Source organism: Podarcis filfolensis (assembly GCF_964270895.1).
Source record: "Podarcis filfolensis genome assembly, chromosome: 5".
In the NCBI taxonomy this organism is placed as follows: Eukaryota; Metazoa; Chordata; class Lepidosauria; order Squamata; family Lacertidae; genus Podarcis; species Podarcis filfolensis.
In genome coordinates, this window is record NC_139608.1 from 52,586,746 (window position 1) to 52,730,924 (window position 144,179).

The 144,179-nt window shown below is 41.1% G+C and overlaps 3 protein-coding genes across 4 annotated transcripts; 2 read left to right on the top strand and 1 right to left on the bottom strand.

The window, feature by feature from the left end:
* The first annotated feature begins 3,177 nt into the window (after nt 1–3,177).
* Nucleotides 3,178–41,403, top strand: INPP5F (inositol polyphosphate-5-phosphatase F). 2 transcript variants are annotated; one of them, XM_083614994.1, is made up of 20 exons: nt 3,178–3,692; nt 15,275–15,355; nt 22,550–22,686; nt 23,093–23,221; nt 25,509–25,676; nt 25,877–25,933; nt 26,638–26,836; nt 28,175–28,354; nt 29,442–29,509; nt 30,362–30,486; nt 31,088–31,165; nt 33,006–33,126; nt 33,494–33,622; nt 34,794–34,911; nt 35,472–35,670; nt 36,558–36,629; nt 36,769–36,842; nt 37,288–37,416; nt 38,130–38,217; nt 38,692–41,403. In XM_083614994.1, exons 1-20 carry the CDS (start codon nt 3,596–3,598, stop codon nt 39,851–39,853), a joined length of 3,411 nt encoding a protein of 1,136 aa, XP_083471120.1. In that variant the 5' UTR covers nt 3,178–3,595; the 3' UTR covers nt 39,854–41,403. The 2 variants fall into 2 exon arrangements, with proteins under 2 accessions (XP_083471120.1, XP_083471121.1); XM_083614995.1 differs by having other exon boundaries at nt 3,442–3,692; nt 31,088–32,601; nt 32,955–33,126.
* A 2,412-nt stretch (nt 41,404–43,815) lies between these two features.
* Nucleotides 43,816–69,566, bottom strand: MCMBP (minichromosome maintenance complex binding protein). The gene is made up of 16 exons (XM_083616406.1): nt 69,426–69,566; nt 66,103–66,188; nt 63,732–63,872; nt 62,649–62,690; nt 60,900–61,001; nt 59,934–60,063; nt 59,224–59,375; nt 57,207–57,307; nt 55,677–55,852; nt 52,771–52,894; nt 51,287–51,404; nt 50,456–50,621; nt 46,800–46,933; nt 45,879–46,043; nt 45,104–45,192; nt 43,816–44,202 (listed from the first exon to the last, which is right to left on the bottom strand). Exons 1-16 carry the CDS (start codon nt 69,481–69,483, stop codon nt 44,076–44,078), a joined length of 1,911 nt encoding a protein of 636 aa, XP_083472532.1. The 5' UTR covers nt 69,484–69,566; the 3' UTR covers nt 43,816–44,075.
* Nucleotides 69,567–69,683: 117 nt separating this feature from the next.
* On the top strand, nt 69,684–95,902 carry SEC23IP (SEC23 interacting protein). The gene is made up of 19 exons (XM_083616405.1): nt 69,684–69,999; nt 73,309–73,823; nt 74,703–74,904; nt 75,970–76,163; nt 77,081–77,170; nt 77,456–77,576; nt 78,377–78,466; nt 80,565–80,706; nt 81,601–81,809; nt 82,081–82,199; nt 82,583–82,744; nt 83,585–83,680; nt 85,075–85,290; nt 85,652–85,807; nt 86,300–86,402; nt 87,775–87,960; nt 89,255–89,414; nt 91,602–91,710; nt 93,608–95,902. The coding sequence occupies exons 1-18, from the start codon at nt 69,804–69,806 to the stop codon at nt 91,681–91,683; spliced, it is 3,039 nt and encodes a 1,012-aa protein (XP_083472531.1). The 5' UTR covers nt 69,684–69,803; the 3' UTR covers nt 91,684–91,710; nt 93,608–95,902.
* The last annotated feature ends 48,277 nt before the right edge of the window (nt 95,903–144,179 follow it).

Below are 144,179 nucleotides of genomic sequence, written 5' to 3' on the forward strand. Positions count from 1 at the left end.
AGTCTCTGTGTGCAGGAATCAGCACAATGAATTAGATGAGAGAAGATCAAAATAAGCTTTGTTCTTGGCTGTGTGCACATTACATGTATAAGCATGCAGAGGACTGTGCTAAACATTTGGTTGACAGAATTTAGATTCAGATGACAGCTTCGCCCATGAGATGTAACTCTACGAGAATCCTCTGAGAATCATCACCACTTTTTTTTCAGGTATCAGAAATAAATGTTTAATCCTCAGATCTATCTTCTACCCCAGCTGCAGTAGGAAAATATCCTTCACCTGTCCTTGCTCAGCAAGAGAGAGAGAAAACAGATTGAAGATTGTTTCCTGTCAAAAGATAAGAAGGGTTACATGAGTTAGAACGAAAATAAAACAAAGATGGGAAAGGAGTAAAAGAGACCTTTGCAAAACGATAAAAATGAAGGGGGGGAGTAATTAGAAGTAAACAACAAAAATAATTACATTTCCTACACAAATTAATTTGTGAGGATGTATCCACCCTACCAGCCAATGTACCAAAACAATCACCATGTTTTCCAGCACTGCAAGGGCATGATGTGACATTGAAGGCAGACATGTTGGCTCAAACATTTAATATGAGGGTTTAAAGGAAGATGTTAGGTAATGGAATGAGAGAGAACCATCAGAGGAAGAATGAGCAACAAGCCCATAATAATCTCTAACCAAGCATGTTCATTCAACTCTCATATTACAAATGGGGATTTTAAAATATGTGCCATTTGTATGGAAAATAAATAGACATGAGAAAAAGAAGCCATTTGGCAAAAGAAAGCTTCTTTTCGAAGTAGCAATAATAAATGTTGACTTTCTTGACATTATTGTAAATATTGCTTTCTTAGACACTTCTGGCTATAATCTTGTTGAGGCACTGATTTTTAATGAAAGTGAAATGGTTCTGCCTTGGTATAATTTTTTATCTTATGAAATATTAAGATGACAGATCGGGCTAAATGGCTCTCGGCATTTTCCTTCCAAACAAAACAATTCTCTTAAAAATGAAACAAAACACACCTCTCTCTTTTTAGTGTGCTTCAGAATTATAAATCTTGCAACTAGTAGAAACTTGGACATTTTATGCAAATTCTTCAGGGTATGTTTTGAAGTTCAAGTATGAACATTTTTAACACTGAAATCTAAATAATCAAACCTAGATTATTAAAATAAAGCAACAATAATGGGTTGCCTCCAATGGTGACTTTGCCTAAGTAGAAAGTGCTTTTTCCATGAAAGTCTTCCGCCCTCCAAAAACTGTTTCTTGCGCTCTGGAACATATCAGGGTCTTATCAATGGTGGCAGTAGTTAGGTTCTTCAATGAAATTTGGGTACCCTCACTTGTTTGACAAGAAGTGCTTACCACTGAGACAAAACCACAATTGGAGATAGGGAACTGTGTTATACATGGGTTCAGCCTCACTGCCATTTAAAGTATGTCTTCTAACAACTTATAGAATCATATAATAGTCGAGTTCGAAGGGAATACACATTTAACAAATGCATGATCAATTTGCCGCTCTATTAATGTGATTAATTGATGGTAAGAAGAGCTTCAGATTATTTTTTATCTGTATATGTAGGGTTTGGAATGGTTCTTTCAATGAGAGCCTTTCATTACCAACCACAAGGCAATCTCAATTATTTCAATTCATTGAATGCCCATCTGATATGCCACAGAAAATATAATTTGGTAAATAGATTATATTCTTGAAAGATAAATAAGTGCATGATCTGAATAGATGACCTACATTTTAAATTACTGGGATTTACAAGCATGCCACCCAGTTCATGGATATGGCTCAAAGACCCTGTTCTGCTAATAAATATAGGTTCAATCCCTGGTATCTCTAGGTAGATCTGGGAAAGACCCACTGTCTGAAAAGAGTTGGAAAGCTGCTGTCAGTCAGTGTGGAGACAGACCGTACTGAGATAGATTGAACAATGGTCTGACTTCGGGTAAGGCAGAATTCTGTCATATTTTCCTAGGTACAACACAAGTATGTATCTTTTATTTCTGATAGTAGCAAACCAAAGCAGAAGCCAAATTTATATTGACCCAAATGTGCAATGCAATCCTATGTATTTTAATTTGGAAGTAAGTCCCACTGAGTATTCAAATATGTATAGAACGTTGCCCTTGTGATTAGATGGATCACTGCCTGCCATGTACGATCTAGTTGTGATTCCTGCACTGAAGGAATCTCTTTCAACTCTACAATTCTATAATTCTATGAAATGAACTTTAATAAAGACAAAGGTAAGGTTCTGCACTTAGGCGGAAATAACCAGCTGTACAAATATAAGATGGGAGACACCTGGCTTGCCAGTAGTATGTGTGAAAAGGGGTCTTCGTAGACCACAAGCCGAATATGAGTCAACAGTGTGATTAAGCAGCAAAAAGGCTAATCTAGCGAAGTATAGTGTCCATATCAACTAATGTAATAGTACCACTCTATTCTGCCTTGGTCAGACCACACCTGGAGTCCTGTGTCCAGTTCTAGGCACCACCATTCAAGAAGGATATTGACAAGTTGGAACACAACGCGTGCAGAGGAGGGCAACCAAGTTGACCACAGAACTGTAGAGTTGCAAGAGACCCTAAGGGCCACCTACTTCAGCCCCATGTCATTCAGGAATCTCAACACAGGGTCTGCCATCCAGTTTGAAAGCATACCAGCTCGTTTAGCTTTGCAAATGTGCTAGTAGTTTTATCGCTGCCCCACTAGGAGGACCAAGGGTCTAGAAACCAAGTCTTAGGAGGAAAGGTTGAGTTGGGTATGTTTAGCCTGGGGGAGGGGGGGAGAGAGACTCGAGAGGAGATATGAAAGCAACCATCAAATAGCTAAAAGGTTGTCACATGGAAGATGGAGCAAGCTCGTTTCCTCCTGCTCCAATGGCTTCAAGAAAGGAGATAACGATGACCCTTGTGGCCCCTTCCAACTCTACAATCCTATTATTTGATGACCTTTCCCCCCCCCCCCTCTGTGGACTCCACGTCCTAAAAGAGCTAGTGAAAGAAGAGAAGCAAGCAAAAAACAACGATGCTTTCTTTCTGGATGAGTGGCAGACAGCACCGGCCTTTCGTATGCTATGTACACACGCTTGGCGAACAGGAGTGTCAGCAGCACAGCCTCCTCGCTGGTCCACCCCTCTCTCTCTGTGCACAGATTTGTGTCTTTTCCTAGGCCAGCGCGGGCGCCTGTCTCTGCCGAAGCAGCCTCGCTGCTTATCTCCAGGATAAAAACAACCACAAAGAAGGGCCTGGCAGCGGGAGTCACGTGTCCAGCGGGGCTCTCTCTCCCCCTCGCGCGCCGGAACCCTCCCGGCCTGAGCGCGGAGCGGCGACAGGGGCGGCAACAGCCGAAGGAGGCGGGCCCAGCCTCCAGGCGGCGGATGTGGTGCGCCGGGCGTGAGCGCGCTCCCGCCACTCTTCTTGGAATTTGGAGGGCTCGCTCGCCTTCTGTGGCCGCGGCGCGCCAAGCGGGGCAGGTCACTTCGCCGCGCCTCGGAAACCCGGCGGCGGGCTGAGGGGAGGCGAGGCCTCCCTCCCTCCCCTCTCGGCGCTCTTCTCGCCCCCAGCATGGAGCTCTTCCAAGCCAAGGACCACTACATCCTGCAGCAAGGGGAGCGGGCGCTGTGGTGCAGCCGCGCCGACGGCAGCCTCCAGCTGCGTCCCGGTGAGTCGCGGGGACGGGCAGGCTGGGCAAGGAAAGGGGCGCGCCGCCGCCGCCACCGCTGCCCGATGGGCTTCAGTCTCCGGAGTAGCAATTCTCCTCAGGGGAGGAGAAGACTTAAGGTCGGCCGGGCAGAGGGAGCTTTGAGTCCGGGTCGCCCAAGGGCGGCGGGAGGGCGGCGCACCTGCTGCGAGGCGGGCAGGGGGAGATGCTGGGCGCGCGCTCAGGTGAGCGGGAGGCGCCAGGTGGAGGGACAGAGGGAGGCAGGCGGCCGAAGGTGAGGGGTCCTCCTGCCGGAGGATTTGTGTATTGTGTATGACAGGCTGGGAGGAAAGAGGGAATTGTGGGCAGCGGGGCAGGGAAAAGAGGCGACTCTGGACATCGGATCCACCCGCTTGGTGACCACTTTTACCTTTGGGAGGTTGTGGCTTTCATTATTTGCACTACCTCCTGCCTGACTCGAAGCGGCTAGCAAACAGGGACACGCACAATCCCCCCCACCCCCACCCCCCACAATATGCTCTCAGACGAACGATATCTATAATAGTTCTTCCTTTCCTCACCTGTAAAGTCGGTGACTCAGAGCAAACTGTGAACTCTTCGTGACCTGATTTGTGTAGCTTTGAATTTCATTTCCTGGAAGTCCAAAAGCACTCTTAAGTACATGGAGTGTTTTACAATGTAAGTTAGTAGGGAATCTGTGCCCAGCCATAGGTCTGACCCACGGAAAGCAACACACCGCCTCCCCCCCCTCCCAAGAGTTACACCAGTTTTGCATGCCCTTGCACTGCATGGAGTTATTCTGTCACCCTCAGGATGTATGTGGCTTGCTGTGCCAGGCTGTGTGTAGATTAAAGCCATATGGAGATTTCTCTGTGGCTTGCGTATCCCAGACCAGTGTATTACCTGCCTTTTTAAATGTCTGGGTGGGTCAGACAGTGACTAATGCCTCATTGTAAGAGGGGTTTGATGCCCACCACATTAAAAGTGGTGGTGGTGCAAATGCTCCTTAAGGCCCTCTCTGGATCCAGAGGTACTGGACAACTGATGCAAATATTTCATTTTTTTAAGGCAAGGTGATCAAGGTGGGTGGTGTTCAATTGCACTTGTTATTGGATGAAACCGATTTTCTAGACCCAGCCCAGTCTGGCTTCTGACCTGAGTATGACATTGAGTTTGCCTTGCGGAGTATGCATTATTGGAAGAGAGAAGATGGGGGGGGTATGCTACCCCGTTTATTCTCACCAAACCCTCCATAGCTTTTGATATCACAGACCATGATATTGACCATGAATTGGGTGTTTTGGGCACTATACTACAGTGGTTCCATTCTTACTCTGTCAAAGAAAACAGCATTGGGAGACTTTTTCTTGTCCCCATGGTATTTTTGCTGTGGGGTGCCACATGTTTTTGTTTTGTCCCTGGTGCTGTTTAACTACTGGGAGGTGTCATCTGAATATTGGGAGTGCAGGGCCTTCAGTATACTGATACCCAGTACTGTATTGTCTCCATTCCTCTTAAATGACAGGGGCTGTGCATATGCTCAACCAATGTCTCAAGGCTATGATGGGCAGGATGAGATCCAGTAAACTGAAGCTGAATCAGAGCAAAATGAAGGTCCTGTGGGTTCATGGTTCTTAGGCTCAAGAATATGGTCTGTTTTGGATAGGGCAGCACACCCCTTGAAAGCGCAGGTTCATAGTCTGGGCTTGCTTCTGGATTCCAAGCTGTCACTGCATGTGAAAGTAGCCTTGATGGTGCCTATTCCCACTTCCGGCTGATTTTCCAGCTGTGGATGTTCCTGAACCAGGAAGGCTTGTCCTTCGTTTTCATCACTCTAATAACCTCCTGTATAGACTACTGCAATGCCCTTTATGTGAGACTTCCCTTGAAAATGTTGCAGCTCAGTTGTTGTTGGGTGCGGCCAGACAGGATCATATGGCTCCAATACTGAAGACATTGTGCTGGCATTGTGTTACCAAGCCCAATTCAAGGTCTAAACAACCTGGGGCCTACATTCTTGTCAGAATATGTTTCCTGATGCCTGCCACCCTGAGCTTTAAGATCTGCTGGAGAGTCTTGGCTTATAGCCCTGCCAGCCAGTGGGCCAAGCAAGACAGTGACATGAGACAGGGAATTCTCAGTGGCATGACTCCATTTATGGAACTCTCCCCAAATTAAGATACAACAGGCACACACATATAGATGAAAGGCAAAAATGCATTTGTTTGTGAAGGCCTTTGGAACCTTTCTGTTTGGTTCTGTATTTTATATTTTGTTATATTTTGTTGTAAGCTGCCTGCCCTATGCTCCAGTCTGGAGGAAGGGTGGAGTATGAAAACTTAGAGATAAATAAACAAGAGACACATTGTAAACTTTTGAAAGGGCAGGCTGTTTAGATGGTTCAGTGAAGAGACACGCTGACTGAGCTAAAATTTTGCTTAACCAAATTGAGAAGGAGTGTGTGGGCTGAGGGTTTGCTGGAGTTAGCCAGGATAGAGATTTTTTTAAAAGCAAGTTGATGGGAGTGCAGCACCTTGTGGAGTGGATAATATACCTGGGATTTATGAAAGTACTGTATACTGGTCCAATTTTTGACAGTTGGTGGTGGATAAGCTTGCTGAAGAAGGAAGTGTGTAGGAAGGTGGTGATCTCATCTGGTGATGCACACAAGGTGGAGGATGGCTAGGGAAGCAGAACAAATGAATTATAGAATTATAGAGTTGGAAGGGACTGTGAGGGTCATCTAGTCCAACCCACTGCAATTCACCCTGCCAAGAGTAAGTAGGAGCATGTCAGATTTAGTATGAAAGTGCCCCTCCCCTCTTATTTAGAGCTCTTGGAACGTGCAAGCCTTAAAAGGTTAGATGTCTGGTAATGGATATTTTTTTTGCTCCCTCTGTGCTACACAGTGGTACCTTGGGTTACATACGCTTCAGGTTACATACACTTCAGGTTATACACTCCGCTAACCCAGAAATAGTGCTTCAGGTTAAGAACTTTGCTTCAGGATAAGAACAGAAATTGGGCTCCGGTGGCGCGGCAGCAGTGGGAGGCCCCATTAGCTAAAGTGGTGCTTCAGGTTAAGAACAGTTTCAGGTTAAGAACGGACCTTCGGAACGAATTAAGTACTTAACCCGAGGTACCACTGTACTTCAGATAATTGTAAGTGGAATCAATTACAGTTCACTGACACTACCTTCCAAATGCAATATGGTGCTTGGTATGTTGTAATTTCTCCTTTGTTTAGCGCATTGTAGGAATTTAACATTTGCTTTTGAATGCTTTAGGAGATTCAAAGTAGCTGTGTTGTGTGTGTTTGTAATACAACCTTCCCCAACCTGGTTCCCACCAGAAGTTTTGGGCTAAAACTCCACAATATGTCTGTGCTACCTGGGGCTAATGGAAGTTGTAAGCCAAAATATCGTGGTGGCACAACTTTGGGTAAGACTGCTATAGGGAGATTTTACTGCTGATTTGCCAGGAATTTTTGACATTAGACGGTGTAACTATAGCTTATATGGAAATTACTATGCACTTGTTTTTGTATTGCTCATGTGTAAAGAGATTTCTTGCTTCACTTGCAGTCTTTTCACATGTTTTGTTAACGCTCATTTGATTTGCTCAGTTTGTGCTCTAATGAACCTATTGAATGATACCAAAGTATTGTCATAGCATTTAGTTTGTTCGGTGCATTTTTTAGAGCAAGGGTAGCAGAACCTTTTTTAGCCCAAGAGCAGCATACATTTGTGGAAACCGGGGTGGGATGGGGTGGGGGTGAGGGGCTGCATTCCATTGGTGGTTGAGGCAAAAATCAAAAGTGAGTGAGACAAAAATCAAAATTGGGTTCTATCTTTGTTATAACACACACAACACACACACAGCATCTTAAATCCAACCAGACAAAAAACATATTAACTTATTTCCCCACTCTCCTTGACCCCTCCCCCCGACAAAGTTCTTACTAATGTCCTCCTTTTTTCCAAAAGATGTGGAATGATCAGGGTGAGTGCTTGTCAAGATTCCTCCAGATATTGCTACACTGACTGGCAATGTCTGTCCAGAGTTTCAGATACGTCTTTTCCAGCCCTATCTGGAGACACTAGGGATTGAACCTGGGACCTTCACACAAACCTTTGCTTCACTACTGAGCTATTATCTTTTCACTTACATGCCTAAGGGGCTTTTCCTAACATTGCACTGACCTTTATGGGAACCTTTAGAGTAGCAATACTTTTTCAAGACCCTACACTTTTTGGGTAAGCTAGAATTTGCTGTCACCAGGATACCCCCTCCACTCGTTTCTGACTTTGTACTGTAAAAGTTGGGGAGATAAAGCCTTTTAGTTTAGGTTTTTGAGGCCCCGGGTGTGGTTTGCTTGAGGATGATCCCTGCCTACCCATCCCTCCTGCAGCTCCAAGATTGAGAGGAAGTATGGGGCTTTTCATGCTCAAAAGAGGATAGCCTCACACTTGCCATGATGATGTTCTACTTAACAGTTTTCTGAAGCGCAACACAAATGTTAAGTCACCATTACATTCTGCAACTGAGATCTGGGAAAGAGAGCGATGGCCCACCTCCTGCAGTCACCTTGAGACTTGAGCTCTGCATAGCGTCAGATGAGACCTTGTCCTCACCATTGGGATGGTACCTGGAAGGGTTCTTTTCAGAAGCAATATTTGCTGGCTAGCCAGATTTGTGGAACTCTTGAATGAGAACAAAGGAATAATTTTTCCTGTATGCTTTTATGTTGCTTATCAAAGTACATGATGTTTTGAAAAAGGAATAGCGGAGCTGCTGAAGGATACATTCATTATCTTTCTTTGTCTCCCTTTTGCAAAGAGCTAGTCTTGTGAGATGGCAATTAGAGTATCTTTCCCATTTATTATATAGAAAGTAACATGCTGGCCATGGGAAATCAGCAACCAACAGTTTTCATTGATTTGCAGTTTCATGAAGTTGTGTATCCTGGTATCACAAAGACTGCTAATCAAATACAGGTAAAATTACGTAGTCCTATATAAGCTACTCCCATACAATCATGTACTTATTGGGTATTCAGCTATATATATATATAGTCAGCATTTGATTACAACTTAGCATTGATCACACTGAGATTGACCCTGGAATGAAAAGTAAACCACCGAGTATTCTGTACTAATCACATAACACAAGGAGAATACTATACCTAGTATGAAGAATACAGTTAGAGTATTCAGGTAATGGATATGTTAGTGTCTCAGTTGTTTGCTGTATCTTTGATGCCAGATGTGTGTGCTGCATCCATCCATAAACAAAATGGCAGCTGTAAGAGTTAGTGTGAATCTTATAATCATAAATATAGTCTTCTTTTCTTATATAATCTACAAGATGATGCATGTGCAAGTATAGACGTATAATAATGCATGTACGATATAGGCTTTTATGTTCCTGTGAGTTCCACCACTTTTACATTGTTTTCACTGCCATTGTTACCTGTAGCATTTCTAAGTTGAGGTGCTCAAAGCATTTTGTCAATGACTAAGTTGCTCTGCCATAATTTGAAAGAAAAATATTGTCTGCACCTGTTTCAGTCTGTGTTCAGGTTTTGTTCTGGGACAGAATCTGTCTTGGCCACTTTTATGGATCACCTTGAGGGACTGCAGTTCTGCTACTTTTATTGGATCTCTCAGCAGATTCTGATACCATTGACCATAGCATCCTTTTGGTCTAAGTATGTGGGATGTGAGTGAGAGGCACTCTGTAGGAGCCAGTGTCCACTTTGGGGGTATTCCTGGGTCATCTTTGTTTCTGGAAGCCCAAGTGGCAACAGTGACTGAAATTCCTTTTGTCAGCTTTGGCTGGTATTCTGGCTGCAACTGTTCCTGCACGGGCATAGCCTTTCCACAGTGACTCGTGCATGGTAACTTTTTGATCTAACTACTGTAATGCCTAGGGATGCTGGTGGCGCTGTGGTCTAAACCACAGAGCCTAGGGCTTGCCGATCAGAAGGTCGGTGGTTCAAATCCCCATGACGGGGTGAGCTCCCGTTGCTCAGTCCCTGCTCCTGCCAACTTAGCAGTTTGAAAGCACGTCATAGTGCAAGTAGATAAATAGGTACTGCTCCAGCGGGAAGGTAAACAGTGTTTCCGTGTGCGGCTCTGGTTTGCCAGAAGCAGCCACATAACCCGGAAGCTGTACGCCGGCTTCCTCGGCCAGTAAAGTGAGATGAGCGCCGCAACCGCAGAGTTGTTTGTGACTGGACCTAACGGTCAGGGGTCCTTTTACCTTTTTAGTGTAATGCCTTCTATGTGAGGTGGCCCTTGAGGCTGGTTTGGAGGCTGTGGCTGGTGCAACATGCGCTGGCTGGGGTACCAACTGTGCACACATTATACTAGTTCTTAAATAATTGCAGCAATAAGCCAATAAGCTACTGAGCAAGGTTCATGGAGCTTTAGCTCAGTGTTAGAGCATCTGCTTTACATGCAGAAGTCCCTGGTATCTTCTGGCAAGGCCAGGAATGATTCCCATCTGAAACCCTGAAAAGCCACTGCCAGTCAGTGTAGACAGTACTTAGCTAGATGGACCAACGAATCTCAGGCAGTATAATCAGCTTTCTGGTGCCACAACTAGTAGAGGTTCAACTGATGGGGAAGCATTTTCTGTAACAGCAGCCTTTCATGGAATAGTCTGCCTTTTGACCTTAGGCAGGAACTATTTTTAATGTTATTTCAGTACCTTCTTAAAAACATATTTATTTAACCAGGCTTTTGCTTCTGTTTAATTCCCATGTGGTTATTTTCATTCTGCCTGACTTGCAGCTGGATTTGGTTATCATACTGTTTATTGTGTTTTTAAATGTGTACACCACTCACGACCTCAATATCTTGGTTAGAGGAGGTATACAAATGTAATAAATAGCAGATCATGTGGCAGAATTCCTCCTAAACTGTACCAATTCATATTGCAGGCTGTGATCACATTCTTAAATCACTGCCATGTAAAAATCCTCCCTTCCTTGCTGAAAACTGCACATTGGAGAGAGAATAGGATTAGGATAAAATTTCCCTCCTTGTGTGTAGTCTAAAATGGTACTTCGTTAAGATATTGCTGACTTTGTAGAATGGATCCCACTGTGCAGTCCCTACTCCAAAGTAGGCCTCATTAAATTCATTGTGGCTTATTCTCAGGGAAACATATAGGATTGCAGCTTTAGTTTCTATAGGGTGTAAAGTGATGTCTTCTTCTAGAATTGTCCACTAATATATTTCCCTGAGGGTATTGCTGGGCACAGTGTCATTGAGTCACATGACTTCTTGCATATGTCCCTGACATAATTTAGGCCTAGTATTGGATTCCCGCCCCCCTCATTTTGTTGATTGTGATTTACTATATTCACAGTCATTACCCTTTGACCCTCTAACAGCATGCCTGGTGGACTGACTTTTAAGTGGATGTGATGAGAAGGACATTAGTTTGTGCTGTATAAGGCTCTGATTTACAAAGATGATTCATTTAACTTAATATACCTGTTCAGATGGGGATATCTATCTATGGACTAATACTGTATTGTCTTCTGCATGCCTCCAAAAGCCTGAATTTGTAAAAGTATTGCTAGCCCTCTATTTGTGTTGTGTTAAATGATGATACAGTGTTTGGCAAAACTGTAAGGAAAGAATATATGATGACTGTGCTTAGTAACATGCAAGGCTACTGTTATAATTGTCAGAAACCCTACTTACTCTTAAGTGAGAGTCCAAATGGCTTATTGCATATAGGTGCCTGACATTATTTTGTTTATTGGGAGGTTCTTTTTTTAGCAATCTGACAGGTGTACAGCTTTTGCTGTTATGAAGCTTACATCTTTGATGACTGAATCTGTTTTGAGGCAAGTACAAATCTATTTGTGTCATGCTTACTCATCATCAAAGCTGTATGTCAAAAGAACAACTTGCAAAAGTTGGTAGGAAGGAATCCTGAAAAGACATTCTGAATTTGAGGATGACAAACCCATTTTATGATCTAAAAATTACCATGTACTGGAACATATGACTGGCTAGTTTTCCCTCTCAGCTTTAAATTATTACTGTTTGCACATAATTATAATCTAGACTTGCTGGTTTATTGGGAATGAGAAGTGATAACTCCCACTGCACTCCTCCCCAGCACAAGCAGGATAAACAAACCAGGAAGCATTGATTTACCATTATGTCTGTACCAGGGATTATTATTTGTTGCTCCCTAACAAGCCAGAATTGCTATCCAACCTGAAGCCATGGTTTTGTTATTGGATTGCTGATTGTGACTTGCAAGGGAGGAACAAGCCACAATCCTTGGTTTGCATATAGTGGGAAACCAATGGCCCTTTTATTTATCATGTTTGAGCCAAGGTAGAGGAGTGCAGTGTGAGAAATCTGGCAGTGTACACATCACAGACAGAGAATCTGGCATATTGTTGCATCTGAAAGTGGCCTATGATTGTCTCACAGTTCCTGGGGCATGCAGTTGCACAATAGCCCTCTTAAGAGAAAATGACTTTGCACCCACTTTGGATATTGAAGATAGAATATTGAAGATGCTTAAATATTAACAGTGAAGCCAACCTCACTTGGTGCTTATATGCATCTAAAGGTAAAGGGACCCCTGACCATTAGGTCCAGTCATGACTGACTCTGGGGTTGCGGCGCTCATCTTGCTTTATTGGCCGAGGGATTAAACGACTATACAAATTCATGGAGGATAGGACCAAGCCGTACTACAATAAAGTAGCCACCATCTACCAGGATAGAAGAGTTATGTTGCTCCCAGATACGTTGTGGTGTTCCACACATGTGTCAGCATCATGCCAAGTTGGCGCCAGAGCATACCTCATCACCTGCGCCGGAGACATCTTGTCAAGAGGTTTTGCTAGTCAAACCACTCTTAACATGTACACTGATCCTAAGGACAGTCCTGAAAGCTAGTTCAGCGGCTTCCTCAGAAGCATCCTTATCTTCTCCTGGAAAAGTTGTTCTTTCTTAGACTGGGGAGGGTCTTCCCCACTCATCACCATAGGTGCCTAAAGTTCTTATGATGATCTGTGCCTTGAAATTACGATGCAGGCCTCCGTGATGCACGTCTAGGAATGAGGGAAGGAAGGAAGGCATTTGAACTGTGTTTAGTTGAGGCTGTGCTGAGAGTAGCCCAAAGATCTCAGAAGAGGAGATCATTCATGTTTCCTGCCTCGTTTCTGCAGCTGGCCAATGGTAAGAGGCCTATTCCAGTCCTTGGCAGCGGATAAGGCATTCAAGTTAACACCTCGGCATTCACAGGAGAGTCAAGGGATGGAGGAGGAGGCAAATGCATGTTAGGTCCAACAAACCACAGTATCTTTGTTCTTATGCCAACTTGGTACTGGCTAGTCAAATTGTGGCTCAGTGTTGAGTCTGAGTGCAACTATAACGTTGAAGTGACTTGCAGCTTTGTTGTCCAGATCATTCTAATAGGTGGCAAAGTGCCAAGCCCTCCTTTGTTCCATTTCTTTGTTTCTGAGCAAACCTAGCAATATCAACAGATCTATTCAGATTGTTTATAAATACAATAGGAATTCAGGGTAGCAAAGTGGCTGGCACCAGAAACATTTCCCAAATGGTGCTTAAACTGACAGTGTCTCTAGACAAAAGAGCATCAGCTTGGTCTGCACTCTTTGCTCTTTAAACAATAGCTTTTAATCTTATTGTGAAATTGTTTTTCTTGGAATAGAACATTTCCCTATAGAATATTTCTTTGAAATAAAGTTTAAAAATACATTTATTCTGAGTAGCAGTTTTACAAAAACCTTTGTCCGAACATCAACTTTAGTTTGTGTGCTTTCATTTTAAACCTAAACAGCACTGTTGGTTGTTCCTAAAACCTTGATGGAGTAATCCATTAAGAATAGATATTTTTGCATTCTTTTCTTTCCTTGAAATCAGAATTATTTGTGCCGGAATAACTAATTTCCAACCAGGGAGTTGCAGAAGTTTTATCAGTTGTTCTGATCCATCAAACTAAATATGAGCAGAAAGAAAAAAAAAGGAAGTACAGCAGCAAGATCATATACTCTTCAGAACTGGCATTACTGCCTCTGCAGTATTTGTTCTTCCTAGCTGGTTAACTAACTGTTGAAAGGGTATACTGTCTGTAGCATGGGTGGTGGACAGCATTCTTTGGTTGAGGGAGCTGCATACAGGATGTGGGCAGAGATAGAGCCAACGGTGGGCAGAGCAGAGACAAACGTGTTCTGGATTTATTAATATGGAACAAGGACCACTCTTGCTTCACTTTTCAGCATGACTACATTGGAACATTGGATTATAATTCCCAATCCTATGCTTTTTGGAAAAACATCATATATACAACGAAGGGTGGCACTCTATCAGCACAAGGACTTTGGGCTGCACAATAGAATTTCCCCTACCTCTCCCCTCCCTGTGTACCCCCTAAATTGGTTCTGGGGGTTCCTTACAACCCTCTGGAGGAGATTTGAGGAAAGCGTATGGAGAGAGAGGGGAAGAAGTTCTGGTGTGCATGGGGCAAAGTGCATGTGGCCTCATATTCCATACATAGTTTATGCCCTCACACATATCTGCTGAACACCTGAATAGGTGGTCTTGGAAAAAATGACACTAACAGTACAAGTGCTCCTGGTGAGTAAGAATGTTAAGCACTCCAGAGATTGAACTGTAAATTCCATAGGCTATTTTGGAGTGTGGTTGTTCTGGTCTCAGGCATAGAAGCAATAGGGGAGTGCAGTGTTGGCCCTTTCAATGGCTACTTCTAAATTCCTTAAACTTCTTTCTTACAGGAGAGTGAGAGCACTCTTGCCAAGTTTTCTTCAACTTGTTGACACCATGAGTAGTATGTGAATAGAGTGGCATTCATACTTTAAGGGTGTGTCATCTATGCTCTGATTATGAACTCTAAATGAGTCATGTTTGTACAATTAAGTTACTGCAGAGAGCTATTTTCCAGTTATATAAACTGGAATGAACTTTGTAAAATTGTTTTTAACTCCTTGCTTAAAATAAAACTTGAAGAAAACTTTTGGGCCTCTACAAGTAGGAATTCGGGTCTTGGAAGTTCACCCACCCTTATATTTCTTGCTGACTACAGCAAATAGGGTAGCTGGTGGTAGGAGGTTTTTTCTAGTATATCTGCCTAGTCCTCACTTGGGGTATGAAGAGGGAGCAGTAGAACAGAAAACTGAGATGTTGCCTACAACCACTGGCTTGGGTTGCCTTGTAATTGGCATAGTAAACATGACATTTAAAGATGAATTCTTTCTTTATGTCCCAGGGGGCCAGCTTTAAAAATGAATATGGTATCAGAATAATGGAGCCTTCACATATTCCAGTGGGAACCTGTTGAATCCGTAGAGAGTGACCCATTTACAAAGTTATTAGCTAGAAAAATATGTGTTGAGATAACGTACTATAGGAATGAGCAACTAGAGGCCTTGCTGCCAAATCCATCCCTTGGAGAGGTAGGATCAAAACAAACAAACAAACAAATAACCAGACTTGCTTTTAAATTGCTTACCACAGATTCTGATTTGCATTTTTGTTTGTCTAAAATTTCTCCCACAGCTACTGACCTGCTTTTGGCTTGGAATCCAATTTGTCTGGGCTTGATTGAGGGACTTATTGGAAAAGTTCAGCTTCACACAGGTATGAATAGTAAAATTCTTTATCTTACCAGATTGATGGTTAATGTTAAAATTGCTATGCCCTTTTGTGCTTGTAACCCCCCTGACAAGGCTTTGCTACCTATAATTGATAAAACTAAAGTGGGCTTTGTCAGCGCCTCTCAGACTGATTTTTCTGACACTTTCATTTGTTTCATGTCAGTGTCTGAATTGCAACACATAAATAACTGGCTCTATTTACATATACAGTGGTTCATGTATATTTTGTTGTGTTTTCTTGACCTGAGGAAAAGGTAATTGGGAGAGGGGGGAGGTAAAGAATCAGCATCTTCCTGTAAATAGAATTTCATGAAGATACAGAGGTAAGTAAAATGTGATGCTTTAGTTCAGCTTGAGCATTATTTGCAAATATAAATGCAAAGTTCTTGTAGATATCAGTTTAATTTTGGATTGTAAATAAAGGTGACTAATGATTTCCTACAAATGACAGGGATATAAAAATGTTCAGCGGAAGATGCAGTTTTCTGGAGCATTGATTACTAACATTTTTTTAGACTGGCTTTCTCATCTAGTTTCCTCAAACACCATCTGCTTCATGTTGATATAAGAAAAGCTAGACAAGCTTGATTCTATTAATGGAATAGTATTGGAAATCCTGCCAAAGAAACAGCTCTCACACATTGAATATTTCAAAAGTGAGGTCAGCATGCTTCTTATTTGCTTCTGCTCTAGAGTTGTTTAGCTGACCTTTAAATAATAAATACTGTTAACAAGCGGTATTTGTCAATTGATCTTTTGTAATAGTTAGAAATGGATTAAAAACCAATAGTTGCCACAAAACACTAAATTCATGGTTAACAAGAAAAACCCACACATCTGATTTTCATATGCTTGAAAAAACTTCCTTTAATACTAGATTTTATTTTAAAATAGAACCAGTGGTGTTACCTACATGGAACACAGATAGCTATGAGTGACCCCTATGCTCTTGCTGTGTACTGTTCAGATGTGACTTTAATATGGGCCCAACAAGACCCTAGAGATTCCATTCTGTGGACAGCCTGTGATTTATTGCACACAAGAAAGAAGAGATTTCACAGAGGGCAAAAGAGGTTCACTCTTTCTTCAATGATGCCCTCAAAGTTCTTTTAAGGCTCTATAGATTAAAAGAGAACAGTTATGTAACACAATAGTACAACTGGTTAGAAGGAATCTCTCTTCTGAAATGATCAGATTATTTGTGGAGTCATTCTACACATTGTACAGAATTCATGTGATCTGTACTACTAGAGGTTGGGGAAATAATATTTCTTAACGCTTCCACTAATAAAAAGAGTGATTTAGTGTAGTTGAGTTCTTGATGCAAGGAGTGCTTATGTGATGGAAATTTGTTTAAGACTATCAGCAGTCTTAAACAGACAAGACCAGAATTGTGTGCATTATCTAGAATGACACTAATTTTCTATGATGCCATTGCACTAGCTATTGTCCTTCAACTTTGGATCCTTACCTAGAGGTTGTTGGACTTCATCTCCCATAATCCCTGGCCGTTGGCTAACCTTTGGGGGATGATGGGAGTTGTAGTCCGAACAACATCTGATGAGCTAACATTGAGGAACCCTGTGGCTAAAAAAACATTACAAATTTAGTCTTGAGCTTTCATTCTTGTAGTTTGTGTTTGTTATTTCTCGGTTTTTAAAATCCGAGAAATGCCATTTGCTTCCATTCCAATGATCTCTAGGAGTCTAGGTACTAGTAATGATAACTGACATTGGTTGTTCAGATTTGTTTGTGATGTATGTATGTTCATTTCTGATCTCTTCAGTGTAGCTACAGAGAGACTGTATAAAGTGATTTTCTGCTATTCGCAATGCATCTTGGATGAAGCCTCTGTTTTCTGTGAATGCTAAGCATATCTATTAAGCACAGAATTTAGAGGATTAGGCTGTTAGCACTGAAGAAACCAGAGCTATTGGTAGATATCTAGCTTTCCCTGGGTTAAATGTAGTATCTGATTAAAATTTTATAAGAAGGCTCTGTGTGATGTGTCCCAAGTTAACAAGAACACTGCATCACCATTCCCTTGAAAGCCAACTAGCAGTTATTGATTCTTTGAGGAGCTGAGCTGGAAACATTGCTTTATTTCCTTGCATTGTGGAGCTCTCTGGTAATGTTGTCATGGACAAGTTGTAGAGCTTTGATACCATGGTTGATTCATTGATTAAGAGCACAGGCCTTGAATAAATAAAAAGGCATCTTGGCAGCCTGGAAATGTGTTCTGTTTCCGGAACACTGAATACATTTTAATGGCTTTCATATTCATGGGTGCTTATTAGTAACTACATTAGTTCTGCAATTTTGCATGTTCTTTTATAACACTTGCGGGCCCTTTCTAAAAATAGCTGTGAATATATATTTTTTTTAATAGTTGACCATAGTTCTGCAGGCAGGTATGCATGTTCTTTTAAAACAATTGCTGGTCCTTTCTAAAAATAGCTGTGAATATAATTTTAAAAATAGTTGACCATGACCCAATTAAATACTAATGTGTACCTTGAGGCAAAGGAGCAAGTGAATACACTTAGCATTTTCCGTAGAGAGAATATCTTTATATTCTATGATCACAAAATGGAAAATCTATTAATTTTATTGCAGATATACTGACATTTTGCTTTTTCAAAGCAAATATGAGCTATCTCTTATTTTTGTACAGTATATGCCAAGGGTATCATTAGAGAAGAAGGGAGGAAGAGAGCATACTAGGATTGCAGGGATGACAAACTGTGTATTTTTAGGACCATACAGGAAAGCATGATTTCTCTTGGGCTCTGCAAATCTGTTGGGGGTTTCTCTCAAACCACTGGAACACTTTTAAGGGGGTACCTGGGGAGAGGAGAGGAATGGGAAGTTCAGTTGCTCAGCCCAGAGTGTCTGCTCTGTGTATAAATTAGTTGGATTCAACCATGATTCATGTTTGTCATTCTTTGGGAAGATTCTCCTAAAAAGGACGCTTGTTTTCCTTCTCAAAAAACAAATCATTAAATAATGTACTTCTTCCTTTCTGGCAAGGCAGGAAAAGGCTGAGGTGCAACCTTTGTGTCAATTTTTTGGAATAGCGCCACCACCATCACCACTTCCTCCTTTAAAACCACCTAGTTCTGGGCAAGGAAGAAACTCCAGGCAGGGACATTCATGATGTCCCAGCTTCCCTCTTCAGATGTACAGGGAAAATCTTGAGGCTACCAACTGTGTATGTTTCCTGTTAGCTAATATAGGGAATGTTTAGTGGGGGCAGCAGGGAGACTCAGGTCTTTCATCTTGTGCTTTGATAGCATCCGTGTTTTCCGAGAGCGACAAATAAAATACATAATGCAATAGTTAACACTGCCTTTGAGCAGGGTATGTAAACAATTGCTGTGTTAGTAAGAGCTTGCCTCATCTCGCCCAGCATGAGAACTGACTTGCAAGCTTTAATTGTTGACTCCTGCCACTGAAAGATGTGGCTACGCTTTGGCTGTTGCTGAAAGGAAAAGGAACACTCAGTTTGTTGGAATTATTATAGACTTGTCTACAAGAGATTATAATTCTACAAGCTGTATATTGCTATATAACAATGTGTATATTGAGGGAGGGAAAGTCCAGTTCTTTTATCATAATTTTCACATTGAAGAATGTGAAACTGTAAATAACTGGGGTTGGAGGGGTTGAGTAATAAAGGGTTCAATTTGAAAATTTATTACAGTAGCCCTGAAAAGGACCCTTCCTTTTTAAATAAACATTGCAGAAAGTTGTTGGCTTGTAAATGAATGCAACAAATGTTGCTTCTGCTGCTCATACGCAGTCTGGCTTAAAGAATCTAATTTCACCTTGCATTAATCTTAGTGTAGCACATGAAATGGGGGTGGTGGCACACTTTGAATGAAATTTCCCTGTTTGTGTATGCTGCGGAATAAGTTGTCATACCATCTTAAAGCTAGAAGCGGGTGATTGACAACCAGAGTCACACTCCCTTACAGACTTAACGGATCTATGAACTCATTAAGGCTGGAATAAATGGGAACAGCACATATGGAGACATTGTAGTTTTTGGTTTGCTCATTAGTTGCTCTGTGCTTAGCGGCAATTGACCTGAAATATTTGACTAAGATTTGAATAAGACTAAAAGATACCTCTCTAGATTACATTTGGTATTAATTCTTTGTTTATGTTCTGTTACATCACGTAGGAAGTGCTGTTAGCCCCTGGTTCACTCAGGTCAAAATTAATTGTTTCTGCAGATGCAAGAAATATAATTGCCATAGAAGCATAGCATATGTAATACATGTTTTGTTTTTGTTTTTCCCAGAGCCTTTTTGGCTTTACCATATATGGTGAGAGCAACAAGCAGAAATGAACACAATTCTAGTTCTTATTTATGGAGCAGCTTTTTATTATATCAGGCCAGAGGTTATCTATTATTAAATCATTCAGGCTTTACATACAACTCTTCTTAAATATAAAATAAGGAAAATTCTTAGTGTAGCATTCATACTAAGTTAAGAGTGCACTGGAATGTTATCTTGCACTTTCCAAGCTATTTATGAACCTTTTGAAAGCTGCTTAGAGATTTTTCAAATATTTAAGTGGTTTAGAACTGCTTTTAAACAAATAAACAAAACTCGTATAAATATATTTAAAACTTAACAAGTGGGGGATTTCAGTTCAGTAGGATCACTTTGTGCATACTTCCTTTGTCATTTGCCCTTGAAAATGCAAATCAGTGAATTTGTTAGACGGCTGAAAATTTTATAGAATTGTAGAGTTGGAAGTGACCATGATGATCATCTAGTCCAGTCCCCCTGCAGTGCAATGTAGGAATGTTTTGCCTAATATGGAGCTTGAACTAATGACCCAGAGATTAAGAGTCTCATACTCTACTGACTGAGCTGTTATAGATGTAGGAATTCAAAATTAAAAAGTGATCAAGACTGTAACGTCAGATATTTTAATAGTCTTGCCTGTCTTAGCCATCAAGTCCATATTTCACTGGAATATTTATGACAAGCAGAAGCACTTGAACCTACATGGAATCCTGATTAAGAGAACTCTCCTCTTGCTGTCCAGACATTCATTTTAATCTATCAAGGTTGCAGGTTCAATCCCTGTATGGCATGGCTGCCTATTCATGCATTGCAAGGGGTTGGACTAGATGTTTCTCAGGTTCCCTTCCAACTCTACAATTCTGTGTTGCATGATTACTATCACAATGAAGGATGGCTTAGAAGTACTTGTATATGGTCTTTAGACCACTTTTACAGATTATTCAGTCGTTGAGACAGAGTTCTGAATGCGTTTATGCCACTGATCTTCAGTTCCTGTTTGCCTTGGTGCTTCCCAGGATAGAATGCTGCTTGCTTCTTGTGGCTGTGATCTGTATATATTTGATTGTATTAAAAGGAGGGCTGCCAACAGACCAGGAAAACAGTTGCTAGGCTAGTTTTGTTTACTTCCTGGGCATTGTTAGTGATGAGAGAGAGAAAGCGAGAGAACTGTTGTCTCCCATCCTTCTAATTCATTTAAAAACGATTCTTCCCTCATCCAACTGTGTCTTAAAAGCATGCTGTGAGGATACTAGGCCCAGCAGCAAAAATTGGTTTGAGCACCAGCTGTGAAAATTTAAAACGACTGTTGCCAGGGACTAGAGACAGCGGTGTCTGTTGCTGTGTTGGCGTGTACACGCCACACACAGGAGGTGGTGGTTGAGTGCTGCATAGTCAGCAAAAGCCACAGCAGGCTAAAGTGTGAACAATGACCTGGGTATTATCTGGAGGTGTCGGTCTTTAAGTTTTTATTTTTAGCTGCTGGTTTGTGGGTAGGAGGAGTCTTTGTTTCGTTTTGTTAGCGTGTTGCAAATGTTTTCTATCATAGTTTTGGGAGGCTGTTTCCCCACAACGTATTGTATGATACCATATAAACCCCCTTTCCTGTGGTATAATGTATTTATGTATACATATTTTTTAAATGTCAGTATTTGGAGACCCTTTGGTTCTTAAAATTAAAAACCAATTCTATGTTTCCATTCTCTTGAGGTTTGTACTGCTGCTTCTTTAATCTTGGTTTTGTAGAAATGGCAGGCAGGGTGTTCATGATGGGCAGAATTGCACACCAAAGTTTCTATGCTATCTGTAAAGTGTCTTATGGAGGCTATGGTTATATAATGTCCCTAGAGAATAGCTTGCACTGAAGGTTTTCACGACAGATTTTGCTGTTAAAGCATTACTTTCTTTGTGACACCTTTTTAGTGTTCAAGCAGTTCTGTTTCAAATTGATGGAAGCTTTTCCACCCTGCTGAAAATCTGAATGTGTAACCTTACAACATCCCCCCCTTTAGAAGGAACCAAGAAACCTTCTGTTTCAGATTTGTTATTGCAGACAAAATGCATTTTGTTATTAGCAAAGGAAGCCTTTGCACCATGACACACAATTCTAGAAAATTGCATGACTATTCTTTAGTTAGCAAAAACATTATTGCACAAACAATTTCTATTTTGTTACCAATCTTAGTATAGTATTCTGTAGTTTTGTCAGCAATAAATCTTTCCATTGAAATGGATTGTTTTCCTATATCTAACCTTGGGAGGAGGGGAAATTGTGAAGTCAAATGGTTTGTAAATGGGGGGGGGGGAAGTATTCATTTTCAACAATAGCCTTCTATAAGAGCCTTTGGTTTCTTGAAGCCACCATACATGGTGGTGGCAGATTCACTTGTTTAAATAAGGGTCTGCACATAATCATGAATAGTAGTGCCTCTCTCCCTTTTCGCATAACTGAACAATGCTTTGAGTAAAGGAAGTATATGCATGAGTGTTTTGTGGCTAAAGAAAGCCACCATATTTGTTGTGAAACCTTGTTACTGTCTGATATGGAAATGGTTTTGTTCCTGGGTTAGGGAGAGGGGACTACTGGATGGCGCTCCACTTCATGATAAGTGGCAGCTATCCTACCTTTTGTTGTTGCGTGGAGAAGAGCCACAGTTATGAATACTATATTCTGACACCATTCTGCAGTTTGCAAGCATTGTTTTCAGACCCCCCAGTACCAGACTGTTTGTATTGTGTTTTAACTGAGATGGCTCAATGGTGAGGAACATTAGTTTGAAGGGTTGCTGCCTAACTCTGTGGAAAATGGATGCGTGGAAATGGAAAATGCCATACTAATAGATTTGGATTTGTTTCAGATTTGCCTTGGTGGTTGATTCTAATTCGCCAAAAAGTAGTGGTTGGCAAGCTTCCAGGAGATCATGAAATATGCAAAGTGACAAAGATTGCAGCAGTACCACTCTCTGAAGCAGAACCTCAGGATCTGGAACTGGAGGTAACTTTAACACTCGGAATACTTTGAAATCTAGCAGTTGATAAGATGAGTGCTTATATGTAAAACTAGGGCTTCAGTTTTATCTGAGGCTCTTAATTGGATGGTGTTTTTAAAAGTTTGTACTTTGGGATTTGTTCTGTTATCTGTCACCTTGCTGAATTTGTATTTTTTATTTTTTTGTTAATAACCTTCATTAGCTGCTTTGAAGCAAAAATGAAAAGCTGCATATAAATATCCTGAAAATAGATAGATAGATAGATAGATAGATAGATAAGAATATGCACATATTCATACCTAAACCACATGATTAAATAAAATATAATGTATTTAACATTCATTTGATAGGACATATGTAATAGAATATTGTTTCTTTAAGCTTTATATTAACTTAATATTTTCTTTTCAGCTATGTAAAAAACATCATTTTGGAATAAACAAACCAGAGAAGATTACCCAGTCTCCAGATGACTCTAAATTTCTGCTCAAGACCTTCACTCAAATTAAATCAAATGTTTCTGCTTCTAATAAAAAGAAGGTAGGGATTTCTGTGGGCTTTCAAAATGTTTTTTTCCTTGTAGACTGCTATAAAAACTATTTGTATTTGTATGTATGTATTCTGTACTTTTTCCGCAAAGTAGCTTTTTATGGTTCCTGCCAATCAAATCTGCTACTCATTCTAAATAAGCATCCCTGGCCTCTCTGTTTTGCATTTCACCCTGCAGGTGATATCCAGTTATGGCATCCCACTTGTGCAGTGCACTTCTGCTCCTCTTCCTTTTTTTTCCAAAGCCTTTCTCTTCTCCTGTATTGTTCTTATTTATTTGACAACTTCACCATCCATCTGTTGATGGGGCACAAAACCTTGGACATATTTGATTTCTCTCTCGTTTGAGCATATTCAGTCCTTTGCCGAGTCATATGGCATTGCAAACATTTGTCAGCATTGCAAAAACATGTCTCTTCCATTTGGCCCCATCAGCAAAACTTTGGGCCATGTTTTGTTTGTGTCCAGCTTCCACTGCTGCAGTCTTCTCCTCTGTCTAGAACAGGAGTGGGGAACCCATAGCCTTCCAGATATTGTTGGACTCCAACTCCCAGCATGCCCAGACAGCATGACCAGTGCTCAGTGATGATGGGTGTTGTAGTCCAGCACATCTGGAAGACTGCAGGTTCTCTACCTCTAGCCTAGAATTCTGCACCCACTATTCATCTTTCATCATTCATACTATGACATAGTTCCTTACATCCTCATGGCAGCTTCCTGTCTGCTTTCATATTCAGCACAATTTCGTTCCAGGTCTTTGGCACCTCATATGTCTTCATGCTCATATTCCAGTATATCCATGCCAATGACCTTTTACTCATCAGGCTTAGGTTTCCTTCTTGCTGGAATTGCTGTCTTCTCTTCGTTGGCAGCATTTATGCCTGTAACTTGTCCCAGCAGAACAAATATGCAATGTTCCCACTTTGTCAAAAGGACCATAATGGCTAAAGCAGAGTGCTCCAAACTTTTCATGTTGGTGACACACTTTTTAGACATGCATCATTTTATGACACTGATTCAGTTTTGCATCATTTCGCAATACGCTAATGCAGTTTTACTAGCAAACCGGAGGTTAAACCCTTTTCCAGCCCCAGGAGGAGCATGGGGAGTGTTTGTGCGACACACGTACAGACTGCAGCCAACACACTAACGTGTCTTGACACACAGTTTGGAAAGCTCTGAGTTAAAGGAACTAAAGCACTTTTTGTTCATAAAGAGGCTAAAACATTTGGGACTGTTTAGTTTTGGGATGGCAGAGGGACTAAGGAAGAACATAATAAAGATTTATTAAAAATTACTTGTGGTTTGGGGAAAGTGGATAGACATTTTTTCCTATGCTGCCTCTTAGGCCTTGCCATCTGTGAAAGGTACACTCTACTGAACCCTTTACTTTTTAGAAGATAGAACTCTCTCTGTAGAACATGAAGTGTTTTGTAACATATGATGTGGTCTGATCTTTTTATCACCCTCCATGCATCAAAATAGAGGAATACAGTAAATTGTGTATGGTGCCTGAGCAACTTCTGCTACATTGGAAAATGGGCAGTCACGTTGACAGGGAAGGCCTATCAAATACAGTAGCACCTCGGGTTATTTTATCCTCGGGTAACGAAACTTTCAGATTGTGAAAGCAGCAAACCCAGAAGAATTTGACCAGGTTTCGCTGTGTGCGCATGCGCAGAAGTGGTCTACTACCGCGCGCATGCGTACAACAGTGATCCTCAGGTTGCGAAAACCTTGGGAGCTGGCCAGAGCTCCAGAATGGATCTCCTTCACAGCCGGAGGTACCACTGTATTCTAAATATCTCTCCTGACTTGAAATCTAAAATGACATAATACCCTATACAGTGGTACCTCGGGTTACATACGCTTCAGGTTACAGACTCTGCTAAACAAGAAATAGTACCTCGGGTTAAGAACTTTGCTTCAGGATGAGAACAGAAATCGTGCTCTGGCGGTGTGGCGGCAGCAGAAGGCCCCATTAGCTAAAGTGGTGCTTTAGGTTAAGAATAGTTTCAGGTTAAGAACAGACCTCTGGAACGAATTAAGTACTTAACCTGAGGTACCACGGTATGTATCTTCCAATCTACATGACCTGAAGAAGCAAGACCTTAAATTTGTAGTTGACTTCTATGGCTGACCCATTTGCTTGATGAGGACAAAGGTTGAAGGGTGGAAGATCTTGCTGGGCTGGAGTTTGTTTAATAGTATATATTTGGATATAAAATTAGTCAAAGTAACATTTCCTCAATCAGCCTAATATTTTGCTGTTTCACAGGTTAAAGAAAGTAAAGAGAAAGAGAGACTGGAGAGGCGGCTGCTGGAAGAACTATTCAAAATGTTTATGGACTCAGATTCTTTTTATTACAGTTTGACTTATAACCTAACAAACTCCGTGCAAAGGCAAAGTGCATGTGAGAAGGCTAACTTGCCACTCTGGAAGAAGGTAAGGTTGTCTGTTGAAACATTATCAGTGTTTTGAACGAACACTTGGATTCCTATGTGCATGTATCTGATCTTATTCATTTATCTGTAAAACCAAGAAACATGAATTGTTTCCTGTTGGTTTGTGTTCTGATAAGGGTGAGTTTGCATTGTTCTCTGGTTTTCGGATGGAAAATATTTACATTTTAATTTCATTTTCAGGTTGATGATAGATTTTTTTGGAACAAACACATGCTAGAAGACTTGATCAATATTGGTGTGAGTAATGTTTGCTATGAATATGTATTTTGTTTAGAACCTCTGCGTAGAAGGTAGAAAGCTGTTCTACTTGTTTTTACTTCTTAATCAAATTGATTAGTAAGGAGATTTGTCAGGCTTCATGGATCTCATTCTAACTTTCTGCAATATATATAATTCTATAATAAAAATGTAGAAACCTAGTGTGGAAGGGGAAAATGCATAAAATGACATATTCTTCAGACCATAGGAAGAGCCTACTTGTTCAGGCCAGTGGTCAGAGGTGCCATCTTCAGAAGAACATTGAGGGGGGGGCACACAATGTCCTGACGTTGCTCTGTTCTTGGCTCTGCATTTGGCTTGAACAATGCAGGGCCCCCTGGAGCTGGTGCCTTTGCCAGTGGTCCATCTACTCCATCATTCTGTTGTCACAGGGACCGATCTGATGCCTATAGGAAGCTTGTATGTAGGACCTGAGCATAAGAGCATGGTCCCCTCTTGCAGTTTCTAGCATTCAGAAGTGTGCTGCCTCTGATTACGGAGGCAGAGTGTAGCCATCGAGGCCTGTAGCCATTGCTAGCTTTTACCTCCATTAATTTCTCCATGCCTTATAAATTTCTGTCATCTCACATTTTCTCCAAACTGAAAAAGTCCTAAATGCTGCAACCTTTCCTCCTAGGGGAGTTGCTCCATCTTCCTTCCTTCCTTTCTTTTTAACTTTGTAGAAATCTGAAGTGGATTTTTGGATTATCCCAGTCATCCAGGGATTTGTTCAGATTGAAGAGCTTGTAGTTAATTATAATGAAGCATCAGATGAAGAGAAAAGCAGTCCTGAGACACCACCTCAAGAGCCAGTATGCGTGGATGATATTCACCCATGTTTTCTTGTGGCCCTTATCTCACGCCGAAGTCGCCACAGAGCTGGTAAAGTTGCTATGATACCTTTCATGGACTGTTTAATAATAGAAAAATATTGATTGAATCAAGAACTTGAAAAAGTTGCACAGGATTCTTTTTTCAAAAACTCTGTTTAGCTGATATTCCATGCCTTCTCCCCACCCCCCGGATGACTGTACACTGAAAAAAGTGTTTCTCTCTTTTATTCCTTTCACCATGTAGAGAGAAGTAGTGCTAGAAATCTTTATTTTGATGGGATTAAAGTTATGCATTTTTCACAGATTTGCTTTCCAATTACATTGATCCTGAATTACATTGACCATGGATACCTGTCTGATTTAGGATAATGATATAAAACTACATTACTTGCATTCTTCTGTGCTAGTTTTTGTGTAAAGGGGAAAGAAAGACTTGGATCATAAGGCAAATTAATTGCAAGGACATTCATGAGAGGGAAACTTTCCTTTCTCCTCCATACTATCCTGTGCTACCCCCAAAGCCTTTTTTTCAGGGAGCACAGGGGAGAGGAGGGGATTGGAAACTTTCCTTATGTGGACATCCTTAATAACTTAACAAAGCTATTGGATTGGATCCTAAAGTTATCAACAATTATTTAATATGCAGAAACATACACATTTCTAATTGAATTCTCTTACTGATAACCTGTGTGGCTGGCAAGAATAACTTTTCCAACTGCTTTGCAGGGCTTGCCATCGCCATATAAATCAGAAATGGTAATAAACACTGAGGGTGGAATTCATCATCATACTCTTCCAGTTGTTCCATCTGTGCAAGCATTGCCAGACAGAACAATCCTTCCTCTGCCCCACTGCATGCTATTCTGGGGGTTCCCTCCCATGAGCCAATTTCAAAGTATGATGGGGGAGGAGTCGGGGGGGGGGAAAGCCCCATTGTTCAGGTAGAAGTCCTTGCACATGACTTCTGCTGATGGGGTTTGCTAGGTGAATCCCATCTTGAATATATGCCACACCCCTGCCCCCCCCAAAAAACAGGAATTAGTTTTCATAACCCTGTGTATTTATTGTGAGGAAAATAAGCTGTTTTTAAAATAAAAACCGGCTACATAAAATAAAATACATAAAATAAATGAACTACGTAAGATTCACTGTAGTCTTCTGAATTTACAAATTGATTTCAGCCATATAATTCCCCCCACCCCCAAATATCTGCTGTAGGACTAATTTAATCTACTGATACCAGTTTGACTTTTGATTTGACATTTTTGATCTCTTCATTCTTTTGCTATAATGGAGTAGCATTTAACAGCTGGAAATTACTCTAGCAAATACTATTCATAGGCTTGCTATATCCTTCCTGAGAATTCTTTGTTGTTGTTTTTTAAAGGAATGCGTTACAAACGGAGAGGCGTTGATAAAAATGGGAATGTGGCAAATTATGTGGAGACAGAACAATTGATTCACGTTCATAACCACACCCTCTCTTTCGTTCAGACGAGAGGCTCAGTGCCTGTGTTCTGGAGTCAGGTTGGTTACAGATACAATCCCCGGCCACGACTGGACAAATGTAAGCGTTGGTACCTTATGAGTGATTTATGCTCTTACTACAGTGTTTGATAGACTTAAATATTTATAGCTATGTTTCAGGTCGTAGTAAAGGTAGTCACTTTTGTCCCTTCACATGTACCTGGAGTATTGTCATTGCTGTTATCTCCATACTCCAGGATATAGCAAGCTGCTGCTCGCATTATTTGACACTCAATTGGCAGAGGGACAATTCCCAAAGGGACAAGTGCCACCTGGATGTGTTGTGTGAACACTGTAAACCAAACTACACAGATGAAACTTTTTTGAGTTCTTAAGGGTGGCAGGGGAACAGTGATGTTCCAGGTACACATAAAGAATGGTATATTAATTTAATAACATAAACCTACAACCCTTTGTTTGACATCCTTCTATGGAAGCGACCACTCTGCAAACTAAATTTCTGATGGCATCTTGAAACTTGCACAGATCACTTTATATGGAATCAGATCAAAAGCCTGAAAGTCTTGAATGTGGCTGTTAAGTTAGATCAGCTGAGAGCATGCTACTTGTAAATCCATAATCAAGTTGAGAATGCCAGAGATTGAACCTGAGTTGTACTCTGCCGCAGAATGTTGCTTTACCACACCTTCCCCCTACAGCACAGTTTTTCAAGCAAAGTAAAGATGAAATTACGTTCTTGCATTCACCTGACATTTGAGGAGGATAATACTTAAAATAGTGCCGAGTTTCAGTTTAAGTATTTCCAAATGTATTAGAAAGGTACATCTCCCCAGGAGTTTCTTTTAGTGAATTAGATGCACCTGTTCACCTGGTAGTGAAGATGGTTGGGATAATAGCAAGCTGCAGCGTTAGATGGGATATCAGGCTGCAGTTCTGTTCTGGAGTGGTACTGAACTGGAAGAAATAGTTCCTATGGAAAAATGCTCTGAAATTCATTTATTCTCCAGAATTGCCCACATTCGTCTCTTAGCGGTAATTTTCTCTTTCCTCTGAATTTCTTTCCACAGACTCCTCCATGCACGTACTTCCAACGTGGCCCTGTTTGAATACTTTAAACGTGCCCATTTCATCCCCCAAGCTTCCTTAACAAGGTATTTTTTTTGCAGGTGAAAAAGAAACTGTTCCATATTTCCGTGCACATTTTGAAGAACAGTTGAAAATTTATACAAAACAGGTGGGTTTCCAAATTATTACAAGATCATATATTAAAAGTTTGGAACTATTGTAATGGTGATGTATATCTTTTAACTTATGAAGAATAGAACTAAATGGTTGCATTTCATATTGAAAGCTGTTCCTGATGATGATGATATAATAATGATAATAATGATAATAATGATAATAATGATAATAATGATAATAATGATAATAATGATGATGATAATAATAATAATAATAATAATAATAATAATAATAATAATAATACCCCACTCATCTGGTTGGGTTTCCCCAGCCACTCTGGGCGGCTTCCAACAAAATATTAAAATACAGTAGTCTGTCAAACATTAAAAGCTTCCCTAAAGAGGGCTGCCTTCAGATGTCTTCTAAAAGTCTGGTAGTTGTTCTGTTTGACATCTGGTGGGAGTGCGTTCCACAGGGTGGGTGCCACTACTGAGAAGGCCCTCCGCTTGGTTCCCTGTAACTTGGCTTCTCGCAGTTCCAACCATTGGAACAACAATTACAACCATTTAAGGTGACATGCTTAGGACCAAACAGCAGCTGTATGCCAGAGAGCATCCTAACTATTGTTGCTGCCTTGGCAGGTTTCTGTGCATTTGTGTATGCGAACTCTTTTTATCCTAATCCTGAATGTTGGAGAGCTAGGAGAAAAGCAACTTTTCAACCATAATTGATGTCACTCTAAAGCACACAGTTTCTGAGGGAGCTTCTAGCACTTATTGAGAAAGCACACAGCAGTCACCTATAACTTCTCCTAGACTAGACATATTTGCCCCTTGTACATACTTGTTAGATTTCATTTGTCTTATGTACTTGCTTGCATTTTTATTTTGAAAACTTTTAACAGATTATCATTAACTTGGTGGACCAAGCTGGACGAGAAAAAATTATTGGTGATTCTTATCTTAAACAAGTTTTAATGTACAACAATCCAAGTCTTACATACGTTTCATTTGACTTCCATGAACACTGGTAAGTCTGTCAAAATGTCTTATAGCAATTTAATACAAAAATGCTAAATCATTCCATTCCATTCCATGTTTCTTGTAAGCTGGTATAGTATGGCAGGTGTTTTCCAGAGCTAAGTTATGCCTCTGTGAATGTTTTCAACATCTTTGTAAACTGTCATTTTGAAATATTGTCTTTATAAAAATGTTTAGGTGAGTATTTTCTTGTATGTGTTCATACATACTGATGTCAGAGAGTGAGTCAGGATTTTGGGCATGTGCATAGCTATTTAAGTTGATTTGTCTGTGACAGATATTAGAAAATGTTTTTTAAAAATCTCCATAAGGATTATTTTTTTCCAGATTTCATTTGATATAAAATATACAGTACTGCATTTCTTTAAGAGTAAAAATTCAGTGGAACTTTTAATCTTACTCTTCAAACAATGACCTGCACAATTCCTTATCTGCGTCCCCCATGGTCGTATTAAATTATGTGTTGTTTTTAATACACCTATGTACTGACCATTATTATATAAGCATCTCTCGGATGAATTTCCATGTTCTTGTGTTGAAAAAAAAAAGAAAAAGAAATCAGTAAATTGTATTTTCTTTGTACATTTTAGCCGTGGAATGAAGTTTGAAAATGTTCAAACATTGACAGATGCCATTTCGGACATAATCACTGATGTGAAGTGGTGCTGGTTAGTATTAGCATGTTAATTTCACTCTGAAACAGAAAATAAATTTACAGAAAATGATTGCATGCCACTTGCGCCCTTGTAATGATACGCTGCTTGATAGGGTAGCTTATTCCGGCCGGTGATTTACAACTGGTCCAAGATGAGCTTGTATATCCCTTGAAGTACCCAGTGTGCACTTTGGCAGTTCTTCTGGGCCGGCTGCTAACTGGGAATGCTTGGTTAGTAGAAGTGGCCAGGGTGCTTTTTACCATCTTATGTTCACAACTGGTGTACATGTCTATTTGGGGAGGACATGCCTTTTCTCAGTTTTCATTGCACCTGGTGATGCCCAGGCTGGACTATGGTAATGCATTCCATTTGGGCTGCATTTAAATACAGTTTGGAAATCTGGCTGCCCAAGTAATGATGGGGTCAGGTGATCAGATCAAATGGAACCTATATTTCACCAGTTGCTGGTGCATTTCTGTCCTATTTGAAAGTGCAGGTCCTAATAACCTTTGAATGGTGTGGAACTAAGTTGCCCACACTTTTCAGCAGCTGAAGCCTTATTTATGTCTCTGCCAGGAGAAAAATTAAGCTTGAAGGCATATAGGACAGAGATTTTCTCAGTGGTGACCGTACATTTGTGGAACATACTGCCAATTAGAGAATGTCAGGACTCCATTGCTGCAGGCCTAAAGTCTTCTTTGTTCTTTGTCACATTTTCTTAAATGGGTTTTATTCAGCTGCTGAATTAAAGAGTTCTTAACCATAATTACTGAACTGGATATTTAGGCATAATTACTGAGCTTGGTTTCATCAGTGGTTATTTTAGTTACTGTTTGGATGTTTCTGTTACTCATGTTATATATTTTATGGGAAGTTTCCTTAGAAGACTTTTGACTCTTAAAGGCAGCATATAATAGTGTTAATAAAATTAATTAGGAGAGGTTTGGACAGTATTTAAAGCTCAGGTTAATAAAACGATAGCATCTCATCAGTGATAATACGGTTACCTCACACAGAATGGGTAATGTTTAGGTGCCCTTTTTGAAGGACAAGAAATTAGTTTCTTGAGAGTAATGTTCTTTGTTTCCCCTGTGACAGGGGTGGGGAAGCTTTTTTGGCTCCATGGTCCATATCCTTAATGGGATTTCTGTTTTAAGACAGCAAACACTGCTTTTTGCAAGCATCGTGGCAATCAAGAGAAACCCTGCTTCTTGCAGATCCACTAAAAGGGGGCTTCTCTAGTGAGCAGTGATGTGTGCACCTGTAAGAAGTGTAGCGATACCTGTAAAATACTGGGTGTAGTTTCTCCTCTCCCATATTCTTCTCCTCATCTCAAGCCACCCTGTCCGGACCATGAGACAGCCTTCCTCAGGAAATAGGAGAGAATGGGAAAGAAAGCATGCTGTAACTATGAAAAGAGAAGGAGGGGAGGGTCTAAAGCTGAACTAGTCCCCTCAAGCTGGACAAGGGAAAACACAAGAGAACTGAAGGAGCCAGGTGCAAGACCAGCAGAATGGAAGAGGGGAGAGAGTTTCAGACAGCCCTTGCCACACTTGTTTGAACTGAGGAGGATTTAAGCCCTGCTCATCAGCTGATGACCAGGGATTAAATCCCACTACTTTGGCTGTGCAGGCGCTCAGACGATGCAGAATTTAATCCTGCCATCCCACCCATCATCCGGATAGGTGGGGGTGGTTTAGGGAAAATGAAATTTTGGGCCAGATTGCACCGCCTGTAGATAAGCGTTATGGTTTAGTCACTTCCAGTAAGAGTATATTTTTTTCTACATCGAGGGATGTAGGATCTTTTCACTTTAAGCTTTCTAATATTTTTCTTCTTCACTTTTTGCAAGGGTGGACCAAGCTGGAGTGATTTGTAAGCAGGAAGGGATTTTCCGAGTTAACTGCATGGATTGCCTGGATCGAACCAACGTTGTCCAAGCTGCCGTGGCCCGAATAGTTATGGAACAGCAGGTATTGCAACTTCAGTTTTCAAAAGCCTTTATTAATGAGAACTATGTGAAATATAGTCAATTAGACTAGTATGGAATGTGTGCATAGTCTATTCATACTTAAATTGCTTCAGAATAATTCTTCTAATGTGAAGCATGATCTTAGTGGAGGACAGTAGTTATTACCCTTGCCATGGATGCACAAGTAATATACGCAAATTCAAATTTTTGTTTGATGTTTGGAGAACAAGGTTTCAGTGGTTAACAGACAAATGGAATAAACTTGCTTTCTGTAGCTTCAGAAGAAAGATAACAGCTCTACACTCCTAGAGTAAAAAAAAAAAGACGAAAGAATGGCACTTAGTAATAACAATAAAATTAAATTCCAGTTGAAGAAGTTGGGTGTGATGCCACCGGAACAACCACTGCCAGTGAAATGCAATCGGATCTACCAGATTATATGGGCTAACAATGGTGATGCCATAAGCAGACAATATGCGGGAACAGCAGCTTTAAAGGTAAAAACATTTCACTTCAAGTAAAAATAACTCTTAAGGTAATCCTTTTCAGTTTTGTTAATTGACCTTATAACACGAATAGTTTACAAGGTTTATACAGGAGCTTATTGTTTTGGTTTAACACATCACATCTTAATGTACAGGACTTCTGCTGACTGGGCTGGTTAGCTGAATCCCGTCCATAGATTTCACTGTTCTACAGTTAATACTATAGATCAGGGGTTCTCAAACTTTCTACCGATGTGGCCAGCTAGAGACAGCTGAAAATTGCTGAGGCCCAGCAGTCAAAAAAACTGCAGTGCAGGGGCAGAGCCTGTCACAAAATAGTGGCAGATTGAGGCAGAGTTTGGAATTAATCAGATGGAAGTTCCAGGCATTTTCTAGCGAGCCAGTCGATCTTTGAAATTGCTAAATTCTTTATTACAGCATTTTCTTTGTAGGAAAAAATTCCATAGCTTAGCTTTCCTCCAGCTAATTACAGGCATTTGCTCTTGAGGTATCATGAGTCAGCCTTCCCGTGTAAGGCAGAATTTGTTGATCCAGAGGGGTCTAAGTAGAAAGGTATTTCCCCTTCCCACCCACACAGGACTCTAAACATATTTTTACCTGTCTCCGGTGATTTCTTCTGCTATCCTCCCTTCACATTTAGTTTGCTTGCTATTCACCACCCACCCAGCTGCCTGTCTCGTTCAGTCCTGCTCCCTGATCTTCTTATGCTTTATTTTCTCCTATAAGAGCTTTCCTCCATTATCCTCTTTTCTCTTTCCAGTTTGTTTAACAATAATGATGATTGTGATAATAAATCATTAACCTTTTATCTTAAAAGTTTCCTGCAACATCTCTTCTGGCTTTCCCCCTCCCTCAGAAACCTTCCATTCCTCTTCCCCCATCTCCCTTGAACACCTGTGTCTCCCAATCACTGTTACTCAGCATGGGAAGGGTTGCTGATGTTGGTATTGATCCAAGCAAAGGCTGTGGAACAGCTAGTGGGGTGGGATAGGCAAGTGAGGAGGGATTGTGCAGACTGAAACCCTGAGGCCCACCTGAAAGCGATTCCTAGCCCACTTTTTGAGAAACCCCAATACAGACCTCGTGTTTTAATGTTACTTAAGATGTCTCTCATATGAATAACCAATGCACTGAGTATTCAAAGATGTGTTTTGTGCAATAGGGTGATTTCACAAGAACTGGTGAAAGGAAGCTGGCAGGAGTCATGAAAGATGGTGTTAACTCTGCAAATAGATACTACTTAAACCGCTTCAGGGATGCTTATAGGCAGGCAGTCATTGGTAAGATAGTTTCAGTCAATTTCCGTACTGAATACTTGTCTACTATGTATCTGTTGAATTTTCTTTTCATGTTGGTTTCTTTGAAACGTTAAAGGTGTTTGGGTCTGTGTTTTCTACTACTAAATAGGTCAAAATATTGTTTTGTATATTTTTAAAAGTATGAACGAGACTGACTCATTTTAGCTGAGTTTTTTAGAAGTTTTGGCAATAAAACTCTCCCCATTTGTAATCAGTGAATTGTTTTTTAATACTTCAGTCTTGAATCATGGTGGAAAAGTCAGGGAAGACTCATAGTGAAATCCACTTGTCTTCTAAAGACAATGAAGGCATGCCCCTTGTAACTTGAGCATTGCTTAGCTCTTGCTTAAGAATTAGGTCTTGGTTAAGAATTTCAAAATACCTAAATCCCAAGAGTCAGAGGTATAACTTAATCAAAGCAGTCCATTTAGTAACTTACTGCCAGCTTTATTCCTGTTATGCACTGATATTGTTATACATTCATTATGCATTCAGTGTTTTTGTTTTGTTTTGTTTTGTTGTTTTGTTTTGTGTGTGTCTAGATTTAATGCAGGGCATTCCTGTGACAGAGGATCTTTATTCCATATTCACAAAAGAGAAAGAACATGAAGCGCTGCACAAGGAGAACTTGAGAAGTCATCAGGAACTGATTAGCCAGTTATTGCAAAGTTACATGAAGTTACTATTACCAGATGATGAAAAATTCCATGGTGGTTGGGCACTTATTGACTGTGACCCAAGGTATGCAGAATGTTCTATGGTTATATAGATCTTAAAGTACCATGGCATCTTTCACAGTGACCAAATGTGTAATGAGGTGGTAGAGGGATACAGTGGGGATTGGGGAAGAGGTGAGTCTTAATTGTTTTTCAAGTAATTAGAGGCCATATTTTCTGACTGTGCTCAACCTCTGGTACATGCCCTCCTAACAGCAACAACAATTTATTATTCATATGACACCCATCTGACTGGTTTACCCCAGCCACTCTGGGTGACTTCCAGCAAATTAAAACACAGTAAAACATCAAACATCAAACATTAAAAACTTCCCTATACAGGGCTACCTTCAAATGTCTTCTAAAAGTCAGAATGTTGTTTATTTCCTCCGCAAGGTGCACATAGAAGGCCCTCTGCCTGTTTCCCTGTAACCTCACTTCTTACATTGAGGGAGCTTCTGCTTCTGTCATTATTCTGTATGTTTTGTTTTAAATTGGTTTGCTGCATTTGTTGTTGTATTTTCTGTTGGAGCTCCCATGGGAACTTGTTTTGAAGGTGGGGAAAAATGACTTTAATAACTGCTGCCATGGTAATATCTAAAACTAGCCATGTGGGTGGTTGGATCATTCAGGATGTTACCACACCTATGCTACAACTCCCTGAGGGTGTTACTATGGTACCTCAGAACATTAATTTACTTTGAAATATACAGCAAAACAAAATTTTGAAGAAGAGAAGGATTTCTAGGTTTTATTGACAGAGTTTATGAAGCAAGGCATTAGTAAACATGGTTGTTGTTGTCATTACTAATGATTGACTCCATACTAGTTGCAGGGTGTAAAAGGCTTCAGAAAAGTGCTATGAAATTTTCATGTCATCCTGTGAAAAATACTCTGTTCATTTTTGTTTAGCCTTGCGGATGCTACTCATAAAGATGTGGATGTCCTCCTTCTGCTTTCTAACTCAGCATACTATGTAGCCTAGTAAGTAAGATTCTTTCTACTTTACACATTGAAAACAAAGATATCAGAACATCTTTGCTACTTTTTTATTGCATTGTAATAGGATTCAGGTGTGATTCAATCCAGATCTAACTCTTGGCATTGATGTCTTTTTGTGTAGTTATGATGATGAAGTAGATAAAGTAAATCAATACCAAAGGCTGAGCCTTGAAGATTTGGAAAGAATAGAAATAGGTAAGACCTCAAAGTTGTTGCATTTTAGCTGTTCTCTCCTCATTTCCTGCCTAAACTTAAGGTATTTGTCACAATCATTGAAAACACATGAATGAATAACAGTCTCTTCTATATATTGAGCATCCAGGATTTGCTACATTTATATGCCCCCACTTGTTGTCAACAATAGCAATGCAAGAGGCGCAATACAAAAGGCAAAACAAGCAAATCCATTGTACCAACTATGTCCTTATATGTAATGCATTTACATAATAGAACAGCAGAGGAACATTCTAGGAGGGCAGTTGATCTCAGCTAAGTCAGCAGAGGGTGGTCTCACTGTTACACGTTTCCCAGTGATGTAATAAAGTAGAATGGCTGCTTAGGAAAAGAGCTGAAAGGTTCAGAGGTGTTATTTAGAAAGTTATGTTCTTTATTTCTAAAAATATTCATGCTTTTTGTAAAGGTCCCGAACCAACTCTCTTTGGGAAGCCCAAGTTCTCGTGCATGAGGCTCCATTATAAATACAAAGACACAAGTGGATATTTCCATACTCTTAGAGCGGTGATGCGCAACCCTGAAGAGGATGGAAAAGGTAACACACTTCTACAAAGATTTTAGAAGAGAGGTAAACCACTTTTCCCAAGTCTGAGAACTGCATATAGAAAGTAGAGCTAAAAAATTGAGTTGAATTAAACAAAATAGGTTCACTGAGAACAAGAAGGAAAGGACTTGAGCAGAAAAACTCAGCATTCCACATTTCAGAGCCTGGTTTTTTAGTCAATCAACTGAATTAATCAACATGAATTATAGATGCCAACTCCTTTAAGGCCCAAACTATGGAACTATGGTGTTCTCCCAACTTCATTCCCTTCAATATCTGGAAAAAGAGGAGGAGGAGGGATAGACTGCAGGGTGGAAGAGAAGCTTCCCTTGCATTTATGTTGCTCTCCTTTGGCTCTTTCAGTGACACCCACTCCACCTGCTTTGTATGTGAATGAAGCAGACCAGCATTTAAAGATATGTTTAAGAGGGGATAATACTTTATCCAATCAACAACTAGGAACAGTCCTCATTCTTTTATGCTTGTGTTCAGCTATATGGCTGCATTAATGTGCCAGTTGCAGAATGATGGGTGTCTCTCATTTCACATTGCTTTATGCTAAATGGCTCCCTTGCCAGGTTAAAAGTGAGACCAATAGAAAAGCTTCACCGAAGCATCTACACACTCAGTTTTCACAAAACAAAAGTAATAAGAGAGAATATGCTCTATTCGTGGCTATAATGGACAAATAACGTGCATTTCAGATACTCTTCAGTGCATTGCGGAGATGCTGCGAATCACAAAACAAGCCATGGGGTTAGATGTAGCCATTATTGAGAAGAAACTGGAGAGGTGAGTTAATACCCTTCCCTTCTAGGAGTTATTGGAGTCCCAAATCACTTGAATCATAATACTTGTACTGGTTGCTTAAAGCAGCTGTCTACTGACAATTAGTAACTAAGAGCTTATCTGCACATGCATACAAGTATTACAGTACCCATCTACAAGTTTTTGATACTGTGCCCCTTGGGAGAGGGGTGTATCATTAGAGGTTTTTTTAAAAAAAACACGTGCTGAATGAGGTTGGGGGAGCAAGTCCACAAGGAGTGTTCTCTCTTCAAGGGGCTTCGTTTGGGTGCAGGGAAGGAAGATGACTGTCAATGCCTAGCTATCTAGGAGAAAAGTATGCAGAAGCTAGTGCTGTATTTATGTCTCACTAAACAAAAAAATATTTATTAGAATGTGTCTGAATATTAAGCAATGTGTTGAAAGTATATCTGAATATACATATATCAGAGGAAGTTACTGATCTTCTTAATTCTGCAGGAAAAGCAGTAAACCCCATGAGGACATCATTGGTATTAGATCCCAAAACAGAGGCTCCCTAGCCCAAGGAAAAAACTACTTAATGAGCAAGTTCTCATCTCTTAATCAGAAAGTGAAGCAAACCAAATCCAATGTAAATATGAGCAACTTGAGAAAGTTGGGGAACTTTACGAAGCCTGAAATGAAAGTCAACTTCTTAAAGCCGAACTTGAAAGTGAATCTTTGGAAATCCGACAGTAGTCTTGAAACCATGGAAAATCCCATGGCAGATGCTAAAGCCAACGTAGAATCTGACATTGAGATCTCCTCAGATAATGATTCATTCCATTCTGATGAGTACCTTACAAATTCCAAATCTGATGATGACCAGCAGTTCATGGACTCCTTGGAGAACGTGGGACAGATAGATTATGTTCTGCCCAGTTGTGGTATCATCGCCTCTGCTCCTCGCCTAGGCAGTCGGTCCCAGTCTTTAAGCAGCACTGACATCAACATTAGCATTCCTGTTCCTTCAGAAATCCATGTGACACACTATGAAGACCAAACTAACAAGTCTGAATCGGAAGGCAAAGGACCCCAGGAAACTCCTGCCACAGACAATGCTGTAATAGAGTTCACTAAGCCAATTGATGCCTACTGCCACAGATTTGTGCAGGATGCTCAAACTAAGATGACAAGTGTTTCAGAAACAGAGATGAATTCTCAAGAAGCTCAGCAAGAGTTGGATCGGATTACCCATAACGCTTCTAAGAAAACTGAATCTTGCTTGGGAACAGCTGTTGAGGCTCCTTCCAGACCATCTAAATTGGATGTACCATTTTCAGAGTCAGGATCACAATTCTTAGCAGTAGAAAACACCAATGCTAAGTCTCATAACAGTCCAGGCTCCTCATCCAGTGTACTGGAAGCTGGGTCAGGGTTTCATATGACGCCTTCACCAGCAGAGAGTAATGGCAGTAGGGCAGTCTCTCCTTTTGCAAAGATTCGCAGCTCTATGGTTCAGGTGGCTAATATTACACAAGCTGGTTTGACCCAAGGAATCAGCTTTGCGGTGGCTAAAGTCCAGAAGAGCCCAGCCGAACCAGAATCCGTAAATGAAATTCAGCAAAATGAACTGAGAGAAATGTTCACGCAGTGTCAGACACGGATAATTCAGATCTAGAGAGCACACGCTTCAGATTTAAGTTGTACATATTGCTAAACAAATGGTTTGTAACGGCCCCTTGAGGGGAGGGGGTGAACCAACTGCCACTAAGTATTGGTATCAAAAAAAATGCCAGTAACTATGTTTACAGAAAGGTTTGGGAGATGCTAATTGGGTTCTGAACGGGTTTCAGAATTATCCTCAGGCAGCTGAGCTGGTGAAGGTAAAACTACTAAACAGGTAGCTCATACACCAGTGGTTATTGTGCATGTTAAGTTTGCGTGATCAATTGCACAGTTATCTTTTGAGACCAGTTTCTATAGGCCTTCTGATTTATGTAGAAGGGGGGTGGTACTGAACACCTGTCAACCTTATTAATCTTGCACTGTACCAGTGAACTATTTTACTCACAGATGACATTCTATTTATTTTTCAGACTAACTTTTTTTATTTATATTTTTAAATTTGTTTTCTTGTCGTTCTAGTTGCATTCCTAAGGGAGGTGGTCTCTGCAGAGGAAGGACTTAAATACCTATGCCTGTGGGGGGTGGTTTACTCTCCTTCCTCTCCCATCGATTCCTTGCTTCTTCCTACCTCTGTTAATTTATAACTATGGTATCTAGGAGCAATCAATAATATAGTAATGAGTAAAAGCTTGCAGGGCAGCTGCTGAAAAGGTTTTTTCTTACAACAATAAATAATCTTTTAAAAAAACTTACGGTGTGTCTGCAAGCTATTACACTATGTGTCTTCTGTAGTGAAACTTGACACCCTACTCTTAGGCTGCAGCCTTTTTTTTCTTTTTGAGGAAAAACAAAGGTCTAACTTTAAAAAAAAATGCTGAATGTCAGGTATGTGCTAGTGTGTTCATATGAGGAGACAATTACCTAAATAAGCACGAAAGCACCAAAAAGGACATAATCTAAAACATACTCATCCATAAAATCATACAGCTGATATTTAAAATCCAATTAATGCAAAGTGTTTCGAAACAGTTGTAGTTGTAATCAGTTGTGAGACCAATTCTGGCTTTGTCACAGTACTGGTGGGGAGTGAGGCCGCATCTAAACGTTTCCCCGAGAATCTGATTCCAAAAACCTGATGTGTAAGAAGTAATTTCCTGTATAGCTCATTCTGTTATTTCCTGGAGGAGTCTTGTGACTGATGTTCTATAGTAGAATGTAGCAGCAGAAACAACATTGGATTCTGCTAAGCTTCATAGCCTCACTAGTCCTCATTCTAGAGCCAGGGTCTCTGTATGTTAGTACATGTGTACTATAGCTAGACTGCATGTACTGTTCTAAGCAGTTAACGAGTGTCATAATGGTGGTATGATGTCGTTGAATATCTCTGCTATAACAGAAGTGATCATCACCTTAACCTGATTGTCCTTGTCTAATACTTTTGATACTGTTTCCATTTTGTTATTTATTTCTTATTACTGTAATGTGTATTCCTTTTTTTGGAGTGTCTGTATAAATTTGTGGGTATATTTAAAATAATATTGTATTGTTTTAACGTGGGAGACCTATATAAAATATTTTAATAAAAAATACTAATAGTATGCATTTTGGTGTAAGTGTTTGAAATGCTGAGATCCTTTTTAGTTCTTGAGTTGCTGAATATATATAGCCTCTCCCCATTGTTGGTCCGAAACTGACTCCGTATTCAGTATCTGCCTTTGGTTCGGTGTACACATTATGCTAAATCATGGTTTATGTTGACTATAGTTAAAGTTGAAGCATTTGACAGATGATCACTTAAACTGTGCCAGAGAAGACACACTGGCCCCACTTTCTGAACACAATGTGTTCCTAGGAAATTGTTTGCTAGGTGAGTAATAAGCCAATGGTTTCCATTATTTCCAATGGGAACATTCCTAATTTGTGATTTGTCTGTTCCCTCCCTCTTTCCCTCCCTCCTGTGGTGTCTGCCTGAAATTGCTGCAGCGAATCAGCAAAAGTCAAAGGAAAAACTGATTTGTCTGATCTCTGCTGCTCCACGATTTGTCTTACCTCCCTCTCTTCCTCCATGGTTTCTGCTGGAAATGGCTGCCACCAACCAGCAAAGTACAAACAAGTAAGGAAATGGGCAAACTTTGGCTGTTTGGATATCTGAATCAGCAGTTTGTGTAGCAAGGTTTGGGTATAATTCTTTGTGTTCAGATAGCTGAGATTTTGGATAAGCATTCTGATAGTGAGACCAGCACGTCATTAAAGGCAGCAATAGCTTGCATATAACAGTAGGTTATGATTTACGTTAACATGGTTTATAAAGCTACAAACTCTGGTATACTAGTGACTTCAGTATAATTCAACCTTTAATGAGTTAAGGTGCTAGGCTGGGTTTGCACTTAATGCTATGCCATGCTTGAATAAACAATACTTTTGTGTTATATACATGAACCAGCCTTTTGCATTGATTCCTCAGACATTGTTTGAACAGTCAGTTTATATAGTCCACAGCCCTATTTTAATTCTATTCAGTCTAGGATTTTAAAAAGAAAAAACTTCAGTTTGAAGATGTTTTTATGAAAGTATCTTATCCCATTTCTTTTAAGGTCAGCTGCACTGATTTGCCTAGTCCTCCCAAGAAAAGGCACAATGTATGGTATCCAACCATACTGGTGCTAGATTGCAGGAATGCCCAAACACCTACCATGCATAAATGGAGACTTGCCACTACTTTTGCCTTAAGGGAGTCTACAAGATTCCAAACATGGAATATCCTCTGGTTAGACATTAGTTCATTATTCATGCACTGATTAAATCTGTAGCTTATATGTTGATAGTATTGGCTTCTATTCCACCCCCCACTTTTGTTTCTACAAATAAGGGCCTCCTCCATGAACAGGTATTCACCTCTGAGTGCCACAGTGGATATATTTGACCTGGATGTAGTGTCAACATTGCAATGATGCAGCCAGGTTGCACATCAGACGGATGTATTGGTGGCAGTGGACTTGTGACCTTAGATGCATGGCAGCTTGCCACATCTGCAACAAAGACTGTAAATTATGCAAGGTGCACCAAAGCCCCATGCATATTACCCTCAGTAGCGTTGTGTTCTGCCACAGGACGGAGGGTTGGGATCTGATGTTGTAGAAGCTGCACAAATGAAGTCGACTGCAGCTCTGTGGGCTTTCTCCCAAGCTAATAATGCAGAACACCTTTCTCACCACAGGAACCTTGAAACTTTCCAAGGACTTTTTTGGGGGGGTGGGCAAAATATAAAATTGTTGTCCTGCACAAGGGCGATGCCCATTCACCTTTGGCAGCTGCCTCAATATAAGCAGCTAATGCAGGGGTCAGCAAAGTTTACGTCGACTGGACAGAGATCCCTCTGTGGGTTGGATCGCGCATGCACAATTTCCAGCATCTGCATCTGTGCAGATGTGATTTCCAACATGAGTTCTGGCGCCCTGGAAATGAGCCCCCATGCCGTGATGCGCTGGTTTAGTGCAGCGCGCAGGGAATCGCCAAGCGGGTAGCTCGGTTTGGGGGTGGCTCATGGGCCTTAGGCTGCCAAACCCTCAGCTAATGGGACCTCTAGGAGAGGACTTAGTTGCTGAGGAAACGGAAGCCCTTCTGGATGCGGGCTGCCTCTTGGGTTCTACACCCAGGTATGATGGTATGTTGAAAAGCAGAGGCACAAAATCAGCATTGTACCAAGGAGCTGCCTTGGTTTGTCAGGTTCGTCTCATCAGGAGTGCTATGAAGGAGGAGAGATGATTCTGGGGCTATACCAGAGCCTTGCCTGGAATAACCAGCCACTGGCTTAACTGAGAGAATTCTCAGTTAAGTCCTCTGAGGAATGGCTGAATGAAGCTCTTAAAGATCTTGGGAGACTCCATAGGCTTTTCTGATGTGCTTGGCCATTATTCAAGCCTCAAACTCCCACCCAAATAAGGCAGTAAACTTAAACTCACTGAACTGTTAGTGTGAGGCAACGATCACTGCACTTTAGTACAGAGAGACACATTTTTTATAGTAAACTTTTAATATCAAACAATAATTGTTCCATTGTTTCTAGTTCAGTTACAAAACAAGCTCCAAAATTTTATGATCGGTGTTAAATCTGTTGAACACCATAAATTGTGTCCAAGTTTGAGAAAACAGCCATAACATTCTGGTACAAATTATCTACAAAACCCAATATAAACATAAGCTAGCACCCTTTGTACTAGCTCCACAGATTAGGCAAAAGTTGCAGTCACCAAAGCAAAATGGGAGCTGTAGCTTTAGAGTTCATTTCCATTTACACACTTCTGCTGCTGTAGTCTCACTTTACGTTGTGCCTCCAACTGCTTTGCTCTGAGCCATCTCTCTCTTGACAACGTCGTCTGCCCAGCGCTCAGAGAAAGGAACCTGCAGGCAAGAAAGATACGTTGTAGAAACACGGGTTTTAACTTTGCAACTGTAATCTGTGATCACTCCATATCCCTTAACTGTGCAAGAAAGCAACAAGCTAAACTATGCTTCTAGGTCAGGGGTCAGCAAACTTTTTCAGCAGGGGGCCGGTCCATTGTCCCTCAGACCTTGGAGGGGGGACAGACTATAAGCCATCCCCCCACCAACTCTCCCCTTCCTTCTCCACAGCCCCGGTGTCTCCTTACCTGTGTCTTGTGAGCGGCAGGGGCTGGTGGCAGAGAGACAATGAACAGTGTGTAAAAGGGTTCCAGAGAGGGGCTGCTTAAAATGGCGGCCGCTCAAGCACTGCTGCTGCTGGCACCAATAAAGCCCAGCCCCCTTCCTCCTCTAGGCAGGGTGGGGAGAAGTCAGGAGGAGGCACCGCCACCGTGTGAGGGAGAGGGAAAGGATGTGTGCGCTAGAGATCTACACAGCGATTCCCGGACTGTCTGCGGGCCAGATCCAGAAGACAATTGGGCCTGATCTGGCCCATGGGCCTTAGTTTGCTGACCCATGTTCTAGGTAGCCCCATAATCCTCCTTTGCAGAATCTGGGTCTGCATGTCATGTACTTGTTCTACTTAAGTGTATTATATAGTATAGTTTATTTGTAGGCTCCTATGAGTCTAGGGTTACATTTCTTGGCAATCCAGGTAAAGAATTATCATAACCAGGACTTTTTTTCAGCAGCTTGCCATAAAAAAGAGATTTAGTGACTCTCCAAAAGGAAATGGAGGAAGATAAATGAGCAATGGTGGGGAAGAAGGGCCAAGAAGAGAACTGAAGCAGTTAAAGGGATAAGCAAGTCTTCAGCAAATTATGGCATCTTGCAGTTTGCTATTCTGCATTTGTACTCTCACCTTGCCACAAGCAGAGTTCTATGAAGATCATCAGCTGTGATACTCTCAGGGTCATTTTTACGCATTTCCACAAAATCATCTTCTACTGCCTGTAAGAGAAGTTGTGTTTTGATTAAATGTAGTGATAAAATTACAGCACTTTCAAAGTATGTTTTAAATACGAGTTTCAACTACATAGCAAATGACCTTGCTTGTAGCACTGCGCTTTTGAGGCATGTTGAATTCCAGGTGGGAAGGATTATTTGCCCACTACACAAAATAAACACCTACCCCTTTTCCATGCTACTTTTAGCTATTTTAAGGTAGGAATGCAGTGCAGTATTGACAAAATCTTCCATTGAGTTCCAAGCCTATATAATGGTATCCTAGTGTTACAACAGCTCCTAATGGGCCGCTACATGGTGCCGTTATCCCTTGAAGACATAAAATGAAGAGAGTGTTCTATCCCACCCAGGAGAAGACGACACCACATTTGGCGGCTCCACTGCCAAAACACACTGTCCGTTCATAGGGATCATGTCATCCTGCACTTTCTCCCCTTGATAATAGCAACTTAACTGATTCTAGGAGAGTTCTTCATATTTTTCAGGAAGCAACAGGCTGAAGCAGTAATATCTGAAGTCCAACAAAATCCTCAATGGTAGATTCCCTTTCATAGTTAGGGCAAGGAGTATTGGGGATAAGGGAGGTGGCAGCCTAGATGGAATGACTCGGTCCCAAACTATATACTCTGCTCGACAAGAGATTCTGGTAAAGCAGAAAGTGCTTTCTCTACCTTGGTCACTTCATCAGATATACTGTAATCCAGCAGTCTCAGCAAGCTTAGATAAATGCGGAACTTGTTGAGGACAGATGGCAGCACTGCTGTGAGAAGGCTGCTCATGTACTCTTCCATGTTGGGGGGAATGAGCTGTGGCTGCAGGTGGACTTGGCAGTCGGACTGTGGAAAGACATTGCACAGCATTACTTCTTCACTGTTATCAGTTCCATACTACGAGCAATGTGGGCTGTAATATGAGCCAGATGAGCGGGGTAAAAAATATTATTATTAATATATATTTTTTATTAAACAATTTTAACAGAACAAATTATCAATCAATATAACCAATTACAATTTTATAACATGCAGAGAATAATATGTGCAAAAAAATCAGAGAGGGGAGCTGAGCTTGGGGGTGGGAGAGGGAGGGATGGGAGGGGGGGAAAGGGGGGGAAGAAAACACAAATATGGTTTAGACTATTAACAAAACTTTGTTGTTGTTTAGTCGTTTAGTCGTGTCCGACTCTTTGTGACCCCATGGACCAGAGCACGCCAGGCACTTCTGTCCTCCACTGCCTCCCGCACTTTGGTCAATAACAAAACTTAGGCAACCCTAAATAGATGTATTTGCTACACAGCTCTAACTTGAGGAATAGGGGCCATCATCTTCTAACTCTAACTCTAATGTGTGGGCCATCATCTTCCAACTCTATGTTGTCCTATCGCTACAGCATCCCAACCTTTCCCTTTCATTTCAAAGTAAATGAGATCTTAATAGCAAATATAGCATATAGCAAATATAGCATAGCAGTTGAAAGTGGCAAGTGATAACACACAGTTGTGATAACACACAAAATTAGTTGGCCTAGGATAGTATGCTCTAGTTCTTCACTAAGAAGCTTTCAAATGCAGAGGAAAAGTGAAGTATTGCCATACCGGTAGGAGCGATCTGCCCTCTGAAGTGATAAGGACATTAATGTTGCATGGGAATTCCATCTGGTGGTAACTGAAGTCATAATCCACCTTCTGCCAAGTTATCAGGTGACCAAGTGCTGTCACATTGTGAACACCTACAGAAACAGGAAAAAAAATCCTCTGAAATGTAGATGCAAAGTCTTCAGTTTTAAACAAAACACAGTCTTTCAATGATCAGCTGGCAGTTATTTTGTGCAGTATATTACTATCTGGGAATAAATTATCCACTTAAATCACAAGAATATATGTTATATTACACACACACCAGGATGTGGAGTCTACTCCAAGATGATGTAATATTACTGTATGTATCATGGCACTTTCCAGTTCACAGGGATATTAGGTCAAGTCCTAGAGTAGATCCTGGAGTATATATTTGGAAGGAGACAGAATGGAGAATTATATTTTGCACAAGTATATAGCTTCTGCTGTTATAGTTTCTACTATTTATTCAGTATATCAGTTAAGAATTCCAGGTACTACAGTATCTGTTGAACTAAGTGGTAGAACAAAAAGGAGAGCGATTTCAGCTTTTCAACACCAGACACTAGTCATCTGAGTAAGGAGGGTGTTGGAAAGGGGAAAAAAATTAGTGAGAGTTTCAGGGTTCCATGAACTTCCATCTATAAGCAATAGCTTTTGTTTCCAGAAATCCCATCGTTCTTGCTTATTCATTCTTCCTCTGTGCCTGCTGAAGTGCTGCAGTGTCCATTTGCTAGGGTATATATCTCACCAGGTGCTTTGGCACCTATCATGTCCAGCTGGAAAAGTAGCAATCATGCCCAGCTGTAGCAATCCCTGTGGCCCATGGAACAAGTACGAATATAGCATCAGTATGATTTCAAAAGAAGCTAAGAGACCAAATATGAAGCTCCAGATATATGACATGTCTGTTCCAAGTAAGATGGTCTTCCATGAAAACAGTCATAACAGTGAGTCCATAAGTGACTGTGGAGGCCAATTCTGGATCCACCCATCCTTCCGCAGTGGGGACATAAGTTTCCAGGCGGACATTAATCATGGTGAGGGTTTGCCAAACATGCCTTGCTCTTAGCTTGTTTCTCCTTTTCGCCCTGAGTTTGTGTTTCTTCAAAGTCCATGACCCCTTTGGTAAAGGCTGTTCTCCAATTGGAGAACACAAAGGCCAGTGTTTCCCAGTTATCAGCGCTTATACTACATTTTTAAAGATTTGCCTTTAAGAACCTCTTTAAACCTCTTTCGCTTTCCATTCTTAAGCTGGGAATAGAGTAGTTGCTTTGGAAGAATAATCAGGCATGCAAACTTTAATACAGTGGTACCTTGGTCTACAAACAGTCCTGTTAACGAACTATTTGGGCAACAAAATCCACAAAACCGGAAGTAGGTGCTCCGGCTTGCGAACTTTGCCTTGGAAGAGGAACGGAAGCCGAGTGGTGGGAAGGGCACTGGTGGCAGGAGGGAAGGCGCGCCTCATTTAAGAACGCTTTGGTTTAAGAATAGACTTTTGGAACGAATTAAGTTCGTAAACCGAGCGTACCACTGTATACAGTAGCAGACAAGAGGCACTACCACTTATGTGGTGGCAACTACTATTCCATCCTACTGACCACGTTGTACCTACCAACATCTGCTTTTAAAACAGAAATGCACTACTTGAGCATTCCTTCATTTACTATGTCCCTGAGAAAGAAAGGATCATGATAGCAACTCATGGCTGTGGGTGGCTCCTGTTTTTCACATTTGCAGCCTCTTCACCAGGTACAAACAAATGCAGACTAGGCCCTCATTACATGCTCTTTCAAGCGTAGCTAACATTAAGACAAAGTATGATCGCAATATTTTATGATCCAACAGAAGCAGAAAACCTGCTAGTAGAGAAGTTTAAGATAGCCTGGGCGTTCTACACAGGAGTTACGAAAACAGCCCAATAATATTATAAGGAGGCGTCACTGTTTTAAGCCAAGAAACATAACTAAATAACACCAGAAGCTCTATTCTGCCAAGAATGATCTACTGATACAGTGAATTACAGATTTAAGTTTTGGTTTCCCCCTAATACAGAGCTTTTCAATAGATGCCTGAGGCTAATACTGGTAATAATGAGTAAGGAAGCTAACCGGATGTTCAGAACTGGCTCGAGCTGGAGGCTCCCACGCTGGGAAAGGCAGCAGTGACTCAGCAAAGCTGGAAACAGCTGCCTCTAGAGCAGCGAACATTCATTCCACCAACGGGCAAAAAGGAAGGAATTCCTTATTAAGTCTTCACAAAAGTACACTGTGAAGTGTACTAAGTTAAGTGAAAACGGAGCAAATTCCCACCCGCCATATCAAACACAAGGTAACAAATTGTTCCACGCACATGTCAGGTTGATCAGAACAAACAACGCATGGAGTAACTGGAACAATGAATTAAAGTGTTAAGCAGATTTAAGTAATGGTTTTAAATTAAAAGGCTTAAGATTTTGTTGGAGCACTGAGCCAAGTTTTTGTGAACTGCCCTGGAAACTCTCAGTGGTGGTACAAAAATCCCTTTACAACAAGCAAATTTAAAAAAAACCCCCAGTGCTGATCCAGATTTGTCCTTCTGTGAATGGGAGGGCTTATTCCTTTTGCAGAAGTAACTCAAAATCAGTGGAAGTTCCTGCTGGAGGAAAGGAAAGCAATTTCTGTCACTTTTCCTTTCCTCCCAGAGCCACCTTTTATGCTGCAGAAATCAGCAAAAAAATCTCTCCTTCCAGTTGAGTTGCCAGCTGGCACCTATTTATCAAACCCTTCATCTTGATACTAAGCATGGGATCTGAAAGGACTTTAATCCAAATTTTCTGCAGTACTTTAAGCGCAGGTATTCTGATCTAATCATGCTAATCTGTAAAAATTGGTTAGCTACATATAACATGGGTTGTCACGTATGAGAATTTGTTATACATTACAGAGACAATGGCTTGGATCCTAGGTTGCTACTCTGTTTATGAAAAAGGGCAACGTCCATCAAATTCTCTGTCTGCAGCCCCCTGTGCCATATCTTTACAAAGGAGGTGGAAATCCCTGTTATGTGAACTCTGCTGTTTGTCAAAAGGGAAGTTATGATATAAGCCAACCAGTGGTTGAAAACCCTGATCTCACTGACATGTTAGATAAAATGTCCAATTATTTCAAGAATTAGGATTGTCAGCTTGAGAAAACACACGTACATTTTGGGAGTAGACCACTAGGTTAACCAGCATGAAGGTCCTGCCTCTGGCTTTTGGAATTGGGAGTCTACCCGTTATAAAACAAGGATGCCAGCGGTATACGGAAATGAAGTCAGCACTGCTTCCAAACAGAGCGAAATGATCAGACACAAAAGTAGGCGGCAGAAACATATATAAAGCTACCGTAGTGAAGTTCAGGTACTCTGCCCTAAGCAATAAAGTTACAGACTGGAGCCAGTTCGACACACTGTCCAATTAAACTGACACAGATGTGATGACAAAAATGGGTCAACTGAGAGATAACTCTGTAAAATAATGACAGTGCAACCTGAACAGCCAACATTATCCTTTCTAAATACAGCGATCTAGTTTCTTCTTAATATTTCTGTTAATGCAAGAGAGCTTTGCACTGGGATAATGAATGGATGAATGAAACCCAAATACCAACCTCTAGTGTCAAGCTGTCCTTGCTCAAGCAGAGTCTCATCTATCACAAGGGAGGTATTGCTTGCGAGCTGTAGTACTCCACTGACTAAGCGGTTAGCTGTGTAGTCCTTGTGGGGGTTAAACTTTAAGCAGTTCATGTTCTCTATGGTCATGGGCAGGCGATAGGACTGTCAAGGGAAAAAAAAGTTAAGAGTTTTCTGCTAAGAAGTGTTCCTTTGACAGACAAAACAACACTAAAACAACAACAGAGATATAACAAGCGGGTCAATACACACACACCAGATTCCAAAGGAAGGATCAAACAGCAACCATGCAGACATCACAAGTTGAATGGGGAATACAAGTGTTTATTCTCAATACACTTAGATATGTCATTAGCAAACTTTTTTTAAAAAAAGAACTGTAGCGAGTTAAGTTTTTTGTGTATTAGTTTTAAAAGACGCAAGTCCTACGTGTTTACTGAGTTTCCTTAAAGCTCCAAATTATCATAGTACCCTTGAGTAATAAAGATGTTGCGTAAGGCAAAATAAACTCTATTCCAAAAAATATACCATAGAATTCCACATACAGATACTTCATTTCTCCATTTAGGTGTTGGCTACTACTATGACCAAGGAACTGAAAGTACTGTTCCAATAGCAGTCTTCACAGCTATTGGAACAGAAATATTGTAGGAAAGTGTGCACCTGCCTTTTTTAGGTATACTTCTAACACCTCCAGTTCTGCAATGAAGCTTCTAGGTGGCTACTGTATCAACATACACATATAGGTGAACTATTGCACAATCAGTTGCTCCACAAAGCATATATATATATATATATAGAATTCTTACTGCAGGCACTAGCTGCTGAATAATATTGTATATGTGCTCCGTGTAGACATTATTTCTTGGACAGCCGCTTAAGTTGACTGTGAATTTTCCCAGAGGAAGAACATCTCTTCTTGCATAGCTAGAAAACACACAAAAGAGAAAGCCGACATTTTGAAATTGCTAGAGTGATTGCAAGAAGTTAGTGGCAAATTCATGATTCATGGTTTTTTTAAAATAAAAAAGCAGGTGTCTAGAAGGCTAATAGAAAGCTCAAAAATTGTTTCCCCTCCCCAAACCTTGTAAAGTGAGCTTCAGTTTTATACATCTTAATACCAGAAAAGACCTCAGCTCCATATGTAGATGGCGGATGATGATTGGAAGCACAGTTGAGGATATCAATGGTTCAGGTGGTATATTATTCAGAACCTCCAAATTCTCCTCCACAATTATTTCAATCATCAGGAAAGGCTGAGGTAGTTACAAATATTGGCTCAACCCTCCCCTTTTTCACTGACCTCTTAAGAAGGAGAGAAGCCCTGAAGGAGTTATATTTCTGGATGGTTTTGTTATAATTGTTTATTGGGTGAGGAGAAGGACAGCTTATGTGTCCAGTTAACTGCTCCTCTCCCAATAGACACTGGAAGGTGAGAAACAAAACATCCAAACTCAAATGCCCAGGTAGAGAAGTTGCCAAGAATGAGAATGAGAATGAGATGCAAATAACATATGGAACACATAAGACAATCAGGTCCGTAACTTCCTGATGCTATAGGAGCCCAGTCTGGAGGCGAGCTGAAGGCCCAACTTTAGATGATGAAAATAGGGTACAATTTAACGGAAGTAAATTTGGAGAATTTTTATCCAAAATGTACCACCCTTGAGCAAATTCTCACTCGCTCTTACAAGAATTAGCTGCAGTGAGCCTTGGGCTCAAGCGCTTTCCCACCCTCCTCTGGTGGAGTCAGGAGTAGTAAGTTGGCAGTTAAGCATTGTGCTCAAACTTGGTCAAACTGTGTTTAGTATTAAATATGGTTAGTTGAAACTACCATTGAGCCAAAGCTTATGAAGCTAGTCTGTTTGAATTACCTATAGGTAGGGCTAACCACAGTTTAGGATTCAGAGCCAACACTGAGCTGTGGTTTATTGAAACAGAGCTGTACTGGTGGAGGAAGGAGAACACGACCCTGAAGTTGGTGCACATAATGAACCATGGTTTATTACACACATGCGCTGCCCCCATTGTTTGAAAGCTTCCCAGAGTTCTTGCTTAAGGGAAGCACCATCTTCAATTTCTTGGGCAATGATATACCCAAGGCTATTCCTGTGTATTTGGGTTCAATACATTAAAACATCTGCTCTGGTTATTATTTCATAGATGTTATTTTATCTCTTTGAGCCCCTGACAGAACACTTAAGAATCTGCTGAGCTGCATGCTAAATCCTAAGTTTAAAAAGGGTTGTATGGGAAAAATGAAATGTTCTAAATAGCTGACCAGGTTACTTACACTGTGGAAATGAGATGCAATATAAGGTACTCAGCAGCCAGGCTGTCTCCCAAGAAGGCATGAGTGAGGAAGCCAAGAAGCTCTGCTCTGACTGGTGACAGTTCAGACATAAAACTAGAAACAACTAACAGAGAACAGTAGGGAGTAGACAGAAATACCATTGCCTAACAGTCATATAAAATACAGTTCTTTTTATATGAATGAGTATCAACTGGGGAAAAGACTGGACAACATACAGCTCTATATCCAGCAAAAGAGCAAATTTTGTATCTTGCTGTAAAACTTTGCCCACCTAAGTTTCACACCATGCTACTTTGTCCGACAGTTGGGGCAAAGTTTCTCAGCATAGGCCCTTACTATTATTATTATAATAATTGGTTTAACGTAACGTCTTTCTTATTATATACTTTCATACGACACTAACTAATACTATACAAAATCTAGTCTGCAAAAGCAGTACATAATTACACAAGCCAGAACACTATTTATATGTGTGTGTGTGTGTGTGTGTGTTTAAAGAATATAGATTACACAAAAACACAGGGAGGTGTCTGTCATTACAAAGAGCACAGAACTTCAGAATACTACCACCAAGAGGCAAGAAGAGCATGGCTGGATTTGAATCTTGCATGAAGAGAAGGAGGTGACTCTAACCCTGAAGGAGGATACTGTGCTACAGACTGGCCTCCATGAGCCAGTCCGGGTTTGAATTTGAGAGGTCTGCTGCTTAGCCTCTGGTCTGTGGGTGCCCTCTGCAGGACAGGACCAATGAACACATTGGCGTACATGCAGCAGCATCACTAAATGTTTGGGGAGGCTACTTGTTGGTCACATTTTCATGTAATGCTAAAGCATAGTTTAGCACAATATGAATGTGCAGGACAGCCACTGGGCTGCATGCTTCCCCTTATCCTTTGCACACACAGCTGGGATGAGCTGTTTGCAAGCTTCTGCTCTTGATTTAAGGTGCAGCTTGCAGATTCATCTGGATCTAGAAACGTGCTTAGCCTTAACTATGGTTTGTTCAGCAGGCCACTGTCAGTAATTATGGTCTGAAATTGGCTTATCTGAAAATCAACCATGGTTAATATTAACCAAAGTGTAAATGAAACAGCAGCTGTGGTTATGTAAAAGCAGAAGCTGCATGCGAGAAAGGATGGGAGCCTAAGATGCAATGTAGCTAATTCATACAGCACTCAACTATGGCTCAGTGGAACATGCAGATGTAGACATTAAAACAGCATGTTGTACATGGATTAAATGGAGGGTTATTTTAATAATGTCTCCTTTTTAATATTAATTTGTAAACTACAGAGAATATAAAATTGAAAGGTGGTATATAAACGTTTTCTAATCTTGCAGTCCTTGGGAGAGTGCGCCAGGGGCCAAATAATGTTTCAAATCTACCTCTGAGTGGGCAGGCCTCCCTCTGCAAGGCCTCCCTCTGTAGCCTGCACCTTATAGAATTTAGTAAAGGTAAAGGGGTATGCCATGGGAGAGCAGGGAAAGGTATTAGATCCAAAAAAGTCCCAGTCTCCTGACATTATGCCCCCCAAAAGAGTAAACATATGCAAGTCCCGAAGAAAAAGAAAGAGCAGGTGGTAACAGATGCCCCCCCCCGAAAACCCCCCACTGCTTTATGCTCCCTTTTGTTCTGCAGGGCACCAAAAAAGGTGTTTCCCTTCAGTTCTCCCTCTCCCACACTGTTTGGATTGCTCTATAAATAAATAACAATTAAGAAAGTAGTACTGATTATATTGTAATATTTTATCTTTACTCATTACTGTCTACTTTCAAACACAGGAATGAATGGTAACTTGAATTTGGACAGAACTGAAGCTAATAAAGCAATTTATTTATTAATTTTATTCCCCTTTTATGCAAACATTTCTCTAGCGAAATTCAGTGCCCACATAATAGCTGGCATAACCCACACTTTTAATTAACATTTGTGCTTAAATGAGAAAATTAAATGTATAAAAAACCCCACCCAATTATCCTTAAACAAAGCTGGGAAATACGGTACAGAATCATTAATATGAGCTTTGATTTTTTAGGAGACTGGCATCTGCCTCAGAGAAGCATCTAGCAGGGCAACAGCTGTTGTGTGTGTGTGTGGGGGGGGAAGACTTTTACTCAATATTGTAATTAAGAGCTGTTTCCTCAGCTTCCATTCCTTTGCTGAAAAACAGCTGATTTGGATTCGTGAATCCTGTTCACAGTGAATCCCTCATTAAAGGAACCTGAATGGTTTTTGAGCCAAGGGATTTAAATATGCTGTAGGATTCATAACTACTAGCTATGTTTACAAAAAGATTCAATATGCTCCGTCTCCACCCAAGGATCTCATAGTAAAACTTGTAGCCAAAATATAATCGACTTGCGTAAGGAAGAGAAACTACTAAAAAAAATATAAGTGCCACGAAGCAAAATCAAGCTCAGTTAAAAACCAAAGAGATCAGTGTTGACAGCAACCTTCTTTAACTATTTGGAGTATGGATCTTTGTTACATACACACTATAATCCCATGTTTGCATATTTCATATGCATTTGTTCACCAGCTAATAGTACAAAATGTACACCAGAGCCTTAACTGTTGCTACAGGGGGTGAGCAATGGTTACTTAGGACTGGCATGGGGGGCCTTTTTCCAGGAATAAGCTTATTTCAGGTCACATTTCTCAAATAAAACCCCCCCGACAATGCCAATGTATTTGTGGAAAATCTAGAAAAACCTTAAAATCAAAGGCTTCAAAGATGTTGAGTAGAATACCTTTGTGATCTGAATACGTAGGACTCTGGGAACAAGCTTATTTCTTTGTGAATGAGGAAGTGGAAACAATAAAGTCCAGTGCAGACATTCATCAGTAATGAGGTAATCTTTCTTTTAATAGCTTAACTACTTACAGCTCTTGCTTTCCTCTTCATTAAGGCAGGCAGGCAATAATGGGTTTATGTGTTGAAGTTTCTGTGCTAAAATCACATGGATTCTGGGAACTAATGAGGCTGGGGGACTATGAACCCTCTGTTCTTCCACTGTGTCCATACATTCCATAGACTCCACTGGAGAGGACGAATTCTCCCTAGTAAATAAAAACAACCAAGCTTAAGACACATTTCGTGCAGTTATACAGGTGCTACCAGTGAATACAATGACATATAAAACAGATAGAGCGGGACTAAAAAACGTACACCAAAAAAATTGGGAGGGGCAAGTCTACTGGGAGGGACAGTTGCTACAAGGTTTCAACCCCACTTAGAATCAAAACCTGCCACCATGTACTTCTGTGGAAGGAAGCTGTAAGCTCTACAGGGGAAGGTATTACACATAATAGGCCTCTTTGCTATGGTGCTTGAGGCAGAAAGGTAAAAGACAACATGGCTAGAAACCCTTCCCAATGTTGCATACACAGAACACTTTCAGGATTCTAACAGAGCAATCCTAAGTGGGGTCTGGAGTGGGGTCAGTGTGGTGACTGGCATGGATGTGGCAGCCAACTAGGTCAAGAAGTGTGTGTATGCCTTGTAACTTTCCACAACATCAACTCCATACTGAAGGACCCATAGATTGGTCTGGGGGGTGGGGGATTTCTGATTGCTACACTGTCAACAACATAGCTGAGCTTGATTAACGAATGAAGAGGTCCTCCATCTGACATTGCCTGTCACCCTCATAGCGCTGTGTGTTTAAGGAGACAGCAGGGCATGTGCAACTATGCTGTCAGCACCATAGTAAAATCTGAGCTTAGCTTGCTATTGCAAAAACTGCATCATACTTCTGCTTATTTATACAGAAATGAGTGGTACCTCGGGTTAAGAACTTAATTTGTTCTGGAGGTCCGTTCTTAACCTGAAACCATTCTTAACCTGAGGTACCACTTTAGCTAATGGGGCCTCCTGCTGCCGCTACGCCGCAGCTGCGTGATTTCTGTTCTCATCCTGAAGCAAAGTTCTTAACCCGAGGTACTATTTCTGGGTTAGCAGAGTCTGTAACCTGAAGCGTCTGTAACCCAAGGTACCACTGTGCTGTGAATTTGGTTTAAAGAACATTTCATCATCTTTATGGTGTTCATAAACACCTTCCCCATAATTCTATGAAGTGGGAAACTGAGGCTGAGAGACATACAACAAATACACGGAAGAGGTGGGACTCTAACCCAAATTTCACCCACCCTTCCACTGAATTGCACTGGAAACAAAGCAGGATCAGCTTGTGGACTGCCAGCAATCTTCAAAAGAAAGATACTGATATAAATTTCCTCTGTTTCAGTTTTGAAGCACACTGACCAAAGGGTTAGGGACACACTGCCATTATTATACTGATAAATTACAAATAAAATACTTAAATATTGTTTGTAGCTCAAATCTGTGTGCCTTCATCATTATTATCATCATTAATAACTGTAAATGTGGATCCTATTAACATTAAAATGTTACCTATCTTCGTTGTTCACCATGTTCAGGACTGGATCGACAGATAAAATCCCATACACCTCAAGAACATCATTCACTTTGAAATTATCCCCGTTTTCATATATCTGTCACAAAGAGTATTTTTAAGAGAAGAGACAGATTATAGTAACATAATGCATAGAGCTGAATATTAAGCCAGGACTTATCTTTGCAAGAATGAGCAACAGCAAGTAGGAATGGATGAATCCTTCAATTTTGGTTTCTTCCAGATGCTCATTCCTCCAATATCAAGTTCAGTTATTCACTTTTCTGCATCAGTTTGTGAATTTCTTTTTAAAACGGTCTCCCAAAAATTCACCAACATTTTAGTACTTATTTCTCCTAATACACACATTTCTGTAAACCTTTTCTTCTAATGTGTATATTACTTATGTTATTTTCACTAATATATGCATGTTTTATGTATACTGTCCCCTAATTATACACATTTATGCATACTGTACATAATTTGGGTTGAGAACTGCACAGCAAAATTCAGAGAAACGAGATAGCTGCATTTCAGCTCACGTATTGTTTTGGGTTCTGCGAATTAGGTAGGTTCACATTTGCAGTGTGAACTGAATTTCTGCCTCATTCCTCACAACAAGTCTCATACTCTTGCACTTTCCCTTCTTTCTTTTGGTATGGCTGCAAGGAGGACTCTGGAAGTGTTTGCTTCTGTTTTGGATTAACTGCAGCTTGTCACAGTGTGTGAACGCAGACAAAATGTGGTTAATCTTAACTATATTGTACTAAAAAAAAGCAGATTTTGAACTCTGAATTATGAAGCTGGTTTGTTTCAACAAACCATAATCAAGATTAATTGCAGTTTAGGATTTTAGGACTTTGAGTAAACTACAGTTACTCAAAAAGAAGCAACAGCTTTATATCTTTTCTTTGTGACCACAGTGGATGAGAAGAGAGGGAAGGGAGTGCACAAACCTGAGGCTTGCTGCAGCTCATTCCTGTAACAATAAACCATCCAAATACAAATGGTATCTGAAGAAGTGTGCATGCACACAAAAGCTCATACCAATAACAAATTAGTTGGTCTCTAAGGTGCTACTGGAAGGATTTTTTAAAATTTTGTTTCATCCAAATACAGCCAGTGTGTTTCTCTAGCAAAATCATAAAGTAGATTTCAACATAACCGTAGAGACTTAACAGAGCAAGCAGAAGGTTTCTTGCACATTTCATTGTATCTGCCACTTCTTGGTTGCAGACATCTGTAATAACCAGCTGCATTTTACCCATTTCCATGAGTTTAGCACTGAGATTTATTCTTTACAGAGAATATATGAATCATTTCAGATATATGCAGCAGTAATGTCCAGAGCTGCATAACACACAACCCGTTACTAATCAACATGCACAACCCTCAGCACAGACACCAACTGTTGGTCTACTTCTTAGCTCACATTCCAGTTTTTGGAGACCTACTTTGGAGATTTACCTATTGCCATTTATTGTGTGAGATACGAGTATCCTGCTGTTTCACCTATGTCAACTCACATAAAATATATGATCCTGGGTTTTTTTTAAGAATGCACATATAACTTCATCTGAATAAATAGGATTAAAGGAACATGACATCTCAAGTGTCTGCTTATGTGAGTACAACTGCAGCTACACATACTTCTGTGTTCTGAATTATAATAATATACCCTAGGTCAACAGTGCATTTAATGGCAGGATTTATTTTAAGGATTACATTATTTTGGTTTTCTTAAGAACAGAAGAGCCCTGCTGTATCAGGCCAGAGGCTCTCTAGCCCAGTATCCTATTCTCACAATAGCCACACAATGGCCAACCCAGATGTCTATGAAAAGCCTGCAAACAGCACCTGACTGCAACCACATGCTCACTCTTATGACTCCCCAGTAATGGGCATTCAGAAGCTTATTATCTTCATCAGTGGAGGTTGAACTTAGTCTCCATATTTCATCCATGGATTTAAAATGTAAAGGAGGTAATGCTTAATACTGCTTGATAGGCTTATTACCTTCACAAGACATGCAGGGCCTTTCTCTCCTGGAAGTGGAAAGTTTAGATCTAGCGGAGGTGAGCAATTTAAGGAGATCGTCTGATGTCTTGCAGATGCTTCTGTTTCTAATCGCTTTGGCTCTCCACTCCCGTGGATATCAGGCACATTTCCTGCAAGTTAGAAGTAGTAGTTTCTAATCAAAGTCCAATCAAAGTTGAAATTAAAACTTCCAGTTTTTCAAAGAAGCTTTACAAGGCCAGAGGTTTCTTACCACAGCTTTAAAATGTGCCGAAGTACAAGGATTAAGGTAAAAAAAGTAAATGTTGTAATGGGGTGCATCCAATGTAGTGCAAAACTAGAAGCATACAGTACTTGTTTTGCTGGTGAAATATTTTGCACCAGTAGAATATTGTTGTGCAAGAGAATGCATAAGCAAGATGCTGGTAACTTTGTTGCACAACAGATTGCACAATCAGTTGCACAAGTTTCCACTAGCACAGCTGCTGCGCTGGATTCCTCTGTTATGCAACATTTAAAACTCACCAGTCCATTAGTGCAAGAGCCCTTGATCCAGTGGAGAGAGAATCATAGATGCAGCCCAATAAGTGAGTCAGAGTACCAAAAAAATATGTGCTTCAATAAAACAGCTATTCAGCCATACGACTTTAGTGTGTTTTGGGTGTAAGAAGAACTTAAAATAAAACCATCAATCTCTAATTAGCTGATACCCAGATGTTGCTCTCTCTGTTTAGATGGATGTAACTCCATATCTTCATCTTCCTCATAACTCCTCTTGTGGCGACTTGGTGTATAGGATGTCGAAGGGCAAACTCGAGCCTGGCTTGCACTGGTATAGGCTTAAATCTCTAGCTAAGGACAATAGTATTTACTGATGTGATCTACCCAGCATAATTTGATCTGGTATTTCAATTGTATGGAATGATTTAAAACAAAAGAAGACAGGGAAACAAGGCACCATCCTCTCATGGGATGTATACAACAATAGAACATATTCCATGTAATCTTAGGCTATAGAGAATTGTGAAAATAACTTGCATCTACTTCCATATGAAACTCCTTAGGAACATTTTCTATCTAATATAACAGACTCCATTGAAGTGACATAATTCAGCCTCAGTTACAGGATTAACTACAGCTAATTAGTAATTACCCAACATACTTCCACTAGCTGAGTCGTTTTACTGGTCTTAAAGCTGTATTCAAGCTTGCCTTTCTCTCTCTAAAAGTTAATCTACAATGTATGCTAAATTTGATAAGATTTGTTATTTTTGGATTAACCACCAGAGGGAGTCATACTTTTCAGAAGACTTCAATTTAACAGTATTCTAAAATTTTAAAAATGTACAAAGCTACTCATCTGTTTGTGTAGATATGCCTGGAAAAACTGACCCTACATTTTTATGGAATAATTAAAAAACCCAAAACACTTCAACTTTCTTTGTAGGACAGTACAGCACCTTTTCTTCAAATTTCAAGGCACTTTAATCAGATAGCTCAGTCGGTAGATCATAAGGCTCTTAATCTCAGGGTTGTGGGTTATGTTGAGCAAAAGATTCCTGCATTGCAGCGCTTGGACTAGATGACTCTCTACAATTTTTTTTCTCCACCCCACATTGCATATTTATATTTCTATATATCAGCTTACAGCACAGTCAAAGAACTGCAAAGGATATTTCTTTCACCCATGCCGACTCTCCAGGCACTGGAACACAGTATAAAGTCTGTCTGTCTCCCGTTACTATTTGTTTAGGGTTTAAGTCTATTTCTTGGTGAGGCTAGAAAAGAATCAAGTGACATTACACAACATTAGAATACAAGATATCCAATAATATTTGGCCACTTTCACTTCAATAATTCTATCCTACTAGGTCAGTTGTAACAGAAGTTAATCTACTAGAATATTGAGAGTACCAAAGCATTTTTTGTTTCAAAAAGGGTTGCAGATTCATATAGTGGTATTCCTTTTCACACTAAGATACAATATATTATGTTCTTCCAACAACCATCTTGCAGCTGATGCTTTAAACCATTTTAAATGCAAGAACAAAACATCTGTAAATAGTTTTCCTATTATGGAACAAAAATCATGCAGGTTTTATTCTTAGAAAGCGGAATAACTGCTTCATCATAATCACAGTCACAAAAATAAAAAATAAAATGGGCTTATTTAACAATTTGATATTATATGCCATAATGACTCATCAATGTTTGCATCACTCAGACAAAACCCCCAGTATAATGTAAGAATCAAAGCTCAAATTAAATTAAAATGTTGAATCGATCAATATATTTTAATAAAAGCCTCAATCTCTGGATGCCAAATCTTTATGTAGCCTAAACAGCAACATCCATGTGCAAGAAGAATGTATCAGCAGATGTGGAGGAATCCCAAAGTTTGAAGTACCAATCAAAATATTTAGGGGGGAATCTAATAGTGGGAGGGGGGTTGACCTAAAATGACCCATGGAAGACTGAACAAGCTCACTAGCCATAAAATGCTGACTGGGTTGGAGAAATAACAGAGTGAAAATGAGGATTTTGAAGAAGGGCATGGCTGGTTTTTTGGAAACCTGAAAATGAGACACTGCGATATTTTATTACGGATCCTATGTGTTTATAACTAAATCTCAAAGCTTCAAAGAACCGTGAAGTTTCAGATAACTATCTTAATAAGAAAAATAAACATTCTGTGGCAACAGCATCATTGCAGCATGAGCTTTCATAATCAAAAGCCTACTTCATGCATCTGATGAAGGTCTTGTCTTGTTCGTGAAAGCTCATGTCACAAGACTTGTTTTTACAGCAGACGACCAATGTGCCTACTCTCCTAGAATGTAGGCATAAATGAGACTTTCTATATTTTTTAAAAATGGAAATAATTCAGTACTAGATGCACCAAAAGGATCAGGTCATCAAAACCTTCTACAGTTTGATAGTCTGTTCTATTTCCACTTCACTGTCTTGTTTGTGTAATACAGGACAGAGGCATTATCAAGGACACCACTAAATACATTCTTAGTTGTAGTGCTGGAATCAACGTTTTGCCAATACAGAAAAATATCCCTGCATGCATATCTTTGTTGAAATAAACTTCTTTGAAGTACTATTTTTTTCTTTAGAGAGAGGTGCAAGAGAAGCAAGGGAGAGGCACATATATATGGGATGACTTATTGCACAGAAATAAGAAACATCACTCACAAGGTTCAGGTTTATCCCTTTAAAACCTACACTTAAAAACCCCAAACTGCTAGATGTTATTCAAAGGAAGGAATTCAGTGTCACTCTTCTAATCGTTCTGTCAGTGCAAGCATTACAGCTTGTCCAACCAAACCATCTCCCCTATGGATTCTGGGGATTATTCAAACCCAAAACTGAAAATGGGCGGGGGGACAGGGAGCTATATTTGCCATATTATCACTCACCCCACATTCTGCTACATCTCTGTATTTTCCAAAATGCAATACCTATTAAAAAGAGGACAATGTGAGATCACTGTTGTATCCTACATCAGTTCACATTCATTTCTATGCATAACAGAAATCTCTTCAATTGTAGTTATGCTTTAAGTATCAGCATTGCACTACATATTTCAAAGTAAAGATCAAAATAAATCTGAAAAAGAATTCAATACGGGGAAAATTCTGGCCTATAGCCCCCTTCTGAAAGCAGCTACAAAATACTCCTACAGATAAAGAGCTAAATCATGATGGCTTGTGGCTATGCCTCACACAGATGTTCAGGATCTATTGGGAGGCTAATATACAAAATACAATTATGTAAATTTCATATTAAAAAAGGGCACACCCCTTCAGTTATACCAATAATTGATGTGGTGGCCTTGCTTCCCAAGAGGCACTGCTGAACCTTCTGCCGTGGTAATTAATATGCAAAGCAGTTCAGCTGAGAGCAAGTCCAAGATAGTACTTTTATGCCGCAGACATGCCTGTTTCTTTAAGGAGACTGAGACCTGGAAGTCGTCCATCTAAGTAGGGTCTTCTCAGTCTTGGTGGGAATATCTGTAGGTCTCAGTCCTTGAGTAAATTACTGCATATGCCCAGCACAAGAAATGCCAGGGTTTGGAGCATGATAATGATGCACCTATCCACAGTTAAAACAGAATGAAGAATCCTCTTTCCTAAGGAGGAAGACTGATTACTCACCATCCCTGCACATTCTCCTTATTTCAGATTACTCAAGCATGGGGTGCTCTTCATTGATGAACTGTTGATGGATTTTTAAAAGCATGGATTGGTTGCTGATACCCTGTGTGTGTCAGGAGGACTTGTGGAAAGGGAAGTGGCTGGGTTCCCCCCCTCTTTCACCCTCTGTCGAACTTCTGCAAAAGCCCCATGTGACATGGAACAATAAGCAGAAGATTTGAGAGAGGAGGTGGATGATGGCCACCATAAATCATGGCTGATTAGTAAGGCAAGCACACACACAGAGAGCACGTATCTGTGCATGTGAGAAAGCAATAAGGACCATAATAAAGAACCACCACTTACACATGATTTAGTATGTATGTCAATTGTTTCATAAACATTCATATAAAATTCAGGATCAAACATATCTTGAACCATACAGCGAAATTTCACTAAACTGTTTGGCTTCAGATAATGTAGAGGGACATCATTCAATGAAGGCACCTGTAGAAGAAAATAATAATATTGAATTACTACTACTTTCACATGACATATGCAGAATTTTACTCTCTAATGAAACCTTAATTTATATAGTAATTAGGAATCATGAGGAAATCAATCTATACTAAAGAATATACATTATATTTTTTTAATCTAGCAGCAGCCTTATTGTTTGTTTACATCAGCCAGTGGGAAAAAAAATGTCAAGTTCACAATATTTTTAATACTGTGTATAATAGATAACTGGTATAATAGATAATACAGATGTGTTTTCTAAGATAGGTCCAGCTTTTTAGAAGTCTTTTACTGCTAGATTTTGACCTGGGAAATGCTGTGGCTCTTTGGTAAAACCACTTCTGCTAACATCTTTTCTTTTTGATAAATGCAGGTGCTAAGAGCCATGAACAGATCCATATCATTTTGAATAACAATGATAAACAGTAAAACTGTATTAATACAGCACGGTACTGTCACCATTCAAACCTTCGTTTTCTGAATTCACTGTATGCCCTTCATTACAAGGCTTAATTGCCAATTATCCAGTCTCTCAGGCTATCAAGCTGCTGAGCTATAATCACACTTCAGTTTACTCTTTTGTACTTTGGGGATGGGGATGAATTTACCAGAGAACACTGATGTTCAAATATTTAATCTCAACTAAGCCAACACCGAGTGTCATTCAAACAAACTTGTCATCAGAAATAGTGCTCTTTCTGGAATGCTTATTATTCTAATCTGGTATGCTCATGTGACTTCCCCTTTGTGTTCATGTCTTCAAGTCCCCTTTGTGTTCATGTCTAATTCTACCTACAACATGTTTTTACCCTAAACTCCCAGGTAGGTGGGTACAGGTTGGCAGCCTAGGTGTTAGTTAAAGTTGGCACAGGGGAAAAGCAAGGTTGTGCCTTTAACAGCTATAAGGCAGAAGTTTGACAGGGTAAGCTTTTCCTAGTATGGAAATACATTTGTGGGAAAAGCTTCGCTATGATTATATTCACTCTAATTTTGTGTTATGACATGTCCGTCTCCCATGGCAGCCATGTTGTGACTGGCACCCACAATGCTCTCTCAAAATCCAAAATTTGCCCATTAGTTCAAAAGGGTTTGTGGCCCCCTCTTCTACAGTATGCCACTGCGAAGACTTATCCTACAGCAGGCATCCCCAAACTCGGCTCTCCAGCTGTTTTGGGACTACAACTCCCATCATCCCTAGCTAAAAGGACCAGTGGTCAAGGATGATGGGAACTGTAGTCCCAAAACAGCTGGAGGGCCGAGTTTGGGGATGCCTGTCCTAGAGGCTAAGAAACACTGCTGCCAATGCAATGAAATTAAACAGGCAGAGTAGGCAATTCTGCATCCTGACTATTCCTGCTCAAAATCTCTATAGTAGAATTAACAAAAACTCTGACCAGCCTCCACCAGTTACTTATTTTTTATATTTTTGTGTCTTATCATGAGGTTAACAATACCTGCAAGTCCCAGTTATACGTGAGGTATCTATTTAGAGGTGCATCCAACTTACTGTCTTTTCAATGAAGTTATTAGTCTGTTAACTCTTCTCTAAGAAAGATTTTTAGTTCCTATTGCAGTTACAGGGCAACCCTAAACATCAGATATGCCAAGTGGGAGAAGTTAGGATGTGGTATGTCGTCCCACTCCCAAAATGAGGTGCCCTTAAGCTGATGTAAATAAATTACCCCAGTGTATCTGTTTACGCCAGCTGAAGGAAAGCCCTGGCCTGGTGGCGTAAATTAAATTGGCTTCAGTTATGCTGGTGTAAAGGGCAAAAAGGGGGCATGTCAAGAATGGGAACTGTGTGCAGGGAGAGGGATAAAGAATCTTATGCTGCATCACAACTCCCTTAATTCATTCGTTTTACCCACAGAGCTTGGTGTAATTTACATCACCTAAAATGCAGGTGTAACTAAATTCCCCCAATAAGAGTCAATGAAAGGACAGAAAATGAAGGTTTGCATTTCCCCCGCACCCCATCAACCAGGAGCAATTAGAATGCAATTTAACTTACAGAGATACGCCTTTGTATCTGATTTGCTAGGACTGCTCTGCCCATCTGCATGGAGCTTTACAATCCTTTTAGTAGTTTTTTCTCAGTTCAGTTCGCAAATTTATTTAAAGCAATGTTACAGGAAGATATTGCGTAAAACACAAGAGTACTGCCACCAAAAGCAAAAGGGTAGGACCTAGATATGTAAATAAGTAAGCCCATTTTTACCCAGTTAGTAGCATTATTTTCTTTCAGCTTCTCTCTGAAGTATTCCGTTACTTTTCTCTCCCATTCAGGATTCAGACTATTTTGAGCTAGGAAAAAACCAAATGAAATTGAACTATTTCAGAACATTCAACAATCCAATGTATTTGGGCAATAAAATAGAATCCTGACTTAACTGCAAACACAATTTTTGCAAGAATATTGTCAGATAGCATTAGTTATTGGAAAAAATAAAGAGCAAGTAGTAAGGCTAACATTTATTAGTATTGGAGACAGCATGCCTCTGAATACCAATTGCTGGAGTTCATGAACAAGAAAAATGCTACTGCATTAAATTAAGCAAACTGAATATTTAGACTAGAGATAGGGAATGTGTGGCCTTCAGATGCAGCTGAACTCCAACTCCCATCAACTTATTGATTCCCATCAACTCTAGGCAGTATGGCCAGTCTTCAGGGATGAGTTGTGTTCCAGCAACACATGGGGCGCCACAGGTTCTGAATCCTTGATTTAGTCTGTCAACCAAATGTGGGGTGAAAAATTTTCAGAAACAGAAAATTTTCCAGTGTTTTATTTTTCAGGAGAAAAATAATCAATTTCACAAGTTCACTGTTAACATTGAATGGACGCCAATTGCAAATAAAACATTAGGGAATCACAATATCACATAAATGACGGGTGGTCACGTCGTATTTCTTGTGTGAGGTTTCCAAGTACTGGGCAGCCTGTTGGCTATCAGGCACTTAGGAACTTACAGCAGCTTCAAAACCATTTTGCTGTTTGCAAAGGGCTTTAAGGCAGCTCCCACGCTTCTGTTTGAGCCTCTTTGAAATATCGCTCTTTGAAGCAGCTCCACACTTCTCCGTTAAACAAACAAGTGGTAGAGAGATGGTGGAAGAGCAGAAAGATCTGAATCAATGAACAGTGTTCAAAACTCCCATTGTTGAAGATGCATTTTGCAACAGGGAATTTCATTAGCGTGAAGAGTTTCTGAGCTCTGGGCACAATACTGCGCCTAAGATTTCAGATTAAAACTGCAGAGTGGAAGGAAAGGAGGACCTTTTTCTGCCTCCCCACTTCCAGCTACTTTCTAAAGACTGGAGAAGAGACCCTCTTAAGAATATTAGGGGGGTGGGCAGGAGAAGGACTAGACCATGTGAAAAACAAGCATAATATTTTAGCTGCAGTTCATTCATTTTCAGCTTTGTGTTCTTGTTATAAAAAAGTGCACCTAGACATTCTGTTGTTGCGTATATAACCTGGGTTTAAGGTGCCATTTAGTGCCTAGCTTTCATATCTCAGTTTCTTTTCAGCTGATGAGTGGGGATTAAATCCTGCTGCCTTGGCTACACGATCTGGTTTGCTTCTAGGAACAGGGCATGCAGCCATTGCAGGGTTGGACCCTGTTCTCCTGCCCTCCATGATGTGGTGTGGGGGAAATGGCCATGGGGCCAAATTTGATTCCATGGAGGCCCAAGATTGACCCATGGCAGGAAGTTATCCACCCCTGCTCTATAGCATCAGAAAAGTCTCCCAAAATTTCCCAAATATCCCACATCACCGTCAAATAGGATTGATATATACATTCCATGTCATGAAGAACAAACTGTCCTTGCCAATTAACTAAGTAGCTGTTGCCTCTGAAAAATTCTAGACAATAGAAAGAGAACCCAAACCCTAGTTGGGTAGCAGTGATGTGTGATGGAGGCACCACTGCATCTGTCACTCATGCTGGTCAGAGAAGAAGGCCAGCAAGATGGGGGAGGTGGGGAGGTAAATCACCCTCAAGTGATGACAGGGGTGGCTCACAATTCAGAAGACCATGGGCTAGCTTATTCCCTCTTCTGGAACACTCCATTTTGGTACTCCTGCTTGCCTGCACTTTTAGTGGACCAAACAGAAATATCTACAGTAATGGAACACAGTAAGGCTGGGGGGGGGGGATGGATTCCCCAACCAATCTAGCCTGCTTTCTCACCTGGTGTGAAGGGCGAGGTGGGTAGGACAGCCACTAAACTTGTAACTAATCTTGCTTAGTGTCCATGCATGTACACAGAGAAAGCCAAGCAGAAACCACTCAATTTTACTACCTGCTCACAATGTATATATTGTTATGAGTTGGGGGGGGGGAGACAGGCTGTATACTTGAGCCCCCTTCTAAGGTTACAAAGGAAGTGGCTTTGTGCCCCCACTTTCAACTCGCTGGAAGTTACAAAGACCAGAAGTTATTATGTGAGCTAGAAGCTAGAACCTGGCAGACTGCAGGCTGGGCAGCTGGGAGACAGTGCTGTGTGTGATTGCTGCTGGAATCCAAGGATGGGACTGTGGGAGAAGCAAGACTTCTTAGGGTGTGTTAATGCCATGAACCTCTCAAACGTACACTTGGGTCATATGTACGTGTAAATAAACCATATACCCTAAAGACAGCAGAGTCTCTGCTATACTTCATTCTGAAGGAGCATGACCTGGAAGTGCCTGGAACCCCTTGAATCTCACACGGCTCTGAGATCATGGTGGTGTGCAACAATATAAATTCTGTACTGCAGAAGATATTAGGCATTCGTTTCCTTAAAACTTACGTTTAAAAGTTAATTGTTACTATAGCAGGCTGTCGTTATTCATGCCAATCAATAAGCTACTTGATTTTAGTGGCTCTCTTTTGGTTGTTTAAATCAATGGTCATTTATTTCAATTGCCTTGGTTTAAACCCACACATCCTGGGAGACACAGACACCCCAGTTAAATACCCCAGGAACTGATACTGGTAAGGAACAAAACATGTAGAAGCCAGACGGCGTGGTATTTACCTGCCTAACTGGGCTTTGACATGCACCAGCCTAATACCACGTCCTCACTTTATTCTGACAGAGGGCTCTGATCTGGCGATTACCCTCGGGGGGAAAAAGCTGAAGGCTCCTTGGAACCTCCCGATTCTTTAGCACGCGAAAAGGCATACTACACATGCTCAGAGGCACTTTTATCCCCGTTCCTGGTCTGCTTTCAGGGCGCTTCACAACCACAACAGCCATGCGATCCCGCCGAAGAGTGGGAGCCAGGCGTCCGCTGCCCTCTCGCTGGGCAAGGCCGAGCTCCCCACTAACGCCTTCCAGCTCTGCCCAGCTAGGCCCACTTTGCCCTGCCGCCCCTCCGGCTCCCTCCATGCGCAGCCGACTCCTTCTTCCGGGTTGATCCCGGCCCAGCTGGCTTGTCTCAGCCCCGGCTCCTCGTCCTCCTCCCTCGCTTCTCTTTCCCGAAGCCTTCTCGCCTTTGCTTGTTTGCCTCGCCGCCCTCCCAAGTCCCCCCCCCCCGGTTCCCCCTTCGCTTACCGAAGATGCCTTGCACGATACTGAGGGGGCAGTTCAGCCAGTCCGCCACACACGGCATGTCGTCGGCTCTCGGACCGGGAGGCACACGCGGGTTTTCACCGACGGTCGCTCAGTATCCCTCCGACGGCGGGCAATGGCGCGCTTCGGCGGGCTGGTGCTTCGCAAAGAGGCGTTGTCGTCGTCGATAGCGGCGCGCCCGAGGCCGAGCTGACTCTCCTTCTCTCCGCCTCACTTCCCCCTTCCCCTCAGCGCGGGCTCGGGTTGGCGGGAGATGAGGGGGAGGCGCCGGCGCCGCCATCTTAGAGGCGGGCGGAAGGGGCCGGCCTGGCCGCCAGAGGAACCCGAGAGGCAGCCCGGAGACGTGGAAGCGCCACAGCCATGGCTACCCCGAAAGCCTCCGTGGCGGCTGGCGGCTCCTCCTCGGCTGGCGGCGGCACGAACTTGCTCTTCTCCTCGTCGGCCACCGAGTTCAATTTCACGGTTCCCTTCATTCCCGTCAGCCAAGCCCCTGCCCCTCCGCCTCCTCCAGCCGCTGCTGCTGCCGCCGCCTCGGGGCCTGGTCTCCTGCCCGCAGGTAACTCGGCTTGGACATCTTCGTAGGTCCCCCCCACCCGCCACATACACCAGGGTTGCTTTTCAGTGGGTGGCCCGCGCCCGAGGGACTCGTGGGCAGATGAAAACGCGCGCCCGTTTGTTTGCAGGTGGTGTCGCCCATCTCCCCGTTCCTCTCGCGGGGGACTCGCCAATTGGGCAGATAGGCACGGGAAGCTTGTTTGTGTGAAAGTGATGCCTTTGGAGGGACTTGGGAGGGAAGCGGCTTGCGTGCCTCCGAAAGGAAGCCCGTGATCGAGAAGGTGTCGTGGCTTAATTCGTGCCGGACGTCGGACCCGCTAGTGGCGTCTATGAGCCGGAAGCATCACCGGCCAAGAGCCGCCTGCAGGTCTTTTACCAGTTGCTCTTGATGTGAATGGTCGCCTCTCAGCCTTTCCATAGAGATGTCACACAGGCTCTGGTCCTGTTCTCCCCTTCCCTATAAGCAGTGCTTTTTAAAAAAATTAAAAAAAGTTTAGGGGTATTTTCATTCTGACTCAAGAAAATCACCATTTTATAGTTCACATCGGGGAAAATAAATACAGTAAATGGACAAAAGTACAAAGATTCACAAAATGTTTAGGGGTATGCGTCCCCCTGCGTCTGCCTATAAGTTGCCAGATTCAAGCATCCGATGACTGCAGCTCGTAAAAGTTTACATAACAATGAACTGGTAGGTCTTTTAAGGAGCCACTCTGCTTCCCACTGGGTGATGACAACGAATTTGGGGGTGAGGTGGGGGAAGGGCATTCCCAGTTAATAAGTATTGTTTCCAGATTGAGTTGGCATTTGTATATATTTTTTCTTGAAACAAAGGATTGGAAGGCACAGGCATGTTATGGTGGTGATTCGTGGCTGGGAGAACCTGTTGATGATGGGGCTTCGGGGAGGGTCTGTAGCACTGAGAAACATGGGAGAATAGCACAGAGATGTATGGAGATTAGCCTCCAAATCTGATGCCTGGGAAGCTGTTAATGTAACATCAGGTTTGTTTTTTTAAAAAGGACCCAAGGGGGATCCTGGAAATTATAGGCTATAGCATCGCAAACTAGTATTGCTAAAGATGAAATAACTAAGTATATAAAAGAAAGAACCTTGCTGAAGGAGAACTAACGTGGCTTCTGCAAGGGTAAGTCCTGGCTCACTTGTCAACCTTGGCCCTTGGGGAATGGGAGTGGGGAAAGGATCCAGCATAATTATTTATGCTAAATTTTGGGGAAAGTTTGTCACTATCTTATAGTGGTGAGGCATTTCCTAGGGGCAACATTTTTTGAGAGAATACTAGGTAGATCTTGAATTAGGCTAGCTACATCCTTAATGACTCTGCTGTACTAACAGGCAGGTTAGAGAATAACACTCTTAACACTGATTGTGGCCACTGTTACTTGGTGCTTGGCTGCTGAGTGTATTCTGTGTTGTCCTGTAATATTTAGTTTTAGGACTACGTTTTTTGCTGATAACCATGCATGATAAATGCAGATACTGAGCACACATGGTAACAGGCAAAGTTGCCTGTTTACACCTGCTGATCAAGTTCATGCTAAAAGAGCATTAAAGAGAATATGCTGAATTTTGGGGAAAGTTTGTCACTGCGTGTTTTCAAACTCCTCCAGAGAGTTGCAGTTCTTTGTGAAAACAATAACAAGCTCTGTGCTTCGTTAATCCCTCAGGCTGGATTCTTGATTATCTTGTCAGCGTGGGAGCCCTGGCATCCACTTTCATTTTGCCTGAAAGTAGTGAGCCAGTCCTCACTACTTTTTATTTGTGCTTAAGAGCTTTTTAGAGTAGGGTTTGTTTATTTGCATGTCTTGTTCTTTTCATCTTGTTCTTATTGAAGATGATGTGACTACTTTTGATGATAAAACATTTGCTGGTGTGAATTAGACAGAAGTCCTACCTTTTCTGTTCTTCTAATAGGGTAAAATTGTGGATTGTGATTTTCCCCCAAACCTCTTAGGAAAAGCAAAATGCTTCATCTTAGACATTGCTACAGTGGTTCCTTGGTTTAAGAACAGCTTAGTTTATGAACAACTCGGATTAAGAATGCTGCAAACCCAGAAGTAGGTGTTTTGGTTTGTGAACTTTGCCTTGGAATAAGAACATGTTTTGCTTCCTGTTGAGTGTAAATTGAGTCCCCCGCCCCTATGGGAAAGCATGCCTTGGTTTAAGAACGGACTTCCAGAACGGGTTAAGTTCGTAAACCAAGGTACCACTATAGACATTGATATGTGCATTTCAGAGGCCTTTGGAAGCTTGGATTCCCTTTTGGGTAGTGCGAGAGATTGCAAATGAAGGTTACGTTATAGCTAATTATGTTTCGGAATAATCTGCAATTTATGCCAGCAATGTCATTTGAAAATTCTAGGTTTATGTAAGAGGAAGTAGTTCAAAAAATAGTATTTGCTCTAAATGTGTTTGTGTCTAAATGTGACAGTAGTGTAAAAGGCAGAATAGCAAGACATATTAAAGAGCGGAAATAAAATAACAACACTGCAATGTTTGACAACCTGCTTTGAAGTCTCTCATTATTTGTTACTATTTGAAGTAATTTTCAAAAGAAAAGTATACAATTTATCCAGGGGGAAGGATGAAAGCACAGTTCTAAAGAACTGAGTTAAATGTCTGGGCAATTAAAATTCACCTGCAGGTACAGGCAATATATATATATAGGGATGCACATTGACAGTGTGTATTCCTGCATGTATCCCAAATTGGCAGGCTCTCTGAATCATACCACACTGTTAACAAACACCTGTGAGAAATGTTAAAAGCGCAATGCACTCAGAATGTGTTATTTTAAAAAAATGTATATATTACTATTCAGTAAACATGTATCTAAATAAAGTGTTTTCACAGTGCTTCCAAAAAATGTTAAGACTCATGATTTGTAAATATCAGAATGGAAAGAGTCCAGGGGCTGGAATGTCACCACTGAGAATACATCTCTTAGTGTGGTATGCAAACCACTTGAAAGCGTGTCTCAGAAGGTTCTTTTAAGTAATGATATATGCATAAGCCTAACACATTAAAAGCACCAGTGAGTTAGTTGGCCAAGTGATTTTGTCAATTTAATAGGTGATTCAAAATTCTGCTTTTGGAACTGAAACCAGAAAACCTTCATACAAGGAAAAGTCTCAGTTCTCCAAGATAATGTGCCGCAGTGAACAAGAAAGGAACGGGACTGGATAAATTTTCCTATTTGGGGGGAAATGTTTAAAATGGGCAGTACTACCAATAGTTTCTCCACATAAGCTTCCCTTTCTTTCAATAATCCTTGTATCCTTCGTTGTAGACGATACGACTGATGTTGGTGAAGAAGACAGCTTCCTGGGGCAGACTTCTGCAAATCCTAACCCCCCGCCAACTTTCAGTTATTTCTCCCAAGTTCCTAGCAGCAGCGATCCCTTTGGAAGCATTGGGCAGCCATCCTTAGGCGCAACATCCCCACCCCAAGCTGGAACATCTGTTTTCTCTAAGACTTCAGCTTCTCTCCCACTTCTGCCTGGATCACAAGATGGGCCAAATGCTTTCTCAGCTCCTCTTTCCAAATCACAGCCTTTTAATGCGCCACCTGCTTCAGGAATTGGTTCATACACTGGTCCTCCACCAGCTGGCTTCTCAACTCCTCCTCAGGCCATATCGCAGCAAGGCTACAACCCATATCGCCATACTACTTTAAGCAGTAGAGCTAATCCTTACATCACTCCACCACAACTTCAACAGACACAAACACCCACCCAGAACGTTCAGCCTCCAGCCTCTGTACCACCTATGCACATGTATGCGACTCCAGGGACATTGCCACCGGTACGGAAAGTGATTTTTAGCTTTTGGAATTGGTATAAAACTTTTAAGGGTCCTCTCGTGACCTAGCTTGCCCTGCCCTGCATCTTCCAGTACCTCCATTAGTTCAAAGTAGTAATTACTAAATTCAGGGGGAGGGAAAGAGAACTGGAAAATATTGATCAGTTGACAGACAAAAAAATAAATGGCAGTATTTTAAAGTATTTTAAAGTATTTTATTTAGTATGATGAACAATGAGAGTTATGCTACAAAAGCTTCCTTTTGGAATCCTCTAGAGTCTAGACATTCCCTGAAACTTTACAGAACACTGCCAGATCACAGGGCAAAGATAAAATAGGAAAATAAGATTGTTCTTGATTAGATGGAATATTCTTCATTTTTGTTAATAAAATCACTTCTAGACTGCTTTTCATTGAAAAAGTAGAAATAAAGTAATGTATCTATAAAACAGCACCACTATAGTACCAGAATAATTGTGAACTGGCATCAGCCACCAGGGAAGAGAGTATTGATGATATTTAAGCAAATCAAATGATAGACATTAGAAAATATTTGACCCAAACATGCCTACACATACAGACACAAATTAGGTTTTGCATTAAACTTGATAACTTGGAAACCTACACTGAATTGGATGCTGATAGAGGGCTTTGGAGAAGGCACCTCACTCTGAATCAAGCTTGTATTTAATGACATAGTAATCAAATGTATGGAATGAAGAATCTCAGGATCATTTTGTTGGATCTGACCAATTCTAGAATTTAATAAATGTATGATAATAATGTACATGATCAAAGTAATCTGGAGGGCAGTGGATTTTGTGTTTATAATAACCTTTTAAAATTAAGAATTGTATACATTTAAACTGGTTTCATTTTCAGTTTTCTTCGCCTCAGTCAGCATTGCCGCCTGCAGCTCCCATGTCAGCAGGCCCTTTGGTGAAAGCATCTCCCATCTTACTACATAACCAATATGAGCCAGTTCAGCCCCATTGGTTTTATTGCAAGGAGGTGGAAAACAAGGAGCTATGGATGCCATTCAGTGTCCTAGATTCTACAACACTAGAGGAAGTTTATAACTCTGGTAAGTCCTCTGTGCTTTTCATTTATGTGATGGCTTTTTGGCTTTGAAAATAAAGAGGAATAACAAATTGCTGATTATTTACAATGAGAAGGCAGAAATACTAACCCGTCCCAATCTAGTACCCTCCAGACATTTTGGTCTTCAACTCCAATCAGCTGCAGACAGCATTACCAGTGTTCAGTCCAAAACATCCAGAAGGCACCAGGCTGAAGAAGATTTTTGTATACATTTGCATATATTTACATATTGTTATGCAGGTGTTTCTTAAATGGGAACGTGATATATGTTCAGTTCCACATTCAGATTTCAGATTGACTTTTGTCTATAAATCCCATGTCCTGATTTTGTTTTCATAGGCAGCTCTTTGTTTCATTCATCTTGGCAACTTCTATGTGAGCAATTAGAAAGGCATAGTTTGCTGGTAGCCAGTTCACAGAATTGTAGAAATGGAAGATACCCCAACTAGGGTAATCTAGTCCAAACCCCTGGGATGCAAGAATCACAACTAAATAATCCCTGACAGATTGCCATCCAATCTCCTTTTGAAAAACCTCCAATGAAGGAGAGCCCCCCACCTCCTGATGGAGTCCATTCCATTGCCATAATACAGCTCTTAACTGTCATAAAGTCATTCCTAATGTTGAATCAGAATCTCATTTCTTGTAATTGCAATCTATTGGTTTGGGTCTTCCCTCTGGGAGTAGCAGAAAACAAGCTTGCTCCATCTTCCACGCAGCAGCCCTTCAGATATTTGAAGATGACAATCATATCACAGAATTATTGCCTATGAGAATGCTTGTGTATGTCGTATACTGCCTACATTCGGATCCACACCAGTGAACATAGTGGAACAACTGGGAAAAGAGACATGCAGTGACAAGTCTAGAAATCTTTCAAAAGTGCCAAGTTTCCCAGTAACGCATTTGGTTTGACCTCTCTGTTTCATTGTTCTAATATAAAATTTGAAGAGAAGGAAAAGTGAATATTTCCTTCTTGTTTCTAAATATGCGTAAGTTTATCAGTTGAAGGATTCCAAGCTAATAAAACATTTTTTAATGCTTCTAGTGCAACCTGATCCAGAGAATGTTGTCTTGAGTACTGACGGAGGACGTTATGATGTTTATCTCTATGACCGAGTGAGGAAAGCTGTATATTGGGAAGAAGAGCCATCTGAAGTGAGAAGATGTACTTGGTTTTATAAGGGAGATCAAGACAGCAGGTTTATTCCTTACACTGAGGATTTCAGCGAAAAGCTAGAGGTGAGTGTTCTTAAATTGGCTGAATAATAAATGTGTGTGATGGCTTACTGAAAATTGGAATTTGAAAGTGCTCAGATTTTATGGGAAGATAAAAAATACTCACTGTGGAGTGTTGATAAAATGTGAAAGAAATCCCGGTCTGTATTATTGCTATTGTTACTGCTGGTGGTGGTGTACAATGACCAACATTATTATTATTATTTTCCATCTGAAATACTGTTGTGAGATCAGTGAAGTGTGCTTCATCCACATGGTCCTGGTTATTCACTGATATTTCTAATAAACATAAAGGAGGTTAGGGTGTTCTGCACTACCGCTATTTGTCTTTAAATGGGGTAAATTGAACTTTATGTTGATGCTCAACCTACTCTGAGATTCAGCTCCAGAGTAGCAGAATATCTAAGGCCTGGGGGGAAACATATATATATATTCCTTTTGCTCCTACTCTGTATTTTAAAATGCAGGCCAACTTGGGAATTTGGGTTAGCAGGCAGGCTAGAAAAACACTGAATAAGTACATGGAAACAGTAATGTACACAGTGGCATTCAGCATTGTTTGAATAGATTTCTGCTCATGTGCTATGACTTCTCTCTCCCCCCCCCTCTGTGCCCCCACCACATGCCCCCCCCCCAATCTGTACTGGCAGCAAGCTGGAGGGATCCTCCAGAGGAGGTTTCAAGGACATGAGGGACTACAGAGGGGATCAGAGGATGGGGAAGTTCTGGGGATCAGAGGATGGGGAAGTTGTGCAAGCTAAACTAAAAATATTGGAGTTTTGATACTACAGGATTGTCTACAGGACAATACTACAGGATTGTCAATAAATGAATGTGGTATAAGCTGTTTATGGCACTGTCCTTTGACATGACATCTTGATGCTTAGTTTCATGATTTTGCAAAACTGTTTTTCCCCCAGGCAGAGTATAAGAAAGCTGTTACCACAAATCAGTGGCATCGGCGACTGGAATTTCCAGGTGGAGAAACTATTGTTATGCATAATCCTAAGGTAATAAGAATTTTTATTGCACAATAGCATTGCATGTGTGGTTAGAGCAGTATGTAAAACTCAGCGTAACTTGAGCTTCTGTTCACGGAAGGTGCCTGCCTCCACTTCCAATTTCTCACAGTCTCTTCCTCAGTGCCACAACTGATCCCACTCTGCAGGATTTCCTGACCCTTGGGGGCTAGAGATGCAGAAGAGTCATTCTCCACCCACCCTTTTCCTTGAATGCACCTCTGGTTGCAACTCCAAGTGTTTAAATGTAGTGTGTTGTCCACTGATTTTTTTCAGGTTATAGTTCAGTTCCAGCCTTCTGCAATACCAGATGAATGGGGTACCATACAAGATGGGCAGACTAGGCCAAGAGTGGTAAAACGTGGAATTGATGAGGATCATGAGGAAATTCCAGATGGTGAGTGGTTTAGGACAGAGGGCTCTCATATTAGCTTATCCCCCCCCCCCTTTTAATAAATAATGGGGTAGAATGCGGACCATACTTTTTCCATGCCCTAAGTGTAGCAGAGTTTGTTGGACTTTTCTGATTTGGTTGACTTTGCCAGCAAGAGGCCTAATGAGGTAGTTCCATGGAGATAAATTCAGGTTTATTTGGGGGAGGAGAACCCTCCCATCTATTCCTTACTTCATTAATATTACAAGTTTTAAATTGCTTCCTCATCCCAAATGGCCCTCCAAGCGGTGAACAACAACAACAAAAATATGGAAATAGACAAATGCACCTTTAGAGATATGATCTGATTGCAATAAATATTTATATAAAAATCTGTCACTTTCCTAAGCTTGTTCCTTTTTTAAATTTAGCTGTGGGTCCCTGCTACCAACCTGTTTGTGTCTGTTGTGTGGGGGTGAAGAGGGAACATGGGAATCTTCCGCCTCTATGCAGTTAACAGTGTAGTTCGCTGGCAAGTTGTGCTGTAGTTCAGGTCCTGCTCTGGAAGCCAATTGGCCATGCTGGTTGGTTTCTTGTGGCAAGGCCTCAGACTGGATTGGAGGGAAAGGGAACCTTTCCCCAGAGCATTTAATACATGGTTAGGAAGCCTTAGGCTCTTCAGATGTTGCTTAAGTCCAAGTCCCATCAAACCCATTTGGCGTGGTCAGAAATGATGGGAGTTATATTCCAGAAACAAAAAGAGGGCGAGAGATTCCCAATTGCTATTTAATGAAAGCTGTTGCTATTTCTTTTCACTTTTATAGGTGAGGTGTCTCAAATCGATCATCTAGTGTTCATGGTCCACGGCATTGGCCCTGTCTGTGATCTGCGATTCAGAAGCATCGTTGAATGTGGTGTGTGTTTAGACCGTGTATACGCAGGAGTTTCTTTTGCTGATATCTTATTGTGTCCTAATTTACTCTTGTCAGCATTTATATATTATTGATAAGTTACGTTATTGTTGATTAATGCAGAAGTGGGGAACATAAACCATGGGGGTTGAATACATGCCTCCAGGTTTCTCTGTCTGGCCCTAGGGGTACCCAACCCCGTTCTGCCACCTCCCCAACCTGCTCCTCAGCAGCTGTGTTCCACACCATTCTGCAGTGTGTCCTTGAACTGATAATACCTATTGCTTGCTTGGTTATGGGTATGGAGATGTTAGGATTAGAGTCCCCCATTTCCTGGCTCAATGGTTAATTAGCAGAGTCGCAGACCTCTTGCTGTAGCGTGCACTCCAATAAAAAACAGAAGAGTCATTAGTAATAATTTACTAAAAATAATTTACTAATGCATGAATCTTGTGGTTCTTTGTCAAAGCCTTGACAAGGTGCATCTTGAGCAAAAAAAGCAGTTCATATAAAATCCAACACTATACAAGAATACACTGAGAGTGAGAAAGAAATAATCCAGGCAGAGAGAGAGAGAATCGAAAGTAAAATGAAACTGCTCGCTGGGTAGCTGATGTTTGTTCCCAGTGACCTTGTAGTCACTGAGATGTAGTCAAAACAATATCCAGCTTGCTTCTTCGCAGAAATGAAAAGTGCCGACCAGCTAGAATTCCGTACAGAATGTTCCAGCTTCAGCTTCTGCACGTACAAAGAATATGCTAGAAAAAACTTCTGTTTACTTTGATAAACTGGAAATAGTTTCTGTACCTGAGAAACGCCATTAACCCTGGCAGGAGATATATGTGTGTAGAAACTTTTATGTGGCAGGAATGTAGCCTATTGTTCAAAGGCAAGTGTTGCATTCACTTTCCTACACACCTTGTGCCATTCACCCCATTCATTTTTGCCCCTCACCTTGCCCACCATTGGCATGTTGCCCCCTAGAAGGGGGGATGTCTAGAAGGGAATGTGTCTGTTATCCTGAAAAAGATTCCCCACCTTTGCCATAGGAGCATGAAATCATGGGTCCATAGACTTTTACGGCACACCACTTATTAGATATCATGTGTCCAGGGTGCTTCCCAGCCACAGAATGCACATGGCAGGTAGTTAAAGTGTCAAAGGTAACACTTCCAGTCTCTTCTACAGCTCTGGATATCTATACACATCAGTCTAATGGCTAGGCAGTTATTCCCCTTTCCATGTTGCAGCAACCCTCCACCAGTTTATGTACCTCCCTTTGATAGGCTATGTGCACTTAGCTTAGGACTGCGCCTGCATGGAAACTTTCTCAGTTTCCTCAAGGTTCTGGGAGACAGTGGTGCAGGAGAGGGCGGGGAAGCACCCAGCTCTTCTCTTGCCTGACCTTCCTCTTCCTCCTCTTCTGACTCATCCTGTTCTCCACCCTCCAGCTCTGAAGCTTCCTCTGCCTCTGATTCTTGCCTCCTGGCCAGTACAGGCCCCCACAAACCATTGCCCCCCCTCTCCTGAGTCAGACTCCAGCCCCCTGCCTGCATTGCATCAGTGGCTTGCCAGTCCCTGACATCATGTGGAAACCGCTTTCAATCACTCCAATGGATGCTGCATCAAAATATCCTTTTAAAACTGAGTTGAAAATATATTTGGATGGAAGGGGAAATGAAAGGATGTACTGTTGCTTTCTTTCTGAAGGGAAGGGAATGTTTACTCTATAGGTAGATTGGCCCATGGTCAGTGAGGGGAAAACAGCATTATTATTGCTTCTGCAGCCTTTTCCCAGTGTGGCTTTCTAATGTTTAAATGGGTATCACTTCAAAGTCATATTAGATTTTAAAAGCAAAATCAGACTGAAACAATGTGAAACTTTAGCTCTGTCTAATTAATGACTTAGTTTTTGTTTTGTATTGTAGTGATTGTTTTACAAATCTACACTTCTTCGTACAGTTTATGAATTGGAAAGTTTTGATTAGATTAGCAAGACTTCAAAAGTGTAAAGAACTGTTGGAAAATATATTTGAACACATGTAATGGGTATCAATTTGTGGAGTTAACATTAACCTCTTCTTTTCTTCCATTTTTAAAGTTGATGATTTTCGGACAGTGTCTCTGAAATTGTTGCAGTCGCATTTTAGAAAGTCAGTAGAAGAGCTTAAAGTGAGCAGGGTCGAGTTCCTGCCAGTTCACTGGCATAGTACTCTGCATGGAGATGCAACTGGAGTGGATAGGTAGGTCTAAAATACTGAAGTACCAAAACACAGTTATTCTCCAAACTTCTAATCTGTTTCAGCTGGGCTAGCTTGTTGTTTGATCATTGATCACTGTCCCAGAGATGAGCTGCTGAGACAATAATGTGATAGAATGTTTTCACTGAAAACTGTTCAAATGTGTATTGCAGGTTGAGAATGAATTGCCACAAGCTGAATAGACCTATAACCCTCACTATACTTGTCTCATTAAAATAAAAGAGATCATTGAATCTGGTTTAGCGGATGCTATTAAAAGTGATCATAATGTAATTGTGTTAAGAGTTATGTGGCTTATCATAATGGAAACAAGCCAAAGGCAGCCTTGGACTTGCACTCTTTTTTGGTGCAGCTACAATAAGATCAGAAGCATTTGGTTCTGTTATTGATTAGTCGTGGGGGGCGGTGCTCTCTGGCCAACCGGCTGGTTGGCTGGAGCGCAGCTTCCTTCGATGCTGCTGCATGAGGGAAACACTCCCTACCTGCGCGCAGGAAATGATCTAGGGAGTGTTTCCTGCCTGCAGCTGCGTGGGGGGAGGGGCTCAACAACTTTGGGCCATCTCCCCTCATTAATATTCAGTCTCCCAAAATAGGGGGGGTCTTATACACTGGGGCGTCTAATAGAGTGAAAAGTACGGTACTATATAGTGCAGACTATATAAATGATAAGGCTTGTATCAAGCAGTACTGCTCAGCTGACTGTAAGGCTTATGTTAGTGGAACAGGGAGGGAAGCACTGCACCCCAAATCTGCTCTGGAGGTTGGAGGACCTTGACTGCAACTAATAGCTATTGGGATCATCCTGTTTTTAGCTAAGCTCTTTAGTCATGTAATGAAAATGACTTGGCTATTAATCTATTGATTTTGTGTTCCCAGGAATATTAAAAAAATAACTTTGCCGACCATTGGACGTCTTCGTCATTTCACCAACGAGACTCTACTTGACATACTGTTTTACAGTAGCCCCACCTACTGTCAAACGATTGTGGATAAAGTAGGACTGGAAATGAACCGTCTCTATGCACTTTTCAAGAGCAGAAACCCTGAATTTAAAGGAGGAATCTCTGTTGCTGGTCATAGTTTGGGTAATGCTACAACTTAAAAATGATAAGCTTTTTCAACAAAAAGCTATTTTTAAAAATTCCACAGTTCTTGAGAGATGTTGTCCAATGTTTGGTTTTGTGACTGCTTGGGCACACCATTGCTGTAATCTGGTTTGCATGCACGAAACACCTCTAGGTCATCTGAAACTCTAAATATGTTTGAGAGAACAGATCAAGAGGTCAGCATACGTCTTTCTGTTTAAGTTTGGACAAGATTAATGCTATCCTGAAACATCTTGTTTTGCTTCTCCAGGTTCCTTAATATTATTTGATATCCTGTCCAACCAGAAAGATTGGACTTCCACGGTTAATTCTGTGGCTCCTGTTGCTGCCAATGGTATTGGGAAGGATGCGGCTGAATATGATCAGCAGGTATTTGTGCTAAAAAGCAATTGTCCGTTAAGACTTGTGTGGCTGGCTTTTTTAACTGTTTAAACCATCTTCAAAACACTGGAAATATACAGCCTAGTCAATTCTCTGTCTACATACTATACGGGCTGCCTTTTGCATGCGGCAGCTGCCTGCAAAATAAAGATCCCTGGAAGATCAGGGGTTTTGGGTATGGTATCTGCTGCAGAAGTTACTCTGCCCAGGGAAGCTGTCAAGAGTGATGCATAACGGGCAGGCCTCTTATTCACTGCAATAATAACCTGAATAAGGCTATTGCTTAGTTACATTTCCCTGGATATACGTTTGACTTCCACATACTGTTAGGAATTGGTTTTTTTATCACAAATATTTTTCTTTCTTTCAAGATGACAGTAGAGTCTAATTCTGCTGGTTCTGTACATTCTCTTTCCAACGATGAGCATGATGTGGAGGACGATATTCCAACCTTGCAAAGAACCCTGGAAATGCTTAGCTTGTCTGAGTACATCAGCACATTTGAAACGGAGAAGATTGACACAGAATCTCTGGTATTTACATTAGCACGGGGAGGTAGCAAGTTAAAATGGACTGCTGACTAATTTTACAAAAGGTGGAAATGGGTAATCCAGGGGTGGGCAACTTTAACTTTATTTCATGTGGTCCTTTGCCTAATTTCATGTGGGTGGTAAGGATGTAGTGGCAGAAAGAGGGGGGGGGGAGAAAGGGAGCACTCCACTTTTGACTCTCCCTGGCCACCACCAGCATGTGGCAACCAATATATTATCCCCGAGGGAATGCAGCCCTTGAAGAAGATAGGTTCCCCATCCTGATATAATGGTTTCAGCATAACACACCCAGATACGTAAAAATAAAAATACATTGTGTCAGGAGACGGGATCACACACCCACACCTATACATGCATTGCAAGAAAGAGTAGAGGGGTTTGCAACATAAACCTGTACCTTAGAAAAAATTACCAGCATCCAGTCTAAACTATAGGTCTGTAGAGATTTTTATTTTTATATAATACCTTCCATGTGTATAGCACTTTCAGGGATCATTTCTCTAGTTTGTAACTATAGAAGAATGTGAGATTAGAAGCCTGCCGTACTTACAGTCTGGAATTAAGGTCCAGGGAGGGAAATGGAGGCATATCTAAATGAATTAACTATATGCTATTATTTAAGTTACATATATTTAGGCTTAGTTAAATGAGTGTATTTGGACATGTATTGCACTATTTACTTTGCCTGAGATAGTTAGAATTTGTGGTTCCAGAATTTTGTTTGTTGGAGATCTCTCTTTTACTAAAATATGCAAATATAAACTGTGTTCTTAAAAAGCGAATAAGCAAACCTTGATATATTTATATATATTTACAAAACAGCTGATGTGTACGATTGATGATCTGAAGGAAATGGGAATACCTCTTGGGCCGCGAAAGAAGATAGCAAACTTTGTAAAAGACAGAGCGGCCAAACAGGTAGGGAATGATTGCTTTGCAAGCCAGAACTATGGCAGTAACATTTCAGTGTAATAGAGCTGCTCAAAGAATTACAAAATAGGCATGGTGAGAGTTGGATAAGAAAGAGTTGGTCAAAGTAGAATAATACAGACAGGCACATTGTACTTCCCAGAAAGCTTAATGCGTACATAATATGTACACAATGCAAAAGGAAATAGTAGTTGAAAGGAAAGAGTAACAAGAGTTGCAAAGTTTTATTTTACAAAACTATTAGAAAAGAATACAATGTAAGCTTGATATTGTAGCATCTCCAAAATACTCCACAATCAATACCTGATTCACACATTAAATACTTTCATTGAGAAGTACACATGCTTAGTTAAAACTGGCTACAATTTAAATACTATGAATTTTAGTACCGGTCGCATCCAGCTGAATAACTACCATGCATCATACCATATTGGCCCGAATATAAGCCATACTTTTTTTCCAAATTTCAACCGTGGAAAGTTAAAGTGCTGCTTAGATTCTCCACCTTACAAAAATTGGCTTTTACGATATCGCTGCTGAAACAGACATATGGTAAAATGGAACGGGTGTTGCCTGCAGAATTTTAAGGGAGCGGCTTATATTTGGGTATTGCCTTTTTCTCTCCCCCCCCCCCCCCCCCGGAATTTTAAAGGTGAGTCTTATATTTGGTTGTGGCTTATATTCAGGCCAAAATGGTAGTTCCTTAATGTGAAATGTTCAGGTGTGCTGAGTCAAGAGAGCCATGGATACAGGGCATGAGATCTAGCCTCATGACTTGCTTTTCCTGAATTGTGTAGGGTGGCTTGAGCCATAGATTAGAAGATTTTTTAAAAAGCTGAATCTAGTGCAAATGGATCATATTATTTCAGCGCTTAAAGATCTTACTAGGCTGCTAGTTTGTTTCTGAATGCAGTCCAAAGTGTTTGTTGTGAACCATCAAGTGCTGTATTCTCTGAGTGCCAGAGGATCTGAAGAACGTTCTGCTCCTATGTGGCTATGAAGGCAGGGCCTTTTGTCTTGCAGCACCGAGACTGTGATACTCCCTCCGCATGGCTATTTATTTTTGCTTCCTGTTAAGCACCATTTGAACACTGTGCCAAGCTTTTAGTGGGATTTGACTGATATGGACCTAATTGACTTGTAATGTTATATGTTCTTGAGGTTTATTCTTATTTTGCATTGTATGCTGCCTCGGGCACTAAAGACGGAATACAAATATTTTAAAATGAATGAATATTAGAAGGTGATTTGAGTGAGTTAAGACTTGGTTGAATACAATAATACAATACAATAATTAAACTAAATAGAACATAGCAGTGGGGTGGTTTCTTCCCCCCTCCTCCAAAGCTCCTCCAAAGCTTTTGAAATCGTTGCATCAATAGGAACAGAGAAAAGCAGCATTGGAGAAAAAGGCAGCAGCTGAAGCCATGTTGCGGAACCAGGAAGAAGCTGCGCAGGCAGCAAAGAAAGTGGTCAGTTTTGCTTCGCCTTCAGAATCTGGTATGCTCCAGGATCCATCCAAGAAAAGGCTTCCAGTTGGAGCTTCAGTTTCCTCTGCCAACATAGATTATGAGTATTTTGAAGTGGGCACTGGTCAGGTAAGTTTTATGCAAGTTAAAATAGTCCTCACTGATGGAACTGTCTTTTTTTGACACATACCCCATTCACAGAACTGCTGCTATGATGATGGGGTCATATGTTATGGAAGCGGTGGGATCCTGGCCCAGAGAATGGATGATTCACTTCAGTTGTGGAAGTATACAAGTGTATACAGTTTGTATACCATCCATTCCTCAGAAACACTGTTTTTAATAAAATATGTTTTTGCTAGGCTTGTCTTGTTAGTATCAGATGAGACCTTTGTATCTGTCTTGTGGGATACACCTGTGGCTTTCAAGTGGGCTGACTGACATATGAAGGAGGTATTAATCATCTCTTTTTTAATTCTTTGTCTTCTAGGTGTCTGTGGTATATAGTGCACTTGACTTTGAGCCAGACAATTTCTTTGCATTGGGTTCGCCAATTGGTGTATTTCTCACTGTAAGAGGAGTGGACAAAATCGATGAAAACTACAGGCTCCCCACTTGCAAGGGATTTTTCAACATCTATCATCCGGTTAGTGAGAAGCACAGGTTTTCAGTCACTTTCAGCGAAAGGACTATAGACTGACTATCCATTTAACACCTAATTGGATCTTTTTAAAAGCTCAGGAAAACAATTTGTTAGGCTGAAACGGATTTTTAGCACACCTTCAGGTACTTCTGTACCAATGTATATTTAGCTAAGATAATTACTTCAGCCCCATAACATACAGTGGGCCTGCAAATCAGTGGAATAGCAGTGCAATACATATACATATCTGCTCAGTGGGCTTATGGGCAAGTAGGTATAGGACTGCAGCTTTATGTTTGTTGCATCTCTGCACTGGATTATGGTCACACTTTTTTATTGCATCATTAAATTTTATTTAAGTATTCGTTTTAGAAATAGGTCTCCTGTGGAAAGAGCTTTTTAAGTCCCCTTCCTTAACTGGCTTTGGGGAAGGTCATGTGAGGTTCCCACAAGATTGATGTTTAGATTGATCACTGCTTTCGTTCTTGTTTCCAGCTCGATCCAGTGGCTTATAGGCTAGAACCTATGATTATTCCTGACTTGGACGTAAAACCAGTTCTTGTTCCACATCACAAAGGCAGAAAAAGGCTTCATCTTGGTAAATAAAGTGTATTCATATATTTTCTAATATAGGGATCTAGTCAGAAGGCTGGATCCAGAACTGGCTCACTACTTCACAGGTCATTTTGAGAAGGTGGCAGGACCACTCACCAGTCCATAACCTGATGTCAGGTGATTCAGTGTTCACGCTGTGTTTGCAAAGGAAGAATATTGAGGATAGTGAAAATGCTGCCTTTTACGGTCAGAGAGCTGGTAGCATTTTTCTTATCTCTAGTCATACTTCTGTGTGACCACTAAGACTGAAGAGAAGCACCTGCTTGCTCTTTGACAGTAAAAGGTAAAAGGCAGAGACAGCACAGGAAGCAGCAGAGGCATCAGCTCCAAATTTTGAGATGCTTGGATCAGATAACAGATCTCCAAACCTGTTGTCATATGATGTCAGGTGACTATGGTTTGCCCCAAATGGCCCCACAGGCTAGTTAGACTCATGGGCTGGAGGTTTCCCCCCATTGTTGTAGATTATAATACACAAACAGAAGAAGGTTCATTCTCAGAAATAAAAATTTGCAGAATTTCTCTGACCATTCTGAAAGAACAGATGTGTCATAAGGCTTTCCCCATTCACAATTTTCCCTCTCAATTTACCATTTCCCGTTACATTGGGCCTTGCGGGACAAAAATATTTTGGGGTCTTCACATCTCTTAATATAGTGGGTAAGGAGACACGGTGATCATATTCTATTATGTCTCTTTATGAATGCCTTTGCAATGCTGTGCATGTGGTGGCAGCTATATACAGTGGTACCTCAGGTTAAGTACTTAATTCGTTCCAGAGGTCTGTTCTTAACCTGAAACTGTTCTTAACCTGAAGCACCACTTTAGCTAATGGGGCCTCGTGCCGCCGGAGCACGATTTCTGTTCTCATCCTGAAGCAAAGTTCTTAACTCGAGGTACTATTTCTGGGTTAGTGGAGTCTGTAACCTGAAGCGTCTGTAACATGAAGCATGTGTAACCCGAGGTACCACTGTAATCCCTATTGTTTGTAGTGATATATTCCTCTTAATTTCTACACATGGAAAATTTTCAGCTGTAAAATAGTATCAACTACAATAGCTGAATTGTGATAACATGGGATGCTTGAGGATATTGTCCTTGCATTTTTAATGCATTTCATTTTTTTGGTATCGGCTGACAAAGTACTAGTTGTCTCAAGTTCTTGTTAGAACTTCAGCACCTCTACAACCCAAATCTGTCCTGAAGGTGGCAGAATAGCTCATTTCATAGAAGGTATATTCAGTTTTTCCTCCTAAATGCGCTCTAAATAAGTTGGTGCCTGTGGAATAATGCTTGTCTTACAATTCATCATTTCTGTGGCGTTTCTAATTATTGGAGAATGGTTCTTGTTTCAGAATTGAAGGACTCTCTTTCTCGAATGGGATCAGACCTGAAACAGGGTTTCATCAGCTCGTTGAAAAGTGCTTGGCAAACCCTGAATGACTTTGCACGTGCTCATACATCTTCCATTCAGCTCCAAGCAGAACTGGAGAAGGTAGCTCATCAAATAAAACAGGAAGAAGAAAAAGATGAGACAGACGGTTAGTTGTTGCATGGCTATTATATTTTCAGTAATTACTGTAAATGTTAAGTGACTGGGACGTGCCCCAGTTTTATTACCTTTGTATTAGAAAGTTAAGCTTGATGCCTTTAGGCTTGATTTAGATTCTTACCCATCATTCTGAATATCTAACCCTGTAGCCTCTGGGTAACTCCCCCAACATATAATATTTAAATTTATTTTTACTTTGAACACTTTGTCTGAATGAGAGTTTTGTCAATAACATTTTTCACTTTGTGTCTTTTGAACTTTGGTTGGCCAAATTGAAAGCATCCCCTTGCTAGCTGTACAAGCTTCATGTACAGACCACATAAAAATGGGGTATATCTCTTGAAATGAATTGCCCTTGTAATACTGTCTCCAGATGATGCTCTTCTGAGTGACCAGCAGTTTGCCAGCTTCATCCTGTCTGTGATTAATATGGCTTACCACTGTTTTCCTTGCTTTTGTCAAAGCCGCAAAAGCTTTTTGGTAACATCAAAATTTGTGCTAGAGTAATCAGATGGAATTAATGTATTAATATTGACAAGTACTGAAGGCCTTGATGGGTCCCGGAAACCTGATGGGAGTTTTGCCTTTTTTCTTTGATTAACAGTCCCTACTGTTCCTTGCCGCAAAGTGTTTTTGAACCTCTCCTCAGTTTTTAAGTGTAGTTTGTAAATAGTATGAAGGCCTGCAGTTTGAAAAACACAACCACAGAATCCCTTTTGGTAACTGAAACAAGCCACAGAATTTAATTTGTATTTGGGAAGCTTTTTGCTTTGGCTTTTATGGCAGGATATTCTGACTGTTCTACTTTATTTGAGCTAATATGATGAAACACCACACAAATATTAGGCTGTTGTTCTGTTATTAAATACTCTGAAAGTTTGACCTCCCGTAACTTATGCTTCTGTTTTTTACTATTAGGAATGCATAGGAGCTGCCTCGTAGTGACATACCATTGGGCCATCTTGCTGAGCAAGACCAGTGGTCAGGGATGATGGGATGCAGTTCTCTAGGGACTCAGTCAGGAGACTCTGCCAGCCCTACCTGGAGATATCGGGGGATTGAATCCGACCTGCTTCTAAGGCAGATGCTCTACTGAGCTTACAGCCCTTCCCACATTGTGTAGATAATAGGAGGAACCCACAGCTGTAACAACCCAGACAATATTCCAACAAGCTTAAAATGGATAAAGTGTAATAGGGACCGCAGAAAGGCAGAACCAGGAATTCATCAAAGATTCAATTTACCATGTACTTTTCATGCTCTGTTTCCTTCTGCTGCCACAGAAAAGATAGTTGAAAGCCCAGATCTTTCAAAAGATGAAGACTTGGCTGTAAAAGTTGGTTTGCTAAATGGAGGACGACGTATTGATTATGTGCTGCAAGAAAAACCCATAGAAAGTTTCAACGAGTATTTGTTTGCTCTACAGAGTCACTTGTGCTACTGGTAATAATATTTTATTCTAATATGACAGACAGCTTCATGTTCTTTCCTGCATTTATTTTAGCTGTTTCTTTGCTAGCCTTTTTGGGAATTATATGCAGGAGCAGTACAGGAGCGGGTGGCGAGAAGCCATCACGGGCATTGCTGCTTACCTGGGCAGGGTGGGGGTGAGGTCGCGGCCATGTGGTTGCACCACTGAACATGGCGGATTGACAGGGTCACTCTTGCTGGTGCAACCACACGTCCCTGATCTTGCCCCCAACTTGCCTCAGCCCTATCTAGGTAAGCAACAGTGATGCTGGTGTTGGGAGGGCAGCTACTTGTATTTTTGTTCCGACTGTGACACCTTCCACACTGAGGATCAGAACATTTCAGCAAATATACAACACAGTTTGCTGCGTGGGAATACCCACACATTGGTTGCATCTTATTTTGTTCATAAGATCAGTTTTTGCACCAGATAAAAGAGTTTTTCACTGTAATGTTTTTAGCCTGGATTGAGTTTCTCAGGGCTAGAAAAAACTTAAGTACAACAGAGTCTTCTGGTCTGTGGCACAGGGCAGAAAATGGATAGACCTGCCATTGTACCAATGTGGTCTTGTTGGTAAACCTACAAGAGATCCCTCTCCTTGTACCAGTGCAGTGTTCGCAGTCACAAAAGGTTAATGTGAAATGCCACATACTGCAGTCCAGACAAAGCACAGAATTTGCACTCTCCAGTGAAATGCTGCCCTTTGCAGGCACACCACAGAATCAGAGCTGCCTACAGCAGTGGGGTTTGGTGGAGAAAATAAGGACAAGGACTTGGTATTATTATTATTATTATTATTATTATTATTATTATTACTACTACTACTACTACTACTACTACTACTACTACTACTACTGCATGAGAAATATGTCTGATGTGTACCAGTAAAAGGTGCTTTTCTGGAGACAAACAAATTGTTTTTAATGGTGTGTGTGTGTGTCCAAAATATAAAGATAGTGATGGGAGTGTTTTTAAGTATGGGTTTATGTTTCTTGAGAAACAGTGCATGAGGATACTTCCTATTGAGCAGTTAGTCATTTAAAATAACCATCCAAACAGTATTTTAAAGTTTGCTCCGGAATTTTAATTGACTAGCTGGTGCAATAAAACGTATTATCCTGCTTGTTCTGCATCTGTGCGGGTTTGCTGTGGGACTAATGCTGGAATCTGTTTTGTTTGGTGTATGCCAAAAACATAGCTGTATATTGTTCTCCGTAAGGTGGCACTCTTGGGCTTCTTTTAATTAAAAAAATATCTATTGATCAATAAATTATAACATTAGTAGGCTTCTTAAAAGTAGTTTGGTAGGAAGGGGGCAAATGATTACTTACATATAGAGCTCCACTTGTTATCCAGGTAGACAAATATAACCCTTTTGTATTTGTGCAATATTTACTCTTGTTCCCTGCGATTTGCAGCATATGGTTGAACATATGCAAGGATTAATGTAGCAGACCTTTACTTTTCCTGCCCATCCCAACCTTCTCCCCCTCTTTTTGTAGGGTGTCTTATTAGGCATCAGCTCTCTCTTTTTTTTCTTCTGATGACAGTGCCTAGACAATTTTATAAATAACTGTAAAAGCAATAAATTAGTGAGACTTCTGTGGAGAGATAATCTAGCATTAAATGCACTGCTTGAAAGATTGCTGCTAACTCTCTTTGGAGATGTTCTTAACAACTTCTAAAAATGATATAAATCTTGAATTTTGTAATACAACTGCTCAGTACAGTAATCTGGGTTGTGTAGAACAGGTAGATCGATTTAAATCAATGCTATTTAGGCTATGCTCATCTGAGGGTGGAAAAGACCTACTTCACCCACAGAGCTCAATGAGTGTGCTAAAGGAATCTATATTTTTATTGCACTTGTGACAGTACAGTGTTAGGCACTGATGGATGATGTCATGGAATGTAAAGTAACATGCAGGTTGTTGAGGAAACCAGGCTGCCAGCAACAGATTGCTTGTGAGGTAGGGGAGGAATGGTGTTGAGAAGCAATAAAAGGAACAAATGAAAGCATCACAGTGGCAAACTTTCAGTCAGCAAGATTACATATTTAGGTATTTGTGTCTGCTGCACTTGGAAAAAAAAAATGCTGAATAGCAAAAAGGTTTCAAGCAGGCAATTATTTGGCAATCAGCAAGTATTTTTATTTGCAGGGAATCAGAAGACACCGCTTTGCTTCTCCTGAAAGAAATATATAGAACTATGAATGTTTGTCCTGAACAGCCGCAACATTGATGTATGGATACCCATCATTCAGAATTTGTAAGTAATCCTCAATATAAACGCAGCACAGGTTGTCCCTACTTGAGAGTACAACTCTTCTTTTGTAGAATAGGGAAGTGATGAGAGCTCCTATTGATGTGAGAATGTTAAATGGCTGAAACTTAGAGACTTTGTTCCCTTGTGTGCAGGTGACAATATCTTAGGTGGTCTCCTTATGTGTAGCATTTGCAATGAAAAGTGCACTTGGAGTAGACTTTTTTGTCCCATCCAGTTGCATAAGGCCATTTCCCTTATCCCAACCTTCCAGATGACTTCAGTAGGCAGGATACTAGAAGTCATTTTCTTCCTTTCTCCATGATTGTGGCTTGGACTATGAAGCAGTTAGACTACTACTTACCCTGCAAATCCACAATGTGCTTTGGATATTTGAGAGAGTGGTGAAAAGAAAAAGTGGGAATGCTTCAAGCTTCCAGTTTCCTGTGCTGCTTTGCAATATTGAAACCAGAACTTCTGCATCTTTTTATGACTGCATGCATAAGCTGCACTGAAGCAACACCTAAAGCCCTTGTCAAAGGAATTTCAAGCTTATGACAGCTCTGGTATCTGTTTAGCATTGCATTGTTAAAAATATGACAGTGAGATCCCCCCTCCCAGCAACTATGAGAGCATAAGTAAATCAAAGGGATCTGTTTAAAAGATGGAAGTCACTGTATTGCAGTGGGCAAAAGTAATTTTGTGGTGCTCATATTTTAGTGACTTGCAAGTTCATACTAGCCAGGAATGAGATTAACTTCTGTTATTTGTGCCAGCATCTGTGCTAGCAAGGAGCTAGATATCGTCTCTCTTTCGAAATTAGTTCTTCACAGCTTCAGGTTAGAGGAGGGAGGCAGGGAAACACAACAGAAAATAAATCCTAAATGTATACATACCCTTGCAGAATTAAATTCTGAAACGCTGAATTAGTTTTAATTATTATTCAATGGGTTATCAAGTATTTCAGCTCATTTAACTCATCTGTTATGTTCAGTTGACATAGTAGTATTCTTTAGCAAGGGAAATGTCTCAGTTTGTGTGCATTTGTGTGTAGATTTAAATGATTTGAACTGTGCTTGGTGTTTGTTTTATACTTTGTAATTGGGTGGCTCTGTTAGGTTCCCTAAACACACTATGGAACCAGGGTATCAAATATTAAGCATCATTTGTTTAATATCTTAATATTTTCTTTTAACTGCACTTGTTGCAGCTCTGGTAAACAAATAAAACATAGCTCTAGAAATTATTCCCAGGACTCAGTGAAATATACTCAGTTTGGCTCATACCATGCTGCTTCATGACATATTCATGCTTTGCTTGCTAAGTGAAGCTACATCTAAAATATGCAGATAAATGTCTCTGATCTTATGCATAACTTAAATGTAAACTCATCCAATGTACACAAATAATAACTTTTTGGAGGGGTTGGCAGATCCTGTGCTGTCTCCTTGTGAGAGAGCTCATAGGTAAAAATATAAATGCCATCAGGTTGGGGGGCGGAGAGAGAGGCTTTCCAGCTGTCTACAATTATTGGGCTGCTTCAAAAAGGACAGCACACTCTTCTTTTAAAGTTTATTTACTGGCTGTTCAATAAGAGTGGATTTTGACAGTGTTTTTTTCCTTATTGCTATACTGCATCAGGATGCAACATACCCAGTTCACCAGATGGGCACAATGTCTGTACAGGATTCCCAAAGGTTCTCTATGGGCCCTACATTCTACAATTAGTGCAGTTGGCCATTTGAAGCACAGGGCAGCCTGAGCCTCTCCTCATTTACCCATGCAGCCTTCCCTCTTGCCTAAATACACGTTAATTTGATAGTTGTAGCCCTTTACATAAGCTGTGAAACTAACCAAGTTTGCCATAGCTTACAACTTCTTTTCTTTTTACTCTTCCTTCCAGCCTTTCTAATCTTTCTGCTGGCCTGCCAACAACCTTTTGAAGAGGCAACACCAATTCCCTCGTCACAGATGACAGAAGTGGTTTCAATCTACAGCCCTCAGATTCCATACCATCATTTTTTACTTTTGTTTTCTTTCTTTTTTTATTAACTGGGGTGGAGGAAAAGAAAATGAAGCCTACCGTTCAGAGTACACATACCTTTTTTTTTTTTAAACCAGCCTTGAATCATTTGTGGAAGAGTTGCCAAACATAAATGACCCTTCAAGAAATGTGTGGCATGCAAATTAATCTTTATAATCTGATTTATCAGACTTGTATTTTCTATAAGGGCTGTGGTTTGTTTGTTTTTATAAAAAAATATTATTGGTAAACAGCAATAACAACCTTTTCGTTTAATAAAAAGACCATTTGTCCCATTTCTGCAAGAACTGTGAAGTTCAAACTACTTTAATACAAATCTACATCCATCCATTTGTATTTGTTGAAATAAAGCAATTCCTTGCACCTGGTAAGCCTACCACTAAGATTTTATAATGAAATATCTTCTGAGCCTCTGAGGGAGAGTGTTTTCAAATGCTTGCGACATGAACTTCAACTCTGTATCATAGAGAGCAGCTACAAACTGCTTGATCTTGCTGTATGTTTTTTTTGCAGAGGGAGAATAGAAAAGGATAAGCCAAATAAAATTTTAGTTTGACGGTAGTGACCAGCCTGGGATGTGGAAGTCTCCATGCAACTTGGGAGACTGGATTTGCAGAAATCAAATACATTTATGGCCCTGCAACAGAAGAGGAGTGTTTTGATTATTAGATTTAGAGGGAGTTTTGGTATGCCAAGAACAGTCCCCGTGTTGCTTAGTGGAGTATGAGAAGGTTAGAGAAGTTTCTTAAACACTGGACTTCTATCACTTTTGCTGCTCCTTCTGATTCCCCCTCTGTATACTTTCAATTTTTTTCATTAAATATAAAACTGTGATAGCTTCTATTTGCTGGTCTTCTACATAGTGGCTTGTCATGGATGAGTAGCCTTTTTGGAAAAAAAGGTGGGGTTTTTTTTTTTTTGGTGGTAATGTCCACATTATTTTTGCTATTTGCTTTGTTGCAGCATTGTGTCTTGAAGAGGGAGGTAATAGATCAGGTGGTGCTGTAGTTGGATCAGCTTCTGCCTGCTGTAAAGTCTATGCAGTTTAAAACCTTCATATTCTTAGGTTGAGAGAACTTTTCATTGCATTATATTAACCTGTAGCTATTTTATATCTCTTTATAAATATAATATTGTGGCTAATACTAAAAGATACTGTGATACCAGCAAGCTTCTATGCTTGCCTGCCCCCCCCCCAACCTCTGGTAATCCTCACTTTATCTCAGAAAGCAACAGGATGTTTTCTGTCTTGCTTTTTCCCCTCTTTCTAAATATTCGGTGCTCCATTCATCACAATGAAATTTCCCTTCAGTCATTTGTTAAACCAGAACAAATTTCTGTCAGAGGAATGCGGGATGAAGCAACAGCTTGTCAGAGAGCATAACAAGTGGGAAAGCCCTTTAATAAATCCTGGATTAAAGTTGTCTCTGAACAGGTTTCAGAACTGTACATTTGGTATTCAGAATGTGTTTTCAGTCCTCCTCGATAAAATACCAAAGAACAAAAGAAATGCAAAGGTTTTCAATAATCGACAACAGTATTGAGTGTGTGGTGTGTACTGAAGTGAAATGTGTAAAGGTAGACCAAATAAATGTAATGTTAGCAAATATGAAAAATAAAAAGGTGTTTATTGAAACTTTTATTTTTAAGGAAGAAAACTTAGTAATTTCCTTTGCTTTTCACTTGCTCAATATTGTTTAGTGCTCTGGCAGGAAATGGCTTCTGAGTTGGTGGCATAGAACATACATTGTGTTTCAACTTGAAAATTTTAAATTCATTAAGAAATTCTATTTTTTTTTAGCAAACATTCTATGTGTCATCTGAATTGAGGGATAAATATTTCCCCCCCTGTTTAAGATATTTATCTGGGTGTTGATGTGGTTATCTAAAACAGTCTGAATATTGCCTATTAAACTTGACATTTGTTGATAGGAACATTACACCTGTCCTCTGCGCAAACTGCTACCTTTTATTCCTGTTGGCTCTATTCAACAGCTGAATTCTGTCACATTCTACAAATATTTGAGGTTCCAGTGATATGAGCACTAAAATGCCAAGTTCTTGTGATGGGATAAGGATAGAACTTTGTACAAAGGAGACATAATGCTGGATTTCCATGCAAACAATATGGAATAAAACATAAGTTGTTTTAAACTGTGTTTAAATTTGTGTTTTTTAAGTATCTAACCAACCCTGGGACCTCAGCGTAAAGGGTACGCAGTCAATAATAATAGCAATAATAGCCCCAGTCCCGCAATAGCAATTTGGGGGAACCTTCCTCTTCCACTAGAGCAAGGATGTCCCAACAGGTCAGTCGTGATCTATCGGTCTATTGCGGGGCATCCCTAGTTGATAGCGTGACCCCCCCCAAAAAAGCTCAACAATTGGTCAATCCAATCCAACGGGTAGATCACTGCCAGTTTTTTTTTATAGAGTCGCAGTCTCTTGGGAGTTGAAACCATATCAAAAAAAAAAAATTCTTCCAGTAGCACCTTAGAGACCAACTAAGTTAGTTATTGGTATGAGCTTTTGTGTGCATGCACACTTTTCAGATATCTGGTGAGGTTGATGGACTTCTATTTATGTGGCTCAATGTGGTGCCTTCCATAGTTCTAGTTACAGGTAGGTAGCCGTGTTGGTTTGCCGTAGTCGAAACAAAACAAAATAATAATAAAAATTCCTTCCAGTAGCACCTTAGAGACCAACTAAGTTATTGGTATGACCTTTCGTGTGCATGCACGCTGGACACTCCTGCGCTAGAGGATAGAGAACACATGCATACAGGAGCAGCCATAGCTCTGCTATAGTTCACCAGCTTGGGAAATGTAGCTGTGCCCTTTGGCAGCTGCATCTAAGGATTTTCTCTCTCTCCTCCCTCTTAAACTGATGAGAGACAAGACAACAGCAGCAATAGGGCTCTTCTGGACTGAGCTGTCGTGTGTGTTCTCTCTCCTGCTTTGCTACTCCCCTCCCCTTTACTGGCAGAAGAGAGAGAAGGATCGGTCATTGGATGCCAGCCAAGAGAGGGAGAGAGTAGACCGGGCAGCCAAACATGATCCAGCATCAGTACTTGGCACCCTCAGGCAGCTGGCAGGACACACTGACGCCTACGATTGACCCCCAGCTGTAGCTTACCTGGTAGCAGCAGCTGTTCTAATTTCCCACAAGGCTTTGGAGCAGCACTGTTTGAAAAGCATTGTGGGAAATGAAAAAAGGCCACAGCCATCAAGGGCACTTTGCCAAGGGCCATGCGAAGCTTGATCTGCCAAATCTTTCTGTGATTGTTTTCTTTCATTTTAATCCTTTCTAGTGTTTTGCTTCAGTCAATACTGACAGTTGTTTCTCCTGGGTTTGAGAACTTGACTTTAGGTTTCAGTCCTCCCTACAGTAAGCAGAACATTAGTCAAAGAAGGGGAAACAGAGGATGCATTTAGATTCTATTAAACAGAAGCAAAGAGTACCAGCCAAACATTAGGATTAGTGATTAGTCTTTCCTTTTGTTCATTAGAATCTAGATTGATCCTCTATACTGCTCCCCTTAACTAGCATTTTGCTTACTGTTCTGATGGGAAGACTGGAATCTAAAGTCAAGTTCTCTAATTTGACTTGGTTTTCTGCTGCCTATCATGTTTATGCTTTTTTTGATGTTGCTGTAACAGCAAAATAGTTTGCCTCTCAGTGAAGTTTCTTGTCACTGAAACAACTGAATGTTTTAAGGAATACTTCAGTAACAAGTGTCTCTTGTTAAAGTGGTGAAACTTTAATATCGAGAGTAACAATTCGCCATGTTCTTTTCAGTTTAGCCTTGTTTTGTTTCTCCTGTGCCTTTATGATGTACTATGTCACTGTGATTAGGAAGAGTCTGTACACAACTCCATTGAGCCCAGCAGCAAGGGCCTATTAAATAGATACGGAAGACTTCATAAAAGGTGCTTTGTTATGACAACTCCTGGAGCCATATACTACATCAAGAGTTCTACCATGGAAGGGTGTATAGTGTTTCTTATATATTTACTTTTTCCGTATCAGTAGGTTTGAGCATTTGACTTCAGAAAAAGGCAACCAAAATTATCAAGGGATTGGAGCAACTCCCCTATGAGGAAAGGTACAAAATTTGGGACTTTTTGGTTTAGAGAACAGGTAAGAGGCAACATGATAGAAATGTATAAAATTATGGGAAAGTGAACAAAGATTCCCCCCCCCCCCCCGCCTCACAACATCAGAATGACCTTTCTTGGGATGGCTTGCAAACCTTTGGTAACAACTACAGTGGTACCTCAGGTTAAGTACTTAATTTGTTCTGGAGGTCCGTACTTAACCTGAAACTGTTCTTAACCTGAAGCACCACTTTAGCTAATGGGGCCTCCTGCTGCCACCTCGCTGCCGGAGCACGATTTCTGTTCTCATTCTGAAGCAAAATTCTTAACCTGAAGCACTATTTCTGGGTTAACGGAGTCTGTAACCTGAAGCGTATGTAACCTGAAGCGTATGTAACCCGAGGTACCACTGTATGCCATAGACTGGTAAGCACAATCTCCAGGTTTAAGACTACAATATTCAGAATGGAGACTGAGAAGCTCATTGTGATATTTTGTGTGTTTTCTGGGTGGTACCAAATGGTGGTGTTGAGTGGGGAAAGGTAGGAAATTGCTTTTATTAGTGCCCTGTTGCTTGAAAATTGTGGACTTGTAGAGCTGGGTCTGCTTTGCACAAACTCTGGTCTGTCCAATACAGTTTCAGAGTTCTTTCCTGCCTGCATTTTCCTCACATAAAAACCATAGATTTGAGTATGTTGCTTTTGAGTATGCCTCTGATGAGGCCATCCAACCTAATTAGAGGGGAGATTTTCCTCTTCAGAGCTACAGGCTACAAACTCTTCCATCATGCTTTCATCTGCCTTTTGGCACTTAACCACCCTGATGATTGAGTTCTGATATACTTTGAAGTTTGCTCACTATTTTGTAATGTTTTAGTTGACCACAATAAAGACGTGCTGCTGTTGCTTTTCATATTTTTTTCCTAATGAACTCACACTGCTACCTAAATTTTTTGGTGTTTCCATAGCATTCTGAGTTTTCCCTAACTTGTGTCAACCAGCATTTTAATTATCTGGAAAAAAATACATTTTAAATCTGACAGCAGCATTTTCTGCACGTTGGCAAGTTTTGATAGTTTATTGATTTCTAACTTTTTTTTATTCCATCAGCATCATACTAATAAATCCATCTTCCTATTTGCACTTTGAAACAAGAACTGCAAATATTCTCATATTGTTGTCTTAACATTTTAAAAAATAATTGACCTTGAGATTGTTCATGTTGGTAGAGCACTGTCTAGGAGAAAAAAACTTCGATTCTCCAGCCTATGTGAATGTTTACAAATATGAGAAAATCTTTTCACAAACACACAATTCAGACCTTTAAACTCGAGTTTTGAAAGCAAGCCACTCTCGCTTCAAGAGTTTTGGAAAGAAGTTTTGAAAATTCTTGAATTATTTAATTTTTCATCATGTAATTAACTTGCTGCTTCTGTTATGATCTCTTAGGAGGCAGAAACCACAGAAGTGGGTTAATTTCAGTTCACATTGATGGTGTTATATAAATGAATTATAAGCACTTGCATTATGTCCCATAGACTACAGGGGGAATTCAAATGATTACCTTTCTCTAGTTATGGTAATTTGTTGCTAGGCTTATACAACTAAGCAGAGAAAGGAGAAAACCCTATCATTTCCATGCTGCCATTTCCATACTACAGGTGTACACCTGTACAAGCCTGGAAAGTAAACACTGACATGTGATGTAATAATCACACATCCAGCAACGGGAGAGTGAAATGCTGACAATAAGTGCAGGGGTTTTAGTGCTAGCTGCACTTAAAGTTGGAGGTTTGAAACTGGTGAATCACCTATAACTACGTGTTTAGCAGAACTGTATGAAATTCAAGCATGGAAGCCCCTAATGTGGGTATGGATCCTGCCAAGTTTCAAACAGATAGATGCAGGAGTTTCTTTTCTAGTTGCCTTTTAAAGTTGACTTTTGGATAGAAGGACCAATGAAAGAATTTGCTTCTCTCCCCCTGTGCTTTTGTATGCTAAGGGCATGCACCACAGAGGTGACCCTGGGTAAGTAACTTGTAATATTTCAGAAGAAGGTTGGACAGTATTCCTTTCCACATGATTTTCTATGCAGTTTGCTGTATTCTATCTGTGTGACCTGTGAGTCACACATTCTCTCTCCCTGCCTCCACCCACAAGTGTGTGTGTTGGGAGTAGCGCATACTGCATAACTGCTTGCTCCTAAAGCCCACACAGCACCAGCTCCTTGCTCTTTCAGGCAAAGAGCAAGTTGTCCTTGTGCCACAACAAGAGACTACTGTGCCCTGCCTTTCTCCCTCTGCATTGAGGGTTTTCTCTGAGATGGTCCATTGGGGTTTCCATTAAGAGCAATGGGAGAGGAGGCATGACCAATTCTTGTCCCCACCCCCAGCTACTCCCCCTAGCTGCCTGAAGCTTATGGTCATCTAGCTGGCTGGTGCCACCTATAACCAAATTATGGCACCATCCCCTCTTTGTACCAGCAATTGGGGAGAAAGTGCTGGGTGAGTTTGACACATATTATTGAGATTCAGTGGAACTCAACAAATCTGATTGACTTGTGGGACTGGTGTCAGCCACTCACTGAACATGCAGTGAGCAACCTGTCATGGACAATAGTAGAGGGGTAATAACCTCACTCCTCAAATCTTTATAAAGAGTGCGCCACTGACTCAATACTGCCATCTCCACATGAACATAGCCATTTTTCCAGGAGAATTCTTTTGAAATCGACCCTCAAGTACAGCCAAAGCCAGTATATTCAATCTTGTGGAAGTGAAAGTGCGTCTGTATTTTGGAATTGTTAAATTTTGCAAATAGGGTGCCAGAGTTTCAAAATGACTAGGTGGAAAATTATCATACCGCGGACAAACAAGTTCCTTATTGTGGCCAAATTATTCTGTCACTCAATATCATATAGGTAAAGGTAAAGGTACCCCTGCCCGTACGGGCCAGTCTTGCCAGACTCTAGGGTTGTGCGCTCATCTCACTCTAGAGGCCGGGAGCCAGCGCTGTCTGCTGACACTTCCAGGTCACGTGGCCAGCATGACAAGCTGCATCTGGCGAGCCAGCGCAGCACACGGAAACGCCGTTTACCTTCCCGCTAGTAAGCGGTCCCTATTTATCTACTTGCACCTGGGGGTGCTTTCAAACTGCTAGGTTGGCAGGCGCTGGGACCAAACGACGGGGGGGGGGGGATTCGAACCGCCGACCATGCATCCCTCAATATCATATAGGTGCTGTCTAATTAAATTATTTGCTTTATTGAAGCCCAGTGTTAAAGAATCTGTTCAAATCTTCTTGTTCTGTACAGCTACTAAAGGCATGAAAGCCTTAATATGGCAACCCTAACATCAAGACCTACACAACTCTCCCAGATCAATGAAACAAACTGGACAGAGTAGCTTATGTTTGGAAGAGTGCACTTGTAGGTGGTGTGTTGATAACAACACAGCACCTCTCTGACATCCTGTTTCTCTGATAGAACAGTGCTGTTTAAGAGCCATTATAAAAGTGACAAAATATTGAGCCATCAATTTGAAACCTGTGGTTTTGCTAAACACAAGATCTATATTGGTGTTTCTGAAACCTGTGGTTTTTAATGTAGTAAATACATATGACCGTATAGCTTCCCCAATGAAATCGATAAGAACAGTCAGACAGAAAGGAAACCAACTGGAAACTGCAGTGCTCATTTCTTATTTGGCACAGAAGCATTTTCTTAAATAGATTTTGCAGGTTTTGATAAAACCCTCTTGCAGTTTTGTCGAGCTCATTTTTTTTTACTCTGTGTAGGCAAATCATTCAGCTGGATATCAACTTATTTTAATAATCAGGAAGGATCAGCAGTTGAAAAAGTAGAAATTGCCTTGAAAAAGTTTTTTAAACTAGCATTTTCTTTCTTATATGGCTCTGTACAGTCTAACAAATATCTTTCACCAGTATGAACATTTCATCTTCAATTTGTAATCAGTGCTACAAGGCAATAGAGTTGGAATAAGCACCTGTGGGTGTACTAAGTGCAATGGAATTTCTTAAAATAGCTCACCTTTTGGATAGCAATTGTCATTGAAGACTTGCTGTATAAATACACTTGCTTATGTCTGGAAGCCTCCTATACAGGGCTTTCGATGCACAGAAGTATGGGCTATATAAGCATAAGGCAATTATATGAATTCATGGATGCTACTGGTGACTATTATTCATGTTCTGTCTCCACTGTTAGAGGCAATGTGCCTCTGAATATCAGTTGCTGGGAATCAACAGAGGGAAGAACACATTTGCATTCAATTCCTGCTTGCATGTTTAATGGAGGTATCTAATGGGCTATTGTGAGAACAGCATTCTGGACTATATGGGCAAGAAAGTAGGTTTATAATCAGGCCTCTATCACAAGATGTTTAAGAAAAGCCTTATGGAATGTCATTTACAGGTGAACATTGCAGGTAAAGGGGATTACATATAGACTGGTTTCAATTCAGATGCCATGATTTTTACTCAAAGGTTTGGATCCTAAGATGTGCTAACTTTCATGGAAGGAAGATCTCCTGAACTACCCTTGCCCAAGTCACCTGGGACCCATGAAAATCCCCCAAGGGTGAGTGCACCTTGCCATCCTGTAATGTGGATGGGACATAGGGGCTTCAGGGAGAGGAGAGGGCATGAAAATTTCCTTCCATGAATTTATTTAACATATCTTGGGATCCAGTCCCATATGCACAATAAAAGAAGTAGCATTTCAGTGCTAATGTATAACTGCTTTTTTAAATACAAACTTGGTAACTGTATTTGGGCATGCAAATTAGCATGCGGTGTTCCGCCACAAGCACAATGTGAACTTGCAATTCATACAGAACAGCCTTTCAGGATACTAGTAGTGCCTTTTCTTTGAGAAGACAGCTTCTGTCTAGACTTCTAGACAGCATAATTTTTACCATCCCTTGTATTAATGTCTATAAAATTTATAGTACAAATTAAATTTTTAGCAGATGGCTTCCCAGAGACAGTTGTATGTGATTCTTAGTTTAGATCTGATTTTTCTTCCTCCCAGAAAGGTTGACATTGCACATATAATTCTTGTTTCAACATTTTCAGAAAGCAGATGATATCTAGTTGCTTTTCATCAGTCTGCGACAGATTGTATTGATGTGCTGGTGCCCAGCTGCCTCTGGCCTTGACAATCTGAGAATGCCATTTATAATCAAGCAAAATATGGTAACTTGATATTTCAAACCTGTAATGAAAGAGCAGGTCACAGAATGTGTAGAATTAGATATAATTCTATGCACCTTTCAAGTATATTTAGTGTTGCTCAGATATGCCAAGTTTCCATTATCTGATTTTGTTTTCTCTATGCCCTAGGAGGTTTTGTCTGTCGAAGAGAAGGGGAGTGTCTGGTGAGAGGGATCCTCATTGTTTATATCTAATTTTTCACAAAATATGTTAACACAGCTTCCTTTCCATCTTCCTTAAAAATTGACTTGCAAAATGTCTAAGCCTAAGCCCATTTGAAACAATTCCAATAGTTTATAAAAATCATAGCATGTTGTTTACTGTGCAGTGACCTCCTTTAGAAGGATTTGGTACTCCAGGTGTCTGGTATGCTCAACAAATCACTTTTCAGCTGATACATAAAGCAACATAAAGCAACTGGAAGGCCAGCATAATAAATGGACTCAAGGACATTTCATGTCATTATCTTTCTTTTTATAGCTTGAGGATGTGGACATGGCTTGGATCAGTCAGGTGACCACCTGCACTCTGGACAATTGCCCTTCTTGGCTGATAACTAGCTGGGAGGGGGAAACTGGCTGGGCCAGAAAGGTGATTAATGCCTCCTTGCAGGAGGGGATGGTCCCTGCCTGTTTGAAGGAAGCAGTGGTAAAACCACTCCTCAAGAAACCCTCATTGGATTAGGAAAATCTAAGTAACTGCCAGCCAGTTGCCAGTCTCCCCTCCCTTCCTAACTGATGGTTGTAGGCCAGTTCCAGGTGCTCTTGAAAGAAATTGATTTTCTAGATCCATTTCAATCGGGGTTTTAGGCCCAGCACACAGAAACTGCTTTGGTCACCCTGTATGATAACTTTTGTCTGGAGAGGGACAGGAGAAAAGTGTCCCTGTTAGTTGGCCTTGACCTCTCAACAGGTATCCTTCTGGAGTGTTTATCCAAGTTGGGGGTGCGTGACACTGCTTTGCAGTGGTTCCAGTCCTACTTAGTTTCTAGAGAGTAATGCTTCTGGCCCTGTGTGGGGTTCCTCAGGGTTCAATTTTATCCCCCATGCTGTTTGACACCTACATGAAACTTCTGAGTGGGTTCATCCAGATTGTGGAGTACGTTGTCAACAATATGCTAATGGCACACAGCTCAACTTCTCTTTTACATCTGCAGGTGAGGCAGTGGATGTGCTGCACCATTGTCTTGCTTTGGCAATGGACTTGATGAGAGCCAACAAAATGAAGCTTAATCCAGAAAAGTTTGGAAACACCAGCTGGTGCAGAATTCAGAGGCCAGGTTGCTCACTGGGACCAGATGGTCTGAGCATATAACACCGATTCTGGCCAAACTGCACTGGCTGCCAGTCAGGTTCCAGGTCTAATTCAACATGCTCGTTTTGACTTATAAAGCTTTAAATGGCTCAGAACCACAATAGGTAAAGGTAAAGGGACCCCTGACCATTAGGTCCAGTCGTGGCCGACTCTGGGGTTGCGGCGCTCATCTCGCTTTATTGGCCGAGGGAGCCGGCGTACAGCTTCTGGGTCATGTGGCCAGCATGACTAAGCCGCTTCTGGCAAACCAGAGCAGCGCATGGAAATGCTGTTTACCTTTCCACTGGAGCAGTACCTATTTATCTACTTGCACTTTTGACATGCTTTCAAACTGCTAGGTTGGCAGGAGCAGGGACTGAGCAACGGGAGCTCACCCCATCGTGGGGATTTGAACCGCCGACCTTCTGATCGGCAAGCACTAGGCTCTGTGGTTTAACCCACAACGCCACCCGCATCCCTTTAGAACCACAATACCTCTCCTCATATGAACCAATTAGGTTTCTTTGGTCATCATCTGAGGCCCTTCGTCAGTCTCTCCCGCTGCAAGAGGTCTGGAAGTGGGTAACATGAGAATGGGCCTTTTCTGTAGTGTCTCCCCATTTGTGGAACACTTGCCTGGTGCCTTTGCTACATATCTTTAGGCTCCAGGCAAAAACATTCCCATTCTCCTAGGATTTTGGCTAATTAAACAATGTATGGTCCTTTACACTGGGGTTGGTGTAGGAGTAATTGTTGTTACCATTTTATGTACTTTTGTGTTTTTATATTGTAAAACAGATGAAGGGTGGTATAGAAATGTAATAAAAAATAAAAATAAAAAGCATATTGTCAGAATAAAGTTTCTGCATAGTTCCTGCCCCCCCAATTGTGCTATAAATACAAACACAGAAATTCTCTACAATTACTGTTGTACATTATATACACCCGTCACTATGATTTATTCCTGGAGCATGTGTTACAACTTTATCTTTATATTATACTGTCATTTTAGCCTCTGCATTCCCAGTATGATTCCACTTCAGCATAAAACACTACTTTCCCCCTCTGTTTAGTCTTTTAATATTGGATCTCTTATGAGAAAGTGCAGTAGCCCCCAATGTGTTTGTATGCGGCAGGTCTAAACTCAGCTACTTGTTGTCTTACTTTCTTCTTGCAGTACTCTTCTCATTCACATCACGATGACTAGTGAGCATAAAAAGTGTATCTACCTGAATGTTTCAAGTCTGCCTCGGGTTGTAGCTTTTGAACAGGAGTGGCCGGCATCATAGGATGGTATTGCAGAACTGCCCTCTCAGTAATGCCATCGCTGTCACTTACAAGGATTATATGTGGTCAGGGCAAGGCATGGTAGGCCAGGAGAGTCAGACTGGCTCTGCCAGTGCCCCTGTGCAGCCCTGCCCTGCTGCCACCCTGGCCCATTCAGGTACAGGAGGTGTGGTGTACAAATTTTAATATTATTATTAATATTTAAGTTTATCATTAATTCAGTGGGGCTAACTCCTAGGTAAGTGGTGCTATGATTGCAGCCTAAATGCAAAAGAAAATGTAATATTCGGCAGTCTTTAGCAAAAAAGAAAAGAAAAGTTGACCAAATAGTATGAAACATCCTGCAAGAACAATGTTAAATGACTTTCTCATACTTTATATTAAAAATATTGCAAGTGGAAAGGGTATAAAATAAGCCTCCCATCTCTGAACTATAACTGGCTCTTTATTAGAACAAGTTGTTTAAATGCACATCCCTGAGTGCCTCACTTATTCATTATTATACACAAAATGGCCAGTTCTTAACAGGGTTATTCTAAGAAACAAATTTCAGTTCTTTATCCTCCTCCCTAGCAGCATAAATGAAGGTTGAGTTTGGTATTACTTTTATAAATACACACACATCTGAGAGTCTTGTGACCTAAGAGGCACACAGGTAGTGCTTAAAAATGATCAGTTTTTGCGGCATTGTTCTACAGCTTGGGCCAACTCAATGCAGGTTGTAGCAACAAAACAAGCATGTATCTAAGGTGACAGTTGCTTGCAGACTGAGTGTGATTCTCTCTTCTCCATTTTAAAGTGATTCTAGAAGCCGGTCTAACATGAATGAATGCACATGTAATGGTCTGCAGCCACATGGCCACTGAACATATATTTACGCTGTGTCACTGTTTGATTTTGCAAAAACAGCAGCCCTGAAGAAGTGACTTCTCCTCGTGCAGTGAATGAATTTCAGTGCACCTAGAAATCCCTACAACTGAATGTTGCAAAAATCAGGAATCTAGGGGTTGCTCCATGTGTTAAGTTAGACTTGTGTACATGACGACACGGCAGCTGACTCCACGTGGGAGCTATTTTCACATGCCAAGTCATTTTAATCAAACCACTTCCCCCTCCCGCAAACCACTGCAAAACAGCCCACACAATTTTACTTCAAGGATTTTTGTTAATGTCCAGAGATTCCATGGCAGCTTACGTAATGTTAACGATATAAATTATAAAATGCAGTGTAGCATATGGTGAGCTCCGTACCTTGAGAAGCCTAGTAGAGTGATTGCCAAAAAAATATAGTAGAGTGATTTCAAACCACTGGCAACTGTTTAAACTTGCTTAGAATATTCATAGTCTGGTTATGTAGAAGGGGTGTCCGTGGTCCCCCAACTCCACTGAATGTACATAGTATGGAGAATGGAACTGACAGATGACTCTTGTGGTGTCTTCAAAAGATGTGACTACAGCACCCGTTGTTTTTTTTAAATTAAATTAATTTTTTATTGTTAAAATAGTTCATCATTAATACACATATATTACAGATATACAAGCGTACAAACATACATTTCATACAATCCTTAAAAGTGTTCAAACATACTTACACTCAATCCCACAAATAATTCCTTTTCCCATCACCATCCACCACCCCTCACCCCACCTTTGTGTTAGACTTCCAATCTACTCAACTGCAATTTCTTTCCACTTCTATTACATTCTTTCACACACCTTTAGCCTAATTTCATACTTCTTTTTCTATTACACATTGTTATCCATCTTATTCAGTATTTCAGTGTTTGAAACGAAACTTGTTTATTCTATTAGAATAAATAAAGTTCTGATTTTTCGATATGGTTTTGCAAGTATCTTTTAAACACCTTCCAGTCCCTATCTATCTTCTCTTTTGAGATCCTTCCAATTTCTCCCATTGTTTTGGATATATTGTAGTACTCCAATAATTTGGCAAGCCACTCTATTTTTGTCGGTACAATACTGCTTTTCCAGTTTTTCCCAATCAATAGCCTTGTTGCACTGTTGCACTACTGTTGACTACAGCACCCTAATTGTCTAGATAATCCTTGAGTGCAGACTTTATACCATTCCATAATAATTAACTTACTAATTTGATTATACCTAATCAGAAAATAGACACAGGGCACTTGTAGAATTAGAAATGCACCCAGTTAGATTTTAGGGGTGATCATGGAGGGCTACATCACATCCAAACAGATACCATTGAACATTCTTATGTGATGGCTTTGACTCCCACTATAGCAATGGGAACATTTTATAATATACTGGCATGGATCAGGGTTCAATTCATGAAGCTTATCACACCTGATAACTTGTTAAAATATGAACAAGGGCACAGAACTCTTGGGAGTCAAATAGTTCTTTGCAGTGCATAACACGTAGCTTCCATAGGCAAAAATTAGAGCCGGTATAAGAAAAACGAAAGTACGGTAGGTAACACATCCTCCAGGGAAGCTCAGTTCCTTGTCTTTCAAGACCATTAGCTCCTCTTGGACCTAATGCTGTCCATAACTCTTTCCTCCTTTTCTATTCACTAATATTACCCATGTAAAATTATATTATGTAAATCTCATCCATTTATGCTCAAATGTCTGATTTGCATTAAGTTAGTTTGAGTGTTGAAAATGAATTTTCTGCTTGGCAGATATGACTTCTAAAAAAAAGGAAGAGTGTTCTCAGATGCCCTGGCAGATTTATTGGACAGTAACTAAGAGCAAATAACCCAGTGATTATACTTTGTGTCTGTGTGAAAACCAGGCTCCTTTCCAGTTCAGAGCGCGAATTAAACAAAAAACTACTCTGCCAACTAATACCAATTAAATCCTGTGATTTAATTACAATGCTCAACATTCCCATTTTTTTGTGTTCACCTTATTTTCATAATCGCTTTCCCCAAGTAAATACTTTAAACTATGCAAAGCTACTTATAGCCCCTGCAGACACCAAATCCTGACCCTCTTGAAATTAGTTGAAGGACATGAACACCAGTCAATGCCGAATCCGGTCCTTAGAGGATATATTGCTACTAAATGTTTAAAAAGTCTTCCCTTAATGTATCTTGCAGCAGATGGATTTCCTCTGTCTCAAAACACTATTAAGCATATTCACAACCAGAGCTGAGTGTTGTTGAATATGCATGGCAAAACGATATGTGGCAATAGAAAATGGCTGGTCTGCATTCTTGTCTTGAAGGCCATGTAACCAAATTTGAATGTTATTAAAGGAAGGAACGAAAAAGGTTAGGAGTGAAGGACAGTTGAGCAATTCTTTGCAGAGAATGAAAATATATACTCTTGATTATTTATGAGAAAAAAAAACATTTCAAATGAGAAGGGACTGTTTGGAAGTTACACCAATGCACTATAAAGCTTTGATAATTCACCCACCCACCCAGTTTTATCATTTATTGTATGGACTGCCAGGGCATAACAATATAAAGCAATGCAGTATTAGTCTGTTGGGTCCCATCCCCCCCCCACTCTTTAAAGCATTTTTGCTTTGATCTTCAGCTGAAAAGAACTTCCAGAGTGGCTTAGAAAGATCAATAGTCCCTGCCCTCATAATTAAAAGGTTTGATACGAAAGTAAAAGGAATTATGAAGGAGGAAGGGAAATGCACATTCGGACATTCATAGAGGAAAAGACTACTAGAGGCTACTGGTCATGAAACCTGTATGTAACCTGCAAGTTTCAAGTGAAGAACCAGCTGCTGAGGAGTGATGGCTTTTAGGTGAAGTTTTTTTTTAATGGCTTTATTCTGCTCAGCTTTTTATTGATGTTTTCATGCTGGCTCCATGTTTTAGCTGATCTTCCATTGTTAATTTATCGCCTTGTTTAAAATGCTTTTCATCTTGTAAATTACTCTATGAGGCTTGCATCCTAGTAAGGTGCATACCCTCCAACATTTCTCCGATGAAAATAGGGACATCCCATTCCATAATGATAGTTTTACTATTTATACCCCACACATCTTACTGGGTTGCCCCAGCTGCCTTGGGCAGCTTCCAACATATATGAAAACATAATTCAACATTAAACAAAACCTTCCCTATGCAGGATTGCCTTCAGACGGCTTTTTTTTTGGGGGGGGTGTCAGATAACTCCATACCCTCCAACATTTTTGCAATGAAAATAGGGACATCCTAAGGAAAAGTGGGACATTCTGGGATCTGAAGATGGGCTGTATATGATGAGACAAATAAATAAAATGGGATGCTGGATCTGGTGGATCTTTTGGTCTGATTCCACATAGTTATTTTTTATTATCTTTGCAGCTAGGGTTATCCTAGGTGTGCATGAGCCTGCAAGATTCTTAACCACATACAGTGGTACCTCGGGTTACATACGCTTCAGGTTACAGACTCAGCCAACCCAGAAATAGTACCTCGGGTTAAGAACTTTGCTTCAGGATGAGAACAGAAATCGTGCTCTGGTGGCACGGCAGCAGCAGGAGGCCCCATTAGCTAAAGTGGTGCTTCAGGTTAAGAACAGTTTCAGGTTAAGAACGGACCTCCAGAACGAATTAAGTTCTTAACCTGAGGTACCACTGTATTGCAAGCTGGGATGCAAGCTGTCCCCCCCACCCCCTGACCTTGTATATGAATTTTTTATGGCCGTGCATCAACAAAATACATCTTGGGAATGTGTCATAGCAGGTATTATGTCATGATGTGTCAGGGCGTCATGCGTAGCTATGTTTCTTTTTATGATCGTCTGTTTCCTTGTGTCATGTATGTTTCCAGTCAGTTTGGCATAACGCCACTGGAGCCAGAGGGAGCGACTGTCGTGTGAGCTGAATGGATATAATTAACAGGATTTATGCAGTTCCTCTTAAAATGTGGTTGGGAAACTGTGATGCTCCAAATGTTGCTGGATGGTATTTCCCATCACACTCGGCCATGCCCAGTGGTTAGCGATGATGCGAGTTGTTGTTCAGCAACATCTGGAGGGCCACAGTTTCCTTCTCCCTTCTTCTAAAGATGAGATTGTTGAAGGATTTCAGGTTCAAACTTGGTTGGACAAAGAAGTCACGGAAATGGAGGGGGAGGGGAAGCTTTGGCTCTCCATATGCTATTGAACTACAATTCCCATCATCCTTGGCCATTGGTCATGTTTGCTGTGATCCACAAACATGCATTGCAGATTTCACATTTAAAGTGAAAGGTTACAGGAATCTACCTGAGCTTGCACAAAGATGCTTTGATGCAGAACATACATGCACAGTAAATTGAAACTGGCCTGATCCAACAGACTGTTTTTTAAGTTTTTATGTTCTTAACTCGTAACCAATCTCATTTTAAATCACAAAAAATATTAAAAGTTTGTTAGTGAGCTGGGCTCAGTTCACGATCAGGCATTAACAAATAGATTCAATCTACAAACCGCTGAGTTTCAATGGCATCTCTAGACCTTTGTTTACAAACAGTAGCTGTTAGATAAGCCTGTTTCCGGACATTCATATAAGACTGCAGCTGAGGGATCACATTATGGGATACTTTCCCATGAAGGCAAGATTCCTACACATAGAAAACAGTATGCGTGAATGAAGGTTAGGCTCTTAATAGTTTTTGGGGTAAATTTTTTGCTTGACGGAGTAGGCAAATTATTGCAATTTTGTGCAGAGGCTGGTGAACGATAATGGAAAACAGAGAGGGATCCTGACCTCCCTTACACCTGCAGTGACTTTTTGCTTGCTCTCCAATGTAAATTTTCAGAAGCTTGGGGAACAACAGCAAACTTAAATGAGGGTATAATGATAGCAGCCACAGTGTACATATTAAAGCTAATGAAGACAGTTATTTATATGCAATTTAGCAATAATAATAAAACTTTGCTTTTTGGCTCACTTCCCAGATTAAAAAAACACCCTTGAAATTGTTTGCAAGTGCAGTCTTAAAGAATATAAAGGCTGCTTTCTTTCTAAGGACATTGGTTTTCCTCAGGAGAAAACAGAACTGAAAAGCAAGACACTGTAAAAAGAAAAGAGGGGGGGGAATCATTTGATGCAGAACTGGACCCCTGCAGCCTTTTTTTCTGGTGACGCTTTGAAGTTACTGCATTTTCTCTCTTTATTCTTGATATTGGTCACCTTAAAAAGTAAAGGTAAAGGTACCCCTGCCCATTAGGTCCAGTCACGGACGACTCTGGGGTTGCGGCGCTCATCTCGCTTTATTGGCTGAGGGAGACAGCGTACAGCTTCCAGGTCATGTGGCCAGCATGACTAAGCCGCTTCTGGCGAACCAGAGCAGTGCACGGAAACGCTGTTTACCTTCCCGCCGGAGTGGTACCTATTTATCTACTTGCACTTTGACGTGCTTTCGAACTGCTAGGTTGGCAGGAGGAGGGACCGAGCAATGGGAGCTCACCCCGTTGTGGGGATTCGAACCGCCAACCTTCTGATCTGCAAGTCCTAGGCTCTGTGGTTTAACCCACAGCGCCACCCACATCCCTTATTGGTTACCTTACAGAAGTGCCAAAGAAGAGTGTAGATTCACACTAAGCCACTTCCACTGTTCACTGTATTTGGCTGTCTATCAGGGTGCTGGTTTTTTTAAGCAAAGACTCCCTCTGTAAATTCATGTCATGGTTGTGCAGGAATAATATTATGGACACTGTTCTATCTCCATTGTCCTCGCCTTCCAAAAGCTTGACTGTCATCTATGCAGATATTGTTTTGACACTAAATCAAAACATCCCCTATTCAGCCTTTTAAAATTGTTTTATTTCTGTGAGAGTCTAACACAGTTTTTTTTAAAGGACCTTGATACTCTAGCCACATTATGATTTTATGTTTTTAAATGCGTTTTATTGTACTTGTGACTTTGCATTGTAAGTTGTCCAGGAAATTTATTTGAAAGTCAAGATAGCCATTTCCATAATTTAGGGCACCATCTGCACAATTTGTAACCCTGTTCATCCACCCCCTGAAAGCGTTAGAATGTGGGGAGAGCTCTAGGTGTATATAGTTTTATGCATTTAGATTCTCACCAGATGTTTGAAAACATGTAGAGCAGTGCCAGTGGCTGCTGCCACAATATATCTGTACTGAAGTCTGAAAAACCCCTAGTTTAAGGGAGCCCGGAGCCTTCCATTTGTTGGGCTCCAGCTCCCATCATTCCTGACCATTGGTTCTGCTGGCTGGGACTTTTGAAAACTGAAGTCCTACAGCAACTGGAAGGCCACAGGTTCTCCATCCCTGCCTAGCCCCCTGAAATTTCTCCCACCTATCCTATCTGGGCCAAAAAAGATTTCTTGTAGATGATTCCAGAGTGTATTTACATAGGTAGATATTTCACACTAAACCAAACCTTTAACATTCTTTTAACTCCTATTCTCATGGAAGCCCTCAATTAGCTTACTTTTAAGTGCTGTTCCCCACACTACAAGGAAATCCAGGTTTGTGACTGAGGCTATTCTTGGCAAACAGCTGCAACTGATCTTAGAATACACACATTTCCCTCATTTCTACATTAAGTGCATGCTTAATATAGTGTACTTAGGACTTTCTGCATTTTCCATCTGCACCTCAGCCCAACAGGTTTATGCCTCTGGTTCCACAACAAAGCCATAAAATGGACATGTGATTGCAACCTATGCTTGTGGAGTTCAGTATTTGTGGCTGGAGTCAGGTGAGCAGGCAGCACACAGGGGGCAACCTTTATGCGAACCACCAGGAGACCTTCGGGTATAGGGCGGTATGGAAATTAAATAAATAAAATAAAAAATCTACCATGCATTGTGTCTGCTGCACAGCACAACTTATGCCTCTGAGTTATTTGTACCTGGGGACATTATCTGATGTTCATAGGGAGTGAAGTGTGTTAATTCAGCCTGACAATAAAATAACTCGGTGTGGACTGAAATTAGTCGTTCCCCCTCTTCCTTGACTTATGTGATTGTATCTAAGGCCCTCCATGAACACTGAGCTCTTCAGATGTAAAGATGACTCCATAGCAGGCATTGTAGAATTTACAGTGACTTCCTTTTAAGAGAGATTAGAGACTTTTGAGTTACAAAGTTCAACCATTGTTGTTAAACACACAGCTTTCTATTCAGCGGTGTTGCTTCCCTTTCCAAATTTATAGGAGCTGGTGTAAGAAATGTGTGTTCTCTCTAACTCGTTAGTATGCTATTCTGCTTTAAATGACTGCAGCAGAGCAGGCTGTATATGATGAGTTGAGATGGAATTGCACAGATGAGCTCTCGCTGATGAGCTGTGCATTGCTTCAAAGGCGGCAAACACGCATTAGGGAGAGTTTACAGCAGCCTCTTAACAGGGTTATTTTTGTAAGGGTTGTGAAGGGATGTCATCAATAAGATGACCCAGGCACGATGCTCTTCTCTTGCAACTTTTTTTTTTTTTGCTTCTAATCTCTTCTGTCACTCATACAGCAAAGCTGCTCTGTGTTTCCTTTTAATTTTTAAACAAAAAATTGGCCCAAAGAAATAGCTGGTTCAGCAGTTTATTTCTGAGGCTACATCTAAAAGGCCTTGTGATTTTACTCTTTTATGTGAAAATCACTGAAGTTAGTGTGCCAGTGAGCCTAGTCGGAGATGAATGTCTCCCTGTGGGAAACTGCGGTAGTAAAGTCATTACATGAGCATTTCCCCTCAGAATTACGTATCTGAATCGACCCAAGATCTTTGAAGCCTGCTTGGCATTCAGCTGATAGGCACAACAGTACTGAAAGAAGTAGAAGCTGGTTGCTTCATAAGAGGAGTTCCAGCAGGACAACAAGGTCAGTCACACAGAAGTGGACAGAATTCCTAATATTCCACCATTACAGAAGGACGGTTCATAGACTCTGTGAGTTATATCCAGCTAAGTCATCCTTAGTGCATTTTCAATGGGTTCACTCTATGACCAGTGCTGGATAGCACCCAGTATATTCTCCCTCCCCACCTGATATGTACAAGCTATGTATCATATAGGTAAGTAAGCTAGTTATTCCTCAGGCATGCTATACTCAAGATTGTTATCAGCAAGTTTGTTACATTGGAATGTGTTTGTGTATTTGTTGTTTGTGTTTTTATGAGGGTTTTTTTTTGGGGGGGATGGGTCAATCTGGATGGAACCCTGGGTCCCATTTCCAGAGCTTGCGATCCAGTATAAGAGCAACCTTGCCAAACTAGTTCTTTTGGCTTTGGCTGGCTGGTTACGCACCATGATTTAGCATAACGAAAGAAGCAGCTCTGTGCCATAGAACAAATGAGTGGGCCTTTCCCCCACCCGTAGCTGCCTTGTGGAGGACGTGGGTGGCACTGTGGTCTAAACCACTGGTCCTCCTGGGCTTGCTGATCAGAAGGTCGGCCGTTCGAATCCCCGCAACGGGGTGAGCTCCTGTTGCTTTGTCCCAGCTCCTGTCAACCTAGCAGTTCGAAAGCATGCCAGTGCAAGTAGATAAATAGGTACTGCTGCAGCGGGAAGGTAAACAGTGTTTCCGTGTGCTCTGGTTTCCGTGACGGTGTTCTGTTGCACTAGTAGTGGTGTAGTCATGCTGGCCACCTGACCCGGAAAGTTGTCTGTGGACAAACACTGGCTCCCTGGGCCTGAAAGCAAGATGAGCGCCACACCCCATAGTTGCCTTTGACTGGACTTAACAGTTCAGTGGTCATTTACCTTTACCTTTTACTTAACAGCTGTGTAGGAGAACCATAGTCAAAATTGTGGGGGGTGGAATCTGGGAGCTGGATATGAAATGTGAGAGGTTGTAGACTCGAGACATGTTCTGCTCTGTGCTGGACTATGAGCTATCCCTGGAAACCTAAGGGGGAAGCAAGATCTGTTGGAGTGTTAATGCTGTGAGCCCGTCTATCCTGTGCTTAGGCTGTATATATGTGCAAATGAAACGGTACATCCTAATGCCATCACAGTCTCCCCTCACCTTTATTTGAAGCAAACCAAGCCATGGGCAAGTACTGGAATACCTAGAGTCTGCTCAGAGATTGGAGTGGTGTGTAACAGTATTTTTAACCTCTCATTTAAATAACAAATACCATGTTCTATTATTATTATTTGTAAAGGAACATAATTAATAACAGCCTTATTTGGGTTAGTGAAAAAGATGGGAGGTAAATGGCTTGTTGAAAGGGAATACAAAAGATCTATTATTGTTGTAATAAGGGAGTGCTCCCCCACCCTCCATAGTAGGAATGAAAGAAGGAATGGAAAGTTAGGAATGGAAATTAATAATAATAATAATAATTTATATCCTGCCCTCCCTGTTGAGGCTGGGCTCAGGACAGCTAACATCAAAATATATAATACACTAAGACATTAAATCAAACGATTGATTAAAATACAGCTTAAAATTAGATTAAAAGCAAAATAGAATCATATGGCAACCTAAAAAATGAACATACTGAAGTCACTCATCAAATGTTATTAATGCAATCTGACTAAAGAGCCACTGTTTTCAGACTACAGTGTAAAACTGCCCTCCCATTGCATTGGTGTAGCATTGACAGACTATAGGGTCCATTCAGACACGGGGAATATTGTGTTTGCTTTCCTGATTGTAATGCTAGTGCTCCTTTCCTGTTTTCTAATGTTCCTTTCATGCTGCAGTTTTCCAGTTCTGTTCTGCAAATTTCCACATCAGTTAGGGTTTCTTTCTTCAGCATTTTAGCACTTCCTAATATGTGTGATTTTTGGGGGGTAAATATAGACATTTTTGCAAAGCAATTTCCCTTGATATAATGCATTCTTGTATGTTATTTTCCGCAATATATGCATTTATACACACACTTTAGTATTTGAATTCTGGGTACTTTACTTGGCTAAAGAACTGCACTGCAAAATTCAGAGAAATTTGAATTTCCAAATATGGCTTTGGTTTGCATGTTGTTTCAGAGAGTGTGAATTAGGTAGGTTTGCAAATGGAAAATGAATTATAATGGAAATGAATTTCTGCCCCATTTCTACTGAATATTTTGACTAAGTAGCTACATGACTTTTTGGATTTAGCATAAGCAACTACCAAGAGAAGGATCAGTGCAGGTTCAATTAGACACATTCATATATATATATGTCACCATCTACAATTGTGGTTGAGGCTTAACCATGAAGCCTATTTAAAAAAAAAAAAGGTGATTCCAATATTATTTAATCTAAGCAAAATAATGGTTAATCTGCTTTCCAAATGAAAAGGTGTGTGGGGTGGGGTGGGGTGGAGTGGGAGGGAGGAACAAAGGAGACTTGGAAGGCACACATCATAATCATAGAATTGTATAGTTGGAAAGGAACACAAGGATAATCTCATCCAATCCCCTGCAATGCAGGAATCTCAACTAGATCATACATGACAGATGACCATCCAACCTCCGCTTAAAAACCTCCAAGGAAGGTTGAACAGCTCTGTTGAACAGCTCTTCCTGTCAGAAAGTTTTAGTATAACAGCATACAGTTCAAATCTTAATATAGAAATAATTTACACACCTAGAGTGCAATCCTATGTGCATGTTTACTTGGAACTAAATACCTCTGTGTTCAGTGGGGCTTCCTCCCATTGCTGCAATCCTAAACACCAATGAGAGAGTAAACTCCCAGGAGCACCATGGGCTTACATCCGAGTAAGCCTGCTGTATAAAACTGCAGTGTGTTACTTCAAATTTACTCCCAGAAATTATGAGTAACTTCGACTAAACTTTTAAAACCTAGCTTCAGATTGATCAAACTATTTTCCAAACACCTACCTCACAAATAATTGCATTTGCCATTTTAAATCTAATCAGTTATGTTTTTGACATGGTGATTTGGCTGAAGCTGAATTTAATTGCATTTTCCCAGTGATAAGTCGCAAAAAAAAAGCCCCCCAGACCTAGTAAGATAATAGAAATGTCACATTTATCATGTTTTGCATCTGATATAAATGAAACTGTGGTGCAATATTCCATATCCGACAGAAAGCAGGTAGCACTTGTGTACAAGAAAAACCAGAAACAAAGAAAGAATGATTGATGTCTAGAACAGAACTTATTGAATAATGTTAGTTCCAGTATATGGTGAAAGATGGGGTCGTTTCAAAGTTGAAACTTTTTGAAACTAACAGAATACTTATGATCAAAAAAGGGAAGGAGCGAGAGAGAAAGAAAGAGATGTAACATTTCTGCCCCTTCTCCACCCTGCCTGCCTTATCAAGTCAACAGCTCAATAAAAATGGACAGCAAATGTGCTAATACAGGCTTGTATCCACTGATGGCTTTGCTTACAGAAGCCCTTCTGCTCATGAAAGGCACCCCTCCCCATTTTTGCCAGGTACCCTTACCCATAGCTGTCAACGTTTCCCTTTTTTTAAAGGGAAATTCCCTTATTCTGAATAGGATTTCTCGCAAGAAAAGGGAAAAGTTGACAGCTATGACCCCTACCTGCTGCGCCTGTCCACACTGTTCCAAAAGGTCCACCAAACTCTGGGACCAGCTTCGTAAGTGGCACAAGCTACAGTCAGGAGAGTGGCACTGTTGACAATGAAAATCCTTGGTGGGTCTTCCCTGGGCCCTCCCTGCCCGTGATGCCAGTCTTGGCCTGCCTGTGATGGGTCACTTCCACAGGCAAGCAAATTCAAACTCACTATGGCCCAGGAGGAGAAGAATGTGTCTCTTGCCAGCGATTATGGCCTCTGTCATGGAGCCCGGCCCTGGCAGTGGGCACATGGATCTGCAACTGCTGCCCACAGAAAGGTGAGCAGAATTTCTATAATTCTGTGGTCAAGTTCCTTAAGCCAATTTGAAGCAATTTTGGTGGTAGAGCTGAGAGAGGCCACCCTATCTGCCTGAGTCATGGAAGGTCACTGCCACATAAAGTAAAGAGCACTGCACTAAATGGACAAATAGTCTGACTCAGAATAAGGCAAATTCATATATATTATTTTTGTTCAGAGTACATGGATGCCAAATAAAGAAACTGATCAGTAACTTCATCTTGTGCTCATGAAGAATGTTTCCCATTACAGGTGCCTAATCCCCGTATATATTGTATGTACTCCAAATTTGGGATGAGACAAACCATGTTTTCCCTCATTTTGTTTACCATTTAAAACCAGCTTTCAAATACATCTCTAGTCCTCCTGTTGGGAGATATAACAGCAAAGCAGAGAGAATAAGACAAAAACAGCCTGACATTTTCATATTATTCTCAAAACGTGCCTGCAAAGTTGCCATCAAATCTATTGTTCTCTCAAGGATTATATGCACTTGCTCGTGATTCATCCATTTTTTTTGGTTCATCACCTTTTTTCTTTCAAGGGATTAAGTGGTCCTCATGTCTCATCCAGAAATACGGGAGAGCCTGATTGCACAGGGATGACTAGAAGGATGAGGGAATTGAATTTCGACATGGTTCTTGCTTCCCCTTTCTTGCACATGTGCCTTTCAATAGGAAGAGAATAACCCTCTTCTGCCGAGGCAAATAGGCATAGAAGGGTGAGGGCATTTGCAAGAATATTTTACTCTTTTAATAATAAAAAAGTAGTTAGTGGTAGGACAGCCTGATACACCAAATACCTGAAATGAACGAGCCTGCACTTTTCTGGGTGACCCAGTGCAACGAGGACAGGACTCTTGAGCCTTTTAATAATCCTATAGGAAAGGGAATTCTGACAGACGTAGATGCTTGCCAGACTGGAGGATGGGGGCTGCATCTTCTGAAACTGCCTCTTTTGTACAGATATTTAAAGGTGTATGAGTTCTATTTTCTTTGCTCCAGAGAATAGGTAATGCAGGGTTGATGAATGGGGAGCCTGCCATATGCTCTTGAACGAGCTTGGTGCAGTGGTTAGAGTGTCAGTCTACGACCTAGGAGACCAGGGTTCAAATTCCCACTTGTCTATGTAACTCACTAAATGACTTTGGGCCAGTCACTGCCTCTCAGCCTAACCTACCTCACAGGGTTGTTTTGGGGATACAATTGTGGCATGGAAGAATGGTGAACTCTGCTTTTTGCTCCTTGGAAGAAAGGTGGGATATCATAGAATCATGAAACCATAGAGTTGGAGGGGTTGGAAGGGACCCTGAGGGTCATCAAGTCCAACTCTCTGCAGTGCAGGAATATGCGGCTGTCCCATATGGGGATCAAACCTGCAACCCTGGCATTATCAGCACCATGCTCTAACCAACTGAGCTATCTATCTATTTCTTATCCCTGTACTAGCTCCTCCTTCCTGCTTCCCTTTTCTTCCTGTGTCACTCACAACCAGGTGTATGGGAAACTTGCTCAGAGTCTTTGAGTCAGCTCGGAAGAACAGTGCATGGAATGCAATCAAAACATTGAAATAATGTAGTTTTATGGCTTTCCTAAAGACAACAAAACTGTTTTCCAGGAGCTGGAGTCAGAGTGAACTTTCTATGTGTTCTATTAGCAAATAGACAAAGTACCGGTAGGTTTCTATGTTTTATTTCATCATTGCAAAATACTTAAAAATAATTTTCATCAGCTCAGCAAGCTACTACTACTACTACTACTTTAGGGAGAAACCCAACCATGTTGTTTGCATCCTTTCATCATTCATGTCCAAACAGGCTATAACCCTATGGGCAGATGGGCAATTAGCTGGCTTGTTGATTTGTAAGTAAGAACCACCAGGAAACGTATGGAGATAATATCTGCAGTACTGAAAGTTATGTTAGCTGCAGAAATGTAACAACATTATTACATTAAACTATTTTTAGGCAAGCTGTCGGGATGTGGGTGGCGCTGTGGGTAAAACCTCAGTGCCTAGGGCTTGCCGATCGCATGGTCGCAGTTCGAATCCCCGCGGCGGGGTGAGCTCCCGTCTTTCGGTCCCAGCTCCTGCCCACCTAGCAGTTCGAAAGCACCCTTAAGTGCAAGTAGATAAATAGGTACCGCTTTATAGCGGGAAGGTAAACAGCGTTTCCGTGTGCTGCGCTGGTGCTGGCTCCCCAGAGCAGCTTCGTCACGCTGGCCAGGTGACCCGGAAGTGTCTCCGGACAGCGCTGGCCCCCGGCCTCTTAAGTGAGATGGGTGCACAACCCTGGAGTCGGACATGACTGGCCCGTACAGGCAGGGGTACCTTTACTTTTACCTTTAGGCAAGCTGTCAGCAGTAACATTAATTTCTGCCACTAGCTCAGTGGATCACAAATTGCCATGGACCAGGAAATGCAAGAAGTCTGTTGGATAGTATGCAAGGTGAAAACATATGTCAAACTACATCTCTACAGTTCCCAAGATTCTTTGGGGGAAGCCATGTTAAAGGGGCATAAGAGTGCTTTGAGTGTATGGCATGGATGTGAGTTGCGACAGCAAATGGGGGACAAGCTGTAGAACACAGTTTAGAGCAGCATTACCCAGCTTGCCCTCTAGATATTGCTGGATGTCAACTTCCATTAGCCCCTGCAGGCAAGGCCCAGTGGTCAGAATTAATGGGAGTTGTAGACAAACACCATCTGAAATGTATCAGGTTGAGAGGCAGGAACAGTGACTTTCTTGGGATGTTAATCTCCCTGAATTTCTTCCGTACTACTCTGACTGGTATGAATTCTGTCACGCAAACACTCCCATGTGTCCAGTTTGAGCTGGGTAATCCAAAAGGGAATGTACAATAGAAACATAAGGTCGCTCCAGAGTGGTTTTCATATGAGTGAACGCTAGAAAGAATAATCCAACAAAGCAGAGGGAGGGGGTGGATGTAGCCTAATGCTGGAATACTGTAATTATGATGGGTGGAAGAAATTGTGTGATGGGCAGCGACACCTATAGGACAGCGTTACATATTTGTATGGTACAATTCTGAATGCATACGAGAGTTGGGAAAAAAGTATAACGACATTGAATTTGGCCCTTAAATTGTTTCAATTATTATTCCCTTTTCCACGGGAAACATGAGAATTGCTATACTGTGTGTACAATCTCTTACAGAATCCTCAGTACTTGGTCAAACTCTTCCTCCTAGGATTCTTTGGGAAAAGCCAGGACAGCTCAAGCAGAACTAGTAATGTGGGCTTGATATAAATAAGTGGCATTAAGTTGTAGCATAGAGCAAGTGTCATCCGTACTCGAGAAAGGCTACAAAAGTCACGTCCATTTTAGCATGCTCTTATGCTATACCTGATTTAGACTTTTGCTTCTTATTCCATCCTTCCACATGCTCTCCTCCGATGTAAAAACATGATATCTGACACCGAACAGAAGGTGCTAGTAGGGAACATAATTGCTGTGCATATATCTTTGGAAAGCTATATGAAATGAAAGTTTTGTAATAGCAATTTTTACTGAACCATTTCCCTGTTTTGCATTTATACTAATGAGAATCTTTACACAAAATGACCATCTATGACCCCCCTTCCCCTTCATTTACCTACCTGTCACTTTGTTTCACTCAGGAGAAAATAAATAGTTTCCCTCTAGCTAAGTACATTTTATTTTTAGCTATTGGTTCTGGCGGAATGTAGGTGTCACAGATAGTTATGCATGTATGAAGTGGAAAAATAATGAATTCTAGGAAATGCCTTTGTCACTGACAAAAGATGAAAGACTCAGTTTTCCTGATAGCTATGAATTACTAGCAATGGCTTTTCCATTGCTTTCGATAGGACTATTCAAAGTCATAATTCCAATAAGTAATTATTCAAGTGGGCATCAAGAAACATTTGCAGGATAGAAACACAATATTTTAAAAGATGTAAACAATAAAAGTGCACCTTTCATTTAAAAATGACTTTGAGCTGCAGATATACCTACTTTGCTTTTGTTCTGGTGCCCGTGTGCACATGTGAGCAAGGTACTATGTGAATCCTGCAGTCACATACATTCCCATAAAAGTAGATATTTGGGGCAGGATCTTTTGTGATGAGGAAGGCACAGGCTGAAGATGGTCAAGCACCACTACTCAGAAACTACATTCCATAAATCATATATTCTAGTAAAGCAGATGCATTGCATACGGAAGGTCTCAAATTTAGTCCTTGGCATATTCAGTTTGAAGGCTATTAAGTGGCTGGGCTAAGAAAGGCCATTCCCCTTCTCCTTGTGCCTTGGAGAATAACTGCTAGACTAAGTATTTGTTTGTTTGTTCATATCCCAATCCAAGGACTCGAAAGTGGTGTACATCGCTCTTCTTTCCCCTCCCATTTTATCCTCATGACAACCCTGTGAGGTAGCTTAGGTCAAGAGCGAATGACTGGCCCTTGGTCATCCAGTGAGCTTCATGTCTGAGTGGGGATTTGATGGCACAGGTTCCTGCACAATCATACTTGGCAGAGAGCAGACAGAGGATGAAGTTTAAATATTGGTGACAGGGACTGAGAGTATGCTTCATATAGGGCTCTAATTCTTTGATATCTGCTAGGAGGGCATTGCACAGGGCTGGTGTGACTACTGAAAAGACCTTCTGCCTGGTTCCCTGTAATTTCACTTCTTACAGTGAGGGAACCGCCAGAAGTCCCTCAGAGCTGGACCTCAGTGTCTGGGCTGAATGATGTGTTATTACTGTGACATATTTTCAACACATCCTGTAAGAGGCTTATTCCCCCCACCCCATCATCACTGTAGCACAATTGCTTATGGACAATTTAATCCTTGGACAATTTGCTGGAACAACACCGTAAAGCTCTTTGAGGGTTGTTCTGGTTATCAAATGTAAAGTTTTATTGGCCAAGTCTAATGCTCAGAGTTACTTGATTAATTGTTCACTTATTTTATGAGCAATGCCTTTACCTTTTTAGTTCCCCATACAATGCCTTGAAAGATTACTCATACCTTTAATTAGCCGTCTCTTAAATTGTGTCACAGCTGCTGAACACATGGAAAACCAATATACATCTATAGAGAGAAGTGTCCCCAAACCTAGTACATAAATGCATTTGGAAAGTGTTTTTGTTCTGCATATTAACGGCCATTTAATATTTTGCTGCATATAGCCAGGAGAGACTAGTAGAAAAAGGAATGCTTTGCTTTGGGTATAAGACTTCGAAAAGATATTTTCCTGAGAGACTAGGGAGTGAGCTGTGTGGGCCCCAAAATATGGAAAGGAAACCAGGAAACTGTCTTGTATTGTGTCAGATCATTGTACTACATGCTTTCAATCCTGTGGCTGCTTTTGCCTTAAAAAAAGTGGGAGACCCCACCACAGATTCCCTGCCATTATCACATTTAGATTTTTGGTAGACAGGAGTAGCAACCAACAGAGATGCGGTCTAGAAACACAACTGAATGATGGTGCAAGCTCTGGGGAAGCAGACTTCCATTCTCAACTGTTTAGGGGCAAAGAAAACGAAACCGCCCCCCTCATTCTAGTTGATATATAAATTTATTTGTTTGTTTTAAAGTGAATTAAGGCCTTTAGGGTCAAAGCAAATGAACACTGAAGCAAAGGCAGCATGTTCAGTCTATAAATTATTCCATTCAGCCTTCAGGCTCCCTCTTCCCATTATAGTGTATAAGTTTAGCACCAATTTTATTCAACCAAATACAATTTTGAGCAAAGGTAACGCCAGTCAAGATGATATTGAACATTATTGTGTGGAGATGTGTTGCAGCCATTTGCTTTACTTCCATTCAGTGAAGAACTGTATTATTTTATTCATCCCCCACGGTATGAGTAGGGCAGATGCATAAGCCCATTGCTTGGCAAACAAGGTTAAGAGTGGCAACTACATTCTGCTCTTCATTTTTTAGCTTTCAGCTTTAATTAATAAGACCCTTTGCTGTTTGTGCCTGCTTTGTATGGATGATTGAACTCAGCAGCACTTGAGAGCTGAAGTGCAGCCAGTTCTACTTCAATTCCTACTTGAAGAATCAAATTGTTCTGTGTAGTATGGATATAATTGGTTCCAGTTGTAAGTCATATTATGTAATCTCTGGAAACAGGCAGAAAAGTCATCAGCAGATCAAAGACGGGGAAAAATAATTCCTGTAACAAAAGAGTGTTACTATTAGATCCTTGTAAACTATGACATGCGACATCAAGGCTGCAATTTCTTCTGAGCCAGTTACTGTATCTTATCCTGTGGTTTTGCAAAAAAAAAAAAAAAATACTGTTTGAACAAGTCAACCTCCGATGACTTGACCATGAAATCTTCTTATTACTGATCTACTAAGGCCAAAGTTCCTATTATTAATCAAAAACAACAAGGAGGCTTGTGGCACCTTGAGGACTAACAAATTTTTATAGCATGCACTTTTGTGGGTTGCAGTCCACTTGTCCAGATGCACAGTGTGTTATGCTGAGTTGTTGTTGTTATTCATATTATAATTATTTATTAAATTTGTATACCACCCTTCAGATGTATGGGTCTGGGGACACATTGTGCCCCTTCTTGGGTAGTTTGGTTCCCACCCTGCATGCAACTCTCATCTGCGGCTCCTAGAAGCCGTCAACATGCAACAGTGGCCACACCCCGGGAATGGCCTCGATTCCCAGCAACACCCGTGAGATCAGCTGACAAAATTCAGCAGATTTAAAAGGCCTGAAAGAAGATGCAGTGTCTTCTCTGAGTCTTTTAACTTTGCTTTTATGTGACAGAATTGGGGCTTGAAGTTCACATCTTTGAATCATTGGGTGCTTTTTGCACAGAAGAACGTCCACGTTCCTTGCAGTGCAAATTGAATATACCTGCGTGTGTACCCTGAGATCTGAAGGCCATAGTCATCTAACATCTAGTAGGTCTACTGTATCATGTTGTCAAATTAATTCCTGTCGTCCCCCCCCCCCTTATTGCAGCTTGCCTCACTTGCTAAAACTTTCCTCTAACTGTATACATTCCACATAGAAACTAAAATTATTTCTTTTGTGGTGGTGTTCTGGCTTTAAATTTCTAAACCAGTCAGGCTTCAACACATAAATAATTCCCTGAACAGTTGGCAGTCTTCTAAAATATAAAGAACTTCACATATACATTTGAAATATGTAGAGAGAGAAAGAAACCCCCAAAAGAACTTTCTGTCTTTTGAAAAGATCAAAGCCTATTCATAGCTTGTGTGTTTGGGGATTAAGCCACATCAGTCAAAATATTTTCTCCTTAGCAAAAGTTAATAGGTGCATAGGCCGACAAATATTTAATTTCTCCCGCATTTGGGCATTTTTGTTATGCATCTTTCTCTGCTTTCTCTCATATATTTGTGTGTGTGTTTGTGTGTTAGGGATTGGGTTTTCAGTGGCTTCTGCTGACTGGCTAGCTTCCTTCCTTATTTGTGATGATAAGGAGATTCCACCCCACCCCACCCAATACTATGAGAGTTGTGGAACACACTCCATCCTTAAAGATGAGAGCTCCTGTCTCCTCAACTTGTAATGTCCAATAGGGCAGAGCGGGAGGGCCAAGGCAGTGGTTGCTCGGTCTAGGCACAGCACCGAAGCAAAAGTGGGAGCACTGGCTTGGTTCTCTTGTGGTGCCCACACCATGCTGAACTCTTGCTACCTCACCCCTTTTCCTCCTCGTAAGTGGCAGCACCCTGCCACCTACAGCAGAGCAACACATTCCCACCAGTCACTAATATGTCTAGGCATCTAGGCAACCAGGACTTTTTCTCAGCTGGAACGCAGCAGAGTCCCACCACCTCTTTGGTGCGTTCTGGCACCTCTTTGTAGTGTCCTGGCTGCTGTAAGTGTCAAGGCGCCCAGAGCTGTGTGTTGGAAGTGACATTATAATGTGATACTGGCGGTGGGGGTCAATCTTTTTCTAGAAAAAAAGCACTGCTAGCAACTCTTGAAGATGCATCACATCTAGTTGGCCTGTAAGAAACCTGTGAGAACAGGATACTGGACTAATGGGCCATTGGCCTGATCCAGCAGGTTCTGTTTATGTCCTTATTTCTTTTAATGCCATATCATTTTTCAGGAACAAATTTACCATTTCTAGTCCAGTGTAGTCCTCTTCAGGCATCCTTCTAACCTAAGTATTCCGCACTTGAGTTTGGGGTCTGCTTCTACTCATCTAGGCTTCCTGGGTGATGTAGAACCCAATTTCCCAAAGTTCTGCATTGCTCAGGAAGCCTCCATGAAAGCAGGAAGGTCCACACTCCAGACAGTTGCTTCACAACCTGTGGAGGACAACATGAATGGAGGTGGGGAAGCTGGCATCTTCGTCCCCCACAGAACCCAGGTATGTAGAACTCCCAGGTTTAGAAGAATGCCTGAAGAGTGCTTGTGCCTCTTCAAGCTGAAGATGATTCCCAACTCTGGCAAATATCCATGTTGGGACTACCTCTGCATTCATGCATGTAATACCTCAGTAGTTTACTGCCCTTTGGCTGGTTACAAGAATGTCCCTACTTTAATAAGCTTCTCATAAATGTTATATTAGGATTTTCACAGAGCAGAGGGAGACACAAGGTCAGCTGGTAAAAAAATGGTCTTTCCCCATAATACTGTTCTCTGGTTATACCAGTCTGAGCTCTTCCAGGCAGATGCATTTCATTGCTTACATCTGTATGGATCTGAGGGTTCTTTTATTGGTGCATAAAAGCGGCTGCGTCTTTTTGTTTCCTTAACCTTTGTGCAGAAAACCAAGCCTGGGGAGCTCTAGATTTTGAATGTCATTGAGCTCTGAACCACAGCTTTCTTCGGCATACTAAAGGACTCTGTGGCTTGAACTTTGAGCAAGGTGTCTCGTACCCACTGAGCAGCTTTTACAGTACATGCATTACGTATGCCCCAACCACTCATCACTGCTCAAGGCTGTGAAAAAGCTAGCACTCTGAAATGACAAATGACAAATGCATCACATTGTAGATCTGATTTGGCACAAATGAAAAATGGTTACCCAAGGATCTGACCTTGGGGGAAAATACCTCTAGGAGAATGTGAGATCCCCTTTGCCAACCTGGTGTTCCTCAGATGCTGTTGGACTACAACTTCCATCAGTCCACGCTGGCTGGAGAGGATGGGGGTTGTAGTCTAAAATATCTGGAGGGCACCAGGTTGTCAAAGGTTGACCGTAGCTTATTTGGCAAACTTGCAGAATTGCTTCTATTGCAGAGCTTCTTCATTTCATGAAGAGCCATGTTTTGCTCATTTCATAGTTTTCTGGTTTTGTTTAAATGAGATGTTCAGTGCCAAACTTATCAGTTTTCCTGGGACGCACTGGGATGAAAGCAATCAAATGGAACTCCAACTAGAGGTAAACGACCATGGGGAACACTTATTTATTAGACTGTCGCATTTGTACCTTTGCTTCCTTCCTCCAAGGAGCTCAGAGCTTATAGTGATGGGCCTTGTCAGTTAGGTTCTGTAATTATAAAGCTGACTTTCCTTAGCTAGACTTAGGTTTGCCCCTGTTTTATGGACCGAGGCTCTATGACTGTATATCAACTCTACAATAGGGCAGAAATTAAAAGATGCTTTTGTTTGATGAAGTTCTGTTCCTTTATGGCTCCAAAAGGCATAAAGCCTCTATTCATATAAAAGGAAACAATTCTAGTTAGGATAGACCACTTGCTTTATTTTGCATTTTCTAAAAAGCTGATGCAGCACCTTACCTAATATATTTTATTAAAAAAGAAATGAAAGAAAAAGCATTGACTTGTCAAGGAACCCCTTCCTTCCTTCCTTCCTTCCTTCCCTCCTTCCTTCCTTCCTTCTCCCCTCACTTTCAACATTTCCCTTCATATTTTACAACATTCATCTTCATAGGTCAGTGGTTCACATGTACTTTAACTTGTGAGAAAATAAGAATGGCTATACATGATGATGATGACAACGATGATGATAGGTTCTGAGTTGAGAAGGAGAGGTGGCTTTTAACTGGCACAAGCAGCAGAATCTGGAAGACCGATGAGAGAACCATGCTTTCAAATTATTGGAAGCTTTATGGATCGAATTGCCCCTTTCTGTTTATGGGTAATTCAATTCACAAGGCTATCAATAGCTTTGAGGAAATGGTCCGCTCATCGGTCTTACAAATCCAGGGTTGTTTGTGCCAATTAAAAACCACCTCACGTCCACAACTCATTGCTAAAGTGCTCTAATCCAAAATCATTTCAGTTTTAAATTTGTATGAATCTGCCACAGCATCAGTGTAGCGTGCCATGGGGATAGACGGATGAATGTGAACAAATAAATAAATAAATAGCTAATAAATGTCTTGTGATGCTGTTCTGCTGTTTTAATAATCCCATTGTGTTGAATGGCATTTTTTACTTTATTGTAAGCAGCATGTGATGTTGTCACAAAAGCTGTTTCTCTTCCTTACATTTGTTTATCTCTTAGAGTGAAAAGATTCATTGCATCTCTTCCCCTGGGAGCTCCTGATTATATTTCCACTGATGATATATTTTGTATCTATAGAGCTGTAATTATTATTTTTAATTTGATTAGTATTTTGGTACTCTCTGGGCACACTGTTCCTTTGTAACAGATTTTTTGAGTGGCTAACTTTTCCACTGCAAAGTAAAATTTCAGAGATATGCCACACGAAGAAGAACACAAGCTGATGTGGGAGAGAGAAGAAATAATTTCAGAAGTGTGTTCTCAACACAAGAGGCATTTTTTCTTGCCATCTGGGGATACTTCTTCTTCTTCAAGTATAGTGCAGAGAACAAATTAGACTTTAGATACTGGTGATATGAGATTTCCCTTCACTCAAATTGTATTTGGGCCACTTATTGCAAGTTTCCATTTTAATAATAATAAATAATATTATAGCCTCTCCATTAATTCCAAATTGTCTTGTAATGTTTTAGCAGTGCTGAAGTCTAGTGCAGGAGTGGAAAGGAAGCAATTTGGAAGAAACTGCACAATGGAAAAAATAATAGGAATAAATTGCACAATGCTCCTCTCTACCATGTGTCACAATGCCCAAACCCTACTTGTTTGCTTATTCACAAAGTGTCACAATGTCCTGGGTCCTAACTGGCCCCTTGTTTATCCTGTGTCACAATGCTCTGGACTGTCTGAACATAGAGCATCACCACCAACATCTATGGTGGCACTAGAGGTGGCAGCCTCACCCTTAATGTTTTTAGGATATGTGCTGCTGAAGTGAGCACACAGCCTCATCCTTAAGACAATAGGTGGCTGCTGTGTCTGAGGAGGGACCCTCTGCACATCTTCCACTCATCTTCTGCATGTGGAAGTGGAACCTGATGCCAGCAAGTGTCAGCAGAGGTTCCAGGAATCATGGATGCCAGTCTGCCTCTCCTTCCTGCCTGATGCCCCACCTCTTGACAGGCCCAGATCACTCTGGGCCACCCAACCCCACCTGCAGTGATAAGTAGCTGTCTCAGGCTGACTCAGCTGATGCCTGGAACCCTCCAAATAGGCCCAGTTTGGCTCAGGTCTCAGCTGGATCCAGTGTCACAGCTTTAGTGGAAATGCCATTATGAAAATCTATAGCATCTTCATATTTGACACTGTATATTATATTGTGTTGGTTTTGGTTTAAAAAGAGAACCAAGCAAGAATGTGATAAAGGCTTATAAAGTTATGAAGACAGTGAAAAATCTGAATAGGAAGAATATTAATTCTTTGCCTCAAAACATTTAGAATTTGGGATTATTCATTAAAACTGGCAGATGGTTCAGGAGAAACAAAAGTACTTCTTTAGCCTATAAATGACTTATAAATTCAGTGCCACAAGATGCAATTGTCCATAACTCTAATAGCTTAAAAAAAAGGTTTAGAGGAATACACAGTGGTACCTCGGTTTAAGTACTTAATTCGTTCCGGAGGTCTGTACTTAACCTGAAACTGTTCTTAACCTGAAGCACCACTTTAGCTAATGGGGCCTCCTGCTGCTGCCGCACCGCCGGAGCACGATTTCTGTTCTCATCCTGAAGCAAAGTTCTTAACCTGAAGCACTATTTCTGGGTTAGCGGAGTCCGTAACCTGAAGCGTATGTAACCTGAAGCGTATGTGACCCGAGGTACCACTGTATATCAATAGCATCTACCAGAAAAGAAAAGGGTGGAGCATTACTATTCAGAGGCAGAGGACTTCCAGGTACCACATACTTGGGGTGGGGAATAATAGGAAATGTTTATTTCCCTCATGCTCTGTTTGTGATCCTCAAGCTGGTGTCTGTTGAATATGGTGTTATCTGAACCCGTGGCGTGATTGACTATTTTAATTCTTATGCCCTGACTCACAGTGTGAAATGATATTGCGTATGCCCATGTATCCTATGAGACTCATACGAACCTTAGTAGAGATGGCACATAAAAACTTGGTAGTATCAAAAAAGTGAGAATGGTAAACCTAAATGTGATTTTCTCACTCTGGGTTTTCATCCGTATCAGCTAGGCTAATGCATTCTGGGTAAAGTGAATAATTTCCTTTTTATTGCAAATAAAAATGTAAATTAATCTTAATTACTCTGCATGTACATGATTCAGTCTGCCAACGCTGAAAATGCAAGGCCAATAGCGTAACCTTGCTTGGCCATTAATGAAACCATTATAGCATGCTTAAGTATCTTTAGGAAACGTAAAAAAAAATAGCAATGAATAAACGTTTATTTGCTTCCCGAGAAATGGATTATTCAAGGAGTTCATAGCACATTACAGAAGATAAGAGGGTTGCTGGTCTGATAGCAGCAGGGACAATCATTGCACAGAGTATAAGGAAGCACTGCCCAATTGATATAATGCAATTGTCTTCCAGAGGCTGATAGAGCACAGATGAAAGGAGATGGATATTTTGAGGTGGTGTTCCAGAATACAATGCGAAGGCCACTTGTGCTTCCAACAGCCACTGACTATTCCAAACATCTGTTGCTAATGTCAGCCACTGTGAGCCCACTGGAATTGGTAGGGCTGAAGGTGGAGAAGCCAACAGGAGGTAGAACTAGAACCAGTAACAGGCAGGGCTAACTAATTCTAGTTCCACCCCCATCTTCCTCCCTACTGAGCTCTGTAAAAGGGCAACACTGAGACTCCCTGAGGAGGAGGAAGCTGACAGGCAATGGCACCCTATGGACTGGTTGTAAGTAAGAAGGCAGGCAAGGGGAGTCTTGCCAATGACTGACTGAAGTTAGCGGCACTGTGCCCCATTTGTCCAAATGGGCCACCCTTCACTGGGGTGTGGGTGTGTGTATGTGTGTGTTAGAGAGAATCATCTGCTGACCCAGATCTGGTCCTGGATCAATCTGGTGGTGGATTAGAGTTCTTAAAATGCTATCTGGTCAGAAGGAAAGAGACACTGCATCTCCTTTCCTCTTCCAAGCAAACTGCAGTGAGCAGGAGACTTCAGTCCTGCTGGATGGACCTTTGGCAATGTGCACCCTGTGGAGAAGCTGTTGGTGAAGTAGACCCCTGCAGCCAGCAGGACTGCACGCAGGGCACATCATCCCTGCAAAGCTGCTGCACAAAAGTCTAGTACAGTGGTACCCTGGGTTAAGAACTTAATTTGTTCTGGAGGTCCGTTCTTAACCTGAGGTACCACTTTAGCTAATGGGGCCTCCTGCTGCTGCCACCACACGATTTCTGTTCTCATCCTGAAGCAATGTTCTTAACCTGAGGTACTATTTCTGGGTTAGCAGAGTCTGTAACCTGAAGTGTCTGTAACCTGAAGCATCTGTAACCTGAGGTACCACTGTATTGTATACAGGAAAGATAACTTTTAGAAGACATCTGAAGGCAGCCCTGTATCGGGAAGTTTTTAATGTTTGATGTTTTATTGGGGTTTTGTATTTTGCGTGAAGCTGCCAAGAGTGGCTGGGGCAACCCAGTCAGATGAGTGACATATAAAACAACAACAACAACAACAACTGCAAACCATTGTGTATTTTAGGAATATGTGTTGTAATTAAACTTATTTTCAAAACCATGTAACCCAAACAGTTGCTGGCATCCATCTGTCTCAGGAGACAATGGAGGAGTGTGGTTTTTGGGGAGACATCAAACTGTTGGAAGGTTATGGCGCCTGCTGTAGCCGTAGAGATCAATATGAGAAAGACATGTTTTGTTGTAGCTGGGGCAGATGCAAGAAGATATCAAATTTTGTTATAAGACACACAAAAAAAGTTACTGATTTTGAAGAAAAGGGATTTGTACCCAGTGGCGTAGCGTGGGGGGTGCAGGGGGGGCCGGCCGCACCAGGCGCAACATCTGGGGTTAGGGCAAATCCACGGGTTAGGGGGCGCAAATCCACGGGTTAGGGGGCGCAAATTACTTGCCTTGCCCCGGGTGCTGACAACCCACGCTACGCCACTGTTTGTACCTTTGGCCTGCATATTGGCATAAGCCCCCATTTAATTAGTTGCCCAGTGTTTCTTTTATAGTATTTTCCTGAATGTGGTGATAACTAACCATTGTAACATGTAGGACCCATTTCACAAAAACTGTGTTGCCCTATCACATCAAAACTGTCAGTTGTTTGCTATCAAAAAAGTTCCGTAAATGGCATTTGGGGTACGTATAGAGGGACACAACTCGGTGAAGCTGTGGATTCTCCTTAGGGAGAGCTATAGGGGCTGCCATGACCTGCACTGTGAAATTCATCACTGTATAGGACTTAACTCTGGATGAGGATTTATGCTGATGCAGATGGAGTCTCAACATGTGCATTTCCTTCCGATGAGAAATCCGACATCCATCCATCTGATAGACACATTCAGTTCAGCTTTCAGCGCTCTCTCTCCCCCCCGCCCCTCAGCTTGCCATTAAATAGAGGAGTGACAGGCTGCTGAACGTAGAAGATGATTTCTTTTAACTCTTAAATTAATTAACGCACAACTATATAAATACAGGAAACAAATTTAATAAAGGATGCTCTCCAGATGGTGGAAGGTAGGCATTTATAAATTCAGAGCATACCTCATTATAATTGCAATACTAGGCTGAATATCAGACTGACACTTTGGGGAATTTGTGGATGAGACGCCTTACAATCTGCTGCGAGGCATAATATTTAGAGAATTTATTGTCACAGGAAATACATAATGACAAATGAAAAAGAAAGAAAACACAGTTCTCCCTTAATTGCCTACAGAAGCTGGCATAGTTATGTATTTATTACATTTATTTTGACCTGCAGACCCTTGTTCCACAAAGAATATTTAAAATACATGAGGAAACACCAAGATGCTGTGCTGATCGCTGGGGTGTTTGTGTCTCATTTCCTTTAGATTGCTTTATAAACCCTTTCCCCTTCTCACAGGCAATTTGTTCGCACTAGGACTCTTTGAAAGGCTGTGCCCCAACCATCCCATATGCATTATTTTTCTCCTGATCAAAAGGAAAGTTTCTATATGAAACTTAGAAACCAGTCAAATTATCTCCTTTCTTCTGTCCAGTAGTGGCATGGAGGGTCCAGTAGTGGTATGGAGGGCACTACTGCCCTCCAGTAGTGGCATGGAGGGCAGGGGAGTGGCACCAGTGCTGGTGACTCACTGGGATGTGGGGAAGAAGTGATGAAAAGGGGGGAACCTCTAGTTTGGTGGTATCAGTGTCCCACAGGTTCAGGGGCAGAATGCTGCTCTCCCCAATTTGGACGTCATCCAGCTTTGCTGCTGTCTCCCAAAGACCCATCCAGCCCCCGTTTCAGCAGCATAGCAGGACCACTGGAGGGAGGGCACTACTGTTGCTCTTCCCACCTCGTGTGCTGCTGCTCCTGCCCCTGAATCCGCATCATATTCTTCTTTATTTAGTGGAATTTGATTGAGTCATGTAAGCCTTCCCCAGCAAGGTGCCTTCTGGATGCTCCAGACTATGAATTGCCATTGTAAACAAAGTGAAGCTTCCACTTTTCTGAATGAAAGATAAATATAGCTGAAATCTTGATCCTGTGGAGGTTTTTAAACGCTCATTACTAGAATTAAAGAAGAGACCCTCCATTTGTAGCAATCAAGTGAATTGTAAGGGACCACATGCAGAATCCAAATTAGCCGGTAAATCTTCAGTGACTGGAAGCTGGGGTTTCCATATCTCAAAAAGTAAAGTTGCCATATTTCAAACACCCGCAAAGTTGTTATGATGCCATTTTTACACCTAAAAATAGGACATGTTAGGAGTTTTCCTGACGTATGGCAAGCCTGCTCTGTGTTTTCTTTCATCCTCTCCTCTAGTGGGCAAAATTCTCACCCTAGCCCTTGAACTCACTTTGGCTGTGGTCAATTCCGAGTAGAGTATTTTTCATAATGGCATGAGCCTGTCCTTATGCACCACATTAAAAAACCTCAAGGGCCATTGTTAATTAGGAACTGCCAGGCTTTGCTGCTCAGCTTTAGAGCTTCTGTCTGATGAAGCAATACTAATCATAATTTGTTTTTTTAATCCTGATCACAGTTGCATTTGAATTGGATGTCAGCAAGCAAACTATGCCAGGCTGGCTTCTAATAAGTCAGTGTGTTCTAAACAACCATCACAGTGCACCATTTTGGATATGCCTGGTAAGCTTTCTAAACACTCACTGTCTCTAGACTGACCAGCTTCTTTAAACAAATTTGGTCTGCCCTAACCTTGTATAATAACAGAGGGGTAAGTAGTTTGGATTTTAGAGGGAAAAGAATGTACAGAAGAGGGGAGCCAAACCCTTCCTTTACTTTCCATTTCTCTCTTATCTCAAGCTCTGAGCTGTCCTAGCTGAGGAGAAACGTGACTAGGGGACAGGACACCAGGTGGTAAACTTCTGGTGAAGAGAGCATCCATCAGCATCCACCCGTGTGTCTCTTTTGCTGTAAAAATTGGACACACCTAATTTGATTCTGGACTATTTGATTCTGGACAATTTTATTCTGGACAAACTGGGGACTAACACTTGACTATATTTTGGCAAAGCATGTACTCTGCCACAGAGCTGACAGGAACCTGGGTGCAAATAAAATAGACATGTGTACTATTTATTTAGGGGACGCGGGTGGCACTGTGGGTTAAACCACAGAGCCTAGGACTTGCCGATCAGAAGGTCGGCGGTTCGAATCCCCGCAACGGGGTGAGCTCCCGTTGCTCGGTCCCTGCTCCTGCCAACCTAGCAGTTCGAAAGCACGTCAAAGTGCAAATAGATAAATAGGTACCACTCCGGCGGGAAGGTAAACGGCGTTTCCGTGCGCTGCTCTGGTTCGCCAGAAGCAGCTTAGTCATGCTGGCCACATGACCAGGAAGCTGTACGCCGGCTCCCTCGGCCAATAAAGCGAGATGAGCGCCGCAACCCCAGAGTCTGCCACAACTGGACCTAATGGTCAGGGGTCCCTTTACCTTTACTTACTATTTATTTTGTTTATGGCAAGTTCTACCCGGACCCATGTTTTTGGAGGGTTATGCCCAGAACCTTGCACCCTTCTTCTCACAAGCTTTTTGACCTTCAGCATTTTATTCTTTGTTTGGGAATTCCAGACATAACCATTTAGACTTTTTTTGTCGCCCATTACAAAACATATTTTCTTTGCCATTCTAAAACAAGCCATTTCATATGTGAGACCTTGGCAGATCTCTGACACCAAGTTTATCACAATCTCAGGATTATTATTTTTTTCCTAAACAGGAAAAACAATCTAGTTCACTTCTCAAAGCATGCTAAAGGAAGCAGACAAATAACTCTGCAGTTCCCATAAGGAGCTTGAAAGTAAGCCAAGAGTTATTGATGTTTCTAAATGGTGCTTGTAGATTTTCCAATGTCTTTATGTAGAAACCTGAGGGCTTTGCTAATATTACTTTTTATTGCAAAAAGTTCTTTCCTCTTTTTTTCCCAGAGAAAAGATAAATTAGAAAAACCCTACTGCTGTTTCAAAATAAGCTTCCACCGGTTAAGAAACAAATTGATGAACTGAATATTTCAAAAGAATGATGAGCTTGGTATGCAGTTGCAATAAAAGTAACGAAGACCAATTATATAACAACCTCTAGTCATTGTCGAATCCCTACTCACCCATGAAGCTCACTGGGTGATTTTGGGCTAGTCACTGTCTCTCAGCCTAACTTACCTCACAGGGTTGTTGTGAGGTGAGGATAAATTGGGCAGAGGAAAACCATGTACACCATCTTGAGATCCATGGTGGGCAAAGATGGTATATATATATATATATATAAAAAGATGGTATATAAAATGAAACAAATAATTAAAATTATCTCCCTACTGAAAGGATGGGGAACCCCTACCTAACATCAAAAGTTGCACAGGAGGGGTCTTTTAAATATTTAAGCTCAGGATTTCATGTGCAATGAGCACTTGGCTCCTACAGAAAAAATATATGGCTTAACAATCTGTTCCACTACAGGTGCCATGAAGCCACAGAATTTGCAATACCCCTGACAAGTGATATTTCTCTTATTTCTGTGTCTTCTGAGAGAGGATATAGCAGCTGGACTAATGAAAACCCTCTGGGCTATTCAGCTGAGTATGCTTCAGCAAAACAAGTAGGCATACAGCACTACAGTTTCTATGTCTTCCCTTTTTATAGAATGCTATATTCCAGCCACACAAAAGCCAGAAGCTTCTACACTACCTGCATGCCATCTCACCATCCTTTTATTATGCTTTTATATTTTGCTGCTGGATATTATTATTATTATTATTAATAATAATAATAATAATAATAATAATATTCAGGCAAGCAAGTAGGTATGAGCAACAAATTCATTTCAGTTTGCATCCAAAAGCAATCTTGACAAATCTGAATTTTCTGAAACGATGTGAACCAAAATACAGCCACCCTTTGAAATTTGCACTTAATCAATGATGTATTGTATGGGTGCAGCCCTGTTTAAAATTTTCACTTCTCTGAATTCTGCAGTGCAGTTCCCCAGCCAAGTCACTTGCACACTTCACCCTCATATGTGCATTTATGTGCATGCACATTTATAAGTGAAAATAATATACAAAACACATTATATTAGGGGAAACTGTCTTGTAAAATATTGTATATTAAAGAAAAGTGCATACAAATGTGTGTATTAAGTTAAATTCACACTAAAATGCTGATGAATTTTCAAGAGGACTTCATTTCACAAAAAAATCACAAACCGTTATGGAAATGAAGAGAATCAAATTGCAGATCGGAAAAACAAGAAACTGAGAGAAACTGAAATTGACACATTTGCCCATCTCTAGCGGGCAAAAGGCATTACCATAGTTCAAGGAGACATTCCAGCCAGACAAAAGCACCCGAAGTTGACGTGGAGCAAGCTTAATGAGAGGTGTGGCCTGGGAGAGTCAAGAGCTAGTTAAGGAAGACTAGAGGGCTGCACTGGGCTCTTTGGCGATAAGTTGCCCACCTCTTCTGCAACCATATACTTCTCAGCAGCCAAGATAGAAACAAGTCAGTCCTCCTTGCCCCAAAGCCAATTTGTGAAGCACAAGAGTAATAAAAAAGTTTGGATGGTGTAAGAATGGTTGTTCTTTCATCTTCCCTCTCTGGGTTAATGTGATCTCTTGAACACAATATATTTTGCATGAAACTGGTGCCTCTGGGCTGCTTCTAAGCTGATCTAATAATATGTTTCTTCTGAAATTAAAAAAAATGGGTGTAAAAGGTATATTGTCTTCTCAACAACATAATACTGCAGCTCCCATACTAAACACCACAACAAAAAGAGCTAAATGCTGTCTTGAAAACATCTGGAAGAGCAATAAATTCCTTTCTGAAGCCTCAGTCAGACTGCAGAGAGTTCATGTGACATCTTTCAGAAACGAAACACAATTTCTGCAGGTGAATAATGATCAAGCTATGCTCTTGTAATTACAGTTTATCTGGTGAGAATAAGTTATTGATGGGGGTAAGGCTGCTTTCATTAAATTTCTCCATAATCCCTCTGGTATAAATACAAAGTCTTACTTAAAAAGCCCAAACACAACAACATAGAATGTTTATTTCATGGCAAACAGTCTCCCCTCATCACATAAAAACCATTAACACTTGAGTGAATTTTAAAAGCTTCACATATTTCACCCAGTGAAAGAGTGGCACATGTTTATATGCATACTCAAATAGCACACAACCTTTTCATAAATGTGTGGCCATGCTTTCGCAGCCAAAAGCTCAGTGAAGAGAGGGGTCAAATCACAGAAAGTAAAATAGGCTTTGCTATCATCAAAGAAAACTGCATTCATAATAGGGGCAAATAGTAAAGACCTCCATAAACTGCACCCATGCCTTGAATTTCTGAACAATAAAATGGAGCATCGAGAAAGCTTCTATGGTATCAATGGGCATTGTCATGAAGTTTGATACTAAACCTTCTTATTCTGAAGCAAGAACCAATGAAGACTTGCTAGGAAAACAACATAAAAACATAAGAAAAGGAGCATTTGATCTAACATCCTGTTCTCACAGTGGCCAAACAGATTGTACTGGACCACAGTGTACCTGGCAGCCAGGCTGGCTGAAGTGCACAATCCCACAGCAGATACTAGCATGCAGTCCGGCAGGCCAAGAAGTCAAAAGTCTAGCTCCTACCTCTGCAGCTAATCAGGGCACCTGGAGGTCAGTTCCACACACAGACAATCCTGGACCATCCAAGCTGTGGGCAGCTGAGCAGACCCAGCACCTCAGCTCTGCTTCTCTTGCCTACTTTGCCTGCTGATTGCAGCAACTGGGCTTGATGAGGCAGGCGACCCTCACCTGCTCCAAGCCCACTCCAGCTAAGGAATCACACATCTCCTCACAAAGCTAGCGAGCCCCACCTAGCTAGCTAGAAAGAGGGGCTGTGGGCCCTTGGCTGCCTCAGCCTACTAGAGCATTTTTCCTGCTGCTTCCTACACCTCAGAATTTGACATGATCATAGAGACAGGGGTCCCTCCAGCTCTGGTGGTGGGTCCTGCTGTTCTGGTTACTGTGCACTGACTCCCATCCCTTCACCACCCTCTGTCAGCCTCTGAATGTTTCCTACACCAACCTCTCCTTCCCCATCTCCAGCTTACCCCAGTGTGTCCCAGTCCCAGCTACACCTCAGGTTGGCTCCTCTTCCTCCTTCCCCTTGTCCTGCCAGTTGATGACACAGATGCCAGTGGGAAACCTACAAGCAGGACCTGAGCACAAGAGCACTCTCCCCTCCTGTGTTTCTCAGAAACTGGCATTCAGAAGTACTGCTGCCTCCAACACATATATGGGTATATATATATAGGGCAGGGAAGAGATGCTTTTCAGATACGAAATGAGCAGGGAGATGGAACCTGGCAAAGCAAGGGAGGGAGCTCCTCTTCAGGCTATGTGAATTCATTATAAGGTATGTAGGGAGCCATCTGAAATGAGAAAAAAGAAAGAAAGAAAGAAAGAAAGAAAGAAAGAAAGAAAGAAAGAAAGAAAGAAAGAAGGAAGGTTGGGGGAAAATGGAGGGGGTGGAGAGAGAAGGAAAAGGAGTGACCTTAGTATTAAAACATTCCTGGACTGAGTCCTGGTGCAATCTAGCTCTCTGTAACAGCAAATAAGGGATAACATAGTGGTGTGGGGTGCAAGCAGCATGCCAATGCATTAAGGGAACATCTAGTTTGACCCTTAGTCATGGAAACAGCTATTAGGACCAAATAGTGATGGGTACATACAGACCTCTAGGTACACCCCCATGTCCCAGAATGTCACAGATGACTGGTTTGCAAAATGCACGTCTCACTTTAAAAATATTTTGGAAATTTATCTGTAAAAGTACAAATAAGTATATACACACAAAGAACCTTAGATGAGCAATCCATAAAACATTGGGGGTAATCTTTCCTTCTTACTTCCCCATCTTTCGGTAGCTTTGTTCCTACCTGAGATGGGCAATTCCAATTAACAGTCCACCCCTGCAGCACTTGTACTATGGGGTCCTTCAGGGATCACTGCTGTCTCCCATGTTGTTCCAAAAATGCATGTGTTCATGAACAAGGCCTTCAGAGGATTTGGAGCTGGGTGTCATCAATATGCTGAAAGTGCCCAGCTCCATCTGTCTTTCCTAGCCTAGTTAGGTAACATGGAGGAAATGCTGATCTGGTGTTTGGAAGCAGTAATGAGTGGAATAAAGGTAAATAGATTAAAACTCAAATCTGGACAAGATAGAAATGTTCTTAATGGGTGGTTTCCCCAATCAGAGAGCTGGTGATCAACTAGTTCTGGAAAGAATCACACACACTAAAGCAGAAATGGAGAAGCTGTGACCCTCCAGATGTTGCGATAAAACTCCCATCTTCTGTGACCCAATGACTATACTAGCTTGGCCTAGTGGGAGTCGTTGTCCCACAACATATGGAAGACCACAGCTTCCTTACCTCTCCCATAAAGATCAGGTGCACAGCCTGGGAGTGCTATTAATCTTTATCACTTAAAGCTCAAGTAGTCTCGGTAGCACGAAAGGCCTTTTAGCCAGAGGCAAATATGCCGCCTTATACAGAGATAGTCTGGCTACAGCTATCCATGCTCTGGTAACTTACAAGTTTGAATTGTGAAATGCATTTTACATGGGGCTGCTATTGAAAGCAGTTTAGAAACTGCAGCTAGTTGAAAACACTGAGGCTAGAGTGTTAAGTGCCTGAAGATATCATCTCTCACCTGCATTTAAATAACTCCACACTCTCTCTGCTTCCAAACTCAGTTGCAGGAACTGGTTGTTTTGTGTGGTGTTTTTTTTAATAAAATGCTTATATTTATTAAATGTTTAAATTTCAAAATCTCACAATCATACAGAATGATAAATCAACAAATGATCAGTGAACCCTTTCCCCCTCTATGAAGGGTCATTATTTGTAGTGTCTGCTGGACAAAATAGTCAAATAAATCAATGTTTCCATTCTTTATGCTCTTCCCCTAAAGATTCCCATGCATAGCTGGTGGCTGTTCTCTCCTTCCCACCTATTGGATGAAATAGTTCCAGAGACATAATGCTGCAGCTGCTCTCTTTCTTCTCACTGGTCTCACCTCCCCTTTTTGCATCTGGGCGGGGGAAGGAGGGCATCCAGTCACTGTGTTGGACCACTTTTGACCCAACCCACCCATTTATTTCCAGTCAGGCTGTCCATGATCTATGACAAATATGTCTCCCAAACAGCAGGTGGTAACTGCGTGCTCCTCTAATTCCAAATATTATTGCACAAGACTAGTCTTTAAGAGTGGTCTTTTATCACACCATTAATAGCTATACTAGAAAATATTTTGTCTGAACAGCCCTGATCCTGAAAGAAATGGCATCCATAAACATTCTCTAAGCACCATGGAAAGGATAAATCACTCACAATTATTCAATTAAGTTGTTTGTGACTTAACTTAGCATCAGTGAGTGATGCTGGGCAACTGTACAGTGTCTACATTTGTCATTGGTGGCCACGCTGCATGTGGTGCTCTGCCAGCAGCAGTTTTTGAATGGAATACTAAATGATATGACTGCTTAGGAGTTCTAAAGCAGAATGGCCCACTAATCATGAGAGGATGCTGCTGCTTATATCTCTCTTCAAAATTAACTTTTGATGTTCCCATGGGTCAAATGGTATCAGGGATGCACATCTTAAATCAGGGAGCCCTCACCCTAAGGCAGTGGTCCAATAGGACACAGACGCTCTTTGGTGTATGAACAGTTGCTTAAGATAGTGTTTACTTCTGCAGAGCAAAAGCATACTATGTTACAAAGTGAAAAAGAATGCGAGACTATTTGGCTGGATTTACTGTGAACAGATGCTGGATTTCTAAATAGATAGAGACTAATTCTCCAAGCTTTGACCCCCTTTGCTACATTGCGCACCGTTCAGAAACAAGATGATGAGTAAAATAAATTGTTTGTTTATGGTTTTATTGAACATCAGTGATAGAGAGAGGTCATTTTTCAGTCTGTTCTTTTGGAGGATTGTTCTTCATCCTGGAAAGATAAATATTACTCTACATATTTGTGTGTTATATTAGCACTTAGGCACGAACATTAGAAGCTAAAGTGAATTAAACAGGGCGCCTGCTTTCACATTACTGAAACAAGAGGAAATGCATTAACAAAGAAGAGGGCAAAGGGGACACAGATTAGCATAAAAACTGCATATGCTAATTTATAAATATTGATATAATTGCTGCAATTTAAACAGAAATATAATGATCTCACCGGGGGTGGGGGGAGGAGAGATTGTTACCAGGTGACCTCTGACTGTTCAGTCCAGGTGCTAACTTTTGATGGGCAACGTCAAGCCGCCTTCTCTCTCTTTTTACGATTCTTTCTCTTTAAACTTTAAAGTAAGATGCATGGTCACCTAGAATTAAACCACAATTAAACCGATGCAGAGGCTGATGAGGAAGCATTGATTTATTCTTATTCTTTTGTAATAACAACTGAATGCCATCACTTTCAATCAGAAACCTGTGTTTGATTTGCAACAAAGTGAGCTTTGCTGCTATGGATGGAACGGTATGGAAAGTACTGTTGGGTGGCAGACATCCCAATAAAAACACGAGTCACCCTGCTGATGAATCCAAGGACAGGGAGAGGAAATTAGGAAGAACAGTGGTGCAGTTAGGAAATTTTAGGCTCTGGACTCAATAGACTTACAATCTTCCAGCGTTCTTCAGCTCAAGTCCTGCTTGAGGTTTTCTCACTATGAGAATCAGATGCTAGACAAGATGGACCTTTGCCTGATCCAGTAGGCTGTAGGCTCTTCTTATTGAGCTTGCTTATTCTTAAATGAATGCTGACTAAGCCTATAATCAAGCACAGGCTTTGTCCCTTTGTCCCTAGGTGACACGTCAGAGGTGATGTCTCCATTTTTATAATTCCTGAGAGCCAAGCGATGACACTGCGTGCAATTGTTATTGACTGTATTTTATTTTATGTTTACATTTCCTGATCATCTGAACCTACCCTACCACTTACAATCTCTGTAGTGCTGTAAGATTGGGGGTATGGACAAAGGAAGGTTAACAGGGCCAGAGGTATTGCTGGATATTGCCTTAATGGCCCAGACAAAGATGACAAGCATGCCAGGGAAAAGACCAGTAAATGGCCCACAATAGCTGGAGACACCTTTCAAAGGGGAGAGCTATTTTGCTAAAAGGAATGCCTACCCTCTCTTCCATCTTAAAATGATGAAATCTAAGTGTCAGACTGCAGTGTGGCGGTATGGGTCAGACTGCAGATTGCAGTTTTATCAGACAGGTAGAATGAGCTGAGTTTGTGAACATCAACTTATGGTGCTGGCTGTGCCCCCTGGGAAATTGTCTCTCTGCTGGAGTGTTTAAGCTGTGCCTTCACCGATGTGCAACTCGTTGTCTATGAGGTCTCTTGCTAATGGAAGCTTCTGCCGTAATAACATATTTCTTGGTTGTATTTTCCTTCCGAAAAGTATCGTGAGGGTTAACTGAAAGTAGATGAAGCGTGTTTGACAATGAGAAACAATTCAATGTCCTAATAGCATGATGTTAGCAGTGTACAAGATGGGCCCCTAACAGTTTTCTTTGCTGCTGGGAGTTACTGGACAGCATTCTGTTTAGAAAATGCTTAACTGCATTTTTGTATCATTCCCACCTGTGTGAGATACACTGAGTAGAACATCTTTTCCAGTAACAAACCTCTTCCAGTATCCATTACATACTCCTCCAGTGGGTTCTTACCATTACCAGTTACGGAGAAATACTGTGTTGCTAAACTATATTGCGGTGGGCCTTAGAGAAGGTTCCTAAGGCATTGGAGTAATGACTCTTTTAAAAGTAATCAACGTCCAGATGGAAGGCTGGGG

Excerpts from the sequence above, each read along its gene's own strand:
- INPP5F (XM_083614994.1), top strand. The coding sequence starts at position 3,596 with ATGGAGCTCTTCCAAGCCAAGGACCACTACATCCTGCAGCAAGGGGAG. Across the intron at positions 36,630-36,768 it reads TCAGCATACTATGTAGCCTA|TTATGATGATGAAGTAGATA; the intron begins GTAAGTAAGATT and ends CTTTTTGTGTAG. Across the intron at positions 36,843-37,287 it reads TTTGGAAAGAATAGAAATAG|GTCCCGAACCAACTCTCTTT; the intron begins GTAAGACCTCAA and ends CTTTTTGTAAAG.
- MCMBP (XM_083616406.1), bottom strand. The coding sequence starts at position 69,483 with ATGCCGTGTGTGGCGGACTGGCTGAACTGCCCCCTCAGTATCGTGCAA. Across the intron at positions 66,189-69,425 it reads TATCGTGCAAGGCATCTTCG|CTCAAAATAGTCTGAATCCT; the intron begins GTAAGCGAAGGG and ends GTTTTTTCCTAG. Across the intron at positions 45,193-45,878 it reads TATCTGATGAAGTGACCAAG|GCAGTAGAAGATGATTTTGT; the intron begins GTAGAGAAAGCA and ends CTTCTCTTACAG.
- SEC23IP (XM_083616405.1), top strand. The coding sequence starts at position 69,804 with ATGGCTACCCCGAAAGCCTCCGTGGCGGCTGGCGGCTCCTCCTCGGCT. Across the intron at positions 76,164-77,080 it reads ATTTCAGCGAAAAGCTAGAG|GCAGAGTATAAGAAAGCTGT; the intron begins GTGAGTGTTCTT and ends TTTTTCCCCCAG. Across the intron at positions 81,810-82,080 it reads TGTTGCTGGTCATAGTTTGG|GTTCCTTAATATTATTTGAT; the intron begins GTAATGCTACAA and ends TTGCTTCTCCAG.